Source organism: Strigops habroptila, chromosome Z (genome assembly GCF_004027225.2).
Source record: "Strigops habroptila isolate Jane chromosome Z, bStrHab1.2.pri, whole genome shotgun sequence".
NCBI lineage: Eukaryota > Metazoa > Chordata > Aves > Psittaciformes > Psittacidae > Strigops > Strigops habroptila.
The window spans coordinates 66,204,037-66,348,215 of NC_044302.2; the positions used below are offsets into that span (position 1 = coordinate 66,204,037).

The 144,179-nt window shown below is 39.5% G+C and overlaps 1 protein-coding gene across 2 annotated transcripts; it reads left to right on the forward strand.

Annotated features, from left to right (window-relative positions):
* The first annotated feature begins 5,810 nt into the window (after positions 1-5,810).
* MLLT3 (MLLT3 super elongation complex subunit) lies at positions 5,811-114,499 on the forward strand. Of its 2 annotated transcripts, XM_030511416.1 has the most exons (13): positions 5,811-7,250; positions 7,793-7,973; positions 62,277-62,359; positions 66,186-66,329; positions 77,203-77,262; positions 78,257-78,376; positions 84,723-85,328; positions 98,022-98,097; positions 102,686-102,824; positions 104,354-104,453; positions 106,791-106,862; positions 108,283-108,354; positions 113,602-114,499. In XM_030511416.1, exons 1-13 carry the CDS (start codon positions 7,239-7,241, stop codon positions 113,731-113,733), a joined length of 1,797 nt encoding a protein of 598 aa, XP_030367276.1. In that variant the 5' UTR covers positions 5,811-7,238; the 3' UTR covers positions 113,734-114,499. The 2 variants fall into 2 exon arrangements, with proteins under 2 accessions (XP_030367276.1, XP_030367277.1); XM_030511417.1 differs by lacking the exon at positions 77,203-77,262.
* Positions 114,500-144,179: the final 29,680 nt, after the last annotated feature.

Here is a 144,179-nt window from a genome sequence, read left to right on the forward strand (position 1 = left end):
CCTTTGCTTACACTTTTTTCCCCATTTCTTCATTTTTCCGTTCTTTGCAGGGCCAAACTTTGTCCCCCCTGGGCTTAACTGCTTGACTCACTTCATGCCTTATTTTGTTGTGCTTGGTCAAGTCATTTAATCTCTTTTTGTTTCAATTCCCCATCCATAAAGCTGGGCTAAAACTGCCTGTTGAGTCACAGTGAGGGTGTAATCATGAGTTCACTGAAAATGAGGACAACTAAGACCCTATGGTTGTATGAGTATTTGTCATTGCTAAAGAATTCTGCTTTTCCCCAAGAGTTTCTTGACAAGTTAATGCTAAGCTATTCCAGCTTCTCACTCACTTTCTAGTGGTACTGGGAATAAAGAAGGTTTGGCTGGTTGATGGCTCTTGCTACAGAAAGTGTGAAGGTAGCGTACTCAGCCTTTCTGATACTCATGTAACCAAGCTATAGCATAAGGTAAGTAGTAGTCTATGATGAAGACATACTGGTCATCTTATGTATTAACTCCTATTTTGGATAATGGTGAATGTACGTAACTATTACAGTGGTCAGCTCAAGAACCTGGTGCAAAGTGAGGATAATCACATAAATCCTTTACACTATTTGGTTGATTTCCAGCAAGGAGATCTCCTGTCAGGCCAAGAACCGAGAACACTGATTTTAGTGAAGTTACTCCTCAGTAGCTCCCTTGCACATGTGATCAGACTCTGCCCTGGCTATGGTTGCAGAAATCCAGAACAGGTTCTCTGAACTTGGTCATTACACAGGCTTGACCTAAGTACAGAATTTGACTGTGTTTCTTTGTCTAACAGGAGTATTTCCTCTAGAGCCTACACCATTGTGAGGAAATAAAAAAACTAAATACTTCCTTGTAGGTCTCTGAACAAGACTTTCTTCTCTGAACAGATTTCCTTATGTATCCCTAGAGGCCTTTACGCAATTTATGTATTTTTTTTTACCTTCTATGTAATATTGTGCATAGCGAAGACTTCCTATTTGCGTTTATCTTTTGTCATTACTGCATCCCTCTGAGGTTGCTGGTTGTGAGTTATAAACTATTTTATATTGTTTTCTAAAGCATGCAGCCCTTGTTCTGAAAGATCTTTTCCACTGACTAAGTGTTTAAAATGTTACCAGCTCAAGCACTTATTTTCTCTTTGATTTGTGATTAGAAATGGACAAGCCAATAAAACGTCTCAACAGGCACGCACTTGGCCCAGGCTGCTTGGAATTTGCTCAGCCTATGCAGCTAACTCAAAAAAAAAGCCAATCCAAGGAGAATATTTTGCCATTAGTTCCTGGCAGCCAAAGTGGCATTACAAAGCAGTTTATACATATTCCTTGCTGTATGTGTAAGATCAGCTGTAGGCTCATTTTAAGTTTTGGCTGTGGTTCAGACCAGCATCTTAACATTGTAATCAAAGTATCTGGCTTGGATCAGGAATGGGCTATGGTTTTATATATTGTCTGCGTAAGGAAATTAAAAGATCTCAAATACCGAGAAATTCAGACTGACGATGTATTTAAAAGGCACTGTAGTTTCCTTTATAGCCAGTAATATTAGCTGTTTCAGCTAGTTGATTTTTTTAAACATTTGAAAACAAGGCCCATGTAAAATTCAGTCAATATATTTGGGTCACAAAATTTGAACTTCAAATGGAAATTTAAAACAGCTGTGTTTGGAGCACTGAAGACAATTCTGTGTGTCCAAGTGAGCTGGGAAACAGTCTCCTTTCTTGTAACATAAGACATACCTGCCATGTATAAGAAAATAATCCAGAAAGGCAGCAATTCCTTTCAGCTGTGTGCGGAAATACCAACAGTATAGCTATAAAATACAGCTCTTGTTAGATCAGGTGCAGTGCTGCGCTAACACAGCTATGCTGCTTCCAGGCTTAGCTGTATATTGGGCAGAAATGTTGACTCATGTTCCATCTAAGTCAGAGATCTGGGGTTTGTGCATCACACTTCATAGCATGATGTAGGTATGTCTGAAGGTGTCTGAACATCGGGAGTGGTGCCTACTGGGAACCCTACAGCTATATCAGTTATTTCAGCAGACATAAAATGTGCAGGCGTTTTTAGCATTACAGGAGTTGATTACATGAAACTTCAGCTAGTTAAAACCTTCAAGAACAGGACCCAAATGTCTCCCATTTTTCAGCAGCTGTATAATTACTCTGTGGTAAACCCTGTTTTATCACGACTGGATAGTACTACTAGAAAATTGCCTTTACCTTTACAACTCTGTAGTTCTTTGAGCCAGGGTCTTTGCATTTCATATGCATGTAATTGCATCCATCTGCTGTAATGACATCAAAGAATGTTTATTTTAACTGTTAATCCAAAATAAAAAAAATGGTTGCACCAGTTTGCCACTTAACCAGCTCAAGAACATTCTTTGATTCTGCTCCTGTCAGCTGAAGACATTTGGAGCTTGTGAAATGGATAGATTTTTAAACAGCTGTAATTGCATCACAACCTCTTCAGCTTGAATACGAATGCTATTTTTATTTTGGTTTTGTTTAAAAATCAACATTGCTTCACATCTGACATATATTAAATAACTCCCTTTTCTTTTCTGAGTTTGAGCCAGAATCTGCAGATGTTTCAAAGTAATCATTACTCAATTGAGTGGTATCAGTTCTATTAGAATAAGATGGGTAATAGAAGCATTTCCACTCTTACACTGTTATTATAGGAAGATGGTTTGTATTGATTCAGTCCTGTTTTAAGTCAAGAGGAAAATATTTTTGTCTAAATACGTAGGAAATAAAAATCAATATAGAAGGACTCCAGAGGACTATCCAGCTCCATTCCATCCTGTAGAATCTCAAGTTAGGGAGATAAATATGGAGTGTGAGCCTGTGCCAGAAAACTCACCCTTAAGGGATTCTGGAAAACAGAATTGTCTCACTGGTATCTGTTAAGAAGAAATGAATTTTCCAGTTACTGATAACCTTATTTCATCTTACTCTCAAGCATGACACAAACTAGAACTATCGAATTAAAACCATCTCCCTTCCACAGAAGACTTTTTTTTCTCTCTCCTCTATTTCTTTTATGGATGAAAATTAAAAATCCAGCAACCCTGATCATACAGCGTAGCAGAGACCTTTTACTTCTTGGACACCTTCTCTCTTGATAAATAGGTTCAGATATCACCAGCTCTATTAGAGCTACTATTAAAAGCCAAATAGCTACTCTGTTTTGCCTATGCTGTTACCAAAACTCTCTACAAGTGGCCTGAGTGTAAAAGCTGTTCTGCTCTTCTACACTCCAATTCTGGTAAAACAAAAATGCTAAAGATACCATAAAGAGGACAACCATTAAAGTGATTATAGTTTTGTGGCTTTTGGTAAAAAATCCCCAGAGATTCAGAAGGGACTTTGATTTCTTAAGTTCAGCATAAAAGCTAGCAGGAACACAGAGACACAGACTTTGTGGAGACAAAAGACAGTTCTTCTTTCACTCGTCTGAGTTTTTCTCTTTTGCAGTATGTGTGTTTGATGCTGCCAGACCTAAAAGAACCCTTCCTTTCTCAGAAATCGGTATATCAGTAGGAAAGAAAGAAACTAAATCCTATCTTCACAGCCTTCTGAGAAAAGCTGGGCAAATAAGATATACAAGTATATCTTGTATAAAAATATGTTGTGATGGCTCTTAACTTGCAAGATAGTAGTCATCTTTGCAGACCTTTAAGATGGAGCACATGCTTCCATCCCTACCATGGACCCTGCCAAGTGAATGTACATTCAGGATCTGGCCCACTGTGACTTCTCTCTAGCTATGGCTATGGATCATTTGTGGTGTTATACAAAGGGAGAACTAAATTTAAACTGGCAGAAAGGCTATAAGGTTATGATTATATTAAGTAATAATGATTTCCACAACAAACTTGGGAAGACTAATTAAAATCTTTGCAGAAGATGAAAACCTGGGAGGACGTGGACAAGAATTAGAAATATTCCAACTTAGAGTGATGCTTTTATTTTTGTGTTTGACTGCTTTGATTGTCTGCCTTGTTTCTACTGACACAAACAGGCCTGTGGGGTGACTCACACATAGAAATTGTCCATGCTATTTTTTCCATTCAAATTGAGTTGAAAAAAAGGTGCTGTACCACCATAACAAAACATAATGTATGTTTTACACAGAAAGATGGTGTCCCTAACTCCTGCCCCAGAACAGGAAGCAAATATATTCTTCACAATGTCAAACTATTGTGAAAATAAGGAAGGAAAACATAAGCAGGCAGTTAAGATCTTTGAAAAGCTGTCGAGAAATGTAGAGAGATAATATAAAAGAATTTACTTTCTAGCTAGCAAGATGTATTGAGTTCATATATAATAGCATTTTGAACTGCAGTGATTCTAATATACGTTTCCGTAATAAAATAATGCCTGTACCTGAATATTTCAGGGCAGCATTCTGTAGTCCTCCAGTCTTAAAATTGTGGGCACAGAGAGTTAAAAAGGACTCTTATGGCTGATACTGTAGTCACTGAGTATGGAAATAATTCCATAGACCCGTTTCAGTAATGAATCAGTATCACAGAGCATTTTTATGGTTTTGGCATAATTGCTTTCATTAAGATAATATGTTCAACACATTCAAAATAGGCATGAAACTATGTATGTATGAGCTCAAATACCCACTGAGATACATAATTTTAGCTCCCTATGTTTAAAAATCATAAAATCTTTATGGACTAAATTCAGGTTTGCCTTTTACTAATTAAGGTACATTTGTTTAATTTTTAAAAGGCAATAATATGAAAGAAAAATATGCATTGTAATTGTCATAAAACATATGTATCTGCCACGCCAAGAATGGAGTGGTGGCACTGTTTTGATAGCAGAGAAACACATCTTCCATTTCTTCACTGTGAATTTTATGCTCAGATTAGCAGTGTGACATGTTGAAATGTAGATGATGAGGCGGAAGGAAGAGGGGTGGTTTGGTAATGATTTAAATAATAATAAAGCCCAGTTACTATTGTAAAACTGTCAGTGCTTCATATTTATTTGTTGGAGTAAGAATTAAACAGTACTTCTAGGAGTTGCATTACTTGATAATGAAAGCTCACATATGGTTTGATATTAAATATGTGCCAGTAATGATAGGCAAAATACTTTTAGTGTATGTATTATTGTTATTAATTTGGAACGTGTTACATGCTCAACTCTACACTAATGTGGAGCAATAGTGATTAGGAACCAAAAACTTAGTGTCTTTGGTACAGCAAAAGCCTTCACTGGTTCAAAAATGCTTATGATTTCCAATGAAACCAAAGGAATCTGAACAGCTAAATGCTCTTGATGATCCATTCTCAGTCCTTACAAGACTCTTGAGTGACTGAACACTTAAGAAAGGCAACTCAGCCATAACAAAAATGGACCATTCTAGGAGAGATGCCAGGGATCTTCAGCCTGCAGCCCATCTGCTTTGTTCAGATGGGCCCTGACGCCTGGAAGCCCACTGCATTTAGTGTGGTAGTAGTCCAGCCTTGCTGTCCTTGCTTGTGTGCATATTCTCGACTCTAGCAAATAGCATCAGTATCTTTTTTTATTCATCTTGCGTGTATGAAGTTTTAAAGTTACCAGAATCAGCTTTGATGATGGGCTCACCAGTTGTTCTTACGCATGCTGGCCTGCTAGCTAGATCGGGGCAAGATTAGTACATGTGTGAACTATTAGATCTGCACGTGGCAGTTTTAAAATATGGATATCCATATACATGAGGGCTTAAGGTTAAAAAATTTCAAGTCACATTGTAACGTGGAATTTGTGCAGATTGTCATCACCCTTTTGAGTTCTTAGTATGATTTTATTCATTAAGGCTTACAAAAGCTGTAGGGAAAATAAGATACAGCTCAGTAGTTTTGAAGGAATCATTAAATTACGCCAGAATTTTCTTAATGTGCGTTTCTCATTCGGAAGTGAAGGTACGAATCGTAGTCAGTTCTTCTACAATGCTCAGAGGCTTCTGGAGAGGTCAAATGAGGACCTTAGCGCAAGGACTGCGCCATCTCTTGGTGAAGCCTGGGACGCACAGGGAGGGTGTTCCGCGTTTTGCGTGTACGTGCGCTGATCTTGGGAAGGATCGCTGTTGATTGTCGAATGACTTGTGTTATCATTATCACCAGAAAAAGTATAGGAAATATAATTATCGAACAGACAAAAATAGTTTTCAGTGTGGCAAAAGTTACTATAGACAAGTTTCGGCAATTTTATGGCTGTCAGAAACTACTCATCTCACAGGGTCAGTAGCGTGATCTGGGCATTCGCAGTAAATCGCTCTCAGCTTCTCACTGGCATCCTCCTGTGGCGTGAATCAGCATGTTACCTCGTGTAGTACGGGAGGGATGTGGAAATTGTTGAGGTAGTACTGTTGTTTTAAAAGAGCATCAGCCCGGTAACGGTAGAAGTGGCAGTGGGTGCTACAAATACACGTTAGATAACCCCGAGCGCGGATTCCTGGCCGCTGCCCATCACCATTTGACATTCCTGTGCAACTAGGGCATTCCCTTCGAGTCTTCCGCCCTTCGTTTTGGCAAAAGGATTTATTGGGGACTCTTCGGAAATGTACCTTTGTGACTGTACATGAGACAGAGGATGAGGTTTGGGGAGGAAGGTCCTTTAATATACCTTTAGTTCTTCGCGCTCTCCACCGGCTGAGTTTAAAACCGCTGCCCCGTTTCCCTTTTGTTCGTAACTGTTCGTGCTCAGTTTCCCTTCCCGCTTCGGTACGGCGCGATCGGCCGCCGCCGCTCCCCGCCCGGGCCGCGGCGCTGCCGGGGAACAGTCCCTTCCCGCGCTCCACGACGCGCCCCCCAACAACCACTTACTTTAAGGACTGGCGGGCGGGGCGGGGCCGGTCGGAGGGCTCGCGGCCGCGCCACCGTGCCCCATTGGCTGGCCGCGCCGCCCCGCGCCCTCCCGCTCCGCACACTGTTATGTCTGTGTCGCGGTATCGGCCCGCCGCGCAGGGCGCATGCGTGGCGGGCGCTCATCCAGCCGGCGGGGCCGCGGCCGGGGCTGCCGCGGGCTCCGTGTGGTGCGAGGGAGGGGAGGAGGCGGGACCGCGGCAGACAGCGGGACCAGCGAGGCGGAGGATGTCCGCCGCCCGTCCGCCGCTCCTCTGCGCGCCCGCCGTTACCTCCACGTCTTCATGAATTAGTGCTGCGGGGTGGGGGCTGGGGACAGGAGCAAGCGCCCCAGCGGAACCGGCGCCCCAGGCATGGCGGGCTCGGTGAGTGCCGCGGGACCGCCGCATTAGCCCCCTCCCCGCGCTGCCCGGCGCCGCCGGGAAGGGGCTGGCGTGACGGGGAATTTCTCCTTGCGCGCGGCTTTCCCTGCCTCCCGCTGCCGCCCCGCCGCTCGCGGCAGCGGCGCGGAGCAAGCACGCACCCGGGGAAAGGCGACGGTGTCCCCTCAGCCATGTTTCTGCCGCCGTACCGTGGGGACAGAGCGCGGGGGCGCCGGGAGGGGGCTCGGCGCGTCCTTGGCAGTGGCCCCCGGCTGCCCGCGCCCGCAGGACAGCACCGCGGCCGCGCCTCCCCGAGTCCTCCCGGTGGCATGGAGAGCTCTACACACCCTCGGCGGCGGGGCCGGTTTTCGGTTGCGGGGCTGCGGTCGTCCCTTTCTAGTTTTGTTCCTGGTGTCGGGTGTATGGTACCGTTCGGTCCGTGCGTCCCGCCCTCCGCCTGCGGTGGGGCCGGTTCTCCCTCGGGCGCCCGCTCAGCCCCGCTTCCTCGGGCGCTTACCGGCCGCTCCCCGCCTCTCGCCCCGCAGTGCGCCGTTCAGGTGAAGCTGGAGCTGGGGCACCGAGCCCAGGTCAGGAAGAAACCCACCGTGGAAGGCTTCACCCACGACTGGATGGTGTTTGTCAGAGGGCCCGAGCACAGCAACATTCAGCACTTCGTGGAGAAAGTCATCTTCCACCTGCATGAGAGCTTCCCCAGACCGAAAAGAGGTACGTAGGGACCGCCGCCGGTCTTCCCGGCGGGACCCGCTTCTTGCGCCTGCCGTCGGCAGTGGGGTCTCTGCCACCCGAGCACTGCCCACCCAGCTCGGAGCGGGCGCAGCTGGCGGGTCTTTGCCGGTCTTCGTGGAGAACAAAAGCGGCCGTCGGTGCAGTGGTGGGCTGTCGGTGGCCCTTCTGCCGCCCGCCCTGGGTCTGACTGGGCTCGTGGGGAGCCCGTTTCTTCCCCTTTCCAGCACTTGGCGCTGCGGGGATCTCCACTCGTGGCTGCTTGCGGTCCCGGCTCCCGGGACGGCCGTGGGTCTGGCTCCCGGTTCCACCCGGTCTCTCGCTTGTGGGTCGTACGAGGCAGGCTTCTGTCCCGGGTTAGGTCTGCGCCGGAGGTTTTTGCCCACGTGTTGCTCTCTCCCGGTGTACTAAATGTCTGACCGGACAGATGCCTGGAAATATGTTCCTGCTCCTGTTTTGAGTTTGGACTCCCACAACACTTTGCTTTCTGCTTAGTTCCCTAGTTCATTGTCAGGGATTCACCCTTTCCTAAGTACATGAAAACATCTCAAAAGGTGTGGTGCATGGTGCATGCATTTCGTAAGTTGGGCTGCAAGAGGTACAAGAAACCTATTGTTTTCGTACTTTATTCCCTTACTGTCCTGATTTCTGTAGCTGGGTTAGTAGAGGTAACAGTACAAATAAAATAAGTGAGCAGGTTTATTTATCTATGCAGACACAATGGTTAGTAGTTATCTTTTATTTGATATGTAATCTTGATTGCCATCTAGGACTCCTGCAGTTCAGTAGAACAACATCATTATAAATCCCATCTACTTAGAGCCAGGTGTGGAAAAATTTAATGTTCATGGGGCAAAAGATGGAGTTTTTCAGTGTTGAGATGATAAAGCTTGCTCTTTTTTTCTGGTAAGGTAAAAACCTGTGTTTTGATTAATTGTTTCTCAGTTTGAAGATACCAAGCTGTGACTTTTTACATCAGTTATTGTGTTTCTTCTAGAATATTTTCCTTCTCTTAAGCAATGGAGTGTAAGAATTGCAGCTTTTTAACTGCTGAGGTTATCTTCATAAGTACAAGCTGTTAATTCCCTTCTATTATCATAAAGTCACATTTTTAAATCTATTGTAAACAAGCACAGCACTGCACAGTTTTTAGTGTATTGTAGGTAATACTGTAGTATCTCTGTGGGATTGCCCAGATTTCACTGTGGAATTTTCCCCGTTTTCTTCAATTTATTGTACAGAAAAACATGACTTTTAGGTCAAATCTAAGTAGTTTCATGGAGAAACTCCTGAGAACAAGTCTGAGTAGTCTAAATAGGTGAGACAGCGTTATCTGTATCCAGTGAATTAGATGATGCGTTGAAGTCAGTGGCAGAAAATACATTTATTTCTTTGAAGCTCTGCCCGCATAGGGGCGATTTGTGATGTGCTCTGCTTTTATTATCCATGCTTTCTTTTATTTATTTATTTACTTGCTGTCTGCCCTCAGGGAACATGACTCTGCAGCCCAGACTTGGGGGTTGGTTGCTAGGTGTGATGTGGAGCTTGCTAATAAGAATGTATTTTAGGAGTTTTGTAAATGAAAGATGCATGGATTGCCATGGGAGTGCTTTGTGTCTCCAGCTGCTGAGTTTAGTTATGCAGTCACTTAAGCCATTGTTTTAAAGTGTTTATTTTTTTTTGGGGGGTGGGGGGAGTGGGGTGGGGTTATTCGTATGCATCGTTTTTATGATGTGGCAACTGCTGGGAAAGATGCCAGCTTATATAGCCTGGGAGGTGACTTGTCATACTGTGGTTGCACATGACTTGGATTGTAGGAGAACACCGCAGCCGCTCCCATCCAGATGGCGAGCACTGTATTCACTTCTGGGTTTTGCTTAGCCTCTTCAAGCTACAGCAATGAGTGAAAAATAGAGGCTGAAGAAGTTTGAGGCCCATGAAATCACAGTGGGAAAGATGAGCACTGAAGTAGATGGGCTGAAGTAGGTGTACAGTATTAATCAAAAGCAAGTACTAGTATACTCATTAGCCATAATAATGCTTAATTTTCTGCTAAGTGATCTTTTTATCTCTGGATTCCTGCAGTGAATGGCTGCTGTAACATATATACTTGCTAGGAAGAGTTCTAATTCATTAAGTCTGTAGACCTCACAGTTCAATTTGAAAATAATAAATAGCCTATCATAGGTGTTAGCTAGCTCATAATGTGTTTCTCTTTCTAGATCACTTTTTATTGGGGGCATAGTCATTTGAAACATCAAAGGGGGCAAGGGCGATGAAGTATATTCAGTGCTTTTGCTTTGCATGTTTATGAGAATAGCTGGAAAAACTGACTACCACTCTGGGTTTATCTGCTCTGGCTACGGTAGGGCTTTTGGAAATACTAGAGGTTGATGTTGAGTTTGCAAAGGTGTCTCCAAGTATTTGTTCTACGTATAGTTGTTGCAGAGCAAGCAGGGTCTTGTACCCCAAATTTGCATCGGTTTTAAGGTGGCAGCATAGCTAGGAACAGTGTTCAGTTGTTGGAGTGAAGGGCAGGTTCTTTTGTGTGTGTGGATAGGATGGGAAGGTAATGGTGATTAACAGGGAACAAATAGTTTCCTCCATTTTTCATTGTGTCTCACCTTAAAAACTTAAGCTTGGTGGTGGTTTTGTTGTTTGTTAATTGCCTTATGATAACTGACTGCTTCAGTTTATCCTTTCGTGGTAAAGCATACAGGCACGCACAGTGACTGGTTCCTCATGCTTCCTCCTATTTAATGGCCTGCTCCTGCCATCTGACTTCATGAGTGGTTTCCTGGTGGGGGCTACAGGGCTGCTTGTCACATTGAAGAAAGTAGACTCCTGCCCAGACTAAGTTTTCAAGACAAATGCTCTCCAAAATGATCATGCAGTCATAAATACTGCTATTTTCACATGTTGTCTATTTTGTGATGCTGATGTAAACTGATTGAGGGAAGACATGGAGAATTTCTAAGATTCTAGCTTTATTTCGAAGTGTGTGTTGCTTATCTTTTGTTGTTTATGTGAAAAAAGTAGTGCTGTGTGTAGAAGTGCAGTATTTTAAAACATGTCTCTCTAACAAGATTTGTCACCAGGGTAGGGTTAGTTTTGATCCACTGTGATACCGCCTCCAAAAGAAGAGCTGTTGCTCTTGGCTGATAGTGTCCCATTATTCTTTGAATGCTAAGCCATGTAGAAATATTCTTCCTCTTCTTACCTAATGAATGCTTGTGCTCTGCAACAGCAGTCTGACTTACTGCTTCTCTTACAGTACTTCACGTGGATAAAGAAACACAGCTCTTGTGTTTTAATGACTCATTATAAATACATGTCAAAAACTACTTTGGAACTACTGTGGCCTGAATGATTGAGTTTCTATTAATCCGTGGTGCATTTTGTCAACAAGGGTTTTCTCATAAAAAAAGGGGTGGGCTAGTATTTCTGTGCTCATAACTTACTCAATATGAAAATGGTGGTTTAGACACCTGAATGCTGTAACTTAAAAAGTAGGAGGTGTTGCTTTGCTCTGCAGAGCTGAAGGGAGCAATGCTTACTGCAGCTCGTAGTTCAAGAAGTTTTACAATGGTACGGCAAAGTTACAGAAGTGGAGCTGCTTGTGGTTCTGCTCTAGGATGGACTGAAGTGTAACAATCGTCCAGAAAGTCCACATTTCCCATATTGTTTGTTTTCACCGAGGTTGTCCCTTAGTGCAGAATGAGACTTTAGTGGACCATAACATTTTGAAATAGACTTAGCTGCTGTGAAAGGTGTCAGTGATTTCTTCTTAGCAAACGCATTCTTTCTCTTTCCATATGAAAGCTTTTCCAGTGCTGTTTCCACAATTCAGCTAGGTGATTTTTCTGAATAGTCTTTGTGAAAAAAGTTACGAAATCACCTCTTACGAATCTACTGTGTTGTAGGAGACAGTAAGGAGCAAGAATTTTAAAAGATGCAATCCCTATTATCACTGGCATTTTTTGTGTCGTTTGTTTTGTTAAGATAACTGTCCCAGAGGGCACACTACTTTGGGCCACAGCAAGATAAGAATCTTTCAGCATGGGAAGCATGGCATGAAGATCAGTGGTAGTGTGGGGTGTACCTGTGGGTCATGTGTGTGGTGACCCACGCTGTGTAAACAGCACCCAGTTCTGTCTCTTCCACCCTCGGTGCACAGCCATGCAGTTGCAGAGTGGAAATTGCATTAAAAGCATCCTTCAATTTGCTTGTAAGCTCTTCTTGGGAAAGCATACTTGTATAGGTAAACGTTAATATAGTACGCAATTTTATTTACAGAGGGGAAACTTCTTTTTGATTGAAAAAAGATCTCAATCGCTTTCTTGTGCTCTATACACGATCTTGAAATGAAAAAATACCAGTCAAATATTGCTTCTTGTATTTGGATTAATTGTACAAAAACCGAACTAAGTTGACTGCATCAGTTGCTCAACTTGTGAAGGACACATCGATGTAGATAGGCTCTGCCATGGAGATGTTTTGCTCTGCTCTTTAAAGGAATATTTAAACTTAGACAAATTTTTTTACAGTGACAGCTGAATCCTCTTGTGCAAGCATATCTCATGCTATATTTTAAAACAGTCTCTAGTGATCTACGTTTTGGCTGTACAAAGGCTTCATGAACCTCCCTAGAAGTATTTAAAGAAAATCAATGAAATGTCTTATAATGAACTTTGATTAGGAAAAATGATGCAGTTCTCCCTTAGTTATTTTGTGACTTTTTTTTTTCTTCCTTTTTTTTTATATTTGCTTTTCAGATGCTTCACTGAGTTGGGAGGCACATTAGTGGAAGGGAAAGGAGAACCTTAGTCTTTCCTTCCTTTCCTAGCCCCATTTTACTAATGTGTTGTCCACAAAGCAAATGCTTTTCTTTTAGTAGCTTGTGTGTTGTCTTGTAAAATTTTAGAGAAAATGGACAAACGATATCTTGCTCACTGTTCTTGCCCCCCCCCCCCTTTTTTTTTTTCCTTCCTCTCTCTCCACTTAAAGTAAATGAGAGACTTATATCTCTATTAGTTTTAGTAAATGGAATGGTGTGAGGATACGGACCCATAAGCAGATTCTTACCACATGACTTGAATTGGACAGGTCAGGATCACAAAACAGTCAGTTGCCTGTGGGATATTTAACTACACTCGTAAGAACTTAGGTTAATTGTAGGTCTGTTTCATTTGTTGTCTTTTTTTTCCTTTTAAATTTTGTCTGAGCCTACCCCTCTAGGTATGATAGGCATGTGAGAATTTCTTTTCCCATCAGTTTTACTGGTACAGGTTTGATCTGCACCTTTTAGGACAGGTGTTTCTATTTTAGTTGGAAAATGGTTGTGTTATTTGGCATGGATTTACTCATCACTGGATTTCAGCTGTGGCCAAATGAAACTTCTGATGTCTAGTGAAGGATTTTGTTTGTTTGACAAGAAACTTTCCAGACTTAATGTTGCTTCTACTTTAATAAAAGACTCAATAACTTTAGAGTACATATGTGTTTTCAAGTGCACTTCAATTCAGCATAATGCAGATCATAAGGGCATTTCAGAGTTTTCTTTTTCAAAGAGAGTGAGAAGAGTTTGAATATAGGGAAGCTATCAAATTTCATCTTTACATGATGCCATCAATGAATAATGCATAGCTTTGGTGGTAAGATGCTACCTGTATAGAAAAAGCTGTTTCTAATAAATATTTCTCCTCCCTGATACATCTTTAATAATTCTCACATTCAGTGTCAATACTTATGCTTTGTTTAGAAGATACAGTGTAATAAGGAGTTGATTCTTAGCTAGGGCAATATATGTCTGTTTCATGAGTATACAAATCTGATGATCACTTTCCATCAGAAGTGATTTGCTGTCTGCAAAGACTTCCATTGCATTCAGCCAAAAAGAAGTTAAAAGCAAACTGAAGTTTGACAATGGGCTCTTAATGCTTTCTCAAGATAGGTAGTGACTGTATACAGCCCATAGTACCTCATTGTGACAAGATGTGAATAACAAGGCTGCTCCATCCTCCAGGGTCACAAGCTTACAGTTTTTAAAGCTTAATTGCACTTTTTATTTTTCTTTGTGGTTTGTGTTCAGCGTGTGTTTTGTTTTATTCTCCTGCATGGTATGTCTACTTTTGTCTAGATTTCCTCCCCTGCCAACGTGTTTCTGCAAGGGCAAAGGCTGATTTGTGTCAGAACTGCCAGTGAGTTCAGACTCTAATTTCTTAACGCTTAAAGGATGAACCTAGGTTATCAATTTCACATTAAGTTAACTTTGAGTAGCACTGAATTGCTAATACAGTATTTTTAGTTTCAAGAAGCTGTGGTTATGTCTTTCTAAAGCTGCAGTATTAATAGTCTGTGATTATAAATCTTAAAGTTTTAGATGATAGGAAATGAATTACAGTTTCAGGGCTATCATACGTAAGATTTTTGGATAGCTGTAGAATAATACTCACTTGAAGTACAGAAAACCAGATTGTTTTGTGTAAGATCAGCTCTATCACATTAGTAAGGTGGTGGAGAAGATACCTCGAAGTGTTTAAATCAGTAGACAAGTGAATTTGTTAGCATTTATTTGAGAAAATAAAAACAGATGGTTTGTTTGCTGTTTATTGTTGTTACTCTTATTTACTGCTGTGCAATTTTTATCCTTAGAAAAATGGATGTGTAAGAAATCTTTAAACCACATATTTATTATTACAGGTTAGACAGTCTGAACTGCAGGTATAGTTAGGTCTGTTAAGATTTTTCAGTGCTGTATTAGTAAGCTCTAAAATGTCGGAAATTTGATTTGTGTTACTTTTCGTGATGCTGTTCAAGGTGTGAAGGCTGTTATTGTAACAATGCTGTGCAGTATGGTTACAGTTGGTTGGGTTTTTTTTTGTATTTTTTAAAATTCAGGTTTCGAGGAGAATTGTTGGAGAGTGCTATTCTGTCCTTGTTCTGGTAGAATCTGCAGGAAAGATTGACCACTTGGTAGTTGCAGCATGTAAAGCCTATTAGAATTATTCCAAAATATTTCTTTAAATATGATCAAAAGTATAAAGCTTTCACTTTTAAAAGAACAGCATGCCCTTGCAATATTTTTTTAGCTGGTGGTGTGATGTTTTGCCTCTGTGAGAAGGTAAATTTCTACTTGGGAGAATAAGTGCGTGGATACTAATAAGCACAGATTTGTTATTTTTAGTCAAATACAATGGCCAGCCTTTTCCAGCCAACATCCAGTTGATATCTTTCATTAGGGGACCACTTAGAACCTGGAGGTACTGCTCAGGGTCAGGGCCTGCATGGGGTGTGTGCTTGCTTGCCGCGGTCTGCACTTTCCCTGGGTTTTGTTTTGCTGACCACTGGACGAGCACGCAGTGCGCTTCAGAGCCCTGTTCCTATGCACCGCAGGCAGTGCGGGAGCATCCAGAAACCTGTTCTCCAGTAAAAGGGATGGCGAGAAGGCAGGTCAGCATCTACTGCCAGTGGATGACTGTGCATGAGATCTGTGTCAGAGTACTTAGGAAATGGGGAGGAAGGCTCTGTAAGGATTTTGGTGTGTCTGAAGATTGAACGCCAAAAGTGTTTATGCAGATTGTTCACTAAATTTAGTAGCTGACTGGAGGATAGAAGTACAGTTGTATTAGATCAGTTAACTGGCCGCACACAAAACAAAAAAAAAACCCACAAACTTCAGTCATCTCATAACTAATGAGCCATGGCAAGGTGTGAGACAGAATCTAATGATGAGAGGAGTATCTAGAAAGCATGTGCATATATTTTGAGAGGAAAAAAAGGTGTGTTTTGTAACCGTACTGTTTTGCTTAGCCTTTTGTTTAAAATACAGTCTTAAATTTCTTTGTATATTACATGGCAGTTAGAAAATACTGTTTTTTGTGAATTCCTTAGTGGTGGGGAAGGTCCCTTATCTGTTTTGATGCTGCTCCTGTTCAGGTTATGCCACTTAGAGCTGCAAAGGTCTGTTCTTGTGTCATATAATCCTGTACTATAAGGACTTTAAAGCTTTTTGACAGTCAAGTTGTTATTTCTTTGCCTGGCTGTCACTAATGTGTCTGAAGTGTCTTTTAAGTAAGTGTGTGGGTTTTGTCAGTTGGTGAGTATTGTAAATGCTTCCATTTGTATCTAGCAAATACTACAGAAAAATGTCCAACTATTTAAATTTGGTGAGGCTTTTTTTACCATTTTCAATTCATCACAGTTAGGTTAATAGAAGCAGCAATGTAGTAGTACAGTTGCACATCCTTATCTGAAGAATAAGGATACTTTAGGAAGTTTAACTTCTCAAAGTGTATATAATTTTTTTTTTTTTAATTGGCCTTGGTATGAGAACCAATGTACTCTCTTGCTTAATAAAGAGGCGACTATAACACATATTTGTTCTGTATTTTGTGGTCCTAGCCTCTTCTGTGTAAGTATGGGGAGGTAGTAGCCTTTTAACCAATCTCTGTGTTTACTTACCATCCTTTCTTATAAGAATATTGGCTTTACTTATGCTTTAGTGCTATCCTGTCTATAATGCTTCCCTAGATTCTCCCCCCCCCCCCCCCAATAAAGAAACTACTTAGAGCTGACTGTTACAACTGCTGTAAGGTATCTGTGTGTAAATTGCTGTGAAGCAGCTCCATCCAAGTTCTTTGGGTGCCTGTGGCAGTCTTGTGCAAATACACCAAGACCATCCCTTAAACCTAAACCAAATAAGGTAGCCCAGCAACAGTAAAACGCTTCAGTTTGCTTCTGCAGGCACTGGTGAGCTGTCCTAGCACTGCTCTTGCAGCGGGTGGCTGGAAACACTGTCATGCGAGTTCCCCCCGACGGTCTGTATAGCAGTAGAGATGATGATGGAAAAGGCTCTCCAGTACAGTGGTGCCCTGAGGTAGAACCTGCTTCACTGCTGGGGTGAGTCGCAAGTAACTCCAGGGAAGCAGTAGTGGCCTGTGGTCTTCAGGCTAGACCCAGGCAGCAGGTTGTTCTGTGTGAATCCGGTTACATCATTTCTGTAGCTCAAACCTAATAGGAGCAAAGACCAAATTATCTTAATGGGAGGCTAAACTTCAGAAACCTGTCGCAGACAAACCCATGTATGTGCATTTGTGCACACACACTTTTAGCAAATACTGACTGCTACATAGTCATGGAATGGTGTATCTGTGTGGATTCTGTAGCTGTCCAACACTTAGAGATATGTTGCACCTGTGTTTGAATGCCAGTGCTTGAGAAAACTGAAACTATCTGTTGGATGTTGCACTTAATCAAAGGCTGTTCCTAGAATGGTAGACATCAATTATTTTAGTATTTGCTTCAGGCATTGTTAAATGTTGAGTCATCTCACACTGGAAAGTTTATTTTTCACCTATAAAATTCTTTCCAAACTAACTAAATGTCTCCATTGGGCTAAAAGTTAATATTTGACAAAAATAAGGTTGTCAAACAGTAAATGATTTTTGGTTTTGTTATCCTTTATTGCCTGGAAACTAAATAGAAACAAACTGGTTCCTATGAAGCAGATTTACATTAGATTACTTCTTTGCATTTTGGATATAATAAAGGCAGAGTTAAGCAACCTGTAGATGTTGCAGGTTTTTTAATGAAAATTTAGTTGTTTTAGTCTATTAATCATAGTTTTCAGGGATATTTCTTTACGTTTCCATCTTAATGCCTGACCTGCAATTTTACAGGAACTGAAATACAGTTGTAGATTGACATGTTGAGTGTGCGGTCAACATTATCTGTTTACATAGTTTTGGTTTCTTTTTTTTTTTTGTGTGTGTGTGTGTGTTTGAGTAGCCTAAATCTGGGAAGTTGCCAATTTGTGTGTCTAGGCAATAGAAAATTTTACATTTTGGTTTTAGTTTCTTCATTTATGATCTGTCCTGAAGTCTAGATGAGAGTAATTTCTTGATTAAAATCTAAACTAACCTCTGTTTTTTGAATGCATTTTTAATGATGCATTTGATATGTAAATACTAAGCCGTATAGCTAGCATATTGTCTGTAAATGTGTCTGTATGTATCATAGTTTTATAGGGATAACAAACTTATTTTTTGTTAGCTTTGGAATGTAATGCAGCAGTAAGATCAGTGTGTTTGCATTGAGGCATCAATCACAATCTAAACCTCAGAAAGTATCTGTAATATTATTTATTTGAAAATAAAACTATTCAGTAAGAAAGGACTGGCATCTCTGTCTTTGTATGAAAAACAGCGAAACAAAGTAAGGATAGCTAAGACTGGCATGCAGTCAAGCACTGAAGATAAAGCTTTTTCCTCCTCTTCTTCCTGCTCCCCCATGAGGGTTGTTTTCTTTCATCCATTTTATGCAGCCTCTTATCCTGTACATTAATCTTATCTACCTGCTCTGTAAACCATTTCTGTGGTAGTATTCCCAAAGTCAGCATGAGGCCTAACAGTTTAAGTGCAAGTTAGGGATACAGTAAGTACAAAATGCTTTCCAGCCATGACCAGGTGTGGGATTAAAAGGAGTTTTGCCACAAGGGAAGAATAGTGGATTTCAGAAAATGATGCAAAATTCTAAATGATCGTGAGAAACATGTTTCTTCGAAAGTGCCACAGAAGAATAGGAGTAATCAGGAAAAGGTATGGATTAAAGGTTACTCTTCCTGTTTTATTTATACTTTATTGACTGTTTCCTTGCTAGAGATCACTGGATTATTGGCTATTTTTAAAAGTGAGGATTTAAAACAAAGCTAGGGATTTTTTTTTTTTTTTTGTTTGTTTGGCTGGTGCTAGCTTAAATGCCATATCTTTAGAGCCTGTGAAGCTTTCCACCAAAAACCAGCAGTGCTTAAAATACGCAAAGAGTTTAAAGGTGTTTTGGAATTTTTTTTTCTTTTTTTATCTTTCAACTAATGTATATCATACTACTCTTATAATGTTTTTGTTGGCCAACATGGAAGTTCCTCTCCTGCAAAGAAATATAGTCATGAGTCTTCAATTTGTTCAGTTTCATCTCTCTTAAATTCTGGGTCACTTGAGAGGTAAAAGCATTGCTGCTGTTATTTAAAGTAGTTATAGTATTGTCCCCGTACCTCTCTGAGATGTTTCATGGCTATCAGCAAGAACTGGCTCCCCCTGCTTACATGAGGTGAGGACCTTTCCTAATATAAATAATAACACAAAGATAAAATACAGCTATATAAATCCTCAGGTACTTGTGATAGTTGGCTTTCAATGTATTTGTAATTTTTTCCTGGCAATATCAGTATCTTAAAGGGAAAGATAATATCTTTGCTTCCTCTTCATCCTCAGGCAGTTTAGCCATTTGCCTTTACTATTTATGATTATTTCCGACTCCTTTCTTTGCTGTCCACACAAAAAGGGGTGAGAGCTGAATGCTTAAGCAGGAAAATGTGCTTCCCAACTTGCAGTAAGTACTGGGGAATTCGAGGCAGGTGTAGCATGCTCCCTGTGCTGCTTTTTCCAATTCTGTTTCTATCTTCTGCCAGGCAGTGTTGATTTAGACTGTTGCTGTATCTCACCTAATTGTGTTTGCTCTGAGTCACTTTCCTTTCAAACATAACCATCCTAGTAGTGCTAAGATTTTGGTTTGTTCATGTTTGGACTTGTGTGTATTGAAATGCTTTATTTTCCTTCTGTCTTCTGGATTTTTAGCATTGCCCTAAAATGGCTTTGAAGCACTATTGGCAAGCTGGGATATCAAAGGGCTACAGGAATTCAGCCATAATTGCTTTATAGCTTGTCAGAAATCAGACCTATTTGTATAGGTAGTATAGAAAATAGCTGTGATTTGACAATTTGGTGCCATTTATATCCACCATAAAAATAATGAAAAAGTTAAAGGGGTATTTTGGAAGCAGGAACTGAGCTGTAAATGCAAATTGCTTCTCCATTTTCTCAAAGGAACGAAAAGGAAACAGGGTTTAGGAAGCTTTTTATTGAAGTGAAGTTAACAAGGACCCTGTCCACTTTAAGGATATTTAATATTGTACTTGCACCGCGAAACTGCACATTTGTTTGTTCCCTTAGTATATGATCACATTGTCCAAATTGTACAGATTAAAAAAGACCTAATTACTAATAAGCAAGAAGGAAAATTCATGCAAACTTCCACAGCAGCATGAGTAAGTAGTCCAAGTAACCTCACTTCTGGAAAATTGAAAATAGTTCATTTTTCCGTCGTGAGCATAAGCATGATGCCCTTGCTGTCTTCTGAAAGTCTTGCTTCACATTACTTGTCCAAGTACCATTCGTGACTGAACAGTTATGCGTGCAGACCTGAAACTCTAGTAGGATACTTTGTCAGTTGCTTGGAGAAGCCATCTTGGAAATGTATTGGCAATCTCTATTTGAAAACCAGGGGTTAGAAAACACTGGATCCCCACAGGGAATTTTTGGGTGTTCTCCTGCTTTCTGATATGTTGATAAGCACATGGTGACAGTAATTTACTGCATTTGCCTTGCTTTTCACTTGGCTGTACAGAGTATTTTGAACAGGTGAGTATGTTTGTGGGACTGTCCCAATGCCTTGTGTAGGGGAGTGCTGTAGGGAAGATGTGTTCTCAGAGATACGTTCAGTGGCTGGTGGTAATAGCAAGTGCTGTAAGACCATCTTTTCTTAGATAAAAGCAGCATTTGAAGAGATGTGAACTTGGCATTGGCACAAATACCAGGTAGGAGAACCTGTCACCATGTTTCCTTACGTGAAGAGATGTGGAGCTGCAGGTCATTTGGGAAAGTAACAAAACCAGTTGTTAACTGATGAGAATTCCAGTACAACTGCAGGAGTGTCACGGCATTAATATTGCTCAAAGTGAGGTCTTCTGAGCGTGGTTAGCATTTAGCTGGCAATGGCCTCTACTGTGTACATAGAGCATATTGAAGGGGGTGAAAGGAAGAAGTGCTCCAACTTAAAAATGGAAACCTGAAGCCCAGAAAAATGAATGCTTCAGTATACCATGCTGAGCATGGCAGAGGTTAGCAGTTCTGTTACAGCAGTGTTCCTCTTGTTGATGTGGTGAGCCTGCTGACACCCAAGCTATTTTTATAGACCAGACACACCTGATTTCTTTGTCCCTGATCTCTCTCTGGTTCTTGAAAGCCCTGATGTCCATCAGTATGCTAATATTGTTTAACAAGCAGTGCTCGAGTTTCAATTCTTGGGCTTTTCAATGAGCTAACTATGTCCTTGCTGGGATGGGATTACTCACCACTAGCTGGTGAGGGTTTGGATTCTGTGAACTCTGTATGGCACTGAATGCTTATCCCATTTCCTTTTTGAAAAGCTTTGCCAGAAATGAAAACTACGCAGTTGATCCAAGATCCAGGATGAATAGCTGGTGGCTTCTATGCAATGAGATGCGAGCAATTGCAAAACTTATTGCAGAGTTTGATTTGTAATGTGATCGCCATTCAAACTGTGTCTTCAGAGGGTTAGCACTTCAAGTAACTTGGGTGCAGCTTGGAATGTGGTTGGTTGAGCGTTGTGTACCTTAAGTTGTTTTTGTTTCTCATCTCATTTACATTCTAAATTTCTAACAAGTCTTTCAGTTGTGGACCAGTGACGGAGTGGAGACTTTGGACAAGAAACTTTCAGACTTGTGGCACACTCAAGTCAACTGGCATATGAACGGAGACTCTGCAGCTGTCTGCTCTAACAGCACGGCTATAGCCATTTGACTTTGAACAAGTTTCTAGTAATATGTTTGATATCTTACTTGGGTCATGAAATAGATTTTATTTAAAAGGTTATGTAGTTCATTGCAATTTGTGGGCATCTCCGGCTTGTAGCAAGTCCATTGGAGAAGAGGAGGTGCATCTGTTGAGTATTTTCTGCTGTATGTGCTTGCATGGTCTCATGTGGTTTCTTTCTCTTTCTGCTTTGTGTGAAGAGTGGCCAAGGAACTCTACACAGCATGTGGTAGGTGAAGTTCCTTTGTGGGTTTTCCATTCCATAGACTCTCCATTCTCAGCTTCTAAACCAGCAATAATGTGGCGTTTCTTTTTATCTTGGTATCTGTGCACTTGTTGAAGCACGAGAGGAGTTCACTATCCATTTGCTAGTATGTGTTATCCGGCTGTGCACAAGCAGTATAGTTCTTGGGGAAGAATCTGAAGTGCATCCGTTCTTACTGGAGCTCTAAGAGTGCCTGAGAAGCTTTAAATGGTAATAGGTCCTTACAAGAGCTATTATTTATACCACTCCTTTTACTATGCTGCTGCAATGTCATTATTTCCTGTGTAAAGTTTATAGAAAAAAGGAACATGATCCCTTTTAAACATCTATAAAATAAGGTGTCTAGCTGCAGAAAGTGGGTTTGCAGCTTGTGAGCTTGTCTATCAAGTCGAACTCACCCTGTATGGCTAATCTTGCTGTGCCTTAATTAAGGCTGAAGGTAAACTTTTCCAGAGTTGCTCACCACCTCACTTATATAGTTTGTTCCCCTCTTCCTTTTGCTGAAGGACCACTGTCTCAGTTGCTATTTTTATTCTCAGAGCTCTGAATACATTTGGATTCATACAGAAAACAAACAACTTACTAGAGTGCAGTTACATGGTATATCTTAATAGATGTGGGTGCAGCCTGCTGCCATAAAGGACAGCTGATCTCTTATCTGGGAGCTGCTGTAGTTTTCCATGTGACATTGATGTGAGCTGGGCCAGCACCCTGATTTAGCAGAAGACAACTTTCAAGCCTCTCTTACCTATTCTGACTTTCAACTCTGAAAAGTTAATTTTCTGTTGGATCCCTGGGCTGAACTGACTCACTCTAGAGCTACCGTGTGATCCAGTGCCAACTAGGAGAGGTGGCAGTGAGTGGCAAAGAGTGGAAGGAAAAGTAAGACTTTCAGTGGCAGCTTGCAGTCACATGACATGAGATACCGTGTTAAGACAAAGCACATCCTTAGAGTTCTTGAATACATAAGTATTGCTTTGACACTGCGCTTAATATATTGTGGTGTTGGCTTTGACATTTGTGCCTTTGGACAAGAACCTTTAACTCACTGTTGAACTGTACTCTTGGTAAATTTAACTTACTTGTAAGTGCTATGGACTTTGCAGCATGTTTGAGAGGTAAAGAGCACTGCAGTATTAATTTTTAAGATCCAGTGGAAATTGCCGAGCTTGGGGAAAAGTTTGCATTCTGTCTGATAGAAGGAACCAACTGGGAAGCATACAAATCTGTAATAAGAAAAGGATATAATAGAATGCTTTGCGTTTCACTATAAAAGGAAAAAAATTTGTTTTTTATCTCTACAGTTTGTGCAGTTCTGAAGCCAGTGAATTCCATCTTGGGGTTGTTTGGTTTGTTTTTTTTTGAATGCTCAGGTTACCCATGTGCAAGGCATGCAGTGGTACTCCGGAAGACTGTCCAACTAAGTGAGGGGCTTAAAGAGAAACTGTCTAAAGTGGTCATGCCAGAGCTAGGCTTACTCCTTCATATGTATATATGTGATACCTATGCAATTCTGTTTCTGCTTTTTATGTTCTAAGTACATCCTTGAATTTTGTTTTGTTTTTTTTTGAAAGAGTTTGAACTATATCCAGTCGGTTTCTTGACTGGTAGTGTTGAAAACCCAAATAAATTAATCAGACCACTGTTTGGGTTTGGTATTTGCAGGGAAGAGGAGAAATGACCTGACAATATTTTCTTCTATGGTATTTAGCCAAAACGAGCAAGCCTTTTTATCTTGTGTCTCCAGAGATAAAACTCAGATGCCAGAGGTGGATTACTGCAGTGAGCCTTGAAGATATGCTGCTTACTTTGATATGCTGTTCTAAGACCTTCTGCTTGGGACAGTGGCAGTCATAACAGTGTTCATCAGCTCAATGGCTTAGTAGTGATGGAAAGTATCCTTCCTGCCCAACTCCAAGAATTCTCTCTGCTACAGGCTCATAGGCTTTTACCTAAAAAACCAGGCTTTTACCATGTTTTGGTTGAAGGTGGACATGTAATTAAAATGTGACAGCTCTACTGATTTGGTGTGTCTGTGATTACATTTAACTGCATTCAAACTGTTAAATTTTTCTTTAAATGTTGGTCTCTAAGGATAAACAAAAGAGGTCAGCACTGACTCAGTCTGCTTCTCATGGTTTTGACAGTTGTGTACCAAAACTGTAGACCTTCTACAGAGGAACTGATCCATACTGAAGCCAAACTAACATTTCATTCCTACAGAAATTCATAACTTGGAAATAGTCTTTAGCTCATAAAAGCAGTGCAAACTTCTTTATACCAAATAGTGAGTATTTTTATTGATAGCTTATCACTTCAACTCATACAATCACGCTGAGTTTGGTGGAAATCTAAAGTTGAGAGGTTCTTAATTGCTGTCAAGTCTTCAAAAATAAAGAATTGCTTGCTTGCTTCTACTGTAGAAGAGTATCTTCCAGATCCAGGAAAGTAAAACAATTTTTTGGTCTTGAATCTACAGGACATAAAGGTGTAGTGCTTCCAGTGCTGCTCCTGGCACTTGTGGCACCATGTCAGAGACATCTAATGACCCTTCCACAGCATTCTGGCCAGGGTGCGGCATTGTTAGGAGTCATGGGATATTTTTCAGGTTGCTAGCAATGGTAGGACTTGGATGGACTAGAGTACTGCAAACACTGTTGCTTCACATAAACCTGAGAACTTTTGCTAGTTGATTGGCAAAAACTAAATACTTTTGCCAAATTGTGGAGCAGTATCTGTTTACTACACTTGCTTTTGTGTTCACCAGTCCAGAGGCCTCTCTCATGATTGTGCCTGTCTCCGAATGTATGATTTAATGCTCCAATAAAATAATTTTTTTTTTTTTTTTTTGAGAAAATATGTGGCCTTCTCTTAGTTCAGTTGCTGCGATCTTTTAGATTATGAATTTTGTTTCCTCACTAGCAACAGAAGATAAGACTTCTGTTGCTGAGGGTAGGCTCAAGTGCTGGCGCTGTTTCCTATTTAGTGTGGGCAACTTTGATCTTCATAAGTGTTTGAATAGGTAGAATAGTCTGCTTCCTTCTCCTTTTGCTTGCTCCCAGTTTATCAGTGTTCAGAAGACAATAATGTGTGACACCAGTCCAGAGTTGAGCAATGGAGACTTCTGGTGACATCAGGATAGGGTTAATGTGCAAATATGGGATGCAGAGGTGCTTCATTGAAAGCAAGGTGAAGGAGGAGAAAGCTTTTTAAATCTCATGTCTAAAAACTTCTCTGTCAGAAGGGTCAATTTGCTTATTTTGCATCTATAGTGATACGAATAAGGCCAGATGCAAAGATTTTCTGACAGTTTTTCAAAAGATCTGTTTAAAGTGCTTTTATTCAGAGAACAATTGAACTCAGTGGTATTGTGCTGCATGTAATCCTCAGGTTAGAGCAAAGTAATTTGAAGTTTTAAGCTTCCATCATATAAGCCTTTAGAATCCACCTGTCCATAAGGCATTTTTACCAAAAAGCTTAAAACTGTATCTAACCACCTCTGGTAAAACTGTATTTATTCCATTTCAGCATAGCAGATGGTTGGAAACAAATTGATAGGACCGTTCAGAAATGAAATATGTGGAGTGTCAATACAACCAAACCCCCTTACCGGGCTCTTGAATGGATTAACTTGAGAAGGCATGGCCTTGGAATAGACAAGAGTGCAAACAAAAAAGAGGGGGAGGAGATCTTGGTTGTCCGAAACAGAGATAGTCTGCAGTGGTTAGCTAGTGTTGATCTTCCACTTTTCAGATTTTAAATGCTTTTTTTTTTCAGACATTTGCTGGCTTTTAGAATTGTCTTAGATAAGGTAAGGGAAGTGATGGACATTTTTATGAAAGTGTGTAAAGTAAATGCTTGGACTTTCTGTATTTCTTCCTTCCTTCTCTGGAGGGAATGTGTACTGTGGCCATTTGTCAAGAGCTAAATGCCAGGTGAAGTGTGTGTGGGAAAAGTGATGAGCACAGACTGATCAGTAGAGCAGGGAGACAGAGAGCTTTAGGGTTAGCATTTTTAATTCTTCAGTGTTAAGCGAAGCAGTTTTAATTGTTTAAGGAGTGGTGGGTATCCTTTGACTTACATGGCTGCAGATGCAGCTCTGAATTAACCCTCCCGTGAGAAGCAGAAACTACTGTGGCTGTGTACAAGCACTGCTGTGGTTGTGAACTTGGTTCTTCTGTGATGAATATTCTGGTTTGATGGGGAGAGAGAAATTTCTTCAAAATTTTAGAGATTTCAAACCTTGAAGAGTAAGAAAGTGTAAAAGACAGAGTGATGAAAACTTAGAATGAAGATTTCCTTGATTAGATCCAACTGGTTGTTACTTGCCCCAAACTTTTACCTTCTTTGAAAATACCTGGCATAATGATGAGATAACCTGGTCCTAGGACCAAGGGAGGAAAGCAATTCCACAGCAAAATTAAGTGGTGAAAATTCACTGTTCTTAAGCAGATTTGAGTGTCATGAGGAAATCCTCTTACAAAAAAAATGGTTGAACAAAATTTTGTTTGTTATTTTATATGTTGTGAGCACTTCAAACAGATTCTTCTTTCACTTGCTTTGTTCTAGATAGGTGTTGTAATTTCAGGTTTTTAATGTGTGGGTGTTTTTTTTTGGTGGTGTGGTGTTTTGTTTGGTTTTTTTTTTCTTTCCTTCATGCTAAAAATTTCATACTTAAGTTATTTTGGCTTTTTATCTGCTTCGGAAAAGATCAAACCTGTTAACATCTGTGTGTGATATCAGTGGCCACACTGTCTCCTACATAGAATTGTCAAGCAGGTTGTTCATGCTATGTATGTGACTAATCCTGTTTTCCAATAGTTAAGCTTCTGTGAAATGGGAGTCTGAATTGCCTTTACTGAGGTTATCAGCTGGTGTGGACAGCAGCCTGAGTTTGGTGAGAATTTTACTTTTAACACCTGGATGCTATTTTGAAAAATTAGCAGCCCCTCCTCCCTTCTGCCCTCCTTTCTGCCCTCCCCCTTCTGCCCACCCCGTCAGCAGTCGTAAGAGGCTCACACAGTGGGCTCGTACTTTTTACTTGTTTTGAGAAATTTGTCAAAAATGTGGTGGTTTTTGGTTTGTGTGTTGGGGTTTTTTTTATTTTTAGATTATTAACTTATTGAAAACTTATGTGTCTTTATTCACATTGTCTGCTTTGAAACATCAGATTTCTTTCAACTTAAAAACAACAAAAATCCCAACACCTTAGGTCCTGAAATTACAAATTCTTGAACATAGCAGTAAACCCCTCCAAGGTGCATGCATGAAGCTGCATACTTGCTTAAGTGTTTGCAGGCCTAAAGCTTTTGTTACAGAAATTGACATGCGTTCCTTTCCCCTTCCCTTAAAAAAGAGATTCTACCAATAATGGCACTTAAATTTCTTCCGCAGTACACTATTTGAGAATTTACTCTATTGTTAAATTTCTATAAAATATGTAAAATGGTGTTGATTACTGTGATTTAAAACAGCTTGTTCTTAATGGAACACCTAGAAATAGTTTAGGTTTTTTCTTAGCCCTCTTCCACTACCAAAAACCCCTCTTTAACCTCTTTCTGAAATCTGTTATTTTTGAGGTTATTCTGTTTCTTACCTGTTTTCCCCCCACAGTAATCTGTTAACAGGAGAAAAGTAATGTATTATTACTGAATTATCAATGAATTTCATTTCATACTTATGAGGCATCTTTGAACTGCCTGATTTCCTGGAAGTTGTTTGGGAATGATTATGATATAAAGGTAATTCTGATTGCTAAAATATTTAGAATTTACACTGTTGATATAGTTCATGGCATGTTCATCTATTCATGAAGGCTTCTTCCAAAACAGATAGCCATTTATTTACTATGAGATACTTAAGATGTTGATCTAGGCTTTGCCATTACAGTACTGTAACACAAAGGAAAAATCCATGTGTATTATGTCATGGGTATGTTTTTATATATCTAACAAATAACTGGAGTTCATGGCAGGTAACTGCCCAGAAGTTGAAAGTATCTGTATATTAAGTTTCAGTTTGTGGTCTCGATGGCTGAAAGTGTTGGCATTAGCTTTAATGTATTTAAAACAGTTGTTGACATACAGATGCATGTATTGTAACTTAAGACCATCCAGCACTCAAAGTATTTTAAATTTAATTACGGAAAATGTAATAAAGGTAAAGGAATGTAACACATCATTAACAAGGAAAAATACTTCTGAATGGTTTCTAATTTTAATGGTAAGATCAACACTGGTAATGATGAATTTTCCAGTTCTGTTGCCGTAGGTAACAGCAAAACAGGTGCTCACTAGTGCCTGCTGATGGGACAAGAGGCAGTGGGCACACATCAAAACACAGGAAATTCTGTCCAGACAACCCTTTTTGTTTTTCATTTCTCTGAACTGTGCAGATGGACAAATGGTGGACTAGGTTGCTCAGAGAGATTGTGGAGTCTCCATCCTTTGAGATACTCAAAGCTCAACTGCCCAGCTCCTTGAGGAACCTGCTTTTCTTGGGCATGGTTACGGGAAGGGATAATGAGGCTGACCAGAATTCAAGATAAAGGAGGAAATTTAGAGGTGCCCTCCAACCTCAACTGCTCTGTGAATCTGTGAAGTAGCGGATGTAGATGGAGGCCTGACATGCATGTAAAAATGATGCATGCAATCCAAAGCTGTTTTCCCAATTTTGCACCTTGTCAGAAAATGTACTGTGAAATTGATGGCTGCAGTATGCTATGAATGTCACAGGCTTGCACGTTTCCAGAAGGGGATGAAAGAAACTGCTATCAGGAAAGGTGACCAAGGGGTTATACCATAGCAGTTACCGTTTATGACAAATTATTAAATGTTCAAAATTTGCCTGTTTAAATTCTGTTGTAATTTTCAGGGATGCTGGATTTCAAATTGATAAAATGAATGAAGCTTTTTGCTTTATTGTTCTGGTTTTCTTTTGACATTCATTTTTGGCTTCTGCCACAGAAGGGATAATGTGTCCTATGGCCATTTGGTTTCACCAGCTATTGGATTTTTGTACTGGGTGTTCCACTACATCAACAGAGATCACAAGAGAAGCCTCACTTTTCCTTCTTACTTATTTTGCAGATTTGTTTAGGCTATTTTGAGTTAGCAGGCCTCACAACACTTACAGGTTATGGCTCTGAATCTTAAGTATTGGCATTTCGCATTACAACTTAGAAAAGAGACTCTCCCACTTGGCACACAGAAATTTGGGGTCTGTAAAAGGAACAGAGGATAAATCTGTTGCTAGAAAACTTAAGTTTTCTTGGAAGGTTTTCTAGAAAAAAAAGATAGGAAGAAGTTAAATAAGAAGACATAGAAACTGGAATGTGCTAAGTTATCAAATCTATAAGATGTGAATTAGGAGGCACTGCTGCCCCAGGAAGTGCTTGGGGAATAAATGTAGATGTGACAGCATCTTAATGATATTCAAGACAGATTTCCATTTTTCTTTCTTCCTTTTTTTCCTTACTTATAACTCAGTTGATCTCAGCCTTGGATTGTATCCATCCTGTACTTGATGTTGAAATTTACTTTATAGAGGATGAAAGCATTTCCACTCTAAAAAGGAGTTCTCCAACTATTTAAAAAAACCTCCTCAAATCCAAATCCTTATCCTCTTTTTTTACATTCATAAATCTGTTTTTTCTTCCTGCCTGACGAAAATGGTGGTTAACTGTGTTTGAAAAGCTGCTGTTGAGATTTGCAGAGATTTGATTGATTGATCCCTGAAGAAGGCAAATTACGCTAAATGTTGAGAGTCCCTTTACATTAAAGAAAAATCAGAGAATTGAAGGGGATAAGATGGCGTTGTATAGGAGTACAAATTTGTGCTTGTAAGGTACGATTATGTGTATTTGTGGGTGAAGATAAATCTGCCCACATTCTTTATTTTGTGTTTCTATATGTTTTGTGTTTCTTGCAATAAATCAAAAATTGTCTGAGGATTTTTTTTGTCTCTTGTTGCTTTTCACCTGGCTCAGTCAGTTTCTTGTTTAAATGAGCTTTTGGCTGAATTTGGGGGGAGGAAAGCTGGGAGCAGAGTAAAACTGAATTTCAAGGGAGTACCTCAATGCTGTGTATGTTAACAGAATCTTTAAATCTGTTTAAATTGTCAGAAGGTTAAATCATGCTTTATCTACTTGGTATAAGAAATAATTTTTTTAAATTATGATGAGATTAAATTTATGCAAGACAGACTAAGAAAACCAGAAAGCAAATAGTGTAGAACTTGGATAAATATAGTATTGGAAAACTTGATTTAATATAATGTATATATGTGTGTGTATATGTTCAATTGTGTACTTCAGCATTATGTATGTAAAAGAAAGAAAATGGCAGTGGTCCGTTTTGTGCTTAGTGATTGGTAGTACATTGACTAGCATAAGCATAGCTCAAGAGTTGAAGAAGATGTGATAGTCTTCCCTTTTCTGGTTTGATCTATATACTGGAATTTATTTAATTGTAAGACAAATCTAGTCTTTATACATTTGATAGGGAAAACATATTTGGGGCATTTAGAGGAAGTATGGGTTTTATGAGCCAGTATCATATTTTTGTGGTAACTTTTGGATACAGTTGCTGAGGTTGAGCAAAATGGGAGGAATTTGGAGTGTGCAAAGTTTTGTCTGGAAAGCTAGAAGAATAAACTAACAGAAGTTAGGGATAGATTGTCTACACTGGAGTAAAGTAGAACATCTTCTCTCTGAAGAGTGTTCTGCAATACATACTACTTGGTACTGGTGTTACAGATGTCACTGTCATTATATAATGACAGTCAAGTACAAAAATCTGTTAATCGTTGCTGGTGTCAATTCTTTACCTCAGCAGACTGGAGACGTAAACAGGGCCCTAGCTGAAGGGGAGGTAAAACCACCAGGCTTTTTGCCCTGGCAGAAGCTTGAACACAGTGGGAAGTGTTCAAGGCAGAGAACTCCAGACTTAGGGAATCAAGACAGAGGAAACCTCAGTTCAGATGAGAGTTTTCTAACAGGACTGCTGCATGCAGGCATGTTTTGTGGTCTGTATATGTCCTCCTTTGAGGTTCCAGATGTGTTGAAAATGTAGGAATATTGCAGTGTTGCTCTCCTATACTGCATTAGTTAAATGATGAAGCATGGAACTTACTGAAATGGAAGCAGAGATGTAGGCCAGGTTGCTTTGTTATTGATGTCAAGATTTGAAGAGACCAGGTTCTTCTTGGCAGTTCCTGTTTTAACTTTAATGCACGGCGAAAATTGTTCTACCTTCACTGCAGGACTGCCAGTCCTGCTGTGTGGCTTTTGTATTGTAAATGGATGTCCTGGACTGCAGTGAACGCAGTGACTGTAAAGGGAGGTGATTTCCCCCCTCTACTCTGCTCTCATGAGACCCCACCTGCAGTACTGCATTCAGCTGTTGGGCCCCCAACACAAGGGCGACATGGACCTGCTTGAGCGAGTCCAGAGGAGGGCCATGAAGATATTCTGAGGGCTGGAGCACCTCTTCTGTGAGGGAAGGCTGAAAGCTGTGTTTGTTCAGCCTGGAGGAAAGCAAGCTGCCAGAAGACATTATTGAGGCCTTTCAGTACTTAAAAAGGGCTTATAAGAAAGATGGGGACAGAGATTTTTAGTAGGGCCTTTACTGACAGGACAAAGGATAGTGTTTCTGGAACAGGCCAGGATGTCATTGGCCTTGGCTGCCTGGGCGCAAGCTGGCTCATGTTCAGCTCCATCAGTCAGCACCCCCAGGTCCTTTTCCGTCGAGCATCTTTCCAGCCACTCTTCCCCAAGCCTGTACCGTTGCATGGGGTTGTTGTGGCCCAGATGCAGGACCCGGCACTTTGCCTCGTTGAACCGCATACCATTGGCCACAGCCCATGGACGCAGCCTGTCCAGATCCCTCTGCAGAGCCTTCCTACCCTCCAGCAGATCAACACTCCAGCCAAATTGGCGTTGTCAGCAGATTTACTGAGGGTGCACTCAGTCCCTTCATCCAGATCATCAATGAAGATGTTAAACAACACTGGTCCTAAGACTGAGACCTGAGGGACACCACTAGTGACCAGTCACCAACTGGATGTGACCCATTTACCACTGCTCTTTGGGCTTGGCCACGCAGCCAGTTTCCAACCCAGCGAAGAACACACCTATCCAAACCGTGAGCAGCCAGTTTCTCCAGGAGAATGCTGTGGGAGACAGTGTCAAAGGCTTTACTAAAGTCCAAATAGGTAACGTCCTCAGTCTTTCCCTCATCACCTTTCGTAGAAGGAGATCAGTTTGGTCAAGCAAGACCTGCTCTTCATGACCCCAGGCTGACTGGGCCTAATCTCTCTGTTGTCCCGCATGTGCTTTATGATGTCACTGAGGATCATCTGCTCCATGACCTTCCCTGACACCGAGGTCAGGCTGACAGGCCTATAGTTCCCAGGGTCTTCCTTCCTGCCCTTTTTGTAGAGAGGTGTCACATTGGCCGACCTCCAATCGTCTGGGACCTGCCCACTAGACCAGGACTGCTGGTGGATAATGGAGAGTGGCTTAGCAAGCTCTTCTGCTAGCTCCTTCAGTGCTCCTGTGTTGAACCCATCCGGCCCCATAGACTCGGGTACATCTAAGTGGAATAGGAGGTCATTAACCATTTCTTCCTGAATTATGGGGTCTCCAGTCAGCTCCCTGTCTCTGTGATCCAGCTCAGGGAACTGAGTACCCTGAGGATGTCTGCTGTGACTATTAAAGGCTGAGGCAAAGGCGGCATTAAGTACCTCAGCCTTCTCCTTATCCTTGGTCATTAGGTTTCCCCCAGTATCCAATAAAGGATGGAGGTTCTCCTTGGCCCTCCTTTTATTGCTAATATATTTGTAAAAGTACTTTTTATTTACAGCAGTGGCCAAATTTACTTCAATCTGTGCCTTTGCCTTTCTGACTTTCTCTCTACATAACCTAACAACATCCTTGTACTTTGCATGGGCTGACTGTCCCTTCTTCCACAGGTGATAAATTATCTTTTTTTCCCCGAGTTCCAGCAATACCTCCCTGTTCAGCCAGGCTCCTGTTCCCCGCTGGTTTGATTTTCAGCACATGGGGACTGCCTGCTCCTGCACCTTGAGGATTTCATTCTTGAAGAGTGTCCAGCCTTCCTGGATTCCTTTGTCGTTCAGTAATGTTTCCCAAGGAGTTCTGCCAACCAGTGTCCTAAACAGGCCAAAGTCAGCCCTCCGGAAGTCTAAGGTGGAGGTTTTGCTGATCTTCTTCCTGACTTCTCCAAGGATTGAAAATTCAATCATTTCGTGATTGCTTTGGCCAGCACACAAATCTGTAGCCTGTAGAACTAAAGCTAACACAGACAAGCTCTGCCATGCACAACTGTTTTAAGTCCTCATAAATATACAAGTTTGCCAGCTGTCAGACTACTTTAATATGGGGCATTCCAAAATAGCACCCATTTCCACATAATCATTCACGAGACCATGCATATAATCTTCACACTACCTAACAGAGCATTCTGTTTCTGTTCATTGTGTTTCCTTTCCCATTCATGTGTCTCAAGTCAGTTGCATGTGGGTTGTTTTGTGTTCAAATTTATGCTGCCTTTACAACCCTTCTCACTCTCATAGCAAGAAAGACCCACATGCTTGTGCTGGGTGGTTAATAAAACACCAGAATACTGCTTGCCAGATTTGTGTGGGATTGCTCGCACAGCTGTCCTCTTTTCTAAACCAGTACATGATTTAGAAAAGACTTTGCCAGGTTTGCCAGGCAGCTCTCAGCCAGTATTCAGTATGTTTAGCATGGTGGATACAGCTACTGGGCTGGCAGACAATTACTGCTAGCTGTTGCTGGCTCTTGGGAGGAAAGAAGGGGAGGAGTAGTGGTGTCTTGGCATATACCTTTCCTGTCTCATTCCCGGTCTTCATGGTTCTGAATGTTTCTGACTGGTATTCTGGAGAGGAGGAAATTTGCTGAGAAATTTGCTTGGAAGTTCAGGAACAAGAATGGTTTTTTATTTGTTTATCCGAACACAGTACAGGATAGTTGAAGTATCAGTAGTTATCTCACTTTTCAGCTAGGATTCTGTGGGGTTCAGCCATGGTAATATTTGGCTCATGAATTTTAAAATCTGGCTCATTCTGGAAGTCAAAGCATTTTGGAGGAGATGATGTATATCTAGTTACAGATACGGAGATTCTGAGACACAGTGGCAAATTGTCCTGGAAGACCAGTGGCAGAACCAGGAACAGTCCAACTCTGCTGGGCACTGGTCCATGGTTCCCCCTACCAGACCAGATGGATGGAAGATCTTTAGCCCATTCCCCGTTTCAGTTACATGCTGATGTAGAGTAATAAAATTCATGGTGGTGCTTCGAAATATTTTAAGGGAAGGGGTTGAACTGTTAAAACAGCAAGCATGAATATTTGTAGTCACAGGAGTTGCAAATCTTGCTAATTTCCTAGAGAGAATAGTATATTTCCTTTGTGCATGAAACTGAGCCCATACCCCATAATAGACTATCCACAGGTAATCCCTTTGTTGTGGTTTAAGACTGAGACATTCCTTGTTGTTTTGCAGTTCTTTGTTTCCTCTTTGCTTTCGGTGAAAATGTGTTGCTTGGCATCTGCTATTAGAGTTGGGGGAAAAAATGAAGAGCTTCAGGTACATCCTCTTATTTTGATGTGACTTACAAGGATAAGCAGTGTTCTAAACTTGCCTGTTTTCTGGGTCTGTGAGCTGAGTCTTGCCGCAAAACTTTTTAGGTGCTTTGATCACCATGGCTACAGCTCACTACACATGTGTTTAAATGAAGCTTTGTGCAGAACCCTGTTTCTTTGCTTCTTGAAAATGGACACTGCTCCTTTTCAATAAATGTGCCTCTAGGAGGTTGGCTGGAACATAATGGTGGCCTGAACATCTGTCACTTTCTGGTTTTCATCATCCTTTAGTTTTTTCTCCTTGAAACAGTTCTGTGGAAGATAGTGATTTAACAATGTAGTGAGATGTGGAAGGCTTGTAAGGAGGCCAGAGAAAACGGAGCCAACACCATGAATTAAGCTAGGTGTATGTTGTACTTGTGGAATCTGAACAAGAGATGTTAGGGCCTCTCATTCTTCCCTTTAAAGTGAGAGATTGGGAGTAGGGTGTGTCAAGCACTGACTGACCAATTTTTCCTGTACCGCTGACGGTTAAACTAGTCTGTATTATGTGGTGCTCCCTTTCTTGTTTATTTGTATGCTTAGAACATATTTTCAAATATTACTTAAAAAGCATCAAGCTTATTTCACAGCTGTGAGGTCACCATCATGAAGCAAAGTTTGAACTTCTGAAGCTGTAGATATGCCATACCTTTTTCAGAGGTAGATGTTTCATATGTTTATCTTGGAGAAAGTGCTAGGCAGTACATAAACTATGTTAAGCAGACATGGCATCAAACATATAACAAGCTCACTTAGTATGCTAGTTCTTTATTTGTATAAGCTCTACTTGGAAGACTCCTCACTGCTGCTTCTCCTTCAGAAGCTATGTTTGGATCTGCAAAAAGCAAGCCAAGTGCTAACAGAATAGCTTCCAAATACGCGCTTCTAAGGATCACAAAACATTCTCGCAGCATTAACTCTTCCTCTAGATCCTGCTTTTTTCCTGTCAGAGTTCATATGGATGATTTTCTATGCTATTGCTAGCTGTTTCAGCTGCATACCATACTTCAGATGTGGATGAAGATCATGGGGTAAGGGGCAGATGCTTCCAATGCACACGTAGACCTTGGCAGATATATGGGTGGTCTTTCTCAGAGTGGAGCGAAAGAACTGCTCAGTCTGCCTTTTGTGAGAGTCAGCAGGACAGGCATGACCACAAGAACATAATGAGGAAAGAGGAGAGTGGTGTTTGAACACATTGTATTTCTGCCATTTGATCCAGTTAACCTGTATTTTATGTCTGTAAAATAAAATTTAAAAAAAAAATTTCTAATAAATACTATTGTAAAGTCGTCTATTGTTGTGGAGAAGGTCTGGCCAAATTAGTCTCAACATTTACATTATCATGTGGGGTTTCTCACAGAATAAAACAACTGGTGCAAAAATAGCAGAAAGGACTTTGAGACCTGGCAGTATGAATTACCTTGAATTACGAAATATGGAGGTTTTCATTAGAGTTAATCCAGACCTTCAGATTTTAGTGTTAAAACTACTACCAGTTTCAGTGTTGGTTAGGAAAGTGTATTCTAGTTAAGCTTCTCTGATCCTTAGTTTTATACGATTTATTGTTTGTAACATGGAAAGGTTTATTAGAGATGCAAAACAGTAATAATGTAGAATAGAATCTGAAAAGAGGAACAGTGGTGGTAGCACAACAGGTCTGCATTAGTGTGGAGATGCAAAACATTTAAGTGGTAAGCCTTTTTTTGCCTGTGGATGACGTATACACAGGTTTGTAAGGTTCTCCTTTCCAGCTGTCTTTTGCTTGATTGACAGATCAGTGTATTGTTAACCATATCAGATGTATAATAAATTCAATTAATAGGTGGAGAGCTTAAAACAAAAAGCTGCTGGGATGTCACTGCTGCAAATATAATAGCTTAAAGAAAAGAGCTAACTGGCCAGTCTGCTGAGCTCTAGGAACACTTGCTAGACAGTAGTGTCTCTATTGATTCAAATATATCATGAGTAATAACTTTCATCTCCCAGCAACACCAACATGGATAGGAAGCGTAGAGCAGGGCAAGCATAAATCAAATTGGTTAAACCCGGGTAAATTAAAATGAAATTAAAATCCTTAGAAATCAAGATGAACATCAGCCAGAGTTGATTCTGAAACAATAAATCACATTTCCATGTTATATCACTCCAGGAAAGTAATCAAGGGGGAAGGGTGTACTGAGTTGAAAATTCAGTACTACTAATACTACTTTTGCAAAAAAGATGATTTACAATTTCATTTGGAGGTAAGGGACTTCACACAGCAAGTAGACATTCCTACCATCTTTCATAGGTGCGTGTTTATATGGGAAGGCTGCCTGGTAATTTGTGTTAACAGCAACAGAACAGAGGCTTTCTCTCCTTGCCAGAGAGAATTCTTGGAATTTTTTTAGTTCACATTTTAAATGTAGCTTCTGTTCCCTTTCTGTTCCTTTATGTGGGGGCAATGCAGAGAGCACATCACCTTTGCTACAGGTGCTAGGGAAGTGGTATTGAAAGAAAAATTGGGGCTTACTCACATTGAGTAAGTGGAGAGCAAAATCATTATTAAACAGGAGAGGAAAGGAGTAAGAACAGGAGTAGAAATGCAGTTCTTGAGAAGTGCAGGTAATCTGAAATCAAGGGAAGTAACTACCACTGTAGAGCATTATGGCTTGTCACGTGTTAGACTGGGAGGAGAGATGGTGCGAGAGGCTTTTAAGTAGCTACCTGAAAAGCTGAATGTCTTGCCGTATGAGATCTGATGCATGGAAAGGGGAAGTCAGGGCACAAATTTCTGTAGTGATTTGGCTGTATGTTGTGGTTCTCCTCCTTTGAGTCACAAGTAGCAACTGAGGCATGAGCAGCTAGTTATGCTCTGACAACCCATCTCTTGTACAGGTCTGAGTAGAAGCATGTTCTCATGCTTTGTGCCATTGAAAACACAATGTTAGCACTTCTCCCTGTTTAGTTTTTTAAGTGGCTGTGAACAGTGTTTTTCAAATAGCGGTTTCGGAAGACAGCAGTAATACTGCAATAACAAGGGCCTACAAAGCTCTAGTAAAGGCTGGTAAGTGATTTAAAATTAACAATTCAACATTGTGAAAAGTCTTGTTGTTGCTTTAAAAGAGACTGAAAATCCTCCAGAAAGGTACCAAAACTGATTTACAGAGAAGGGAGAAGTATGTGTTTGTAGTGACCTTGGGACTGAACACTTGCTTTGGAGATTTGACAGGAATGGTTTGCAGATCATACAAATAAAAAGCATGTGTCGTAAGTATACAGTTACGTTCGATGGTTGGAATGAAAAACAGAACTTTAGCTCTTATTTTAACGTTCTCTGCACTTTTTTTTTTTAACTACGAAAATAGTGATTGTCATTTTTTTTTTTGCCAAAGTTGTTCTTCTATTCAGTGATAAATGTGCTTTTGAGCATCTGAAAATACCTCTGAAAGTGAGAGAACAGGTGGGCATACAGCATGCCCTACCTCTGCATTGGTATCCTTATAGAGGTTTTTCTTTTTTGTTAGTTTGTTTTAAGCCAAAATAATTTATATGACTGTGCTCATGAGCTTTGCATAATAAACTGTATACCCCATAAAGGAAGTAGGAGAGGCAGGAGAATGAGACTGGGTATGTAGTGAGTACTGAGGAATGGTATTTTTCATTGGATTTGTGTATCAATTTATGCAGACCTCAATATTAAAACCTAGAAGAAACCAGCACTGCAGAAGCATGTGCTTAGGCATTTCAGCAACCAGTGTGTAGTGTACATGCTCAGCTGAACAGGGAATAGGGTTCTTCAGATTTTGTCTCTGTTGCTTATTTGTCACATGACTTTGAATAAGTTGCTTCATTTTCATACTGTTTCTGGCTTCTACACATGCATATCTCTTAAGTGCTGTGATGTACTTTTAAGAAAGGTACAAATAGACCAAGCTCTCTACTTCATTTCTACTTGTTTCCTCTCTTCCATTTGGAGTGGAGCTTTCCTACAGGCCAAGGTCTCAGTCTTGGTTGTGAACCTCTTTTCTTTTTCAGTCCGTTGAGTTTGAATGCTCACGTTATGTCTCCAACTTCTCAGCCAAAGACAACTGGTGTGTAAGGGTGTTAAGAGCTCCTCTGCTTGCTCACCATCCAAGAACTGTTCATAGCTCATTCACCTCATTTGTAGAAGCAGCTGTTTACAGTTAGTAGAAAATACCTAGTCATGAAAGGAGTGAGTGAGGATCTGCATTCTGGTATGGAGAAAGAAAAAGCCTATTTAAGCTGAAACAATAAATTTGTGAAAGGGTTTGGTTGTGTTACATGTTTCCCAGCAACCTCCACTCAGTAACTTAGACTGTCTGTTATAGAATCATAGAATAGCTTGGGTGGATGGGACCGTAACGCTTATCTTTTTCAACCCCTGCCATGGGCAGGGACACCTTCCAGTAGACCGGATTGCTCAAGGCCTCATCCAACCTGGCCTTGAGCACTTCCTTGGCTGGGGCAGCCACAGCTTCTCTGGGCAACCTGTGCCAGTGCCTCACCACCCTCACAGCAAAGAATTTTTCCTGAATATCTAATGCAAGTTTACCTTATGTTCTTATGTTCTCAGATTCAAGTTTTGCAGTGTCTTGTGACATAATCGCATAATGACTTAGCAAAAACTATTAGAAAACTTCTACTCTAAATGCTTAATCACCTTCTGCTAGGTGCTGTAGGTTGAGCAATGTTTGTATTAGAATATAAAGCGGTTTTATTTGATTTCTTTCAAAGACAAAGGTGGGTTCTAGAAGGTCTGATGTTCCTGGTTTACCTTCTGAACTTGAACTGGGAGGTGCTAATACCCTTTACCAGAAAATCCCTATGATTAGAATATTTTGTTTGTTGCACATGAGAGTAAGGTAGGTAGTTACAGTTGTAAAAGCACATAAATCCAGCCAATTCTATAAAATGTGAGTTTTATCTTGTTCTTTTGTTAATTTCTGATTTCTGCTTAATTAATATTGACTATCTCGTAGGATGCTGTGAACTAGAATGGATTGAGAAGTCACTTAAATTTTGTCAGTAAGGAGAATTTGGAAATGAAGCATCGTGCCAGAGAGATACAGAAACAATAGAGAGCTTGGAATGAATTCAGGTTGCCAAAACAAGTGGGGGGGAACCAATTAAGTCATTCTAACCAATAACTATAATGTTATCTTCGGGGGGTAGGCTGTTAGGTGGCGGGGGAAGGAGGTGAGAAAAAGGAATATTCTTTATCAGCATTAGTGCTGAAGAACATGACTGAGTAATGTTTGGCATTTTCTGTTAAACATCCTGTGAAAGAATGTGCAAGGTGCAAATGATGACCCTGAGAGTCTGCCTTCTGCAATCTTCCCTAGAAATGGAAAATGGTATGCTTTGGATGCGTATAAAGATTGCTGTCATTAGCACCTCTACGTAGGAGACAAGAATTACATTGCATAGCAAGCATGACCTTTACAAGGTGGAAGAAAAATTGGAAAGCCGTAATTGAATGCTTTTGGGTAGGCAAAACCAAATCTTGTATTAAGATACCCCGAAGCTGTCAGTGAATTTTTCCCTTCTCCTTACTTTTAGATATAAAAGTTAGACTAGCACAATCATGAAATAAAATCAACTTTTTATGTTCTTTCTACTTCATCGTAAGTATGCTATTCGTATTCCAGGCCTTAAGTTTTATGAGAGAACCTTCACTTCCACAGCCATGAAGATGCAGACACCTTCCTTCTCTGTGCAGACAGTAGCACATGCAGGTATGACTGCAAAAACTGGGGGGGGTAAAGGGGGGAATCCACAAACAAACCAACCAACATTTGAACATTGGTTTTGCATAGAAGCTTGAGATGAGAGAGTGAAAGTTCAGAGTACTTATGAAAATGAGTGGGGAAAGGAAGGGCCAGGGATGCTTTAACAGCATCATGTTTTTACAAGTAGCCAGTGATGAATTTGCCTCAATATTTATGGCACATAAAGACTAGCCAGTTTCCAACAGCAAACCTAAAGAATCGGAATTACATATGCGGAGCTGTAGGATGGAAAGTGGGGAGGAAACTGCTGCTTGTTTTTACCACCTTTTACTGCAGGCTGTAACTGGGGGAAGAAAACATCATATCTTGACCTTACAGTGCTTTGCTGCAGCTTGTTTGATCCTTCTAGCAATGCTGGTCTCTTAATCAAAAACCATATAATTTCTGCAAGTGTGTTATAATCACCTAAACTATGAATTCAGCCATAATCCTAGCTGTTAGATAAGACCAAGTGTGTGGCCCTTTCCTAAAGGAGGTGCATTTCAGTTTGTGAGTGTGCTTTGCTTTCAGGAGCATTGCTCAGTTGTAGTATTTTCCACACCTTGTTGTGCAGACTATTAAAAGCAGTTACACCGACCCACTTAACCATCTTTCATGTTGGGTGCAATATGTGGATATGGATGGCAAAGTGCAATGTCTCACTTGTCTGATCTGCCCTTGCGACAAATGGTTATTTTCTTGATATGCATTAAGCCCCTCAAAGTATAAAACGCTGAAAGTATTTCTGCAAATTGTGCAGAACAACTGCATAGAATAGAAAGAAAATGTCTTCTTGAATGTGACTGACTCCTCTCTTTATAAAATAAGCAAGGCTAATAGCACATCACTAGCTTCAACTTGCACTTATCAGCTCTGTGCTTGCAGATCCTGATTACAGACTGCTTCCCAGTACTTTCTCCTTCCACATCTTCTTACCATCTGTTAGTAAGAACCAGTGTAGAGTGAAGTTGAGTCAGGATGACTTTATCCTTGCAAATGCAATTCAACCCAGCAAAGAGGACTACACAAAATCCTGTTTCTCCCTTGAAAACCTTAAGCTCCCATCAGTGTCAGCCAGCAGTACCGTAGCTTCTTGAATTTCAGTGGAGTTGAAATAATTGCAACAAGCTTTTTCTTCTGCACTGAGCTGAATTCCTTTTTTTTTCTAATAAAGTGTTTAGTAGGAAAGGGTGTAAATGAAATGTCTATTGCCATTGCTTAGGATTCTGGCTTCCCCTTTAACACTTTTATCAGAAGCTTGAAAATTTCTTTACTTTTAGGAAGACATACTTTACCATATAAGAATATTCGAGCAAATAACTTTTTTGGGAAAACAGTTTACTAGAGTAAGACTTGCAAGTAAGTCTTACTTAGAAACAAAATTGTCACTATTTGGCACATTGCTCAAACCAGGTAGGATATCTGTTAGTAATTTCCAGTGCTGTTGCATTTTGGAGAAAGCTAGGTGCTTGCTACCATTTAACCTAACCCTGTGCAGTGTGTGTGTATACATACCTAATACCTCCATTGAGACGAATTCTGTGCTGTTCAGAGAACTCATACTCTTAATGTTTTGTTGTTATTTTTAAAGTACTCACCTTTTTGGATTTAAAAACATAATCCATATCTTACTGGGAGAACAGGTTTGTTATCTTTTAGTCAAGAAAGATGTCTGGTATGAATCTGCTGTGTCCGGAATTATTACAGTTTGTCGCTTAATAATGCTAAAACTAGCAAAATGTATGCATGTGGTTGAATGATATATTCTCAAGTGTTAGGTCAGAATTTTAAGCTTGCTTTGAAAGTAGTGGAAGAAAATGTCCAATAACTGCTGCTTAGAAGGCATGTTATATTCAAAGCAGCTTAGGGGCACATGTGCCTAAAATGTTTGCTTTTGTTGATTTACCTTGTGCCTTTTGGGAATCTTGAATGTGAGGCCAGGCTGAGGTTTAACATCATAAAGTCCAGCAAAATGGAAGTTGTATACGGATAGAGCCATGTGTTAACAGTAGTCAGCAGCCCTTGCATCTGTTCTTGGCTCTGCCACTGATGTGTTGGATGACTTATAACAAGGTGTTTCACCCCCCACGAGTCCTCTTTAAGTTGGTGCCAATAATATTAGCTTCCTTGGTCAAACACTTCGAGGTAAACTTAAATTATTACTGTATTAGTCTTGAAGTGGTTTAAAATGGGCCCTAATTTCCTGTTCAGCTGAATACAAATGTGATCAGATTCCACATTAATGTTACCCTTATGGTGAAATGCTGCCTCTGCATGCTTTTTTTTCTTTCCCCCTCAAATTGATGCTCCTCTATACTTTTTAAAATGGGTGCTCCTCTTTTTTTTTTTTTTTTTTTTTTTTTTTTAATTGGAGGAACTTTTATCTTTCTAAAACTATGTCTTAGTGACCTGCAAACCACTTTTGAAATCTTTTTTTTTTTCAGGTGGGTTGGAGTACTGTGGGTACTCAAATGTGCCCAGCATGCAATAACTAAAATAGGATTTTACAAAACAGTCACTGGACTAATTATCAGACAGTAATTAATTAAAATTTGATAGTTCATGTAAAAGAAAATAGTAAGGCTGGACTGTGCTTGCATTAGAAGATGCTAATGATCTATACATTTGTACTGATGGGATGAAAATTAAGTGAAATCTAATGTGTTTCTTTCCAGCTCTTGGGTTTTCCTCAGTTTTAGTTCAATTGTAAGGATGGAATTTCATGTGACTACAAATATTTTTTTATGCAGGTGGTTTTTTTTTTTTTTTGTTTGGTTTTTTTTTTTTTAGCACTTTCTCATGTCTTTTAGACCCCAAGTTCAGCAGCAATTTCAAGGAGTTGTTTCCCATTATTAGGTTGATTCCGCACTATCTTTTCATACTTTTCTCCACAATATTAAGATGCTCAGTATTAGCACCAGCTGTAGATTGTCCTGTAGAGCTGTTTTTAATAAGCGGTGCTATGTAAACATGTAAAGGCAGAGTTGTGCTGTTTAACTCTGGCATTAATTTTTGTGTCTTGCCTCTGGTATGAAGTAGGCTCAGGGAATTATACTTCTTCAGAAAACAGTTCAGAAAACCAAACTTAGTTACTTGCGTCTCTTCATTTTATTTCATGGATGCCTACAGCAGACATCTCCAGCTACAGTATTTCACGGTAAGGATCCTTAGTGCAAATAACTTGTATCTGTGGCTTATTCAAACTAAGTTCTCTCTATCGTGATAAACTCATGGACATAGAGAGGCTATGCTGTGCTCAGGATCCTATAAAATTGGGCAGTGATGATTCTGAACTTAGTGGGATATCTGCAGATGAGGAGAAATGGGAGAAATGATGAGCATGTGTGTATTATATAGAAGAAGGGCAATAAAGAGAGCAGCAGATACTGTCACGGAAAGTCTCCAAGATGCACAGAGCCTGTAGTTTGCTCGTGATCCAAACCCACAAAAATAAATATTTGAGGTACTGTATTCTTCTTCTATTCTTAGGCGCTGTAGACTTAAGATACTGTGTTAGAGAAAACAAAACACATTAATTCAGCATATTTATATTAATAAAGCAGCATATTTTCACCAGGAGAGAAAATAGTTTCATAAAGTTTCCCAAAAGGAGTTTGTTAATCTCTTCTAAATAATAGCTTCCTAAGTCAAGCTTCTATTAGCTTGAGTTGGAAAGAAGCTTTCTTTCTGCCGTTAGTCATGAGTGATGAGAGGATGAACGAATTAACTTTTAAAAAGATCAGAATGACTGTGGTCTACAAAAATACGCAGAATAAGGTATGTAACTTCTTTCATATAAAGTCTTAATATCACTTTTGTTTCTGCAGCTGCTTATGCAGAGTAGCAGTACAAGACATTAGGCAGTGACTGGAGGATATTTCAGTAACAAAAATAATCAGTGCCCACAGGCCTTTCTACAGAGGCATGTTTCTAGCTGTGGCCTAACTTCGAGGTCCAAGGGGTTAAATGTATTCTTAATACTTTACTACAACAGCTGATTCAACCCAGGAAAAATGTGTAGGTGCCAAGGAAACTCTCACAAGTTGAATAAGCTACTAGCCTCTGGGAATTTCATCCTGATACACATGGTATATATTAGGAGCTCTTGTGGGAAAATTGTATTTTATAGAATGTGAAGGAAAAAACAGTATAATTCACAAGATGGTCAGAATACAAATGCTTTGTTTAAAGGATTTTTTACTGTAATACAAATCCTTTGTTAAAGGATTTTTACTCTCTTTGTAACAAAGTAGACAAGCAGGGGATCAAATTCAGTGGGAACAGATGAATTAAAATTTAGATTATACTATAAACAGTGGATAAGTGAATCTTAACCATCATGGCTGGCTAGAAGAAACATGTAAGCCTTACTGTTCTTTTAGGATGAAGGCTTTTTTTCTCATTTTTGCATATCCCCATGAAAGCCAGCCAGTTGCAGCTAAACTTGACGAACGAGGGAGAGTCTTGGGGATGATAAGTTATTTTATAATAATTGTTGCCTTGTGGAGGGGAGCACTTACCCAAATTAGCATCACAAGTGAAGGACAGGCAACACAGAGGTTGGTACTGGCCTTAGAGCTTAAATGGATTAGGTGGCTTAAAGGATTGGCAGTTGCAAGGCAGTATTTACCAGCATGTACTGCTCAGTGTCCCCTTAAGGTAACTGCTGTGTTCTGAAGTCACAGTAATTGGTACTTAATATTGGACAGTGTTGTGAGAATCCTTTGATGAGAGAGTTCAGACTGTAAACTGAGAGAAATTACTTTCGTCTGTTGATGTGGCTTCAGTTAGGGCTTTGTGGAAGGGCATGCGTGGTTGGAGTTGTCTTAAATGGCTAGGTTTTGCAATTATGTTGAAGTTGTGTCAAGGGCATTTATGAGCACACGATCAGGCACCCTATTTATGTTGCCAGGATGAAGTGTGTCACAGTTTTAACTCTTCTTGGTAGTGTTGCAATTCTTGGGTTTTAATACTCCTTTGAGGTTTTTCAGCTTTTCCTGGTTTTCTATTCTGTTTTTTCTTTTTTTTTTTTTTTTTTTTTTTTTTTTTTTTTTTTTTTTTTTTTTAAGGGATGGGAAGGGGAAGATAAAACCTCATGAGTGGTACAGCGGTTCAGATACCCAGAGTAACTGTTACACTGCAGAAGAGCAAATTAACTGAAATAGTCAATCATCCTGTTTTCCAGATTCAAACTGATACTGCATTGACTTCTTATGTTGATAAGTAGGTTATAGGGATACTAAGTGATAAGTACTTAAAATGGACTTGCAGTTTAAATGGTGTTCTTTTAAAATGCATATTATATGTTTCTACATTGGTTTCCATTTGTTATTGCCTTGTTAAGTGTAGGAAGTTATGTTAAGTCACCTCATTTTCTTCATTACGCTCAGTTGGAGCTTAACCTGATTTTCTTTCATCAGGATGTTTTCTTCCCTGTAGGCTACCTGTCTTGCATTCAGTCATTAATAAATGTTGTGAACAGCAATCTTTATATTGAAAAATATCTCATTAAGAATCATGGAAGTTGAAACAATCTGCCTGTTTAATAAAAAAAGAAAAATAGAGGTTGCTGTCTGGTGTGAGTGTTCTATATTCATTCAGATGCATGGAATTATTTTTCCAGCAGCACATTATATATCTGTTTGTGCTACTTTCCCAGCCCATCCTAATAGTTCTTGTGGTTCTGAAGTATTCAAGTAAGAATAGGTTGTCCATCATGACTCTGCATTTGAGTTTTGGACTTGTTTTTAGACTGACTTTGCCATGTATTTTCTGTATTACTGGGCAGTTCTCTTTCTGTGTGTACCTCATTTCTCTGTGTATAAAGTGGGCATCCCTAATATCTTTCACACTTGTCTCTGGTTTGTTAAATATTTAAGCTTACTATGTCTGTGGGAAAGCTTAAGAGTGTCTGTTGCCCGTGATTGTTCTTGAAAGAAATTGAATTAGATAGGGCACTTTTTATTCAGTGTTATTTTCAGTCTGTCTTTACTTTTGCTCTTAACTAAAGCAAAATGTTTCCTGCAAGGAAAAGATGCTGTTAATTCCTCCTTTCCCAAAGTCTACCCTGGAGCAGGAAACAGTTTGATCTTTTGTGCTGTCCTAAGAGGAATGTAAACAGTTGGGGAGAATAAGGAATGTACAGTTTCTACTCTCATGTGGACCTTTAATATAGCTTACTCGTTTTTTATCATTCTGTCTTTTGCATACATAAGTAAATATTCTTTATAAAGTAACTTCAGGACATTTTGGAAGGTGGTAGTGAGTTCTAAAAATAGGGTTTTTGCTATGTATGTTTTCAATATTTGTCCTTTCAATGCATCCCTTAGTCCTCCTTTTAATTATGTCAAGTCCTCCTTTTAATTTTGTCCAAGGTTTTGCTTGGAGGACTCTTAGAGTGAATCATTATTAAATAGCAGAGATTTGGCTGTGTATGTCATATCTCAAAACCTGCAGAAAACCCATTTATCCATTTCTACAGGTGACAGCTGTGTGACTGATATTGTTCTGTCTCCTTCAGCGTTTCCTGTAATCTCAGTCTGTCTAAATGGCACTACATATTGCCATGTGGTACCCTGGCAAACAGCCATGGAAACGTTTTCAGTTTCTGAAGCATGTGGCTGAAGTTTCACTACTGACAGCAAGTAAGTTCCTGAAGGTGGAGGTGGAAGTTGGGGGCTGGAACAAAAGCCTTCTGCTCACCCTGCTCTGCTTTGTGGTTCTCTGGACCTTTCAGCTCTAGGGCTTGTACTGCCATGCATTACTGGCTTTGCTTCAGGTTTTTGTACTTATGAACACTGTGAGTCTTCACACCTCCAATTTTATTATTGTTAGCATTTTCTTTGTAGTGTATTGGATTATGCGTGTGGGGAGGGTTCTTCAGTTCTTGCACAGCATGAGGCCACGGATGGGCATGTTTCTGACACTGTGACCTTGTTACTGAAGAAAAAGGCTTTTTTTGTTGTTGTTCATTTCTCTCAGATGACTGTAATTAGAAGTAGCCCTTAATATGGCTGGTGGCAGGGAAGCAGTGGGGAGCTCATGAGTGCTGCTTCGTGGTGTGGAGCAAGAAGGCGGTCTTGAGTCTGGGCCCAGGCCTTCCAGCACCTGCACCACCAAGCCTGCAGCTTGTTTTGTTGGTTGGCCAGCTTTTGGATCAAATGAGGCTTTTCTGTTATAGTCTGTTCCATCTTCCTCTTCTTTTTGCCCTGAATAAAGACATGTACTTTTTGGCCACAAGTTGTAGCTTCCTTACCATTTACATGAAGAGGCAGAAGTCTTAAGTACAGTACAACTGTACTTACAGGTTGCCATCCTTGGGTCTGATTGCTCACTGGTGGCTCTCATCCCTTATAAGTCTCCAGAAGACTCCAAAGGCTCCTGTGTAACCTACCGGTAGTGGAGCTGTGGTAAATGACAGCTGAACACCATGTTAGAAGAAGAGGAAAAAAAAAAAAGGCCTTGGTGGGGGAGTAAGGGAGGTGTTTTAGGAAGCAGTGTTCCCAATATGTTGTCCAGCTTGGGATTTCTAGCTTAGGTTGAAAGGCAATTTTAAAGAAAGGCAAAAACAAGCAGATGCTGTAAAAATGAGGCACTGAAACTTGTGCCTGCTTTAGGCTCTATTCCATGCTTACTTGTTCGAAATTAATAGGAACATTTTAAATTTAAAAACAAACATCACCTGTCTTTGATATATAGAATCATAGAATCATAGAATCGTAAGGGTTGGAAAGGACCTTAAGATCATCTAGTTCCAACCCCCCTGCCATGGGCAGGGACACCTTGCCCTAAACCACGTGGCTCAAGACTCTGTCCAACCTGGCCTTGAACACCGCCAGGGATGGAGCATCCACAACCTCCCTGGGCAACCCATTCCAGTGCTTCACCACCCTCACTGTAAAGAACTTCTTCCTTATATCTAATCTAAACTTCCTCTGTTTAATATCATGGTATTTTAAAAACACCTGATTGGTGGAAAGACCTTCTGATGACATATGGAAAAAATGAGTGGGGAAGCTTGCTTAAATAAGTTTGGTCTGATTTGGCTATGTTTCTACAGGTGCTTCCCTTTCTCTTTTTGTTTCTTAATTCAACAGTGTATTGCATGCACACTGTCCTTGGAGGTGTTCTTTTCTCAAACCTGTGAAGATCAGACTGGGATTAAAATCTAAGATCTGTCTAGTCAGGCAATTTCCTTGGGCAATTCCTAGTTTAAAAAAACAAAAAAAAACCAAACTAAAAGAAACCAAACCCAAAACAACAACAAAAATACCCAAACAAAATAAAAAACAGAACCACAGAAACAAAAACAACAAAACAACCACAAACAAACAAACAAAAAGTCCCCATCCAAACCCAAAAAAACCCAACAAATATAAGAAAGGTGAGGAACCTCCAGAGTTAAACATGCCAGATATTGAAAGCCCTTCTTGTGCAGTTATGTATTGTCAGTCAAGTCGACTATAGTAAACAATGTTTTGTATAAATTATGTTAAAGCAAGGAAGTCTGCTTTGATATAGAAGAGTTGTGAGCATGACTCCTTTGAAAGCGCCTGATGTGCTAATATGAAATGCCTATTTCCGTTTTGACTAATTTAATGTTCTCTAGGCAATGTGTACTCTGATTCCAGAGAGAATTATGAATGATTGCTGACTGGGGGATATTTTGTTAGATTGAAGCAAATTATTGTTAGGCATACATAATTTTGAAGGTTTGAATAGCTTCACTTCACCCCAAGTAAATTATTGCATTCCTGTCTTCAAAACTGAAGTGTCAAGTTTTCTGTTCCTCTGAAGTCTTCTTGAATCATGACCACTAATGAAACAATAGTGGTATAAGATTACTTGTTTCCTGCATGTCTGGCTGGTGTCATGCACTTTAGTTTTTATTCAAGATGTTTACACTGAATTATGTATTTCTTTGTTTTTCAAGCTGTTAATAATCAAATAAAATCCATGAAGAAAACAGAGGAATACCTAGAGAAGAGAAACATATTGCAATGAGTAAAGGAAAAGGTTGCAGTTGAAGTGATTCGGAGCTCATATTCCGAAGGTCAAGTGATGAATTGCAGGAGGTGTTCCAGAGTCCTTTTCCTGAGCTGTTCACTGTGTTTGTATGTTAGGTTCTGTTTGAACATGTAATTACATTGTTGAGTAGGTTTCTAGTCCAGTTGGACTGAGTGAGAACACAGAGTTTGGTGCAGACCAGTATCTCATTAATTCAGTGTTTCCTTATGTTAATTTCACTATAAATCTGCAAGGAATAATGTGTGATTAAAATGGAAAAGAATTTTTGTGTTTTGCTCAGCGCTGGGTTGTTTAAACTTCAGGATCACGATTTAGCTGTACTTAGTGCAACTCCGATAAAGTAAACAAGGCTTGACTTGTTTTGAGAGAACAAAATCTGATCTAATAAGTCTGTCAAGGATAATTTTAATTGTCATTTTAGCATGTTATGTCCAAGCAACCACCTCATATTTGGCCATTTTCTTACTTCAAATTGATGCATCATTTAATGAAGGATTAAAAAGCTGCTGAAAAAATAGAGAGAGGCGTGAGTTTTCCTCTGGAAACATTTTAAGTACCTGCCGTATAGGTACTGTCCTAGAAAAACTCCAAAGGCGTGGTGTTTGCTCTTCAAAAATACTATCAAACTTCAGAGATACTCAGCAGTTCTTTGAGACTGGTACAGTGTGACTGAATTCCTGTTTCATCAACTTAAATCTGGAATGACAACCAAAATTTAAATTATTTGCGTTGGCAAGATTGACAAGGTAAAGTAAGATCATTCAGTTGTGAAAATTAAACACTACGAAACATTCAATACCTTGGTAATGAATGCTGACAGGAGAAGAGATGAAAAAGAGTTTTGAGGAATGAGGTACAAAAACCAAGTAGAGACTACAGATTTTTAAAAAGTGCATTAAGTGCTACCTCTTCAGGTTTTTTTTTGGTTGGTTTTTTTTTTTTTTTTTTTTTGTAGAACTGAAATGTTTTTATTGATACAGCTCATTAGTCTGTATATAGCTTTATGCATAGCATACTTTGTCACCATACAAAGTCTATTATGCAGCTTATGTACACTTCGATTTTCAGCTTTGCAAGCATGTTTTTCCACAGGATAACTTTGTAATGGAATTTTAATCAATTTGAAGCACTTTGGAAACACTTTTCTGTTTCATTGATATATTCTTTGAAGTTCTTTTAAAATAATTCTGCAGAAGCAGAACACTTTATAGGTTAGGAGTATGTTATAGTTTTTCACAAAACCAAACTTGCCTTTGCTTATGATTCTAAAATATTTTTCATGTGAAAATGCTGTCTAAACACTGAAGCAAAAGTTTAGAATATTTAGTACAAAAATTATTGTTAGCAGTTTGCTTGTGTTAAGGTCTATTAGGAAGCACCTCGCTCTTTTCAGATCTGCAGAAATAAAACAGTTAAAAGCCCCTTAAATGTTCAGCAGAATTATCATCAAAATTGTTTATTTGTTACCTGATGCTTGCAACTCAACAGTGGAATGGTAAAGGTAGCTCTGACAGGAAGACTGGAGACAATGCTGTATGTTTCTTCTTTCAGAAACAGTTACAGGCTAGGCATTGCAAATGAAATGGTTTTATTCAGTAACATATAAACAAGTAAAACATTGCCAATGTTTCAGTCAATAGTTTTCTGATTTGGTTTTTTTATTAAAAAAGACCCAAAAAATAACAACTTGCAAATGCAATTTTGTCCACTTTTTTCCTGACTTTTAAAAAAATTGAAATATTGCAAACAAATACCTTTGAATCCTAGTCATGATCTATCAAATGTGTATTTGGACATCATGGTCACTTTATTTCTACTCTTTCCAGATTACCACCTTTTAGTAGTGCCAATACAATCTCATAAATGTAGCAATTTTAATATGAGGAATTTTTAAAACTTATTGTTCACTTCATGATCTAGTTGGCCTAGAACAAAACCATTCATTCAGGATTAGACCATGTACCACTCTGAGGGTTTTCTGCTTTTAAGCCCAATCTACATATCTTCCCCATCCCTTTCTGTTCTGTGTACAAAGGCGAGTTTATCAGTAGTATGCAGAGCTGCGGAGTTTGAGAAGAAACATATCTGTGGCTGGCTGGAATTAATATCTTGTACCTTTCAGAGTATATATATCTTTCAGTGTATCTGAAATGTTTGCACACCAGTGCACAGAGTATGAGAAACAGCGTGAACTGGAGGCGTTGGTCAGTTCCCAGAGCTGTGATGTCACTGGTGAGACTTGGTGTGATGAGTCCCACAACCGGAGTGCTGGGATCAGGGCTGCAGCTGTTCAGGAGGGATGAGCAGGGCAGGCGAGGCAGAGGAGTTGCACTGTGTAAAAGGAGAGCTTTGACTGTACAGCCCTTACAGTTAGGGGTGATATGGTTGAGAGCCTCTGGGTGAGGATGAGGAGGGTGGAAAACAAAGGAGATGTTGCGTGTGTCTACTGTTGTTCAGTCTGCCATAATGATAGCACTTACGGTTTGTTGTATAGGAAATTAAGAGAAATCTCTGGATTGGCAGTCCTTGTCCTTACAGGAGATTTCAAATTCCCAGACATCAGCTAGGAATGCCAAAACACTGTGACAAGCAAGTCTGGGAAATTGCATAAGTATGTTGAAGATAATTTCTTGTCACATGTGCACAGTAAAGCAACCAGGAAAGATGCCCTCCTAGACTTGTTTGTGAATAGAGAAGAACTCGTGGGAGATATGATGGTAGGTGGCTGTCTTGGCCACACTGATCATGAAATGGTTGAGTTTAAAATTTTCAGTGCAGTAAGAAAGAAGGGCAGCAGGGTTATTACCCTGGGTTTCAAGAGAGCGGACTTTAAGCTATTCAGTTAGCCATGCCACCTGGGAATCTGCTTTTGAGGGCTTGGGGATCTATGAGTGCTAGTCAGTTCTTAAGAACCACCTTTTAGAAGCACAAGAAAAGGCAATCCCATTGTGCTGAAAGTCAAGCAAGTGGAGAGAAGACCAGTTTGGCTCTGCAGTGGAGCTGAAGAGGAAAAAGAAATTGTGTGATCTCTGAAAGTGAGCTCAGGCTTCACAGGAAGAGTTCATTTATGCCGGGAGAAGACACCAAAGGGCAAAGCTTAGAGTTGAATCAGATAGTAAGAAGGGCTTTTTAAAGCACATCAATAGCAAAAAGAGGTCTAAAGAAATTATTGGACTGATGCTTGAAGATGGTCTTCTGACTAATAGGGACGTAGAAAAATCGGAGGCATTCAGTGTGGTTTTTCACCCTGGGGTGCATCAAACACAGCCAGTCAAAGGAGGTGATTATCCTGCTGTATTCAGCGTTGTGCGGCCTCACCTTGAGCCCTCTGTGCAGCTCTGGGCCCACAATTTAAGGAGGATGTGAAGGTCCTTGAATGCACTGAAAGGAAGGCAACAAAGCTGTTGGAAGGGCTGGAGGGCATGTCCTGTGAGGAGCGGCCGAGGGCTCTGGGCTTGTCTGGGTTGGAGGAAAGGAGGCTGAGGGGTGAGCTCATTGCGCCCTGCAGCTTCCTGAGGAGGGAAAGTGAGAGGGGGGTGCTCATCTCCTCTCCCTGTGATCCAGCAGCCGGATGTGTGGGAATGGCTCAAAGCTGCACCAGGGAGGTTTCAGCTGGACATTGAGAAGCATTTCTTCACCAAGAGGGTGGTCAAACACTGGAACAGGCTTCCTAGAGAGGTAGTCAATACCCCAAGCCTGTTTAAGAGGCACTTGGACAATGCTCTTAATACATTTTAACTTTTTTTCAGGCAGTTGGACTAGAGGATAGTTGTAGGTCTCTTCCAACTGAAATAGTTTATTCCATCTCTTTTAGGCAGAAAAGTAAAGCTGTAGGTATGCTATAATCGTCAGAAACAGCATTGCAATTTTGATTACTTCACTTCGAAAAAAATCTCGGTTTCTATGCTCCTTTGTTACAAATCACTCATCATTAGGCTCATGTGGCTACCTGTTCTGTTTTCTTTCCTCAGAATGTCAAACAGCTGAATAGTATAATTGTTATGATCATTACCTGCATGCCAACAGATACAACATCTGCATTACCTGCATGCAAACAGAGCTCTTCAGCTGTGTTTATGCCTGGAGCATACATTTATATCATATTCATTATAAATGTGTTTGCACACAGACTTCAAATCTCTGTACTTCAGGGTATTTTTTGTTGTAGAGCATTGTATTGGTCTGGCACACAGTTAATACTCAGTAAAAGCCAGAAAAACCAGGCAGATTAATGTAAGCATACCATGTAAATAGTTGTTTCAGCCTTAGCGGTACTGTCCTATAGTTTTAAGCTCATGCCATATTAATTTCAATGTTTTGCTTAAATTAGGATAGCATGCTTTATTGTATTTTCCCAATTGCTAAGGAGTGCTATTAATAAAATGTGCTTGAGGAGATATTTTTCTTTTCCTTCTCTTAGTCCCACTCTCCAATTGCTAAAATAACCCTGATACTCAGTCTAGCACTCGTGATCTTACATACAGCTGCTCTGAATGGCATCAGGTAGACAATAGAAGCAAAATCGACTATCTTTTCCAGTTTATTAAATATGAAGAAACAGTGCCATTAATACTGAAATACTTCTGTAAGAAGCAGTTTCCTGATGTCCTAATTTAAAATACACTGCAGTCTGCAGGCTTCCAAGGGCAGTAAAGACACATAATGTGTATTTTTCCTCCGAGTGAAAAGTGCTATTGCAGGAGAGAAATAATGGGGATTTGCTAGCTCTGTTGAATTACTGTCTTGGGTTTAGATACTAGTTAATATTATTTCAAATACAAACTCTGTATTCAATGTAAACAGCAACTGAGTTATGGTAATTTCATGGGGATGTCCCCATATCTCCTATCTTGGTTTTATAGTTTTAAATACTTCATTTCATGTTCTGTGAAGAGAAGTTCTCTGTCATCACTTGCCTTTTGCTGGGGAGTGGTGATACAGTCCAGAAGCTGTCTTAGCCATTCAGAAATCCACTCACTTTTACTACTTGAACTACTTATGAGTTTCTTCTTAACTGTCATGTGAAAAATCAACTACATTTATGAAGATCAGTCATAATGATGAATGGTGCTTGCAGTAGCAGATTTTGTTCTTTACTACTGTATTTTCACAGAAGTTCTGCCAGATGGCATTACACACACAGATTCTCAGCTCTTGTGTCAATACAACGGAAAGATTACTACCAACTTAAAGCATTAGGCAGCAGCCACTTTCTCTGTTTTGAAGCGTTCCCAGGTAGGGAGATGTACCTTTGCAAGGCTGATGCAAACACAGATTGCATGTGACACTGTTCTTTACAGGAGAAATGTTCTGATGTTTTTTTGAGTTATTGTATGTGCTCATTAGAATGAAGAGCCTTACAAATAAAAGTAACTATATTTACCTGATCATTAATGAAGTAGAACAATCATTAAGAACTGAGAGGTTTCATGGAAAAATTCTTAGCCTTGGCTTGCAGTTTGACAGAAAAGGTTTGACACAAATATGACATCACTGGAATAAAGAGTGATTTCAATAGCTCTGAAAATACTTGTTCCTAGTTTGATTTTTGCATAGCATATTGAAGTTAAAATAGAGAACTGTATAGATCTTAATACTTGACTTCCTCAAGTGTCTTTCTGGGAGTTACGAAAAAGTATACCCTCTATGCAAAGTCATCTTACTGAGCAGGGAGAAGTATATAGTTAATAACCAAGATAGAAATTATAGTTGCAAAGCCTGCAATTGTCCAACACGTTTCCCTCAGTAAAAGAGAAAATACCCGTGGGTATATTTTCTATACAAATATGAAGATGCATTAAAGCACAATAGCTGGGAATTTTTATTACGCTTGAAATAATAATGGTACTTACAGGACAAATTGGCAGTTATAGTCAGTTTTTAATGTTATATCTGATGTCTTTTCCACCAGAAATAATCATCTGGTTTATTATGTTGTTATCCAGACAGCCTTAGCCACAGTTCAGTTGTTAAGGATCTTTCCTGTTCAAGGGTTTTTCTTTTGCTTCAGTGGCATGATTTTCTAAAGAAGACTCAAGACCAGGTCATTTACTCTGATCCTTTGATACCTGTATTTTTGCTAAGTCTTTTTCAAGAACCACTTCCTGTTGAAAATAAACAAACACACGAATCTAGAGTTAAAAGGTGAAATATAGTGCAGGAATAAATTTAGCTTGAAAATACTCCCCCCCCCATCTTATCTGGAGGAAACCTGAGGGAGCAGACAGATGGGATGGGAGGCATGAATTATGAATAGTCGTAGACATCTCCAGTAACTTCCATGTCTCTCATTAAGGATTGTTGTTTGTGTGTGCCGTGCAGAATATAGCTGAACAGCTTTCTGTGTCCTTGTGTCAAGGGGAGGACTTCTGCACCATCTGCCACATGTACTGAAGTCTGAAAGCTTGCAGGTGCCTGAGGATCTTTTGGTGTCTGTCGTAGGGCAGTCAAGAGAAGTGCTCCTCCTACTGGAGGTCCTGGAAAGGGTGGAAAAACACGGTTTAAAACGGCATTTCAAGGTCTGATGGATGTTTTGCTACAAGCCAGATTCTAGCAAGTGAAGTGGAGCTTTTAAATCCTTTCCTGCAGCTTTTTCATTTCAGCAAAACAGGAAAATACTAGACAAATAAGTTGTGTGAATTTCAACAGTATAACTTTATGCAAGAGTGAATTTCCAAGTTAAGGTAGCCCTTGCCTGTCGTCTGGCAGTACAGACTCCTTTCTTCTTTATTGTTAATGAATGAAGGTGCATTCTTTCCCCTCTGCAGCATGTGTACGTCAAATGGGACTGCACAGCATTATGAAATGAGGATAGCTTAGGTTCCCCTTCTAATCTCAAACAGTTTATGTCAAAACACTTAGTGACCATACTTTAAAAGGCCAGGAAATATTTTATATGTGCTGCAGAGGAAAAAAAAAAAATATCAAAACTAGGAACTCTTGCATCTGTTCGATTTACAGTTTCATGTTCTCAATTGTTCCTAGGACCTGCAGACACATAGTATGTGTGCACTGAGAATTGGTAAAAGAAACCATTAAATTACAGAAAATCTTTTCATTTACCTGAATTGACAGCATTATAAATGTGAAACTGCAGGTTACTCCACTTGAATCAGAGAATGTAGGAAGCTCACTGCCATATTTTGGAAACTCAAAATTGTGCATTGAAGGCTTACTGCTGTCTTCATGTGCTAAGAGGAAAAGTTAGGAGGGCATATGTCGCCTTTTAACTGTATAAAAACCCCATATAAACACACCAAAAATCCCACACACAAACAAATCAACCCCCCAGACCCAACCAACAGAAACCCCAAACCTTATCTTTGTTAGTATATTTTTATATTTTTGTTCTGACTGATAAGAAATTTGTGAGTGGGTGTTCACTGCTCTCTCTGTTGGTCTTTTAGCAATGTTTAAAGGCCAGTGCTAACGACTCCAGAAAGACCTGGATTTGGAAAACCTTATTGGGCATGACAAAAGTTTTTTCCCCCTCCCTGCCCTTCAGTTTTGTGCATCAGTTTGATCTGAATTGATGAAGAAGCTGTCCAGTGGTCAGGGAATAGACATTATATTCACAAAATGTTACTCTGAAAGTTGGGTAGGATTCACTTTGTTTAAGGGATTATAAGCTTGCTCTCCTGTCCAGCTGGTAGAAGTGATGGGCTTTTGGGATGTGGAGCAGGGAACTTAGTAAGATTGCAAATGCAAGGCTGAAAGCTCAGCTTTAGTTCTCTCTTGGTGCCTTCTGTGCTTTCACTTCAGGGTTGTATCTGTCTCATCAAATACTTGTCAGCATAAGCAGTTAAGCAAATGAGAATTCCTTACTCCTAATGTAGGATGTACTGTATAACCCACACTTAATTTAGTAATTTTTGCTAGCTTTTGTTTGAACCTGCCTAGCAATTTGTTGGTATTAATGGCTGAGGTATGCCTTGAAGGTAGGGCATTACGGACCCGTGCTCTTCCTGGCTGTTGTTGTATAGCGTCCAAGTACAGGAGCTCACCAGCTGGAAAGGTGAGCTACTGAGTAACAGAGTCAAAGAGCTTTTAAAGAAATAGAGCTGAATACTTAAAGCTGACTTCTTACTGCAGGAGGGATTTGGTATGACAATCTGCTTCCTCTGAAAGTGAATGCCGCCCCTTTATTCTGAGACTTCTTTTAATGAAGGTGGTGATGAATAGAGGGAGAAGTTGATTGAAGGGTGACCAATCTGAGCAAATTATAGGAAAGAATCTATAAAATACCAATGCAAAGAGTTACAATTAAACCAGTTTTCTCTCAAAAGGCTTTTCTTCCTCACAGCAGCCACTTCCTCACAGCATTCGTGCAGGGTGCTCAAAATATATGTGAATTGTTACGGTCATTATTCTGCATCGTCCTTATGTTGTGTCAACATCTGCCTAAAAAATTCTGCCTTTCCTTACTCATTCTGACTGCTTTTTTAAAAAAGGAAAAATCTGTTCACAATGAAGTATTTAATGATGTTGGAGCAGCAAATGAATCTCATGTTAAAGCTTTTAAAAAACATAGCTCTTACTAGAATTTTGTTATTGTTATCTCCAAAGGCCTCAGTGTGGTCACTGTTAGTTAAATGCATTCTCATGGCTTGATTTGCATCTGTTCCTTAGGTGCCAGTTAATGTCTGATGCAGTGCATGGGAATGCATGCGTCAACGCAAAAGAAAAAGCAGTGCTTCACTTGTGGATTAAAGAAGCAAAACATTTGAGATAAATGATTTAAGCCACTTAACATGAGCTGTAGAAAAAGCGTATTCCCCTGAAGAATAGGGGACAAATAATCTACTCCTCATAAATTCCTGTCCTGGCTTGCTGTGATCTTGACTAACTCATTATGCTGGCATTATCAAAAGAATTCGGCTGTAGAGTGCATTGAATGAGAATTGAGCACTCACATCTCTTTCTTATATGTAGAATGAGTATAATAGGCAATTTTGCCAAAACAGATACTGAGATCTTATGGAGAAAAAAATCCTTGTGAATAAAATTGTATATTAGTAATGATAATGTTGTTACTAAGCTTCATTTGAAGATGCACATTAATATCTTGCATTTGGTCTCTGGAAGGCACATTTTGTTTAAGAAGCATTTAAGTAATTAGCTGTGAATTACTGCACTTGCGTGTATGGGATGGCTGGTCAAAATGAATGGATCAGTATAGCCAATATGCTTCTAACTATTCCTGTTCTTTGTGAACTGCTTGTAGCGCAGCAAGGATTGCAGCTGAGTCCTTAAATAGTCCTTTGTCAAGGCCAATTAAGTGACAATATATTGTGGGTGAGCACCTGAGAATGTGCACAGTACTGGAAGTCAGTATTTGTGCAGTTGCACATGTGTGTGTATATATATATATGTTTCCCCACCATTATAGAAAAATGGTATTCCTCTTATGAGAACTACTTCTTGTCTTAGGACCTGGGCCTTCTTGCCCTGGCTTCTACACCTTTACTATAGCTAGAGCCCCATCAGATCAAACTTTCTTTCTGTGGCAGAGGTGTTCAAATACTGAATAGAAGTTTGAACTTATGTGAAACTAAAAGACTACACAAGCTGTTAAATGATAGAGGGAAGAAGGGAAGGTGTAGAAGCTAGGGCAGGAAGGCTCAGGAGGAGCAGGAGGGCTTCTCTGTCTTTGAAAAAGTTGTCAGTATGTATTATGTGCTTACTAGAACTACTATACTTACAGTTTCCAAGTGCCCTATTAAGGGAAGGCATGTCAGAATAAGGTGAAATACTACTTCTTGGAGGTTTAACACGAAACGGTCAGTGTCCAACAGAAAGCCATGTTTCATTGTACTTTGGGGTGAACATTGCTGTAATAAGTAGCAACACTGCTTTGGCTTTCTGTTGTTGGTTTTGATCTGTTGGTCTGTATTTGCAATTTGCTTTCGTTTCTTTATCCTTTCTCCAGTACAGCTTGTTTTTTCTTCCTACCTGTTCCGTGGTTTACCTAACTCACTCCTGCCACTTCTCCAGTCGACTAACCATTCTCGGATGGTTGCCTGTTGGCTTGGCTAAACCACACATGTCATTGCAGCTTTGGTTACTACTTGTGACAGTTAACAGAACAAAAAGAGCTTATGCCAGTGAATGTTGGTTCAGAGCAGACAGAGGTGCTGTTTCTGCCAGTACATATAGTAGTGGATTCCACAAGAGGAGTGAGGCTTTCACTTTTGTTGCAGTCTACATGTATGCAATAGCATGGATCGTGGCTCAGTCACTTCAGGACAGTTTCATTCACAAGATTGTAGACTTTTCCTTCTATTAAAAGCCATCTTTCAGCTTGGGAAGGCACCCAAAGTAGTTTCCTTGTGATTAAGTGTTTTGTAACCCATCACCCAAATCTCAACAGAGTCTCCAAGCATAGCAGACTTTGTTTTCAGAAATGTAGTGAGAAACTCTGACAAGGTACTATTCAGTATGGCTAACAGCTGTGTGAATCTGAAAGAAGGGATATTTGAGGGAAAGAATGAAAAATATTTATGCTGACAGTGTTTTCTGCACCAATTAAGTGCTCGGGAAGAAGTTGACCTGATATTATTTGGAAAAAAAAAAAAAAAAAGAAAAAAGTGATTTGTGACTTGTCAAGTAGTGGAGCCTAAAATCTCTGTAACAGTTAATGTATTATTACAGTTTCTAAAGTTTCAATGTTTCCATCTGGATAAATACTTGCTATATAATCATTCCCTGGTTTTATATAAGTGGATTTCAGTCTTCTGAACTGTGCATGGCCATTCAAATGATACTGGGAAGGCTTTCTCCTCAAGTTTTCTTCTGAGGCACAGGAGGAGCAGGAGGGCTTCTCTGTCTTTGAAGAAGTTGACAGTATGTATTATGTGCTTACTAGAACTATTATACTTAGAGTTTTCAAGTGCCCTATTAAGGGAAGACATGTCAGAATAAGGTGAAATACTACTTCTTGGAGGTTTAATACAAAATGGTCAGTGTCCAAGTTCAAAGCATTGTATGTCTGAAACCACGTCTCAGATTTGACCTATCATCATGATGTTTTTCTTCAAAATCATTCAAATTCCAGTTCATCAACTGTAAGTTCTCTCTTTTTTCTTGTCAGGGAAACCAGACTAAATCCTGTAGCTGTAATAGGACAGTGTTGCAGAAGAGTTTGGAAAAGAGATTATTCTTACTCCACTTTGTCATTCTTTTCCTTTTCTGTTGATTGCATAAAGTGAACTTTGTAGTGATACTCATCTGCAATAGGTGAGCAAGGACTTGCCATTTTACTCATTCTTGAAGTCCCTATGTGGATTTGGTGCTAGCAGAGGAGGAGAATGGCAAGGTAGTAGGAGAAAATTCTGCTTTGTACATTTACTTGGGGATTAACCAAGCTTGTATGTTCTCAGAAAGCTGACAAGTGCCCTGTTAAGGGAAGACATGTCAGTATAAAGTGAAATACTACTTCTGGGTGGTTTAACACAACAAGGTCAGTGTCCAGGTTCAAAGCTTTGTATGTCTGAAACCACCTCTACTATTGATCATACTATTGAGAATGTGGCAGCAGTTTATTCCTGGATGTGTATGATGGGTCTTGTCATGTTTTTGGGATGATAGAGGGTGATAAGTGCCTGTCTGTGGTGCTTTGCTAAAAAGAGTAAGTTTGGTATTCAGACCCTGCACAGTTGATTGCAAGACATGCTTTTTGTAGACTATGTTTTCAGTTGCACCCGATACAGTGCAGCTACCAGGCAATTCTGAAGAGAGTGTGTATCTTAAGAAATGGTGATCCATCTGTGAGTTTGAATTGTATTTTTTCAGTCAGCAAAATTGAGAAAGCTTGAGCAAAATTTTCTAAACAAGTCAACCCTTTGTGTATAAATTCCATCATTTTATCAGTCTACAACAGATAACCTGTTATTATGATACTGAGATGGTAGTCCATATGACATGAGTTGTCACACATGTCAATGCAGCATTTGGAAGGATGGTTTCTCAAGGTCAGCCTACCTTTGTGCTTATGTGTTACATGGGCATGAATTCTGTAATGGGGTTCTTACGCAGCCAAACAGAAGGAGGGAAAGGTGGCTTCTGTTCTAAGTTCTGTAACAGCCTGCTTTTTGTCACTGGCTGGAGTTGATGGACTAGTGCCACTTTATTCAGAGAGCTCATGTTCAGTGCTGTGGGGATTTCATGTAACTAAAAGCCCTTGCATTAAACTGAAAACTTGAAGGAAAAGATTGTATATTGGAGCTAGTAATGCTTACTGTCATGTTAAGGAAGGCTGAATCCTATAGAGTAAACTTGGATACTGTTTTAGCATAGTACAATACATAACCTTAACAAGATTCTTCACTGTATACTGGAATGTTATGTTGTGTTCCCCTTCCCTCAGTAATACAGATTTCAATTTTATTTGCATTAGTTCTAATTCAATTAATTTATTGCAAATTACATTTATTAGAATTAGGGTTTTATTAGTATTAGGTTTTGAATACATGAATGGCAGTTCTTCTGCCCTCTACGTGTTCAGCTTCCACAGAATAGAATCCTATGTATTTTCCACTCCCAGAGCAAGCCTTGGCTGCAGTGTGTATGGAGCTGTTGTGGGTACTCAGTGGGTCCCCCTGGTGTTGAAGTCCCTAGTGTTCTGCTTTAGCAGTCTGAAAGGATTGAAAAAGTTGAGGGGTAGTGGGGGAAATTGCTATGCCTAAACTATAAGTTATATATAGGCAGGAACAATTTGCTTGTAAAATTCAGGTTGTGTTGTGCATGCATATATCCTACTGTGTGTGTGCAGTTTTGTAATGGTGCTGAACTATTGTTGCGGATTATTTATTCATATGTTTTGTTTGTGTGTTTAAAACTTTTTTTGTGTGTGTTAAATACAGTTTTTTCTCTTTGTTTCAGTGTGCAAAGATCCACCCTACAAAGTTGAAGAATCTGGGTATGCTGGTTTCATTTTACCAATTGAGGTTTACTTCAAAAACAAGGTATAGAATCATATACTTTGCACTTAAAAGAAAAATAATGTGGAAGTTAGGGTTTTTTAAAGAATTACAGTTTAATTCATAAACTCAGTTAAAAATTAGGCTTAAAGTTATCTTCATCGTTGCTGTTCCTCAATTCAAAGTCACTGTAACTTTTAGAAATATGTAACTGTATTTAGTAGATAACTATGAAATTAGGATTAGCTGACAAAATAAAGATGTTGAATGTAATTATTCAGAATTACTAGCCCTACTCAGAAGTGGACAAAGTTTAAATAATTCTTAAGGAAGTTCACAAACCACTTAAACATTAAGAAAGGAAACCAATCTTGATTATATTGATTTCATAATGAACTCAGTGTTCTATTTTAGTATTTGCTTGTCTTTCTAGTTTGTTCAGGTTTTGATCTTTCAAAACAGTCTTTTTTTTTTTTTTTTTTTTTTAAATCCTGCATCTTCAGTCTGAAAACCCATTATTCTAGACTGCATGGGAATGTTGACTCTACTCAATATTACCAGGGGCACAGTTTAAAAAAAACCCCAGTGCCTTTCTACAAAGCTTACATTATTGTCGTATCTCACATTGAGTCTTAAGTAAATGCTGCACTTACTGTAGGTCTCTTTGAGAGCAAATACAGAGATTTCCTTTAATGTACATGACAGGGTCTGTATTACTATTAACTCATTCAGATGAAAAGAATCTAATTTGGGTGGAATTAAATAGCAGAAAGCTTGCAAGTTTTAATGTACAGTATGTTATGTGCAGTATTTTAGGTTTGTCATGTGCCTTGGTGGAGCTCCTATTATACTTTGCATCTGCTTCTAAGATAACCTGTGTGTTTATTTTGTATTGCCAAGATGTAGTTTAATGCAATTATTTTAATCAAGTCATTGTTTCATCTTTAATGTGCTGAATGCTTGGTGAAAAACTAAAACTGAAGGAAAATAGAAATTCACTTTTGCTGGAACCCTGGTCACTTAAAATTCATGTTAGAGTAGAACTTTGTTAGCTGTGTGTACCTTCAAGTAGATATTCCAGTCTTCTTTGTCTTTCACAGAAAAATGTAAAGGTGCATGGTGTGGATAATTCTGCTCAGGCACTTTCTAAGTTGTAGGTTTCAAACAGGTAATTCTGAAATGTTCCCTGTATCAATCTGTGAAGAGCGGGGCTTAGTCTACCCTGTTTGCTGTTGGAAAAGGAAACAGAACTGCCTCAGTGAGTTGACTGGCTTTTTTGGTATGCTTTTTAGGTCTGTCTCCATTAGGGAAGCAGTTTTGATTCATTCAGGAAATCTAATGAAAAGCAGCCCATTCTCTTTAAGTCCTCTGTTAAGAGCTCATCCCAAAACTCGGCAGACAAAGTCAGAAGATAGTGAGTCAGTCATTGAAGCATCTCTACAGAAGGCTTCCTGCCCGACATTTCTTTTTTTGTTTTCCACTCAGACTTATGGCTGCCTTTGCTGACTGTGGAGACCAGCAGGAGTTGTGGCTTAGACTGAGATCAAGAGGGCAGCAGTGATTACAACTCACCTCACCCTCAAGCAGCATGTGGAATTAGAAAGTTTGCAAACATCCCTCACCACTATTTTGGTGTCATGGAATACAACAAGCAGCAGTTGGACTGTGAGTCAGCTAGCTCTTCACACAGCTGCAGCAGCATGCACTTCCCTGGGGTCGGTACAATACAAAGGAAAAGTGGCACAAAAATTGAGCTGGAATTCCTGAGGCAAACTACTGCTTTCTCCTGGCTCAGCTACTCTTCCTCCCCTAAGCCACTTCACAGGTATTCCAGTACAGAAAAAGAGGAGATAGACAGAAGGAGGAAGAGGAGACAGACCATCATCACTTATTCAAGGTAGACAACTTTTCAATTTCTGATTCAGAAAGTACCCTAGTGAATAGAGAAGGCAGGGGTACAGGAAGCCACCTCCACCATGGAGAATTAAAGGGTGGCTGTTCCCAGGACTTAGCAGAAATTGGTAGAAAATCTAATTGGCATTTCACCCTGACAGAAAATATCCCAAGCTTTAAAGAATTAGGGAAATGACAAACATGCACACCCCCTCCCAAATTCAGGAGCAGCAGACTGTAGTTGTTAGCCGTTGAGACAAAGTCTTCGAAAAAATGCTTTTAGTCAAAAAGCTACTACTCTGGAAAACGTAGTCCATTTAGGATAAGGCTCATAAACTGTAGTATATTCTGCCTTCACTGTCACACGATTTTGAAATAATGGTAGTGGTACTGGGAGTTACTTGTGTAGTAAAAGTCTTCTTTGAAATCACTGGTTATGTTCATCTGATTTTCCACAGAATTCTTTGAAGACTCCCATTGATAAACTCCTATAACTTTACTTTTATGGCAAAGCTGCTGGTACCAACCGTTTGCCTGTAGCAACATCACGCGTTTTCTAAGCAGACTGAGGTGTAAATCTCCCTCTTTTTTTCTGCAAGAAATCCTGTGTTAATCTTTCTAACAGTAAGAAATACCTTCATTCATGGTTGCTTTTGAAAATGGTCCTTCAAGAAAAAAGTTCATCTAAGGCAACTGCTCTCTTTTGTCTTCAGGAATAGACTACTGCAGGCTTTTTATTTCAGGTCCCCTTCTGTTGTCTCTGCTCCAAGTCTAGAGATGGGATGATACGAATGTCCCTTGGCTATGTTTGAAACCTCTGATTTTACTTTTAGAATAACTGAGATTTCTACACTTTCAGTTCTTCACATCTTTGGAATCCTGAATCAAAACTAAACATTTCTTTAATGCAGATTTTTAAAGCATCTGTCACTGAACAGAGCACGCATTTTGATTATGTGCAGTGTTAAAGATTTTGCCGTATCTTCTCCTCCGCTTCCCTCATAGTTCCCTTTTTACAAAAGTTTTTTCGAAATTTGACCATTTACTATGTTCTGCCTTACGACTGACATTGGTTTAGTGGCTTCTGTTGCACATCAGGACCTTTGGAAGACGGGCTACTTAATATTGTCTTAAAAGAACACTTAATTTGTATTCAGCTTCTAGAAGGAACTGTGTAAATGCATAACACGAAATGTACCTAGTATCTTTTCTCTGGTATTATAAACTCAAGTCTGTTCAATACCACTAGTGTCCTTTTTCAGCAAGGCATTCTCAGGGCAGTAGGGCATTAATGATTTTTTCCAAGATAAATTTGGCCTTCCTGTTCTTTCTCTCTCCATATTGCTACAGGGAACATTCAGTTTCATTTTTTTCACTGCAGTGGCAGAGAATTTTGATCACTTGGAAGCTGTGGTGGAACACTTGAAGTCTAGCTGGCCGTACTCATTCAAGGCAATGAAGTTTAATTAATAAATGAGCAGACGCCATATAGGAGATCAAATATAGTGCAGCGACAGTTTCATTCTTACCCCTTTCTACAACTCGTGAAGAAAAAAAACAATAGTGTTTGGCTTTGGTGGAGGAATTTGCATTCAAAACCTACTATAGTGTCTTCAGTTCTATGTAGGGATCAGAAGTGTGATTGTGTTGGTGACAGTTACCTTGTGTCAGCTGAATCATACTTGCCTATGTGTATGTAGCCTGCGCCAAACATGATGTAACACTTTCAATTAAGCCTTGTCAGGACAACTTGAAGTTCACTGAAGTTCATGCATGGTAACCATGTGTTACCATGGGCTGATACAAGTTTCTCTGATTTACTGTAGCTCAGCTGACACTTGGTAAATTCCATCATGTGTCTGAGAACACAGAGAATGGTTAAAAATGACATAATTTTCATTTTAATTGCCAGCCCTTGTTTTCAGCTTAAGTTAGTTTTGGTGCTAGATGTTTCTATCTGGTTGTTTTCAACCCTCAGGAAGAGCCTAAGAAAGTTCGATTTGACTATGACTTATTCCTGCACCTTGAAGGCCACCCACCTGTAAATCACCTCCGCTGTGAAAAGCTCACATTCAACAACCCGACAGAAGAATTCAGAAGAAAGCTGCTAAAGGCAGGAGGGGTGAGTCCTGCACCCATGTCAAAAGCCATCAAAATAAAGATGTTACTGCTTACTGCTGGTGCATGATTAGTATAAAAAAACCTGTCCTGACAGTGAAACAAAGTGAAGTGTTTCTGTGATTAACTTCGTATAAGAGCTCAGTGCTTGTTGTCTTTATGAGAAATGGGTGAGCAGATGAGCATGTTCCTACTTAAATACATGATTAGATAGGTATCTATCTTCACAGCCAGGCAAAAGCAGAACTTAGACCTTTTACATAAAACATTGCTTGCTTGACTTTCCAGAGATAAATACAGGAGAGCTACTGTGGTGGGAGGAAGTAATAAGAAAATAAAACACCTCTCATTCAAAAAGGAATGGTTTTATATTAAGCATAATAAAATCAGTAGTTAGAAAGTAGATCAAGTTAGAAACTGTAAGTTTAAATAAAGCTACTTAAATTTATATGTTACACAATCTGAAGCAGAAAATTTACCAAGACTTCTTTACATGTTGGTAAAATTAACTGATGTGAAAAAGCCCAAAGGCAATTTGCCCATTTGGAGGGAGGAGACAGCAAAACCCTTAGGTTTACACTTTGTTAGTGGAAACTGTTCTGCTGTGTTTCACACAATGGCAGAATAATTCATGCTGGTAGGGACCATGAGAAGCTCAGCCATGGGGTCAGACTGGGCTGCTCAGAACTTGACCCCTCCTTGCCAAGCTGTGAAACCTTCCCTGGCCTGGGCTTCAGCTCCACTGCTGGCCTGTCTTCATGGGGCAGAGGCTTCTCTCCAGCCTCAGTTTCTGTCAGTTTGTGCTGCTGCCTCTTGCCCTCCTGCAGTACACCACTGTGAAGAGCCTAACTGGCATCCCTGTTTGGCACAATTAGACAATAGTAGGTTCTGGGCTGGAGGTAAGAGGGAGTTAATGTGAGAATATTCAGTCTGCTGAACAGAATCTTTGAAAATAAAGCAAAAATAAGTAGCAGGTGTAGTCTGACAGACCTAGTTATCCTCCTGGAGAAGAAAACTTAAAACTATAGCTGTACTGAAATAGAAGCATGAGCTGTGTTTTGTGTTTGTATTTATTAGGTACAGGAAGATATTGATGTCTAGACAATGTATTAGCTTTTTAGTGTGTTTGCAAATAAACCATCAAGATTGTACTCAGGAAAACTTCATGAGCCACTGCGTTAATGCTAATTGTATCAGGTCAGTTGTCAATGACAAGCTTTACCCACAGCTGTAATAAATCCAAATGATGCCAGCAGGGACTCTGGAGGGTGGTGGTTAAAAAGGTAAAGAGATGAAGCATCCTTTTTATTGCTTTTTTATTGCTTATTTTCTGTGCCTTCTAATTATAGGTTTCTTGAGTTCACAAAAGCAAAAATGTTGCCTAATTAAAAACAATGAAATGTGGGAGGCTTTGATCAAATTCTTTCCCTGAATATACAAGTGTGGTAATTTTTAAAATGCTTTGTGTCATTGGTTTTTGTCTTCTGGAGACTACAAACTGCTTGTTTGGGGTTTTTTTCCTTCTTTTTATTTCTCAAGTTTTCCAATTCCCTTTCAAGAAATGGGTTCCTTTTTTTTGAAACTATCGGTGTTTTGTCCTTCCCTGTATAGGCTTTTTGACATAGGAATTTGTCTGATTAACTTGGCAGAGATGATGTAATAGCATTCTGTCTGTCTTGTTACTGAAAGCCTCTGTGAAGGGCTTATGTCTCCCAGGATTGAAGGCCCGTTACACTTTCATGAAACGATGTACACAGGCTTTTCTTTGACTGTTGTAGAAGCCCTGGAAAGCTGGCTCTTGCTTTCAAGTGTAAGTAGAATAGACAACTGAATGAATTCACGAAACATTAACTCACTTGGAACTTTGATGCTTCAGGCTGAGAAAGGCATTTACAGTATGTGATGGGTTTTGAAGTTACTTGGAAGTCAGAACAATTAATACTCAAGAAAAAAGTAACAGCCGAATTTCTTTGACAGACAACATGTCAGGCAAAACGAAGTTCATGTCCTTCAAAAGGAGTGAGTTAGCTTATTAATGTAAAAAGCTGAGTGGTAGCTTTAAGACAAGCACTCTAAGGTGGTGGACTTTTGCTTACATGCTTTTAAGTAATGGTGTAAATCACTTGATTTCTGCATACCTGGAAACCCAGATGTCCAGTTAGTTTTTCTCCAAGCAGAAGTCTTGGGATGTGTTGTTCCATTGATGTAAACTACTAAACATGATTATTTCTCATTTGCATGAATGTGTATATTACAAATTGTATGTCCTTCTGAAGGGAAGAGTGCAGACTCACCTGGCGCCTTCATGCTGCCATATTCGCTATAGACTTGTCTATGTGTTTGTCTCTTGCTGCAGATTCCTTGAATTATCGCTTGGGTGCCCACAACTCCTCTTTTCCCTCACACATGTGGCATCCTAAATGCAAACTAGTCAGGAATACTTGGTACAGCCAATGTTCTTTTGTCTTTCAGGCTAAGAACCCTTTTTTGTTGTTTTAAAATTAAGTACTAGCAGTCTGCCAGTGCATTCTCATAGTTACCCTTTCCTATCCTTCATGTGCCCAAAGATCAGGCTGGTTATCCTTCAGTTCACTGAGAGACAATAAGAGTAACATTTGGACATTCCAAGTGAGAACACAGCTGTAGCACAGCTTTGCAGTGTTGCTGTAGTCACTTTAGTTAAGGCAAACAGGATATTTATGGTGGTGCTGATCTGATTAACTCTGTGGACTATTTCTGTCTTAGTATTTTATTTGGTATCACCAGAATTGAAGCATAAATGTGCAGTCAGTCATCATTAATAGGAGGTCACCAGCTTGCTGATTTCTCTTCCAATCTGAGAATTATTTTTTAAGCCGTTACAAGAAGAAGAATTTGTTTTAGCTTCAGAGATTGTATTTCTGTAGTCATGAAAGTAAATAGGAGCCTTTGGTTCTAACTTACAAAGGCCCTATCCAATTTGCAAAGTTCGTTGTCAGCATTTTCTACTCTCAGAAATACATTTTCTATACTGAAGTTCCCTTCACTCCTTGAAGATCCTTAGTTACTCTCAAGTCCCACCTCTACCATTTACCTACTTTCAGTTGACCTTGTTCTCATAAATGTAAAAGTAAATGTTTACAGAGGAAATAAAATATTTTCAAGAGTATGCTGGGCAAATTCAATCAAACTATTCAGTGTAATTGTTTATGTTCTGTTTCTTTGCATATATATTGTAAATGACATCTCTTTTAGAAAAGTTTGCTGTGGAAATCATGCCATTGAGAATTCTTTGCACTGTTTACACACTGTAGTACTAATGATGTGAAGCTAATGTATACAGATATGACTCGTGTGAATTAGCAGTGTATAGCATAATCCAATCTATGGCTCAAAATCCTTAAAGACAGTCTGTATACAAATGATGACTTTTGGTTATTCCATTTTTTACCAAGTAAATTGTCAAGCTAACTTGGAGTGACAGGGCTGTGTACATGTAGTCTCCTGCAGAGCTCATCCTCTAGACATAGCATGAAATTGTGAATGATTAGGATTGAAGTTTTCATCAATTAAACACCAGTAAGCATTGATTCTTATGTGGTCATTCCTTCCTAGATTTGTCAGTTACCTTCCCTGATTACTTTCAGCCTCTAAAAGTGAAAGAGCCTGAGGAAGAAGAGGTAGTGCTGTGTTTCGTGTGTATGGATAAGGGAAGAGGGATGACACTGAGAAATTCTAGTCATTAAAAATAATCTTCAACTTTGAAGCAGATTTTGAGTGTTGAATCCCAGTAAAACCATACATAAATCAGTAGTGCCGGTTTTATTGCTTTTTTGGCTTGCATGTTTTTCAATTTCAAGAAAAAAATTAGAATTAAAAAACCTGAAAATTACACCTAATCAGCTTATTGAGAAAGTAGAAAGAAATTAATTTTGAAGATAATGATATCAGCAACCTGACAGTTAAATTGAATTTTGCTTCTTGAAACACAGACTTGCTCAGGCACCACTTGTTTGAATATGATATTATGAATATGATATTATGAATAACTTAATTTTGATTCTTGCAGGAAGACGAATAGTGAAAATAATTTCAGTCCATAGCTGCAAATATATAAATAAAAATGTTTGTACTGTGTTAACATAGTCCCACCTTTTTGGAAGGAGACCCATAATTATTTGTTTAATCCAGGAGTACACAGACAGCATTTAACAGGTGAATTTTCTTTCATAAAAGGAAGAGCCTTATAGATGTCCCTTAAGAGAGCAATTACCTCTGCAGACAAAAATAGTAACATTCATAACATTATTACAAGTGCACATGGCTATTTATGATAAGCTGGAGTTTTCAGATTTAAAGAATGCAAGGAATAGTTCACTTTTAAAGTAGTAATTATTCTTTTTAGCAAGAGGTGTCTCTTCTCTGCTTTCTATGAAATTAGCTTGGAAATACAAGCAGCTTCTGTAGCAAAGCATCTCTTTCCTTGAAGACAGTTCATCTACTAATGAGTCGAGAGAGAATCATTCTGAGAGGGCTGCAAGTGTTAAGAAATATACCAAGGTAAAAATACAGGCTTTGCCAAACCCATTGCATTCTGTTGTTTGAGGGTTTTTTGTTTGGTGGTGTTTTTTTGTTGTTTGGATTGTTTGGTTTTTTTTCCCAAATATTTGTTTTTATTGTTTAACAGTTGAGAAATGTCTTTTCAGTTACTTGAGATGCCTGCATAATGCCTATTCTAAAACTTGCGTCTCTAATCATGTAACAAAGATGAAATCATAGGGATTTCCCTTTTTTTGTCTCTATCCTACCTCTTTCCTTACAATTCCTCTGTGTCAGTTTGAATAGTTGGCTTCTACCCAGAGCCAGCCTTGGGTATAATGCCGCTCTAGGGAAGGGATTATCTTTAATCTTGTGCTTTTCATAATGAAGTAATTGAATTTTCTTAAACTATATGTTACTTTACTTTCAAGAAAATAACTTAAAAGAATTCTAAAATGCTTTTTATTTCCTTGTGTGCGTGGTTTTTTTTTTTTGTTTAGGAATCATAGTTGTTCAGGACAACTGGATTTTTTGTTACTCTTGGTGCTTTCAGTGGTGAATGAACTCGTTCTTCACTGTAAAATGATGTGGGGTGCGGCAGCCTAGGACCACACAGGGAAGTCCCTACTGATGCATGATGAACATAATTCATCTGCAGTACTGCAGAAACATCGTAGAAATGGTTCATTTTTCCCAGAATTCTAATAGATATTTCATATCTCTTACTGAAAGTACTATTTGAAATTTTTCTGCAGCATATTGTGGGGAAGCTCACCAGTCTGTTCTGTTGTATGAAGGTGTTCTTACTAGCTCAGTAAACAAAACTACAACAGGTAACTTGGTGTGGATCTATTTGAGGCAAGATTATTCCAGCTTTGTTGATGGCCTCCTTTCATTCAGGAAAATGAGAAAGCAGGAGACAGACAACAGCTTTTTTGTAGTGGTTCATTACCTTCAGAATCTCTAATGTGCCTTAATAACAAGATTGTGTTGATCTGGAGCACTGTGACAGCTTGTGCAGTTTCTGACTGTGTAAATATGTATGCGGGGTGACAGATCTGTGACTCCTGTGCATCAGGGATAGCGTGATGTGAATTTGTAGAAATTTGCAGGAAGGGAAGACCGTGGAACTTGCTGAGGCTGTTCCTCATGCTTTCTGTACTGGGATCTTAAGAGCAAAGCTTTGTGTTTTGAAAGTGTGTCGTTCTTGTTGGGTACCTGAGTGCTCTAAGCTGCCAAACATGTGTGGGTAGATAAATGTTATCTTTGACAGGAAAATTTTTTGTAAAGAACTTCTGAATCAATTGTTAATAGGTTTACATACATGTATTATAATTTCATTACATTGTATTATAATTTCATTACATACATGTATCATAATTTCATAATTCCCAAATTACTGGAAAAGAGATAGTGGTAAAGGGTTCCCAATTACATTAAGATAATTGGTAGTGCACAGTTGTTGTTCACTTATCCTTTCCTTTGTTCAGCAGTGTATGGAACTACATAAGTTAAATATATGGCAATTTTTCATTCCATAGCACTCTAGTCCCGGTTGCTACTCATAGTTTTGAGTAGTAGACTGGAATGCCCTTAACAGGTATCTGCAATTCAGGTACTATGGAGGCTGGTTATTCAGGTTGATCAAGCAGATTGGTTCCTACCCAATAACATGAAGACCAATGGATTTCCCATCCAGTGTTGGGAGGGGGAAATAAGTTTTCTTTGCCCTTGCTCAGGAAGCTGTCTCTTATTTAAAGCATCTGGTAGGTAAAGGTTTCAAATACAAGCTCAATAGCTGCAGGCTAATGAAGTGGGTGTTTAGTGAACTAGAGGCAAGATACCACTAGCAGCAGATCAGTTTGACTTTTTGTATATGTGATGCTTTATTGGCACATGTGACAGAAGGAGAAAAATCTTCCTCTGGCAAAAAAAGGGGGGGGGGGGGGGGGGGGGAGGGGCAAGGAAAGGAGATGCGTTACACAGCTGTCCATAACAGCAATGAAAGTAAAAATTGCTTAGGTACATTTGTCCTTTTGCTCTGTGGTAGGAGTTGTTTACCATAGTAGACAATAAACAGCATGATATTTGTATGGTATTTGTGTGCTCCAGTATGATTTAGTCTTGCATTGTTTTCATAAATTTTTCTTATATGCATTATTAGGATGAGATTTTGTTAAAACTTAACTTGGATGTTGTAATCTCTTCCCTATGTTTAGCTAAAACTTTTATGGAATAGCTTATTAGTGGTGGTGTAGGAAACCTCCCAGTTACAGTGTAAACCAGCAGAAAGTAGCAGAAAGGTAACTTTCTCTTGTCCAGCTTGAGTGTTGTGCGTTAAGTGGCTGCCCACGCTGACGTTTGTCTCTCCATCTTCACTAGACTGCAGGCTGGCTTTCTTGGGAGCTCACCTCACCTGCTGACTGAGTTTCAGTATGCCTTATGGAACAGCTCATCTAATCTTTTTTCTTCTCTTCCTGGAACATCCTCTAACTCAACAGTTATGTTAGTATGGTGGAGATTCTGCTGGACAGCACAGGCTATCTCTGAAAAGAAGTGACCTGTGTGTCAGTTACCTGTGAATTTGTTGAGAGTTCACTCAGTCCCACTGAATTGTTAATCAAGACATTAAAAGGTTTTGGACTAAGTGGTGATCCATCCTGGAGGAACACTGGTAGTCACTGGCCTCTAGCTGGACCTCACACAGGTGAAAGTAATAATTTGATCCAGTAGTCCACACAGTTCTCCACCCATCCCATAATCTGTCTGGTCCATATCTCATGGATCTGGCAGTAAATTGGGCAGAATTGTTCTTGGTAAACCTGTGCTGACTGCTCTCAGTCACATTCTTGTTCCTCCAGTGGCTGGAAGTGGCCTCCAGGAAGATTTTTCTCTATTCTTCCCAGGGACTGACATGAGACTGGTGGGACTCCTGTTCCCTGCATCTTCTTTCTTGAAGATGAATGTGATGTTTACCTTTCGCTAGCCATCAGGAACCTTTCCTGATCACCACAACATTTTGAAGATGATGGAGAGCTGCCTTGCAGTGGTACTAACCATCTCCTTCAGTACCCCAGCATCCAGTCTGGTCTCATGAACCTGAGTGTCCCTGTGGATGACGTTCACCCTAACTCAGTCCTTCTATCTTCTGGGCACTGACTCTCCACTGAAGAGTCTGTGAGGATTCTCAGGTACCTTGGAGGCCTGAGGAAGCAAGATGTTATTAGTGTAAACAGAGGCTGAAAAAACATTGAGTACATAAGCCATGTTCTTTGTCATGAGGTCTCTTGCCACATTGAGCAGTGGGCCCACACTTACTTTAGCCTTCCTTTTATGGCCTGTCTGTTTTTAGAAGCATTTTTTTCTTGTCACTTTTGTAATATAATATTAGCTGCTTCCTATAGGTGCAAAGAATTTCTGTTCATGAGAATTATGAAGTTCCCACCAACAGGTAAAAGTTGGTTTGGTTTGGTTTGGTTTTTTTTAAATCGATTTAAAAAAAAAAAGGAAAAAAGAAACCCAGCATGGGTACATAGAATGATAGAATGTCTCTAGTTGTAAGGGACCCATAAGGATCATTGAGTCCAAATCCCTGTTCCTTGCAGGACTACCTAAAAATAAACCATATGACTAAGAGCATCGTCGAGACGCTCCTTGAACTCTGACAGGCTTGGTGCCACAACCACTTCCCTGGGGGGAGCCTGTTCCAGTGACCAACCACCCTCTTAGTGAAGAACCTTTTCCTAATGTCCAGTATGAACTTCCCCTGATGCAGCTTCATTCCATTTCCTCATCTCCTACCACTGGTCACCAAAGAGAGGAGATCAGCACCTCACTCGCCACTGCACCCTTTGGGGCAGTTGTAGACTGCCATGAGGTCCCCCCTGCCTTCTCTTCTTCAAGCTGCACAAGCCAAGTGACCTCAGCTGCTCTTTTGAAGTCTGGCCCTCAAGACCTATCACCACCTTGGTCACCCTTCTCTGGGTGCACTTTAATAATTTAGTGTCCTTCTTATATTGAGGAGCCCAAAGCTGCACAGAGTACTCAAGGTGGGGCTGCTACAGGGCAATGTGGAGTGGGAATATTGCCTCCCTTGACATGTTTCTTAATACAGCCTATTCTGTAATTCCTACATCATTTGTACCCTGATATTAAAGTGTTAAACTATTTTCTCTTGGCCATGTTTCTAATGCTTATCCAATACCGGGTACTCCAATCCACCAATGTTTTTTTAAAGCCCTTTAATGCGTGTGAAGAAGTATGTCTAACTCCCTACTTTTACATGGCCTATTACTGTCACCGTTGACCACGTCGAAGACCAGCTGTGAGATTAGCTAGACCTCTGTTCTGCTTAAATACAGTCAAACTAAATTTTTGAGGGAACAGCAAAACTGTAATCAGAACTTCATGCTTCACATACTGGAGAGTTCAGAATGCGATTATATGTCTGTTTAAACTGATTTGTTTAGAGCCCAGATGTTGTCTCACCTTGCTTTGTTAACAGTAGCACTGGTGCCTTACTCCACCAGTTTGTCCTGTCCCACTGAACTGTTGACTTGTGGAAGGGCCTGAGGAGAGGAATTAATAATGTGCCTGGGTTTTGTCAATGAGGTGATTCCTTGTGGGAGAAGACAAGCACAAGCTGCGGGTGGTCTTGGGTGCCTTACTTCAGCATGGGCTCTGGCAGTGTCCTGCACCAATGGGGGTGTGCTCTTTGTAGCTATGAGCTAGCTGGAGCCTTATAGTGCGGAAAGGAGGAAACGAGTGAAAAAAACAGTGCATGTAACATGGCTGGACTGGAGAGCTCTTGTTATGCTTCTGATGAGTATGCAATCCTGCTGCAGAATTAGCAGCTTGCTGCAAATGTGGTCGTTTCCCACCTTTTGCTATTCTGTGTAGCCTTGTCTTAATGTAGCCATACACACAGACATTCACACAGACACTTAAGCAGTAAATGCTGCCACTGTGATGTAAAAGTTGGGACTTGCTCTGGAAGCTGGTTGAAGTTCATCTCCCGGGCTGTGTGTTTATATGTTTGACTAATGGGAAGTGGGCACTTACCCACTGCAGAAGTTGCTATATTTCTGTCAGATGAGCTCTTTCAGTAGACTTAAACTGGATGTATAGCTATCTCTTTCCTAAATTTAGCCAAAATGGAAATGCATCTCAATTCTCTAAAGTGTTTCTAATGCAGGGGCTTTTTATAGATGATCATGGCAAAGAAAACAGGTATTTTGAAAGAGTTTCTGAAGAGTTACTACATGCTAGTATTAACGTGATTCTGTGAGAGGGAGGAGGAGGCATGTGATTTATTGATTTCTCCCCCCCAATTGATTCCCCCCCCTTTGGTAAAGGGTACTTTAATGAGGACCGTATTGTTTTTCTGACAGAGACAAGTTTGGCAGATAGAGGTGTGATTTTTATAGGGACCAAAAAGTTAAATTTACATGAGGTTTTCCTGGTCTTTTGTCATCTTTACAGACAGTAAAGTCTGCAGTTTGAGATGAAGTTCTGTCTTACTGCGTACATTAATCATACTAAAATTTTGAATCCACGATTGCTATTTTTCATAGGGTTTAAAATGAAATAACAGGCTGCAGGATTCAATACATTTGATATTTTTAGGGCTCGCAGTTTGGACTGTCCAGATTTTGTTGTCTTATTTTCTCACTGAATGGAACTGGATTTACCAAGTCTGCCAGGCCTCAGATGTCCTAATTCTGCTCTTCCTATCCTTCTAATGTAATGTGTATAAGGCATGGGGTGGGGCAGTCTCTCCCCATCCCTGATAATCAGAGGATGTTTTCACCATGTGAAGAGGCAAGGGTTGACCACAGAGGACATCCACTAAACCAGGTGCGATGTTGTGCATGGGAATGGGTGGAAAGAGAGAGATGTTTCCTTGTAGGTGCAGAGCTCTGCAACTTCTCACCAGCTTTGCAGGGCTTGTCATACAGCAGGTAAGCTGTCTCTGGCATTTAGGGTTTTGAAACAATAGACGGAGGAGTAGGTGTGCTAGGAAGCAGTAAAATTCAGGCCCAGCAGCACTGGAAGACGGGAGATAGTTGAGCTTCTCTCAGATGGAAGGCATAATCTTTACATTCCTGCTAACTGCTCTGTGACAGCAAACTTATCTGTGGAAATGATCTGTTTGTACTAAAGAGTCTTTAAACTCAAGAAAAGGAGCTACTGCCTTGTCATAGCAAAAATGCTGCTTGCTCACCAGCCATCCAGTTTGCTGTGCTCCAGAGAAGGCAGAAGCTTGAAGTTAGAAGTTGAAGATAGAGCTGTACAGCTTTCACATTGAAACCTTACGCTGTTCTTACACTGTATTTTTGTGGTGGGTTAACCTTGTCTAGGTGATGAACTCCCACCCAGCCACTTGGTCACTCTGCTTCCTCAACAGCGCAGGAGTGAAGGTAGGAGGAGAAAGCTCATGAGGAGGAGATTGCTCACCAGTTACTCTCACGTACAGAACAGACTTAACTTGGGAAAAAATAATTTAATTTTGTTGCAGATTAAAATAGATTTGGGTAACGTGAAACAAAATAAGAAAGAAAACACCACCACTCCTCAGCACTGCCTTCCTGTACTCAGCCTTGCCCCTTTGTTCAGGACTTGTCTGTCTCACCACCCTGAGCAGTACAGGGGGATGGAGAATGGGGTTTGCAGTCAATCTGTAGCAGCTCCTCTCTGCCTCTCGTCCTCCTCACACTTTCCCCCTACTCCAGCATGGGCTTTCCATGGGCTGCAGGGAAATACCTTTCCCAGCACCCAGAGTACCTCTTTCCCTTATTCTTTGTGTTCACACTGCAGTTTCTCACATCTCCTCTGCCTGTGCAGTGTTTTGCCCTTACACCTATTTTCAGCGAGGTGCCGCTGTCTTGCCTGAGGGGCTCAGCCATGTCCTGTGCTGGGTGTGGGGCAGCCACACCCGGCATGAGGGACTCCCTGGACTCCTCACGGAGGCTGCCCCCGCCACCCTAACCTTACCACCTCTACGCATTAAGCAAAAGCTTTCCTTCACTTTTCTTTAGTAGAAAGTGAAGACTACTGCACATACGCATTTATGGGATGTCCGCAGCCTGCAGAACCATTTAGTGCGGGTAGGATGAACTTTCAAGTGTACTAGGCTTGAGAGAAAGTGCACTGAGGACCCAGGTGCCATAGCATGTAAGGAATAGAACAAGTTATGCCATTTTATGAGGGGCTTACCTTGTATTTGCATGGAAATTGAAGGATATGATTTGCTCATTATAAATAGAGGATGGCAGTGTGGTTACATTAATATATGGATACTATTCGCTGGAGAAGTTTTTTTCTCCTGACAGTGCTATTTACTCGTTTTTAGGCAGTTGAGACTCTCTCTGTCTCTGGTAATGTTTGACTGACGTGCTTTCCTTCTTACAACAGATCATGGTAATGTCAGATGGCACATCGTTCTCTTCAGGACAGAGCCTCCATGTCCCAAACCTTCCCAGCAACTCCTTGTCTTTTCCTGAAGTAAAGAAGAAATCATCTCATGGGCCAAAGGTGAGAATTATTTTGCTGGAAGACACTTTAATCAGTGGTGCTTTCCCTGGGAATTTACTAATATTTCTAGGTGTTTTTGCAATCTCATGACATAGTCCAGTGATAATAGGTCTTGATATTTCTTCCTCGTGAATTTATCATACTAAAATAATACAGAATGAGGATTGCTGTGAGAACAGGTATCAATGAAAGTATGGCTTCTCTGGTTGTTGTACATACATAATTGTTTTCCTCCTTTCCCAGAAGAAATTCTGTTGGTCTGTTGTAGAATTGGGAGATTCTGGTGATGGAAGTGTGAGCTACGGAAATGTAAAGAATATGAGAAAACATTGTAATAATAGTTGCGTTTATTAAGTATTTTTTTAATACTTTCAAAGACAATTTTGTGAAGTGAAACTTGAAGATGTGTTCTTCAGAATTTTTAGTTTTGTTTAAATTTCAGGGGTTAGTTCTTTACTAGGTGTTTCAAAGACAACAATGTGTCATCAGTCTCCAGAACATGAAATTGAATTCCCAACCTAGAACATGGTAAAAAGGTATAGTCCAGTGAACTTTCCGAGTAATACAAGTAGACCTTTCTGAAACAGCAGATAATTCCTTCAGTTTGACAGAATGAATTAATGGTGTGGGAGAATAAAGAGAATCTTGAAATTTATTCAAATAAGAAATGCAACACAATGACTTGCTTCATAAGTGAATTAGTGTGTATGCCTTTTCTCCATTCTCTTAAATTGTTTGGGTTTTGACTTTCTTAGCATCTTATCCATTAGAAAATATATTTCAAATCTTGCAGTGCACATACTGCAAGGGACAGTACTCATTTTTGTCAGTAACTTTCATGTTTGGTAGCTGTGGCAATCTTGTATCTTGTGAGAATGGTCAGATAATGAACTATGGGTACGTCTAAGTGTGTCCATTAGTAGGAATGTGTCACAACAATAAGGATACATGGGAAGTTTGTCGACGTGTTACTTTCCTAATGAGGGGCTGAGGTAAATTCTGAGGATTAGACTGAAGTTGCTTACTTGACGTGCTAGAATGACTGCTTAATATGTAAAAGGAAGACATGTGGCTAAACCAGGTGCTGAAGATAACTTTTTGAGTGCTCAGATTAGGAGACATCTCCATCTACTCAGATACTGAAGATGGGTTACTTCAACAGTACCAGCTATAGTAGGGGTCTTGTGAGGTTGGGTAGCTCTCTAGAGTTCAGTTTCCAGTCACTTCTTCAGATTCGGCTGTAATGTTGATTCACTCATGTCTTGCATTGCATGACGAAGCAGGCGTACTGAGGTTTGGCCTAAATAAGGAACCTATACATCTTCAGAAGGACTTCAGGGAAGTACAGACATGATACCAAGTCGTACACTAATGCTCTATCTAATAACCATACTCCATGGTAAATCTTGAATCTCCAGTGTAGATTTTTTCATAAGCAAATGCTGGTCATTTTCTGGACCATATTCAGACAATGAACTTTTGATTGGTGTAGAAACCTGACAAGTGTAGAGTGTGGCTGGGGCAAAGCATGGTGAAGGGAGTATTGCATGTTTTCTGCACTCATCCTTATGAATAAGTGTTTCAAACCTTTCAGTTGTGCTGAAGCAAGCCAACCACCTGCAGAGAGTCTGACCCATAGCAGTAGGAGGTTAGATGTGCATCGCATTTCAGGATTGTATTCAATATCTGCAAAATTGTTGCCTAGGGTTTTGGGTTTTTTTAACTGTTTGGTTTCAAAGTAGGGATGTTCATCAATAGTGCTATGTGAAATCACTCTTTTTCAACCTTCTGTGCTGATCACTGGCATTTTTAACAGTGGGAAGAGATGTTATATCAATATACCGTTTCTTGCCAGTCAGTGTGAACACTCAGTTTTTCCCTTCCTTCCAACAATCTGTATCTTACTGTCCAACTTAAAATACATACTAATAAGTAACAGTTCTTGTATCTCATAAAGTCATAGAATGGTTTGGGTTGGAAGGAACCTTAAAAATCATCTAATTCCAATCCACCTGCCACAGGCAGGGACACCTTCCACTAGACCAGGTTGCTCAAAGCCCCGTCCAGCCTGGCCTTGAACACTGCCAGGGATGGGGCGTCCATGGCTTTTCTGGGCAACCTGTGCCAGTGCCTCACCTCTCTCATAGTGAAGAATTTTTTCCTAGTAACTAATCTAAATCTGCTCTCATAAGAAAAGAGTTGTAAATATCTGCCTTACTTAGGATCATCAGTTGTTTTTGAGAAATAGAAACACAAAGTAACCTTGGGTTTAGCGTAACAAAGAAGTTTTAGGTTTTTATTATAAATCCTGGGAGCTGAGAAGCTTTGGAGTTTTGTCTTACATTTTTTGTTTTGTTTGACAGCAGGAGAGTTCCAGACAATGTGTAAATAGGTTTTTTGGTTTGTCATTTGGAAAAAACTACTGTTGAACAATTTCAGTGTCCAAATTTAATTTAAATACGCTTTTAGAATAGGAGATGTAGAAAGGTCTTGGTAGTTCTTGGTTTTGTCTGTACCAAAACTGTGGGTGCATGTAGTCCCTGTGTCTGTACTAGATGATTTGGGGATTTTTCTGCTGCAGCAATAGCCCTGTGATGTGCTTCACTTGGTTTTGATTTGTTTTGTGTCTGTGAATATGAAAATAAGCTTTGAGGTCAGTTTTAAGCTTTGACTATGGAAAACCAGAACCTAAGAATGTTTGCTTACCCGTTTACCATTACAAAGCACCACAGACACACACACATTACAAAGCACACAGACTGTCTGGTTAGAGAAGAATTGCAGTTGAGACAGTAAAACCAGTGCAACCAAGTGATATTGTTGGTTTAGCATTTACTTATAAAAAAAAAAAAAAATGCAATGCAGTATGAAGTAGGAGAGAAATGTCTATTTGCTTTTTGTCACATCCTCTTCTGAAGTAAGTATTTAAAAACGTAGATGCTTGTCTTTCTGAAGTTCCAAGATTTTGTGTTTTAACTTAATGTAAATGATATTAGTGAGCCCCAGTACTGTGATTCTAGAACAAACCGTTAATCTTCGAAATACAGAGGACATGCAGAAATGCATGAAACCTTACTTAATGTATTTTTTCAGAATATAAAAATAGCTGCAGGCTAGCTAGAGATAACTTGTGTTGGTTTTTAAATCAGCGGTATTATTGTGCTTGTTTGTATTTTGTAAATACTACATGCACAGAATACAGGGAAGCAGCTTGATTAACTTTGTTGAGATCATTGTGTTTTGGAATGAGTGTAGTGTCAGCTGCAGTGAAATGAGGTTTACTTTATAAACAAAAACCCAAAAGATCTTATTCCCATGAGTGACCAGGAAAAAGAAATAAAATTGTTTTATGCTCCCCCTTTCAGATTTCTGTGTCAAACCAGTGAGCCTTGTAATTCTCCATCTGCTTCTAATTCTCCTGATGTCATTGGTCATAGTAGTTTGGAGGGCTGGACAAGCTGAAGTGTGGAAAGCTTTCTAAATGTGTGACACTAGTAATGTACAAGAACTAGCAGTAGATAAAGTTGTCTACAGCATGCAGCTAGCAAACCATAGTATTTGTGAAGGCTTTCAAAATGTTGTGATTTGGATTTTGTTACGGCTTTTTTCCCTTTTTTTTCCCCCCCCTGTCCCAAATCAGTTAGTGTTTTTATCAAATAGTAAACACATTTGTATTCAACAGTAACCTAAATTTCCCTGAGCAAGTAGTACCTTTTTTATTTTCTTCCTCTTTTCCTCTTTAGAGCAGAAGGCATATTTGAGACAAATTCCAGTCCACTGGCTTAACATAGGCGCATTATTTCAATAGGCATAATATTTTTTATTACAAATGAAAATAATGCATGTTTTTGTGACCACTAATACTAAATTGTAGACTAAACCCAGAGTAAAGTAGACTGGCACGGCCATGCCAATATGCTCAGTTTAATGACTTCATAAAATTTAATGAACCGCCCCTCTTCCCCCCAAATGCTTCATTTGCTAATTAGGTTCCTAATGTCTGTCAGCAACTGGATAGGTTTGAAATGATTTCCAGAGGATACTGCTTATTCAAAACCATTTCAACCAAACTGGAAATTACTTTTTGTGCTGTGAAGTCAGAATCCCACCCTGTAAGATGTACGGAGAGTTCAACGCCGTTTTTTGCCTTGTAGTTAAAGAGCTTAGTGTTTTAATCTGCAAATATGTTATCTGTTGAGCAGCTGTCACAGTCCATTTGCATGTCTCAAATTTACAGGACAGCATACTCTGTCATTTAAGTATTATTTCACGAGCTTGTTAAGAAACACAACAAGCAAACACAAAAAATCATGGCTCTATCCCCTTTGTCCAGAATAGTGAATCATCATGTGAATTCATTTGTTCACCGCTCAAGTCATAAGGTTGCATAATTTACAACTTGTAACTCTTAATCTGTGCATTTAGGAGAAGGAAAAAGAAGGGGGGGGGGCGGGGGAGCGGGAAGAAAAAATTAGTTACTTAGCCATCATAATTTAAATGTATCTAGTAACTAAGTACCACGCAGCTGCCTTCTCACTTCCCATCCTTCCCTGTCCCATGCTGGGTGGGATGGAGAGGAGAATCGAAGGAGGTACAACCTGAGGGTTGAGGCAAGAGCAGTTTAATAACAGAAATCAAGTAGAACAGAATAATAATTGAAATTAATATTTTGAAATAATATAACAATAATATTAATATAATAATAGGGAACAGGAAAAAAAGGAACAATGAAAGTTCAGAAAACACAAGTGATGCTCACCACCTGCTGACTGGTACCCAGCCTGTCTCAAGCAGTGATAACCTCCACGCCCACTCCACTGTCAACTTCCCCTAGTTTATATACTGGGCATGACGTGCTGTGTTATAGAATGCCCCTTTGGCTAGTCTGGGTCAAGTGTCCTGTCTCTGCTCCCTCCCGGCTTCTTGTCACCTCCTCACTGGCAGAGCATGAGAGACTGAAAAGTCTTTGATCAGGGTAAGCACTACTGAGCAACAACTAAAACATCGGTGTGTTATCAGCATTGTTCTCAGACTAAAGTCAAAACACAGCACTGCACCAGCTAATAGGGAGAAAATTAACTCTATCCCAGCCAAAACCCTTATCTGTATAACACTGGTGCAATATTGTAATGAAAAATGTTTGTTGAAGTGTTTCTTTCTAAAAGTTTCTTAGATGCTAGCAATATATAGTTAGAAATGCTTATAATCAGCTTGGAAATAAGCAACCTAAACTTGTTGACCGTAGGTTCCTGTAAATTGAAATGTCACTTTGCAGATTGAAAGTAGTATAAAAATGAAGTTTGTTTTGGGAGAGACTGCTGCAGGTGATTACTCTTTATAACAGTGCAGTTAGGCTACTGGCTATTTTTGAGGTTCTGAGCACCTGCTAGCAGTTTTAGTGAAAGTGGAAGGTGGGCAGTGCTGGGGCTATCCTCATCTTTTGAAAATTCCTGGTTGTTAATTCTCAGAAGAAAGGATCCCATATAACCCATAGTGTATGATTCAGTTCCCTTATTGCCAGCTCTAGCTACAGGTCACCACTTTCCTTCCCACTTCGACTTTTCAGATTCAGCTGAGTGAGGAATTCTGCTCTTTCTGCTTTTGCCTTTCTTTTAAGACCTCTGAGTCATCACCTCCTCAGAAATCCTTCACACTTAGTTGAATTTAAAAAATGCTGTCAAATATTCAGCAGAGGCAGCAGCAATAAATACAGAGGAAAGCTTTTTTAGTCAAGGAGGTTTTCCGTAAAAAGACATTGACTGCTGAGATGTTTTGTGTCTAATCAAGTCTTCCATATCCAGGCTGGACCCAGAGTTGTTATTGTGTATAGTATTGTGTTATAGTGTATGAGGGAAAGGATCTGGCAAAAGCTGGAAAGAGGATCATGGTAGAGAAGCCAAACTGCCTGCAGTGTCATCAGGAGCGCATGTTTCGCTCTGATCCTGAAGTAATACTGTTGGCAGTATACGGTTCATATCTTTCCTTACAATTTTTTTTTTCCTCATAGCTAATGGACATGTTTAGGACATTTCCTAAACTGTCTTTATGTTCATCTATACAATATTTCTTAAAAAACATAGCTAATTCTTAACATAAAAAATAACTTGCCTTGCAGATGTTGACAAGTAATGGTAACTGCTCACATTCCACTACTTTATCGCAGATAAGTTGCCCAAAATGATGGGGTTTGATCTGTTCTTATATAGGCATTTGCAGTTTCTGGTTTTCAACCTGCAGTTCCAAGTTTTTAATATGAATCTTGTATCCATGTTTTGTCTGTCTTTCAGGGCTTTAAGGGTTCTTTTTTGGTTTTTTGTAAGTTTAATTTTGTATCTCCCTTTTGCAGGACCCAACTAGGATTCTGAACACAAGTAGCAGCAGCAGTAGTAACAGTTTTTCAAAGACCCACAAGTTAACAAAGGAGCACAAGGAAAAGACTTCTAAAGACTCAAAAGAACATAAAAGTGCCTTCAAAGAACCTTCCAGGGAACACAACAAATCTTCCAAAGAATCCTCTAAGAAACCCAAAGAAAATAAACCACTAAAAGATGACAAAATAGTTTCTAAGATGGCCTTCAAGGAACCCAAACCTGTACCCAAGGAGCTGAAATCTGAAAACAGCCCAGTCCTTACCATAACAGGTGGGCAGCAGCAAGAAAAGAAGACCCTCACAAAAAGGCCCTCTGTTGTGGACTCTGATGAACCTTCTGCAAAAAAAAGAAAAAAAAGTGGCCCAGATTTGTTATTTAAAAGTTTCTCTAGTGCCCCACCACTGATTCTTACTTGTTCAGCTGACAAAAAACAGACAAAGGATAGATCTCAGCTCAAGGTGGGGAGAGTCAAAATTGAAAGTGATACACTGGAAAGGAAGACACCTACTCTGCCACCGTTTGATGATATTGTAGATGCCAGTGATTCTGATGTGGAGGAAAACATATCCTCCAAATCTGAAGTAAGTGATGTTTGGTTTTGCTTCATATGTGTTTAGTCACAGTCTGTGGGGTTGTGCACTATATTCGGTTTTTCCCCTTCCTTTCTCCTGTCTACTGGCAGATTGTTCGAATTGAAGGATATGCTGACTGCCGGCTGTTCAGAGTTATACATGCTCTCATTGGATTGTATTGCCTATTCAAGTCTACTCAATTTATACATCTGTCAACATTATGACAAATGAGCATATGGGAACGGGCTATAAATAATATTGCTCTTTTGATCTTGTTCTTTTGAATTTCTTGCCTCTTCTGAGGGAAGAGGAAATTGATTTAAATGTTTCTATTTCACACCCTAAGTCTGTGTTCAGGTGTTCGAGAATTCAGTAAATTCAGGAAAGGGTTGCAGTAAATCTGTATTATTTGTTATTTTTCAGCTAAAAATAGCAGTTCTGCGAATGATGCCAGTTTTTTTGGAGGAGGAATTCCTAGAATCTTTCTTACCCAAGAAGAAAGACAGTTTTTATGGAAGCTTGCTTTCCTTAAAATACTTGTCTACCATGCCTGCTCATCTGTTTCAAGCATCATTTGCTCTTGATGATTAGAACACTTGGTTTTTAGAAGCGTCTTTCAAAAAGAGATGAGTAGAGGAGGAAAGGGATGGGAAGAGAAGGATTGTTTGGTGCTTTTATTTGTGCTTATGACTAGAGGTAGTGCGCATGGTAGAGAGGAAATCTTCCCAGCCATGCCTGTTCAATTCTCATATTTTTTCTGGTCTCTGTTGTGTGTCTCTGTAACTGCCATGAGATTCATAGCCCTGCTTGCCCTCTCTGGAACAGACAATAAATACCCTGCTGTGTGGAGGTGTCAACATTAGGTTTTTACTTCACAGAGACTTGCCACAAGGGAGAAAGTAATTTATTTCTGAAGTGACCTTTTAATGACTGGTCCCTTAGGGCAGGCAAAGGCTGTAAAATTTAGAATGTGTGGAATAGGACAGGCTTCTCATTACAGCATGGCACTACTGATACTGTGGTTGGGGTGTCGTTCTCATATGGCTTAGAACTTAGACATTTGTCTTTAAATCTGAAAAATGTTCACACTTGTCGTCCTTGGTGTGAATTAATTTTTGATGTCTTCAAAAGAAATTGAATCTTCCATTTTAATTTATGGCATTATTGTTTGTATAGCTAGATCCTTGGCATAGATTTTGCTTTCAGATTTCTTGTTCCTTCAAATAGGTGCCATTTAGTGGCACATTTGCAGGCAGCGGTGGTTCTTCATTTTTTCTCAAAGACAAAATAATTGAGGGGAGCAACTGCAATGCAACTGGAATTTTACAAATGCAGGCACCTCAGAGATGTGTGCTGCATAGCAACTTGGGGATAACTGATATGTGAAGGATATGGATGGTGCTTAAAACTGATCCTTTTTAATTGTTGACATGTGTTTCCCTCTGTCTTGCAGCTTCTTGCCCATTACCAATGGTATCATGGGTATGCCCTTGTGTTTTTCATAGGATGACACAAGTCCGCTTACACTGCTGTTCATCATTTGTCTGCAGTTGACCTGCAGGACCTAAGAAATTCCTCAATTCTGTACTAAAGCAAAAAAGCAGATTCAGTTCTGTGAGCCACTGTTCCTGGGAGAGTAAGGTACTGGAATCCATTCAAAGAGAAACAGATCCTGCTGGTCTGGGCTCTGATGTGTTTGAACATTGACATCTCAGATCATGGAACACATAGTGAGACTTACTGTTAGTAAAGGTATCTGGAAAACCCAGAATAATTTCCTAAGGTGTCTGTGGATTCACACCATTGTTAGTGCTGTGTGAAAAAGATCTGGGCAACCTGGTTAATGAGTACCTACAGAATTTCAGAGAGTTGTTCCTTCTACACTTTATTAGTCTTAAGCAGGGCTGCTAACAAAAGGCGATTGAGTAGTGTAGTAGAGGTAATTCTGTATGTTGGAAAAAGTAGTTCAAACTTTTTATGTGTGTTGGTGGATTTAAGGCCAGGTTGGATGGAGTCTTGGGTGACATTGTTTAGTGCAAGGTGTCCCTGCCCATTGCACGGGGGTTGGAACTAGATGATCTTAAGGTCCTTTCCAACCCTAACTATTCTGTGACTCTATGATTTCTAAGCGTGAAAAGGAGTGCTTTTCATGCTTAGCACTCCTTTCATGAAAATAAGTAAATTTTACAACCAGATGCATAAAAGGTATATCCCATAAATAGTAATATAAAGACAAAAAAAAAATTGCAATGTTATACAGAGAGAAAATATTATAATGCTTTTGTTGTATAGGAATGATTATTTCAGGTCTGTTAATGCTTCCTGATACTAACCAGCTTGAAGCTGGGAAGTCACTTCTTCAATGGCATGTTCTGACACAATAATACACTATAAAATTCAGTCAGATGTTATTTACTGCTCTGGTACAGTTAAAGTGGTGGGTATTGTAGCATTGATGAACAAAGAATATATCATTATTTAGGAGTATATATATGTTAGTAAAGTATCCAAGATTTATTCCTAAAGTGGCTTTAGAAAAAACAAACCACAAAACCCAACTCAGCAAATTTGGGTTAGGTATAAGAAATCAGTTTAGAAATCAATACCTAAAAGAAAATAGTTAGGATGCCACAAAAATACTGTCTTTGAATCATGCGCATTTTTTTTTCTAGTTTAAGTTACATTTATGACATAGTGCAAACCTAATCCTATATGAATTGTTGTAATAAAATTATTAATAACTGCAAAGACAAGCATCATTAAACAGAGGTACTTTTTCACTGGGTATGTGCCACAGGAAGGCAGTGCTGCTGCTCTCCTGATTTCTTCAGATACAGCACCTGTTCACTGAGTTGAGGTGGGGTGTATCCTTTCAATTAATGGACTTCAGATAGAAAAGCAAGATGTGCTCAACCCTTCTCAATATTGGCATCATGCTCCCTACCCAGTTCTAGACATTGACTTGAAATACTGGCCTTTGCCTTCACAAAGTGGAGGACGTAGAGGTTTAGTGCTCTCTGAGAGAGGTGGATTCTTTGTTACGTGGTAGAGCATGTCTGCCAATGGCTAATCCATCCTCTGAGCTGTCCCTTAAAATTCGCATTTAGAAACGCAGTCAGGTTAGCATACTGTTGCCTTGGGTGCATTTCAGAAAGCCAGACACTGTCCTCTGATGTCCTGCGGTCAGTCCCTCTTTCGAGTTCCAAATACCTTTACAAGATTACAGGGGGAAATCAAGTAAATCATATCCTTGCTTAGTGATAACTTTTCTGCCCTTGTTTAATAGCTTTTCTCTGCATGACTTAAAGAAGAAGATCACGTATGGTCATTTCTCTGTGGTCTCTTTGGCATACGCTGTGGTGTGGTGCACTGCTGTATTTATTTTAGCTGTGTTTTTCTACTGACTGAGCTGTTGGCAAGTGAAGTATGTGTCTCCATTTCTCTTCAAGCTGCTTTGTTGAGTATCACTTTTCAAAATGTCTGTGATTTAAGCATGTTGCACTTTAGAGTTGCTGTTAGACTTGGTGTTCAAAACAGCGTGGACCTTTTCAGAGTCATATGAGCTAGCAAAGCTATTTGGGAGTGACATGTAGTATATTCAGTTAGAAACTACGTGTAAAGGCTGAGACATTATTTTATTGGCTTTGGTGTGAAGCATATAAAGTAGAGTATGGAGTGAAAGTGTGTCAGATTTCTGGTTCTATTAAGGTGTAGGAATATTAGCACAGTCCACTTGAAAACTCCATAAAGATTTTGCTTTTGAATTTAATGGCAGGATGTATTAGTTAGAACTCCATCTGTTTGTTTCCTATGTGGGACAGTGCAGCAACATGGTAAAAACCCCACGAACTCGACCTTCTTGATTTTGCCACTTGTCTGATCATGAAGCGTGATGATGTTCTCATAACATTTGTGTGAACTGCAAGCTGGTGTGTGTGAGATGGGGAAATAACAGTTTTGCATCTGGGTGAGGTGTTTTCCATGGCCAGAGCAGTCCCTTCTGAGCTGTGGAGCCGTTGCAGGAGGGATGCTCTGATAATTTTTGTTTATTACCAGTTTTGCTGGTGTGGGTAAGGAGGATAAAGTGGCGCATAGCTCTGAGTGAAGCTGCTGCAGCAGAAAAGCACAAAATAGATCAGGCAGATCATATATTTTTATTTAGATGTTAGCCAGTGTTCTCAGTGTATCTCCAGTTGCAGTGATAAAATGAAAACACTAAAAACTCTTAAAATCTGTTATGCATGACAGTGGTTTGTTGGAGGGTTTTTTACAGAACACATGTGGCTCTGTTGGATGTATTTTTGCTCCTGTTGTGATTATTTTGCACGTGATGTGTTGTTTTTTCCCTTCCTGCCAGTATATCCCCCTGCAATATTAGCATTGCCATTAGTAGTAGTAGCAGCCTTTTGGCATGTCGAAGCCTATGGAAATGCAGACTGAAATGCATGCAAGCAAATTGTGACAGCTCAGGAGTAAAGAGTTTCAGTTATTAAAAGCAGGGTACTTTAGCTGGTCTTTCGCCTTTGGAAAAAATGCCAGCTACTTAGGAAGTCCATTACAAAACAATGAAAATATAGCAGTGATTGCACAGACTGTGGGTTTGTACTTAATTAACTGCTTGTGTATCTTAAAGCAGTCGTAAAGTTACAATAGAAGTACATTTTTAAAATAATCCATAAAATGCCACTTTGGATCTGGCATGTGATCTATTAATTTGACTCCTACAAAAGTGGAAGAATACTTTGAAAATCCCCATGGTCTTATAAAACCTCCACGCCCTTGTTAGCTGAAAAATCGTGCTTTCTGCTAGGGCTCGGAGCCAAAGTAAGATCTCCTTCAGATAATATTTAAAGTTAGAAGTAAGAGTAATGAAATAGTGCTCTGTGTGGAATTTTCATTTTGCTACCCGGGGAAAAAAAAAAAAGGAAGCTTAAGTTTTAATTTTTTTGTGAAACTGACTTTAATTATGCAGAAGAGGATTGATGATGTCCTTCATTGCAGGTTGGGCACCATGGGTTTGCAATCTGGTGTATTGTTAGAATCTTTATTTTTTGCTTGGTATTTTAATGAATCGGTTTTGCATTTGGTTACTTTTAGTCCAGGTGTGGACACTGCTCTTAAAACCCTGCCAACCACGCTTGTGGAATTGTTTGCCCATAGTACTGCTGTGTTGAGGAGGTAATGCAGTAGCCACAAACTGATTGGTGCTAGCAAGTCATGTACTGTACTGTCCAATATATTTCCTTTCAGATCTGTGCTCCGAGAGAAGTAGTGGCCTGAGAATTATCAGACCTTCTTAGAAGCGGTCATAGGTACACGTATGCTCTGTGGCCGTTGGCATCTACTGTAGTATGTCACCATTCAGCTGCTATACTAAACCTATTTTTATTAGCTGTTACTACGAAGGGGAAAATGCTTTGGCTTTGCTCTCAAAAGCTTAGGTGCATATTAAGCTAGTCTGTATGTGGTGGGGTGAACCATTGCTGGATGAAGAAGCAGCAAGATTGACAGGTGGCAGGCCACTCTGTGGCAGCAAGCTTGGATGTTAAACTGAGGTACCTTTGTTATCATGGTATATTAGGAAATCACTGGCTTAAAAAAATTTAAGGATTTAGAAATAAACTGGTGGAGAGAAACTGTGTCTATATGGTTAAATGTCCAGTTTGCAAATATAATGTTGTGAGGCTCAGGGCATTTTTCATTTTTGAGGCAAGGTCATGGGTGTTGAGTTGGGTTTGATTTTGGTAGGTGGTTTTTTGGTTTGGTGGATTTTTTTTTCTTTTTTTTTTTCTTTTCCCCCCAATTTTAGGAATCCCATATTTTGACCACAGAAATAACATCATACATTAGGCTGCTGGTTCAGTCTTCAGTATTTTACTTAATTCACAAGTGTTGACTACATCCATTTCACTACTTAGGTGGATTAACTCAATTATTTGCATAAATAAATAAAAAATATTTTTATTATTTAAAACAAATATTTGCATTTTGGGGTCGAGGCCTTATTTTCTATATTTCAACCCTGGAAAACTGTCTTTGTTTGCTAGCATGCAGAAAGTAAGGATTTTAACTGGGCATGTGCAGTGCCAATATTTTAATTATATTCTTTCTTTTGTGGCAAAAAAGACTGTGTGCCTGTCCCAGTAAAGTCATGACAGTTTCACAAGAACAAGATAATTGCAGTAAAAATGCTAAAGATAGGATATTTTATTTTAATCATGATCAGGTGAGATCTTCTTGATACAGCTTTCATTGCTTTGAAGTTGCTCTCTCTACTTACATACGTTATGTTGTGATACAGAGAAATAGCTCAGTATAATTAAACTAACACCTGTTACTTACCAGATGAAATAGTTTGTCTACAATAGTGAGATCTATCCAAGGCTTTTATGCCCTTTTTTATGCAGAACCATAAAGTTTACGGTTGTTTTCTTTGGCAAAAATGGCATGTTTTACTCATGTACTTTGAAGGTTTGCTGCCAAACTTGCCATGAAATTCATTAGGTAATTTTTGTAACACTTACCATTCTGAATCTTGTAATCTGATGACTGATGTGAATTTTGCAGGACACATCATAAACTCAAAATTTGATTTTTACATTTCAAAGAATGAGTAATCCCCTGAAGTTTAAATTTTGTCAAGGCAGGATAAAAGCTGCCTGAACTCACTACTACTGTGAATCTTGTATTATGCCTGTGTGGAATTAATGATAATTCATTGCCTGCTGGTGAGGGACTGCTATTTAGCTCTCCCTGCTGTGGAGCCCTGGGGTTTGTGCTGGGTATTGATGCTGCAATACACGGGCATCCTGGAAGACCTTTTGGAATGCGCAAGGGATGCTCCTGATGAACATCATGTGCCTGCCCCAAACTCAAGGGTGTTTGTGCCTGTGTGTCACTGTTGTTCCAGTGTTGATATGCACATATAACCCTGGTACAGGGAATAAGTGAAAGCAGATGTAACGTAGTGGTTGTCTTTCTTTCCCTCAGTGTGGGTACCAGTTCCCTCACAACAGAGTCTACTCCACTGCAAAATCAGGGCATGCCAGGCAGCAGTTACTGCTTAGGGAAAGCCTCATGACTAAGTAATTTTAACAACAGTTCGGGTGTTTGCTGAGGGTGGTTCTGTGTCAACATACTGGCAATAGAAGAACTGTCCTTCACTTTAAGAAGTGTTGGTGTGAATTTGATTTAACTCACTGTGTCATTATTCTTTGGCAGAGGACCATTAGGAGTAGATAAAATTTTGTGAGCTAAATGTTACAATTTTAATTAAAGAAAAGAGCTTGTAGATGCAGTGGTTCAACTTAATTTATTTGTGCATTTGCAGCCTTTTGATTCTTTGAACGCTGTAAAACTTAAGATCGATCAGGGTTGCAGTACATGAGATCTTAATTTAACCAATATTTTAAATAATTATTAGCCAATATTTTTAAGAACTTCAGTTACCTGCATGACTTATATTACAAATATATTACGCTACATTGTAACGGTTTGAGTGACATGTAATTTAAATATAAACAGTATGATATTCTTATTTTTTAAAGAAATTGTTCTTATACTGTGTCAGTAATTTATTACACCTTATTACACCCAGAGTATGTTGGTGCATGGAGCTGTTCTCCCCCAGGTACAGGACTTCATGTTTCTTGCCCGTAAGTTCCTGTTGGCCCATTTCGACAGCCTGTCGAGGTTCCCCTGCGTGGCAGATTGATCCTCTGGCATATCTGCCACTCCTCCCAGTTTTGTGTAATCAGCCAACTTCCTCTTGGTGAAGCCATGCTGACTACTATTATGATTTTCTTAAGTGCCTGGAAATGATTTCCAGGATTAGCTGCTGCATCACCTTCTGAGGGATCAAGGTAAGTACCTTGAGTCCTACTTTATGCCCTTCTTTTGAAGACAGGAGGGACATTTCCTTTCCTCAAATGTTTGGGTACTTCTTCCAGTCACCATGATCAATTGAAGATTATTGAGAGTGGCCTCGCAGTGACATCTTCCAGCATCCCATCAAAGCCAATGGACTTGCTCAGGTGGCATATAGAGAGTCCACTTAATTAACAAATAACTTCATTTCCATCAATGATATGAATTTTTTGTTTAAAATTACTATAAATAATTAAGGCAGCTAGCTGTATCGATACCTTAGGTCACATTTTCTACCAAATGACTGTCTTTGCTTCTCCTTAAAAATCGATAACCTGGAATTTCCTGTTCAAATTTTACATCTCCTTGATCTTCTCTAAGTAATTGTTTAGTTCCTTAAATGTTGTAGTTACGAATAAATATTTCCATTTCTACAAGAAAGTAATTAATTCTAGTTCCCACTTCATAGCTCTGTTATTTAGTCTAAAAAAAAAACCAACCACGCACTAACTTTCGCGGATAGTTAAAAAGAAGTTTTACGATACCTTGGAGGTTAGTTGCTAGTGTAGCAGTTTGATAGGAGATGTGGTGATACAGAATTTGGGCTGGGTGCAGGCACCTCATGGTGTCATGGACACTCCCCTTGGCAGTGACAGGTGTGTGCACTTGGTGGATGAGGTGGGGCTGTTCTGTCCTTTGAGCTACAGATGGGTTGGATTACTCTGCTAAAGGTTGAGACAGTGGTCAGTATGCTTAAGAGGCTGTGGAAATCGTGAGTACAGGTGTCCTGTTGGAGAAGTTTTGTCCTGGGGAAACATATTCCTCCTTCCTGTGAAGCTAACTTCAGTTGAAGTGGAAGTAATACTCAGCTATAAGCAGTTTTAAATACATAGACTTTTCAGTATGCGTGGCACAGGCAAACATAAATCTTTAGACTATTGTGCATAAAAATAGGAAATATATAAAATGGCTGATATGAAATGGGATATTACTATACCATTTAAATTTTATTTCAGGAAACAATATGTGAGCTTCCTTTAAAAACTCTTCAGGGGAAGGCAAGAAAAGCCATTCTCACCCACATACAGATGTTTCCTATTTTTAAATCTAAATAAGGAGCTTGAAATGATGGGGTTTATTTTTAGAAGAAGTTGTTTGAATCCAGACAACCATGAAATATTACAAAGCCAGCTCTATTATATCCTGTGTCATGAACAGGTGAGTTTGCCTGAAAATTGTTTGCAGCTCAAGAGTAAGTTGTACTACTTGTGAAAGCAGACAAGTTTGGGAATGACAGAAGCCAAGTGATTTGGAACTGTTGAGAAAGGTCCCTTTTGAGGGAAAACTTGAGCCAAAGAAGAGTCCCTTTTTGTGTTGAACAGTTCAAAGCACAGAATCCTACAACCAGGCCTAATAAAGAAGTCTGTGTTTCCAGTGCATCAGTGTGAGAGCAATAAAATTGCTTGGACTGTCTAAGAATGCAGCAAATCATATTGGGTCATTATCACTTGCTACAAATACCCGAAAGGGGGTTGTAGTAAGGTGGATGTTGGTCTCTTCTGCCATTTAACAAGTGATAGGAAAAGAGGAAATGACATCAAGTTGCACCACGGGAGGTTCAGATTGGATATTAGGAAAAATTTCTTCCTGGAGAGGGTTGTCAAGTATTGGAAGTGGCTGCCCACGGAAGTGGCTGAGAAACCATCCCTGGATGTATTTAAAAATATGTAGATGTAGCACTTATGTAGCTTAGTCATGGGCTTGGTAACATCAGGTTTACGGTTGGACTTGATGATCTTAAAGGTTTTTTCCAACCTAAATGATTCTATGATTCTGTTGCACTAATGAACAGTTTGGATCAAATCTCCCATTAGCTTGTCTGCAGGAAGACAAAACTAGTAAAACAGGAAAAAGACATAGGAGAGAAGTTCTTTGCTGGTACTGTCTTAAGCTTTTATTCTTGTAGACACCCAGTAGCTAATTTCAGATCCATTAAAAAAAAATAAAAATCTGTTTGGTGATTAGTAACCAGTGGATGAGAGCAGAAAGCCCAAGTGAGTAAAGCCATAAATACCTAAGTCCTTGGGATAGCAGCCTGTAAAACTGTCAAAAAGCATTGCTTAAGTGACAAAAAGAGCCTCCAGTAACTAGAAGCATCGATGCTGTTGGCACTAATCCATATTCATATATGGGAAGGCATATTTTTAGTACCTTCTAAAAAGGCAAGTCTTTTCTGTTAATGATGTTCATGCTTACGTTAAAAGCAGCTGTTTCCTCTGGGTGCACTCTCACCCCAGATTTTCCATAGTCAAAAAAGCTAGGTTTAATTTCCAATACTTAACAATTTCAACACTTACACTAATCTGTATTTCTTGGAATAAAATTTCAGAGAGGGCTGTTTAAGTAAATAATGTAAATTGTTTTAAAAAGCATTAAGAACCCTTTTTAAAAGAGTATAGATGATCATTTCTATTTCACTGGGACTTTCTATGGTTTGGCTTCTCAAAGTGATCTTACTAAAGCAGAGCAAAATTTTTCCAGGAGGCATTAAAACTTTATGTGTTATCCCTTCCTTCTTGTTATCCTGTCTCAGGATTAATTAGTTAATGGTGAAAGAGAATTTTGACACGGAGGAATTCCACTGATGTTTGCATGTCTTGTAATGTGAATGAGACCAAGCCTTTTCCGTTTTTGTTTCCAGTAATCTGGTTCAAAAAGAAAGTAGAGAAGTTTTGATAGTGACAAATATCTCTGCACTATGTGATTTTTATTTACCCACCCCCTACAGTTTTAGCACTTCTTCAAGTATTTTAGCTGACTATCATAGTCTTCTAGTGTTTGCTGCTTTAAGCAAATGGATTTTACAGAAGTTAAAGTTCATGGTGCAATTAATAAAGGAAAAACACAGGTAATAGAAATCTGCAGAAATAGTTTTCAGCTAGTAAAAAGCAGAAAGTGACAGATAAACCAGATGTTTAAGAGTAACCTGAAGCTGAAAGACTGAAATTAGTTTTGAGAATGGTGATGTCCTTAAAGTTTGCATTGACTCTTGTTATTATTCATCAGTGCAGTCTGTTTCATGTCATCATAATTATTTTACTGCTAAAAATCTCTTACAGTTTTACAGAAGTCCAGGCTTTTTTAAAAGAAAAAAAAATATTTTTTTTTCAGAATTACTTGATTTTTGAGGCAGTATCAAATGATACTGCAGTGTCTTCCAGAAAGGTCTGATGCTATGGACCACTTAAGAATCTCTCTCTCAGTACTCAGAAATGGGTTGTGTTGCTGGGTTGGGTTTTCTTGCACAGGCTTGGTTCACTGTATACCCATACAGTCACGTCCAGTGTTTGTATTTTGACTCTGTGTGTGAGATAGCTGGAGCTGATGTTGATTTGAGGAGAGCAGATGTTAATGGCGTTTTTCTCAAGCATTCTGTTGCCCAGATAGGCATCTCTCATTGTGAGGAAAGGCGGTAAGAGGCTGTAAAACTGCCTGCTCATTATGAAAGGCAACAATAGACTGATATATGGAGAAAGAGCAACTGTTAGGCTAAGGTAGCTTTTGTGCCTGAAATTTGTTTCACGGTGACTGTATATTACTGCTCTTCTTGAGAACAACTTGGTTCTGGCTTAATCATGGGTGGTATTGTACAGGCAAGGAGAGTCAGAAAACTTTTGTTAGCTTGGATAACTTGTCACGATAACACATTTGCATAGAATTTGAAGTGTAAGCAGGTTTTCTTTCCAATTTTAGGTTTTTAGAGTGTTAATTCCTAACCTGATTTTCACCATTCCTTCTGTAAGGACACTTCTTTCTTGCTTTATGTTCTCTGTTGCAGTCCCCTGGGCCCATGTATCAGATTTGTTCTTTGTCTAATGGAAGCAGATGAGTTTGCAAGTACATACCGACATCCATGCACTTCAAGCCACTGAACCTGTGAGACAGCAAAAAAAGTGTATGGAGATATGCAACATGCCAGCTAGAAGCAAGATTTCTCAGTACAAACCTCATAAGCCATAACCACTATTATATATAAAAAATACATATTATATATAAAAATATAGAGCTTTTTATACAAAATAATAGATCTTAGTAATTTTATACAATTTTTGAATTAAATTTATACATTTTAAGCAATAGTGGAAAAACAATGTATAGAACTGTTTCTTAAATATTGTAAACTTATTGTAACAACTCTTTTAAAAACCTAGTTCTCTTTTGTAATATGTGGGTTCCAGGTGATCTTCCTATGTAACAAGGCAATCTTTCTGGTTCAATCACTATTATAATCTGTGGGGTCTTAATACATATGGAAGATGTTGGAATGAGGAGAAATTCAACAGCAGCAGAAAAGTTTAATTTGAATCCTAATCTTAACACTTGTTTTCAAAGGAAGAAAGAACACTGTCTGAGGTTTTTTGGCATTTAATGTGGTCTGCACAGCTCTTTTGTTTTTTGATTCTACTACATCCGTACTAATTTGGAACATGATGCAACTGCAGTGTGACGAGGACACCAGAGCCGTAGGTATATCATAAACTCATTTAGGCTCTCATGTTGTATAGCCTTTCAAACAAGCCACTGGGATCTTGTTAGGATATTGGCTTTATTAAAGAAGTAGACATGATGTAATAGTGTGTACGTACATTGAGTACGTAGCAATTTTCACAGTGTTTGCCTCACTGACACCTGAAATAAAGATCTTTGAGTATTTTCTGTTGCATAGTTCTTTTTTTTTCTTGACAGCATGCCTTAGGCAGTAGCTACCAATAAGAGTTTAAGGCAAAAATGTTTCTTACAATGTTATTTATTTTCTTTTTTGTTTTTTCTTTTAAGTCTGAACAGCCCAGTCCTGCCAGTTCCAGCTCCAGTTCCAGCTCCAGTTTCACTCCAGCACAAACCAGCAAACAAGGTACCAACAAAGGAAAAGAAATTGAAAGGAACGTGAAGGGGCCAGTAAAAACAGAAGTAGTGGCATTTCATTACCACTTTTCTGCTGTCTTTCACAGCCTGAACTGGCCGCAGTTTTGCTTTAGAGGCTTTTGCTTGGGTGGATTTCAGATGCGCCTGTAAGGGCAAAGAGAGAAAACGTGTATCTGAGGAAAGAGTGTGAAGAGTATTTGTTTTGGAGCTCTGAATACAAGCCTGCCACTTAACAGCTGCTAAATTCAAAAGGGCTTCTGTTTCTGAGGTTGTCCTTTTGCAGGGTTCAGTAGCATGGCACCTGGCTCTGTCTGAAGCGCTGCTCAGGAAGGTGTAGTTTCCCACAGGGCACCCAGGCATGAGTGCGTGTGTATCATGCCCTTTCAAATGGCCATGATCTTCAAATACGTACTATTAGGAGGTTTTAAGAGCATACAGTGTTTATTCTACATACATGTCACGGGAAGATGATGGTTGGACTTCAGATTGACTTTGAATTTGCATTCTGGCTAATAATTACTGTTTACTTGGAACTCTGTAAGGAAATGCATTTTTCTTCCAAGAGAACTTGCCAAGGCAGGTTTTCTGTAAATGAATAGAGACTCAGTCTACATGATCTATTAAACTACTTAGTTCCTGCTTGGCCTTTTTCCCTGAATTTATGAGATTGTACAACTTACAACGTTCTTAATGAGCTTTTGCTTTGTTCTTTGGATCAGGAGCATTAAAAAAGCAGCTTTTGACTAATTAAAATTGTGTTTGTTTTATCCATTTATATTCCTCAGTGGTAGATTTGGTTTAAGGTTATGACAGTACATTAGTGCCTCAGGCAGACTGTTTTTAAATAGATCTACATATGATGCATATCTGTCCTACTGCCTTTCTGTAGGTGACTGGTACTGTTTTTCTAATGTGTTCTGGCAGCGATACTCCAGGTGAAAGAAGGCAAGAGCTGAAGTGGACCCTGGTTGGCTGGCTTCAGGCATTTGATTTTTACCTAAGGCTAAACAGAACCCCTTCTTGCTGAAACCCCATTTTTGCTTTCATGAATACCTCATTAGTGGCATAGGTCCATTAGAAGCCAAAAGATGTGGACACCCATTCCTGTATGTGTTGTCTTACGTTCAGCAGAAACCTGTTGATGTAGTATTTTCTTCTGATCAGACAGGATCCATCCATCTCTTCTGAGTCATACATAAGATATCACAAACTGTCAGGTTTTTGAACCTTCTCAAGAACAGATGGGAGATTTTTCCTGTGATGTGAACAACTGAGAAAGTGCAAGTGGCATATACATACCCTCTTTCTTGCCACAGTAAATAGTGATTACTGCTTCTTTCTGGGAGTTCCAGTTAACTAAATGCCTTCACTGCCCAGCCTGTACATTCGTATGTCAAAGAGATGCAGCACCAAGCATACAGTGGCATGTTCACACTGTGTTGTGCTCTGGTCAGAACCCATGCTTTTTTCCCTAACTAGAAGTTACTTGCCAGGGCCATTGCTCTTTTTCCATTGCATTCAAACTCCAAGTGTCAGAAAACCGCAGCATGAATTTTTCTCACCTCTTTTTGCATAAGCAGTGAGATAACTTAAGGTTCTTTAAGCTCTTCTGCTGCTAGGGCTTACTCTGATACTTCTCTGTTTTCCTTGCCAAGAACACTTGCTTTTGGGCAGCTTCTACTTTTCAGTTTCTCCTTAACTAGTCTGACCCTTTAGAAGACAACAACTTTTCAAAATTCCATGACAACCTTTTTAAGGGTTTGAGGTGTTAGCAAGGAGCAGAAGATTAATAGTGACATTGCTATCAGTGCTAGAAACGAAAGACCTCAAAATTAAAGCTTTGCTAAGTTTTACGAAAGTTTCCTGAAAAAGTTAGCTAGCTGGGTACAGAATGCCTCTTAGTCCCAGATGTGGTCCTACACTAAATGAAAACAACTGAATAAGAGGTGGTTCAATGACAGTGGGGCTTTTAGTGATGGGTGTGTCTCAGGAGTCCAAGTTCCTTTTCCTCCAAGACAGAGGAATAGGCTTGTTGGCAGCTTGAGACAGGACTGTCTGATTGTCCCAGAACACAGGAAGGGAGTATCAGGGGATAAGGTGGCCCTCTGCTATACCTGGGGGAAGGACATGGGCAAGAATAATGAGTTAACTTAAGCTTGGGAGAGCAGGCTTGCTCATGAGGAATGTGTGCTGGTTTTCTTCCTGCTTCCAGTTAGAAATTAAATAAAGAGTGATGTTTCAGGTGACTTGCAAGCATAGCTACCAGTTTGCATGTTGTGGAGTTACGTGACGGTGCTTTATCTAAGATCAGCTATTCATTTGTCATACTAATTTCATTACAAAATCAGGTTTTGGTTTATTATTTTACCTTTCCTTCCAGTGACCTTTTCCTCTGCTTTTTCATCAAGATTATGATGATGCTTTCCTTTCATCTGTCCTTTAGCAAGTCTTTTCTATCATTTTATTCCTCCTGTACATTGTGGAGAGGAGACGAATGTGTTCTCAGAAACTGTTTTTGGCCTGTGGAGTAAAGTGAGACTCCTCTGCTCTCAGTGCAGACAAAAATTACTGTGTTCAGCAGGACTTTGGTTGGTTCTAGTGTCTTTGCCCAGTAAGTTGTAAGGAAACTAACCTTTTTTAGGCTAAGCCTAGCCTGTAGAAATACCCTTGTGGTCTACCCTTTTATCTCTGTTTAAACATGGAAACCTTCCTATAATTATAATTTCTCTTTTCTAATCCTTCACCTCAATTCATTTAGTTCCCTATGCCATGTCTCTCATTCACCCATGTCAGCAGTCAAGCCAGCCAATAAGACCATTTTCTGAAAGATCAAAATGGGCAAATTCTCCCTTCATCCCTGTGATGATGCTGCTGCAAATGCCCTCTCTCCTCTCTTTTAAATCAAATATGTTTGTTACTGCTCCTAATAAAAGCCAAGGAAGGAGTCCTTTCCCTCTTTCAAGGGTCAGATGATCAGATACTAAGTCACAGGAAAAGTTACCATTTGGGAATAGCTGAACGTTGTCTGCCTGAGACCGAATCAGGAACAGAAAATGGAACACAGATCGGCTGCTTCTGCAGATCAGTGGTGGTTGCATGGACAAAAAGCACTTCAGTACAGCTCCCCTTTCCTTGTTGCCTGTATAAGTGCCTGGTCCACCAGGAATTTGCCCATCAGCACCATCTGTGCTTCCTCCCAGCCAACTTTTGTGTGTAGAAACAGAGAAAAGAAACCATTGACCTGAACCTGCCCAGACTGTGCCAATTTATGAAAGTTCTAGTTCAAAGCGGTAAATCATTCTCAACATCAGTTTTGAAGTCACCTCAACAAAACTAGTCAAAATGCCTGTGGCCTGAGCCTTGCTAGGTCTGGAATAATCCATAAAGCTGTTCCTCCTATGAAGGGAACACCCTTTGTGTTAGGAGTATGACCCTGACAGGCAGAGTTCTGTCTTCTGTTCTGGCAGTGATCAGGGATGATGGTACTTGACTGTGTTTCCCCAACAACTACAATAGGAGTTGGAAGCTTCATCTCCTATTGAAGGACACACTGAAGCTCACTCCATTCGCATTAGTACTCAGTGTTTCCTGAAGGAATTACAGAACTGTAATGGTAATTGATGTTCCTGCAGCCATCACCATTGCTTTTACTTGCTGCTTTGTGTCTCACATGGGCTGTACTTCAGAGCTAAATGCCCTGTGTCATCAGTCTTGCTTCCTTCCCTTTTCTAAACTGCTCTTGTCTGTTCTTATTTCAAGCAGCAGTAGTTTTACATTTCCCAGATACATTAAGCATATTCTCTTTCTGTAATTGTCTTTTACAGCAAAATAAATGGAGTAAAATCATAACAAAATCCCAATCTGAGTTTAATGAAGTTTTATGAGCAAGTCCGGCTTTGTACCTTCTCTTAATTCAGGAAAAGAGATAGGATGGTGTTGCCTGGGATTGATGCGCTTTTTACATATGAACATTGGCAAAGTGTTTGCCTGCCCTGAAATTGACCCTTGAAAGAAAGGTTGCAGCTCAAGTTAGATATGTGAAAAACCAAGATGAATACTGCCTTGTCCAGTACCAGTCAGAATGATTTGTTAGACTCTGTTTCTCAGTACATGGATTAACTTAATAAGTGTACTGTTACTGATGGGTATGTCCCTGTAGATCTTTGCTTGCATATCATATCATTTGAAAAGACAAAAAATGCTAAAACGCAGCAATGCAAAAGAATCTTGCTTCTAATAATAATAGAGTAATAGTCAGTTCCTCCTGGCATGACAGTATTTTACTTACTTCAGCTATGGTTCTGGGGGCCAAATGTGCAAACGCTTGAACATATGAGTCACTTCACTGTCATGAGTAAGTATGTTGAAGCTGACTTTAGAGTTGCTCATGTGAGTAAGTGCTTCATGGATAAGTCCTTACAGCATAAGCCCCCAGTGCATTACTTAATTTGTTTAATGTTTAAGATTCTCCCCTCCCAACACTGTGTGGGGAGGGTAGTTTTCTGTCATCTGCAAAAGTGGGTCAATTGCCTGGAACACTGAAAACTGAACTTGATTTTTGTATTTTGTTTCTGTAGTTTCAGGTCCATTGAGGTCTATAATGAAAGATCTACATTCAGATGATAATGAGGATGAATCAGATGAAGCAGATGAGAATGACAATGATTCTGAGTTTGAACGACCTGTAAATACCCGAGGAGGAAGCAGGAGTCGAAGGTGAGTGTCTTGTGATTGCAAGTAGCCTGGCGGCCAAGACATTGTGTTTGTTTGTAATGAGATGAAGTCTTATGATTTCAAAGAGCACATAGTAACAAATGGGCAGAGAATTCAGACTCTCTTTTTAAAGCATATGCATGTAAAAGTGCCTCTTCTAAAATCTAACGGAATTAGCCATTCCCAATACAAACTATTTCTGTACTAATCCATGTGGTTGTGATGGTCCTCATTCATTTGACTTTCCTTGATTCATGCCATTGTGAGTTAAGAGGAGTAGTTACAATTACCCTCTGGCATAAATTACTTTCTGGCATAAATGAGATAAAATTAAGTACCTTAATTGCCGGATGAGCTATTCTGTATCTCATATTCAAGATCTCTCTGCTTACAAGTTTTAGATTAGATTGTTAAAGTAGATCAGAATCAGTGAAATTTGAATTTTAAGTGATTTCTGCACTGCATGCAGTATGTAATGTGTAAAAGCGCAGATAGAAGGTAAAGCAGGCATCTGTCACAGAAATTACTTTTCGAAAAAAGCTTCTGCATCCTTGTAGCAACCTTACAAAAGTGTTCCAAAACACCTTTATTCCTCGGGCAGCTTGAAGCGTCATCTGAATGTTATTGAAGATTATGGAAAATATGAAGGTCTCCTGAACCTTTTCATAGTGGGTTTTTTATCTGAGCCACGGGGTTTAGCTGTGAATGCACCCAGTCTGAGTGCCAGTGTCAGCTACTGCTTAAATGGGAAAGTGATAGGAGAACATTAATGAATGTCAGCTTGCTTCCTGGTACACGTCAAGAGCTAGAATCAAGGACAAGACAACCAAGATGACTGGCAGTTTGAGAATTTGTGTCAGCGATTGTAAGGATTGTCTCAAACTAGACTTGTCTCTAAGTGTGGAGATTTTGTTTGTTTTTTAAAGAAAACTTAAGTCTATTATTTCTCTGTCTTCTTTTTATTCCAAATAACTTTTTTTTTCTTCCAGTAAATAAATATTCCCTTTTTTTCCTAAGTAAATGAAGGGTGAGACTGACAAGGAGCTAAGCATTTTCGTGTGACCTCTCCTACAATACTAAGTTTTTAAATTTTAAAAAGAGTGCTTTTTTGATGAGAAACAAGGAACTTTTCAATGAAACACTTGTCCAAGTAGGAACTACAGCTATTTAAAAGCTTTTAGAAGAGCAAAAAAGTATCTCCTTCCACAGGGCTATGAACCAAGATATGGACTCACTCCAGGAATGTTTGGAACAGCAGTTTAATGCTGTAAATATTTAACTGTTTCTGTAACGCTAGCTGCTGTTAACTGACATATCATCTTAGCCAAGTGCAGGCAGACAGCCTTATTCTTCATGCTACACAGGGCTTTTTTTCAGACTGCGGCCCTGCTTGGATGCCTCTCTTCCACATGACCTTGATTAATGGTGTCTTGCTTAGTGAGGGGTCATTCGTAGTGTCCTACCTCAAAGTGCAAGCTCAGTTAACAGCCCTTTGTCCAGAGGTGTAATGTCTTGGCTCTGTTTTTCCATAGGGTTAGTCTGAGTGATGGCAGTGACAGTGACAGCAGTTCAGCTTCCTCACCACTACATCATGAACCAACACCACCTTTACTAAAAACCAACAACAACCAGGTAAAGTCAGGATTTGTAAATGCAGTTCTGGGGAGCTGATAATTATATTCTGATTACTTCAGTGCAGTTACTTAGTCTGTAAATTGACATAAGAGCGTGTTGGGTTTGGGTTTTTTGGGGGTTTTTTGGGGTTTTTTATCAGGAGAAACATTTGGTCGAGCAAATACTATAGGGCAAAGTAATGTTTTCATCAGTATTTTAAGATGTGTCCTTTCTGTATGAATTAGCTTAGTAAGGTAAACAATGCAAACTGTCTTTACAGCATCAGTTGTATAATTTACAAGTTTGGGTTTGTATTAGCAGTAAACATAGTTCACATTGATAGGCTCATTCTCAGGGGTTCATTCATTCTTCTCTTCCCCTCTCTTCCACCAGTGTTTATCTAGAAGATAAAATATTTTGTAGATCACTAGAAGACACAATAGTTTTTACTTTACTATCAGAGTGAGTCTCAATATCGGCACCCTAATCGGTTGCATCTTTCATGTTCCTATTCCGTTCGGTGATGTAATAGAAGGTCTACCTGTGCATTTAGGCACTGCAAATAGTAGCAGTGTGCCAGCTAAAATTGGATGTTGCATACCTTCCTCCATTTTTGTACTTGAGGTGAATTTTGTAATTGAACTGGAAATCAGAAATTTAGGGAAGGATTATGAGAATTCAAATTGTATGGACTAGCCACATTTTAAACCTCTGCCTGGTAGCATAGTGCTGCTTGTCAGAATGATGATTTTGACTGATGAAATCAGGCTTGTGTTGACTAAGCCTGTTCATAGAACTAAAAAGTTGTACAAGATTTCTTTAAGCTTCCTCAGATGTGATTAGTGCTGAGCCTCATTTTAGCAAGAGAGCTAAAGGTGTTAGATTTTTCACTACAAATCAAGAGCTCTGTCAGGAAGCAACTTTTTCAAGTACGCTGTCTCGTTGCTAAGGTTCTAGTTGAAACCAAGAATTTTCTTCTCTTAAAAACAAGAAAATCAGCTAAAAGTTACTGGATCCATGCCTTGAGCTATGGGTTTGGGGTTTTTTGCTCGTTTGTTTTTTTGTTTTTGGGTTTTTTTTAAGGAAGACTTTTTCTTCCTCTTCCTTTTTCTTGCTACACATTAGTATCTCCAGGGAGTGTTGAACTGAAGAAATGTAATTTTTCTTTGGAAAAGTGTGTTTTGCTTTCTGGCCGTGGCTTGGCTAAGTAAGTCCTTACATAAGGTTAACTCAGATCTGCAGTCGCTTTCTCTATATAGGGATTTAGCTGCCTTCCTGCTGTATTCTTATGGTGCTGGTCACCCTAGGGAGCATGTATGCAAGTTTAGTCATTTATACCAAGGGAAGTAGAAATGAGAGGGGACTCGCAGAAAGCTGTCAGGCTTTTTGCAAGTCTGGGACACTTGCTTTTACAGGCCATATTTCCTTGTTTTATTTGCTGAGTTTTGTCATGTGTTGTGACTGTCCAGTGTGGTTTTGGAGATAATCATTCTGGTGATATTAGTCTCACAGTGAAATGTGAAACAAAATCTCCCATCATCTGTGATCATGTCTGTTCCTTTGATGATCATATTCCAGGTTAGGAATAACATTGTGATTTATTCATATTTTTTTAACTCTACTTTTAACTTTAAAAAATATGTTGTGTGGGAAGTACAATCAACAGTTTTGTTTCCCCTAAATATTCTTCACTTTAGTCCTAAAATTTTCAATTTAGGCATGGTTTTCTGCTGCTTGTTGACGTGCTCTTCTTGACTGTGGTTCAGTACTGGATGAAGGATTCTTGGTTTGTATATGTGATAGTAAATGGCCAAAGAGGGTACCGTATGACTGCAAGAGAGATTACCATCAAACTCCTTTTTTTTTTTTCTGTTAGAAGTCATGCTGTCATTTCAAAGACTGTGTTTCAAAATATCTGTTGTAGAAGAAAAGAGGCAGCACTGGGAGGGGAGGAGGAAGGGAACAGGAATAATATACTGAGCATTAATTTGAAAGGCACTGGAGAGTCCCTCAGCATCATTTTGTATCTGCAAAATCAGACCTCTTCCCCTACCAGTATGCAAAAGATACAAAAAAGTGTTGAGGAGGCTTTAAATGACATGAAATTAAGGATTGATAACACCGTTATCACTTCATTCCAGCAACTCATCATTTTCTATTGTAAGCTGCTTTTTTTTCTGAAAAATATGAGCAGGTTGTATGGATTAAAGAACGAAAAGCTTAGTTTTGAGGTTTGATTACATTTTCTCCAGAAAAATATTACATTCTTTGCGTGTTAACTGATAGCAGAATTTTTCATATGTAACTGTATCCAATGATGCATTGAAATATTACAGAATTTTCTTTCTTTTCCAGATTTTAGAAGTGAAAAGTCCAATAAAGCAAAACAAATCTGATAAACAAATAAAGAATGGGGATTGTGATAAGGTAAATGGGAATGAGGTAACAGTGAACTAGTCCAGAATGTGATACTAATGTATTTACTAAACACCAACCTTTGTTACAGAATGAAAATCTTAGTAATCAGTACATCTTTGCTTTGGGTTCCCTTACGTGCAGATCTTTCTCTCTCTCTTCCCCTCCCCCCACCCTGTAATTCTTTCTTCTTCTGTGCTATTTTGAAAGTATTTTCCTCCTCTTCAGTACATGTGGTGATTTGGCAAATGTCACCACTTGGGAATCTGCCACCTATTATTTATCTGCTCTCCACCATAAGTTTGCATTGTGCTTCACAGTGAAGTTTTTGAAGAGGAGAATTCACAGCTGTATTCCTAGCCAATAAATCAATCAATTAAAAAATAAAAAGTATATATTTTCCATGTATCATTTCTGAAAGCTGTGCATTAGGAAGTGGCAGTGTGATTCAGCAAATTAGCTATAAATATTTGAAGCAAGATTTACCATTTAACATTAAGAAAGACTATTTTGTTTAAGATCGTTCCAGCAGGCCGTAGGTAAGAGCTCTAAGTCCTTGTGTCAGTGAATATAGCACAAGTACCCAGTGTGGATGAGGTCCTCTGAAGGTTCATATTTTACAGGTATTGGTGTCAACTTTGTGATAACATGTGTCAGGAAACAAAAGGTTCAGTATCTATTGCTATATTTTCAGTGGTGTGGTCCGTACACTTTTTGGTTTCTTAAGCTGGGTGCCATATCTTTCTCTGCTTAAAAGAAAAAAAGGTTTCTTAAGGTTCAGGCTCAAGGAGAAAGTTGATAACTGGGTGGCGAGGTGGGACATGCTTGGTATCCCAGGAGGGAGGACAGTAGAATTTGCCATTGAATTAATCTTGGTTGGTATTTCTTCCCTTACATCTTCTTGTTGACACAGAAAATTAATTACACAGTTTTAGAGAAAAAGAGGGATTTAATTGTAAGCCTTTTGTGTTTGGGTCTTATGTGGAAAGGTGGGAGATCTTTTTTAAAGATGCTGTTTTAGCATCCCCACTCTGTTTGACACTTCTTGCCACAGCTGAAATATAGGCATTATAAGCCTTTTGTGTTTGGGTCTTATGTGGAAAGGTGGGAGATCTTTTTTAAAGATGCTGTTTTAGCATCCCCACTCTGTTTGACACTTTTTGCCACAGCTGAAATATAGGCATTATGTTCTACAGCAAAGGACTGCATAATAAGATTTTCATTGTCATTAAGTGTCTAAGCAAACCCATAAAAACTTATATTCAGGTTGCGTTATGCTAGAGTAAGCCAGACTACTAAACATGAAAATTTAGCTCTAAGAAGATTCAAAATAAAATTTCCACTTGTACTGTTTTTGAAGACATCTGAAGTTTTTGAAATACATAACCATGACTTAATTAACAAGTTGTTTATGGGGGGGATTTGTTTCTAGGCGTATCTTGATGAACTAGTAGAGCTCCACAGAAGATTAATGACTTTGAGAGAGAGACATGTACTGCAGCAGGTGAGAAGCTCTCTTATGCAATATCACAGTGTACTTGTTGAAGTTGTGAAGTCACATTGTATTTTTTTGCCTTCATCTCAAACTCCATAATAATAGCCTTCCAGCCTTTATAATCCATATACAGCCCATTACCACTTCAAGTGCAACTTAGAGGATTTTTACACATACTTTAAATTGTGTTGTCACACTAAATAACAAATATAAAAAAAATGCCAGAGCTTAAGTTTTCGCCAGTTCATTGTTACATTTCTCAACATACTGTATCAATAATTATGAAGACAAGATGGGAGAATATATACAGCTATGCACCCTGAGTTGATAAAAATATTATTGCTTTTTCCTGAAAGTGACCATCATTTTCTCAGAAATAAGATGTTTTCTATGGCAAACAGAAAACATGGAATTTAAAGCAAAACTCATTTTGGGGAAACCCACAATGTATTCATTGAGTCTTCTGAAGTCATGGAACAAGTAAAATATGAAAAAGTGCAAACTTAAGAAGGCTCCAAATTTATTGAAAAGTTATGCAATAGTAAGAACAAAATACTATTCTTTGGGTGCCATTGTCAGGTACTATTGGATTACAAACTGAAGATTAAGCAATAAGCACTGTTAAGAAAGCAGATGTAATTGTAGCACAGATAGTTTTATTATGTTTAGTGCAATTATGTGGCAGTTGTGGACATGTTGTAAAAAGGGAAATATTTAGCACTTCTAAATGATTGCACTCATCAAATTTCTCAACACTTGGTTAAGTGTGGTAAGAATATTTTGTATGCCACAGCATTAATCTGTTTATTAGTTCAGGCTCAATGTTGTGGGTAAAGGTGAAAAAACAATTGAATGTCATCTTAGCTTAATGTCCTTACTGCTTTGCAGCCATGTAAGTAATGTAAATACTTCCAGTGAGCACAGAAATAAAGAGTACAGAGCTGGGAAAGTTTTTAGGAATGAATGTGAAACTTCTAGACCAAGAAATACAGGTACGTAGAAACTACAGGAAGTACAAAGGTCAGGAGAGCAAGGGATAGAACTGCATAAAGGTATGGTGGTTACTACATGAGAAGAGGGATTGAGTACAATAATATGCAACAGAAAATTGTAAATAGCTGCAAGAGTTTTAAAGATGGTGGTGGTGTTCCTGAATGGTGACGTAATCTCTTTAGTTCCTGTCAGGGCGGACATGTCACGTGTCAGAGTCTGCTACCCGCAGACTCTTGAGGAATTTTGAATTTCTTGGGGAATGCAGGAAAATTGCAACATGAGAATGTAGGCACTGATCACTCAAAGGTGCTGGCTTTTGAAGCTTAAGCTGAGGGATGTGAAGAGGAGAGGACAGGTTTTTGCAGTCTCAGTTGTTACCAAGTCCATAGGCATGACAGCAAATAGGAAGACAGCCAAGTTGGAACTGAGAAAAATGTATCTGTTTGAGAATGTGTCTCTTTCCTAAGGGAGGCATTTCTCTTTGAGGCATTTCATTAAAGGAAGCTGAAATAAATCTGTAAAAAGAGGGATGAGGCAGGAGAGATGTGATAGTGAGCTGCAGGTACCTGGATATGTAGCTAAGTAATCCTGATGTAAAATGATGCTTATTTAAGAACTGACCAAGAGGGAGAAGGTCGGTGAAAAAAAAATTTGACCAAGAAATTAGTCCTGTGAGAATCACTTGGGCAATTTTTATGTGAATATTGGACCATGGCTAGACAGAAATTGGTCTAAAATTACATTGTAATAAGAAATCTCTCTCCCACCCCTTTTACTGTAAAGAAAGGGGTTAGGTTTTACAGTGCTGAGACTGCAGGGTTTTTTTCCCCTCTTGGCTCTGATTTCCAGTGAAATAGTAGGGATAACTGAGTCTGCAATCAGATGCTAATGCTGCATGTCCCGTATATTCAAATTTGGTTGGCTAAAGCTAGGTTCTGAAGTCCGCATTTTCAGTGCAGATGATGTTAGTGTGACCCCATGAAAGGCAACAAGATTTTTGGTGAGACTTCGCTTCTTATTTCGAGGTGTCAGAAGTCATATTTTCAGTTGGTGAAAAATCTCCTGAAAGCTGGTGCACTAGACAGCACAGGCATAAGGAAGGAATTGAGAATATGCAGCACTGCTGAAAATTACATTGCTCGTGTCCACAAATTGCTGAACTTCAGATATCAACTATTGTATGAAGAATTTTCTGCAAGGGGCAGCTTGCGGGTCTGGAAACCAAATGGCCTAAAGCCCTCCGTAAATTGAAAAATTACTTATGTCATTAGTCGCACTTTGTCTTCATGAAACAAACACACTCATCTATGATTTGCTTGTTTAAAGCCAAATAAATAGTTTTACTGTGATGGATAATGATGAAACTGAGCTAGAAAGAGATTATGTAAACAGAGATGTACATTACAGCAGAAAAGCAAAGCTTACTACAGCAGGAACAAAAGGGATATTTTTGTTCTTTGCAACCTGAGCTCTTGGAATAAAACATTTTAATGCTTTATTTTTAATATTGTAACTGTCAGACTTCCTGACAACTAATCTTTTATTCTTTTTCAAGTATTTTTGAATAGCATCAAGCTGCATACGCTAATACTCTTAAGTCATGAATTCCTCGTTGACTGACATACAGGCAGGTGTTTTTCATTGAGCTGTCTGGGTTTATCTTGATACCTTTTTGCACATCCATTAAAGCTGTTGTGGTTTATTGCAGTCTGATTTACCAGGTTGTATTTCTGTATTTACTGGCTGTATTTCTTGAAGGCTGGATGAGGGATATGTTTAAAATGTTTATATTTCCCTTGGCCTAGAGCTTTAAAGCCTAAAGCAGAACCTGATCAATAAAACTCCGTATCAATTTTTAAAAATATACTTATTTTTTAAAAAATAATATAGCGTTGTTTAAAAATACATGTGTTAATACCTTTATGTACTACTTCTTTCTAAAACCAGGTACTTTGCTGTGGGGGTGACGAGGAGTGGTATTCTTCCATTATAACAGAAGGAAGCATTAGACAGAATTGTTCATCTTCCTGGCCTCAGCTTCTGTAAACTTCTTGTGCAGCCATTTAACAATCAGTTTTGTCCCATTTGATTTTTTTTCTCCTCCTGTGTTAATTGCAGAACAGTAGGAGATGTAAAAGTGTTACAAGAATCTGTGAATCAACAAGTGGGCAAATGAAGTTGGCAATCATAGATTAAAAATTCCCATATGGAAAAAAAATTAAAGCCAAGAGCACGGATTTAAATGAAGTGTTAGTAACAGCGGGATTGTTCCTAAGTAATTCCAGAATTTTGGACAGCTGCAAACCAAATTAAACAGATTTTACTTTTTTTTTTTTTTCCAACCTGGAAAGTGGAAGGTGATTGGAAAGGGGAATTTTTACTGTAACAGGCGTTTCCTCCCCATCCATCCTGGGCTGAGTGGATGAAACAATTGTCATTCTCTGCCTGACAATAGACATGAATGAAGTTACTTCATTTATCAACATAATCTTTTCTCCTGTGGTCTAAAGAGAAAAAAACATCTGTTTATAAAATGAATTGGGGAGCAGAAAATTACAAAACATTTAGTTTAAATTAATTTTTCTTTTTCAAGTTAGTGTAATCCTAACAGATTTGTCATTTTAAGGCATGCTGTGTAATACAGATATATGCGGGCATATATCTGTATCTCCTCCAGCTATGGAAAAGGAATTACACTTTGCATAATAAAGCTCAAACAAGCAAGGAATATCTAGCAGCAGCGTTTCAGTGGAGATATGTTTGGAAGCTCTACAACTAGATGGGCTTCAAATTGAAGGGTGCAAACAGGATATTGAGCCGAGCCTGGGTTGGTTAGAAAGACTTGAGCAGAACAACGTTCTGTCAGTCCACGACACTACCCAGAGGCCCACTTTAGGGTGGGGTACCTTTCTGTGTGCTCACTTGCGATGTCTGTCTCTTGACATGAAACAGCACATAGGAGATTCATAGCAATAGTGTGCTGGCACTGTTAGCCCCATCTGATAAATAATGCTTTGGCTTTTCAAGATGCTGAATGGGATTTTTAGGTAGGTGTACATCCTAGAACTATCTGCAGTTACTTGTTACAGCAAATCGGTATTGAGTATGACCACTGTAAAAATGCGAACTACATTTCAAACACTAAAAATATCAGAACTGCAGAAAGTCACAAGTTAAATATGTCCTGTTGATTTCACATGATCATAGAATGGTTGAAGTTATGAGGGACCTCTGGAGGTTATCTGGTCTGACACCCCCCTGCTCAAGCAGGGACATGTAGAGGTGGTTGCCTAAGACTATGTCAGATGACTTTTGAATATCTCAGAGGATGGGAACTCTAATGTCTCCCTGGGCAGCCTGTGCCAGCGCTTGGTCACCTTCACAGGAAAAAAAGTGTTTCAGGGAGAACCTCCCGCATTTCAGTTGCTGCCCACTGCCCCTGGTCCAGTCGCTGGGCATCACTGGAATGAGCCTGGCTCCATCTTCTTTACACCCTCCGTTCAGGTATTTGCATCCACTGATAAAATCCACCCTGAGCCTTCTGTTCTCCAGGCTGAAGAATCCCAGCCCTCTCAACCTTTCCACATGGGAGAGATGGTTTAGTCCCTGTTCTTCTCAAGAACTCATAGGAGCTCTTCTGTTTCCTGTTTGAGTGATAGCTGTGATTATATATTAAATACTCAACAGAAGAAGTGATCTTATGCCATTTGTATGAGTATTTAATGATTGATTTGGTTTAAAAAAAAATTATGTAAGTCTGTTACTCAGGAAATAACTGCTAGTATCTGAACTAACTGTTGATGTGAGAGCTCTTGAATATAATTTTTATTTGATACGGACTAGATTCAGTAAGGATTTATTTCTTTCCCTTGCTTGCAGAAAGGCTTATACCAAATATTTCTAGAGTAACCTGCTTAGCAGCTGTGCACACAGATGTGTCAGACAGCAGAGATTTGCCTTAGATTTTTAATTTGTTTGGGCCTGGGGGGGAAGGGAGGTGCTGTGCCTTTTTTTTTTTTTTCAATTAAGACTTAAATTATTAACACTTAGAAAATATGCAGATTTTCTTTTAACCCAAGGAATTGTAGTCTGGGCCATAGTTTGTGTCAGAAAGGAAGTGAGTGATAAGTATAATGGTTTAACCAGCAAGTCTTGAGGCAATTTGGCTTATTTTATGCCTTTCGTATGATACTTAGTGCCATATTAATACACTGAGTAGGCATGTAAAACTGCTGAAATTTTCAACTGCATCTTTCCTTTCAGATAGTAAATCTTATAGAAGAAACTGGACACTTTCATATCACAAATACAACTTTTGACTTTGATCTTTGCTCACTGGACAGAACCACAGTCCGTAAACTACAGAGTTATCTGGAAACATGTGGAACCTCCTAAGGATTCAGCATCTTTCTGCATCAAAACTTGTTCTTTAAGTGACACATTCGGAATGATGCAACCAAAATGGGGTGAGGGAACAAAACAACCCTCTTCAGCTTTATTTTTACTTAAAGCCAGTGATCATCTTTGATAAGGGAGAAGAAATGTGACAAGACTCAGAGGACCACTCTTCTCAAGAAGAAAATGCTCCAGAAGAGTTTGCCTGGATAGCCTTGAAAAACAAACACACAAAACCAAACAAAAATACTTGGTCTTAATGAATGTGTATGGTATCATGTATCTCTCTCTGTGGTGTTCCAGTCCACAAGATGAATGCATGTTCAACACACTGCCTTATTATGTAACTGATCTATTTATTACTGCATACGTGTATTCTAAAGTTAATGAGTCATTGAATGGTACTACCAGATGTTGCAAGTAGTGAGGTCCCATATGTGCTCTTTTGATGCAATACTATCAGACTCATAGTAATCTTACTCATGTTAAAATGCCACTTCTTGCAATCTTTCTCTAGTCTCTAAAAGCACTACAATCTTGTTTCCACTTCTGTAGTTCCAGGAAACAAGATACAAAGTTGGGGATCAAACAGTAGTCCTATATTTGTTGCTTCTCTGCCACAGAGGGTTGGACCACAGTCGGTTGGACCGCACGTCCCTGGTTCTATCCATTTTTTGATCTTGACCATGGTAGGAAGTGCACCAGATAGGATTACATGACTTGCTGTCTAGCCTTAGTGAATAAACCAGTAGGACTTTTAACAAAACATGTTATGTATACTGTCCTGAATCCAGCAGCTTTTGCAGCCTACATTCTTGTGTCTGTTTTAATGTTATAAAATTAAATATATATGAGTGAAGGTGTTCTGCAGGATCATTATGAAAGAAGAAGTACTGGTCCTGTCTTCTAAGGAGATGTTGTAGAGAATTCTTACTTTGGAGCTATTTATTACTACGAGTTTCAGCACTCCTCTGCTGCCAGTGTGTGACTCACTTATACCGTAAAATTATTTGCATAACTTTTTTGTTTGTTCATATAGTATATGGTCTGCTTACTTTGTTTTGAGGTTTTCTTTCTGATTTTGTTGGGGATTTTTACAACTGCTAAATTAAAATACTTTGTTTGAAAAGAAAACTTATACAGTTACATGTTGGAATAAATACTTACATGGTATATTGCATATATATGTGTGTATGTCTATACACATGTACATGCACCTGCATATATATATATATATATACACACACACGTACATATGCGTATATGCTTTTTACACTTTCCAGATTTTGGTATTTGTTCAATAACCTGCTTGTGTTTCCAGAAGGATTTCTTGTCTACAAAAATGAGTATTCTTTCATACCATCCATTATTCCTTAAAAATCAGAATCCCTGTTTATGCATGATAAAAAGAGAGCATGTGTACTCAGTTTCACATTAAAGCTCCATGCTTTCTTGATGAAATCATCACCCTTCTCCTGGGAGTTTGAATTCCCCAATGAAAAGGGAAGACAATTTTTAAAAATACTTCTGGATGCAAAAATTTATTCAGGTTTATTAGCCTTAAAAATGTATTGTGTTTCTGGACAGGCCAGTATGTCATGTGTATGCTTATATGCCACATGTAGTTGTATGTGTAGAACTAAACATAGTATCTGTATGAGTTCCTGTTTCATGCACACAGTCTGTGCAGCACTGTAAAACTGAATTTTTACTGGGGTTATTTCTTATTCAGATGGTAAATCCTAATACTGTTTCTTTAAGTCCAAAGAAAATTTTACACTTGACTCTTTTTGAGAGGGTGGGATACAAATTGGATGGGGAACTTTTTTCTTATTTAAAATGTTGTTTGACCACACTCTGCAGGAAGCCCTTCTCAGGCTTCCCAAGAATAAGTGTACCTTTTCAGTAATGTTATGACTCTTATTGATGATTGGCATGAAGCATACTTGAAACGTTATGTTCTTCAAAGTCCATCTCTTAATGTGCAATTGGGGGTGGGGAGGGGAGTGGAAGTGTAATTCTAAACTTAATTTTGACATAAAGAAGGTGATGGTGGGGTGGGGATAGGGGTGCATGTGAAGGGGATAAACTTCAATTTTTATTGATTGTTTTATATGAAAATGTTTGGAAATCTAAAAGCAACCTTAAAAACATTTGGTCTACTAGTGTGTGTTCAACTTCTTGTTCTTTAGCTTTATCAGATACATATGGAAATTTGTCCGTTTTGATTTTTTACGCTAAGCTTTGTGGTAAAAATTCACTGAGTTTCAGGAGGGGAAGAATCCCATTATACTTCTTGTATGACTACACTGGTTTTTTAGAAATGGTGGAATGAATAATTTGATCCATAAAATAACAAATAAGCTTTATTATACACTGAGAACTAGGGTGGAAGAAAACAGCAAATAGGAGAATAGGCATGAAAGGGAGATGACATCAGTTACAGCATCAGTTACTGCTGAAATTCATGCAAACTGTGGATCATATTTAAACTCTTGAATTTTATAATTCAGTGGGAGAGGAAAGAAGACTGCAGTTGTGCGTGTGTGTTGACTTTTTCACAAAGTTCTGGTAGAGTAAGAGTTACTAAGTGTTGATCTCAATTTTAAAATATAGCTATTTTAATCTAATTTTGTATGCAAAACCAAAATAAATCCTTGTTCCTTCAATTTCAGACATTCATATTTCTCTTAAAGAAAAAATAGTCAGATACCTTTTCAAGTCTTTCATGTGTATATGCACTGATCTTTGGGTTGGGTTAAAGTGCTTGGACAATAAATGTTTAGGAGTTTATATCAAGCTGTTTAAAACAAAGCTATATGTGAGAATTTGGATTATTTCTTTGAGTGGACTAGCCAGGTTAGCAGTAAGTTGCAATAGCTAAAACAATCATTTTCAGCATAAGTGGGTCACGTTTACTCAAACAATGTTTGTGTTTAATAGTAGGGGTAGTTTTCATTTTGCCACTTAGCTTTTGACCTCAGAAAGTGGATGTCCAGTTGGGTAAAGTTATAATATCTTTTTAGAAGTTTGAATCAACTGAGAGGCTTTACGGAAATTTCAGTATCATCTAGATTTAAAGACTATCTTAGTCCACAGTAAAGAGAGAGAGCAAGAAAGGAGGAAGTGAGGAGATTCTTCCAAGGTAAAAAACCCCATGTTCAGTCTTCAGCTTTTGGATCATAAGAAATGCTTGACAGTTTCTCTTCTATTTGTTTGGGTGTTTTTAGGTTAAGTCTGTGCTTTCGATTTCAGAAGTAGTGTACACACAGTACAGTGCATTTGGAGAGCCCAGTAGTTTTTTGGGTTTGCCTGATCTGTTGTCCTTTCCCATTCTCACAGCGAAATAAAGTATGTTCACTGTCTGGTTTGGGTCATTGGTAAGTATCATCTTGCTTTCTTAGGAGCTATACTAGTGTTTTGTGGCTTCTTGAACGACCTGTTGATTTCAAGCCCCATTACTTATTTTGCAAAATTAATGGGAAAGCTGTAAAATAGTTTGAAAACTGCCCTGTTCAGTTGCCGTATGCATGATTTTACTCCAAGCACTAGTGGTAGGATATTTGATTTGGCTTATACTGTCTTTGTTCATACACATCATATCCTGTCTTTTACTACTGGCTGTTTAATGGCAAGCAGCGTATCTTTTAGCAAACTATTGTTTCAGTCAGTAGAGGGACTGGTTGTTTTTATGTTTTCTCATTGGTCCATTGATGTGCAGAGTTTGTTGTAGTGCAATGCACTGAAATAGAGACTTCCAGTGAAAATTCTGTCAGGACTTTCAGCCACAGTAGGAGCCAGCAGAAACTGGGAAAATAAGCAGCGTAAAACACGTTCCAAAGTTTAACAAGTGCAAGGCATGTGTTTTTATGAACCTCATTAGTTCTCTTAACTGTTAAGCAATATACAGTAGAATGTAGTGTACACCAGGAAGCTATTATGTATACTGTACCAAGAAAGTTTACTGTTGAGCATAAAAAGCTTATGAACAGATGATGGGGACTAAAACTCATATATCTGCAGTGCTTTTGTGTGTGCTTGGGAGTTAATCAGAGCATTAACACAGCTAAAGCAATGACATTTACAGGGCTGGCTTTGTGACTGAGCAGATAAATAAACATCAAACCACAATCACATAAGAGCCTTGCATTTACTTGAATAGCAAGAAATGCAGCTGTGACTAGACAGGAAAGAGAAGTATCGCCACACTGAGAACAATACCCTTGGAGAGGGATGGGGAACAGGAACAAGACTGGGGAAAAAAATGGTAAAGAGATCCCTTACTAGCTGCATGTGTTCCCTTACGTTAACATAGACGACACAGTTTGCTGGTCAGCAGTTCTGCCTGCTGTAAGATAATGGTGAAAGCTTGCAGAATGGCACCTTCTTTGGTTCACTGCTGTAATGATTGTGTTGTTGCTGACTTGATGAGAGATGTATTTCAGCATCATAGAAAATTTTAAGCTGTCTTGCTGTTTGAGATGCTAATGTCTGTTTAACATTTGTTTGAATATTAGTTCTTACTTGCATTCTGTATTTTACCTCAGCCAGACTGATTTTGCTGCAAAATGGTAATCTTGCATTTTTCATTCTTCATTTTATTTTCCCCGTCTGGAAATTTGACCAGAGTCAAATGTAGGTCTGTGAATACACCAGAAGATGTGTTTTCATCATCAGTATAATTCTGACTAGAAGGAACCTTTTTCTTGAATGTTACATCAAATTGGTTATTTTTTTATGTTCCTTCAGACAATTGATGCTATAAAGCTATAATTTCATTAGTAAACTTTACCCTTCTCATCACAGCGAGGAATAGATGATTACCATTGTAATTGCTTACAGGGGGGTGGCATTCAGAGTCCGAGTCCCTTTTAGGAAACAGTAAGTTTGTGAAGCTGTCAGTTACATCTTTTTAATAAGATCTAGAAATAAAGCCTATTTCCTTAGGGGAGGAAGAGGGGAGGAAAAAATCTGCTAAAAATACTTTCACTCTGATAATGGTGGTTTGTTTTGTTTTTTCTTTTTGCAGTGGCCGTATTCCCCTTTCAAATCCTTAAGCATCTAATGGTCAGTAGACAGACTGCATACAAACCATTAAGGAATCAAAGGTATTGAAAAGAGAAATCAGTTGTAACAAAAGCCTGGCTGCACAAGTAATAAGGTCACAATACTGATACTGCAGTCAGTGCAGGGCAGACATTCCAGCACATGTGGTTTGTGTATCCACATCTGAGTGGGTGGTCTAGAAATCAGTGCAAAATGCCGCAGGAGGGCTTAGCTTTTGAGCAGCGCAGAGGAGACATTCAGGATGGGCTCAGCACCACCCAGGATCTCCACGATAAAGCTGTTTTCTTTCAGCTTTCGTGAGCAGCTAAGTTTTCACTTTGCCCATTCAGCTAAATATTTGAATTCTTTTTTGCAACTGTATTAGTCGTCACTCATAAGTTTGTGCTTGATAAGTTTGTGCTTGTTGTTAGGTTTGGGGCGTGGATATTTTGATATGGTTGTTACTTTATGACAGACCATATGAAGATAGAAGTGGAATATGGTAGTGGCTTCTTCTTTAATGCTGTTTTCTATTTTCTACTTCTGGCCAACAAATACAAGCCTCTGAAATGTTTTCTTCAAAAATTCTCTTATGTGTAGGAAGAAGTTAATACTGCTTTCATCAGTGTCACTTTTTATTGGCACAATGTATATACGTTATAAGAGGATGAGTTAAGATGATGCCTCTGTCAAGGTGTACACATACAAGATTAGATGTGGCTTGATGGAGTGCTTGATGGTCTGTTGAACCACTGCAGGCAGGGTGGCATAGGAATGTCACTTTTATTGTTATTATAGAAATGTGTGAATCTCAGCCTGTGTAGCGGGTGACGTGAGACATTAAGATACTAATTTTTTTACTGTCTCTTGCCTAAGATCCCTTGGAAATCTGCACATCATCTATGTAGAAAATCAATTATTATGAGTGCTGGGATTTTTCTGTGTGGAACGGTTCTTTCTCTTTGCATTGTCAAGGTATCAGGAGTGGGTGGCTAGAGTAGGCGATGCTGTTGTCTTACAGCTATGGAACAGATTTCTGCAGTGCCTTTAAGTTGGTTTATGTTCAGGATTAGCCATGATGTTGGTTGTTCAGATAGATTTTCTTTATCCTTTTTTGCATTTATAGATATATGGTGTGTTTTTTTGGAGTTTTTTTTCAGTTGTTCTCTCTCTCTCTCCATCTATGCAATTTTTTCCTTCCGTCCTGGTTCATGTTCTTAAAATGGTTAACGAGAAAACAACAGGACTCATTCTCTTTCCTTGACAATGTGATGCATTATACAGCTGCTGTACCTTCGATGGCCTAAATCAATACTGTGTCTACAGTTTCTTCTTCAAAAGCAAGGAAAGCGAAATTGATTGTTACACAAAATTGTTGAGGTTGGAAGGGACGTTGAGAGGTCATCTGGTCCAACCCCATGGTTTCTCCCTATAAGTCCTATTAGGCTTTTCACAGACCCTTTGGGAAGCTCTTGGTACAGTGTCTTTCTCATGCAGTGAGTGTCCAAGTAAACGAAATGTTACTTTGAGCATCCACGCACACTCTCATAAACCTTATGTCACTGTTCCTGTAAGAACAGGCTTTTTTTCTTTCTGGATAAGGAGTTTTTCTCCAAGGAACAAAGCTGGTACAGATCTTCCTCTGTTAACAGTAAATGGAAATAATTTTAAAGGAGCCTTTTCAAAAATAGAGATATACCGCCTTACAGTCCACATACACGTGGTTGGCTGTGGATTTTATACTAATGATAATGTTTCTTCTTATGTAATTATTAATACACATATTGCATATTAGAAACACAAAATGGTTTGTGTTGGAAGGGACCTCTGAAGATAGCTGGTCCACCTCTCCCTGCCACGGGCAGGAACACCTTCCACTAGACCAGGTTGCTCAAAGCTCCGTCCAGCCTGGCCTTGAACACTGCCAGGGATGGGGCAGCCACAGCTTCTCTGGGTGATCTGTGCCAATGTCTTACCACCCTTACTGTGAAAAAAACTACTTCCTCATGTCCTCTTTCAGGTCAAAAACATTGCCCTTTGTCCTGTCACTACAGTCCTTGGTAAAATATCTTTCTCCATCTTTCATATAAGCCCCTTTTATCTATTGAAAGGCCACAGTAGAAGGTCTCCCTTGGAGCCTTGTCCTCTCCAGAATAAAAACCCCCAACTCTCTTGGCCTTTCTCCGCAAGAGAAGTGTTCCAGCCCTCTGACCATTTTTATGGCCCTTCTCTGGACCTGCTATAACATATCCTTGTCTGTTTTGTACTAGGGGTCCCAGAGCTGAACATAGTACTCCAGGTGGGGTTTCACAAGAGCAGAATAGAGGTAGAGAATTGCCTCCCTCAGCCTGCTGGTCACGTTCCTTTTGATGCAGCCCAGCATATGGTTGGCTTTCTGGGCCGTAAGTACACACTGCCAGCTCATGTCCAGCTCTTTGTCTGCCAGTATTCCCAAGTCCTACTGCACTGGGCTGCACTCAATCAGTTAATCCCCTAGTCCGTGTTGATATGGTTTGGTGGTGGTCTTGGCAGTCCTGGGATAATGATTGTCTTTGGTTGATCTTAAAGGTCTTTTCCAACCTAATTGATTCTATGATTCTGTGATATTGGGGATAGCCCTGACTGAGATGCAGGACTTTACACTTGGCTTTGTTGAACCTCAAGAAGTTTTTCTCAAACAAATCTATGTCACCACTCAGCTTGGTGTCTGCAAACTTGCTGTGAGAGTACTTACAATCCCACTGTCTATGATGTTGATGTAAATATCGATAGTATTTGAACACCATTTGTTACTGCTTTCCACTTAGCCATTGAGCCACTGACTGTAACTCTGTAGATGTGACTCTCCAGCCAATTCTTTGTCCATCTAACAGTCCATTCATCAATCCCATATCTCCCTACTTTAGAGGCAAGAATGTTGTGGAGGATTGTATCAGGCGCCTTACAGAAGTCTAGGTAAATGACATCTGTAGCTTTTCACTTTTCCACTGATGCAGTCACTCTACTGTAGAAGGCCATTAGCTTAGTTTATCATGATTTGCTCTTGGTGAAGCCATGATGGCTGTCTCTAATCATCTCCCACTCTTCCATATGCATTGTTGTATGTTCCAGGAGAATGCCTTCCATGACATTACCAGGCACAGAGGTGAAACTGATTGGTCGTTAGTTCCCATGTTCTGCATTTTTACCCTTTTTAAAGATAGGTGTGATGTTTCCCTTTTTCCAGTCACTGGAGACTTCACCTCATGGCCATGACTTTTCAAATATGGTGGAGAGTGGTTATGGCTTGGCAACTACATCAGTCAGTTACCTCAACAACCTGAGATATGTCTCATTGGGTCTCATGGATTTATGTATGTTCAGGTTCCTCAGTTGGTCTTGAACCTTATCTTCATGTATGATGGGAGGAACTACATTCCCCCAGTCCCTGCCTTGATGTTCAGAGTTCCTGAGTTTGGGAAAGAGAGATTACAAAAAAACAAAACAAAAAAAAGGTTGAATACCTCAGATGTCAATAGTTCTGCATTATCTGTAAGGGTTGGAGAGGTGTGTGTGTACATTTTCTTTCATCTTCCTTTTCTGACTAATGTACTTGAAGAAGCACTTTATTATACTTTACATCCCTTCCCAAATTCAACTCCAGCTGTACCTTAGCTTTCCTGATTCCATCCCTACACATCCAGGCAGTGTCCCTATATTCTTCCTAGGATGTACATCCCTGGTTCCACTGCATGTGCATTTTCCTCTCATGCTTTAGTTTGATTAGGAGGTCCTTACTCAGCCATGCTGGTTTCCGGCCTTCCTTTCCTAATTTCTTACACATGAGAACCAAGAGCTTTTTCCCCCCTAGGAAAAACGTCCTTAAAGATTTGCTAGTTCTGTTCAGCTCTTTGTTCCTGAGGGCAGTTTCCAGGAGGTTCCATCCACTAATTCCTTAAATAACTGAAAGTTTCTTCTCCTACAACTTGAGGTCCTGAGGTCTACTCTTCACCTGGCCGTATACCTCAAGATTGTGAATTCCAGCAGGTCATGATCACTGGAGCCCAGGCTGTCACCAATCTTGACATCTTTAATTAGTTCATCCATGTTGGTAAGCAGCAGGTCTAGTAACACTTCTCTAGTTGGGCTGTCTATCACCTGGATTAAGAATTTTTGCTTGATGTACTCCAAGAGTCTCCTGATCTGCTTATAGTTTGCTGTGCTGCTTTTCCAGCAGATGTCAGGGTGACTGAAGTTCCCTAGCAGGATTAGTCTGTGAGCATGATGCTTCCTGAAGTAAGAATGCTCTGTCAACAGGCAAAAACACCCCTTGGTTGGGGGGCCTGTAGTAAACACCAGCCACAAGGTTTTTGTTGGCTTGGCCCTTAAATTTTGTTTGTGCTCTCAACATGTTCATTGCTGTTTTTCAAAGATAGCTCTGTGCAGTCAATTAGATTTTTCACATAAAGAGCAACCACCCCTCCTTTCTTTCTTGCCTTGACCATTCTGAAAAGGTTAGAGCCACCAGCTGCAGCACTCGTCGTGCGGTTCATCCCACTGTGTTTCAGTGATAATGGTAAGACAGTAGCTCTCTAGCTGCACAATGGCTTGAAGCTCCTCCAGTTCGTTAGCCATGTTGCATGTATTGCTGTAGAGACATTTCAGTTGTGCAGCTGACCACGTCATCAGTTCAGAGGAGCACTGTAATTACTCTGAGGCATTTCACAGGTGCTTCCCTGTTGGTTCCTAATACATCAGCAGTCCTGGCTCTTCTCTATTGCTTAAAACTCCATTCTATTCCCCCACTATATCATCCTCTGACTGAAGGAATTTGAAGTATTTTGTGCTATTTCAATATTGGATTTCTCCTTGCAGCTTGTGAAAATCTTGCTCACGCTATTGTCAGCCACCTTCACCAGGTGCCAGAATTCTCCTCACCTTGGAGAACCAATTTCATAGAATTATCCTGGTCTTAAACAAACCGTAGTATTTTTCTGGTAGGGATTTTTCTTACAGTCTGCGCATTTGCAATATTGTAGCAGTAAAAATATACTTCTGCTTCTGGAGAAAATAACTAAAATATTTTCTTCACTCCATGACCAAGTCTTCTGTTGGTTTCTTCTGTACTTTGGAAAAGATAGTGTGTATACCAACATAATCTCACCTTGGCATGGGATAGATGACTGTGTCATCGAACTCCCCATGAGTTTGGTAACTTTGATATCTCTGAATAACACGAGCTTGGTGTCCCAGCACTGTGTCCAGCCAGATCTTAAAAATGTTCAACACTGGGGAAACCACCACTTCCCTGGGGAGATAATTCCAATGGCGATTGTTCTGATTGTGAAAAATTTTCCTCTTGTGTCCAGGTGGAATCTCCCCAGGAATAACTTGTACCCATGACCCCTTATGTTTTCCATGTGACTCCTTGTACATAGGGAGCCTCCATTTTTTTTGTAGCTACTCTTCAGATACTAGAATATGGTGATAAGCTGTCTCCTGAGCCTACTTTGTCTAGGCTGAACAAACCCATTTCTCTCAGCCTTCCTTCACATGGCAGGCTTCCCAGTCAGTCCTCTCATCATCTTTGTGCCCCTTCCGTGGAGGCTTTCTAGCCTGTCCACATATTTTTTTGTATAGAGAGGACCAAAACTAAACACGGTATGCCATGTGTGGCCTGACAAGTGCTGAGTAGAGTGGGATAATGACATCTTTATCTGTGCTGGTGATGCCTTTGTTGATGTAACTCAGCATCCTGTTGGTTTGCTTTGCTGCAGCAGCACACTGTTCACTCACATTGAGCTTGTTGTCCACCACATTCTTTTCCACAGAGCTAACTTCATTGCTGTGAAGCAAACAACTGGTTAGTTTCACCACGTATACCTTGACATTCAACAAGGCATTGTGCTGCTTTGCTGCTTCAGTTCTTTTGCTGTAGTAAGAGACTAGCACAATTTTCACCTTCCTTCCCCTGTCATCTTCCAGTGATGAGAAGGCTCATGTGTCTGCAAGGCATTTATAGATCACTTTATAGGTCAACAATATCTAGCAGAATGAAGGTCACAGAGTCACAGGCTGGTTGAGGTTGGAAGGGACCTCTGGGTGTCACCTGGTCCAGCCTCCATGCTGAAGCAGGGACATCTAAAGCCCAGGACCATGTCCAGATGGCTTTTGAATATCTCCAAGGATGGAAACTCTACGACCTTTCTGGGCAACCTGTGCCAGTGCTCAGCCACCCTCACAGGAAAAAAAGTGGTTCCTGGTGTTCAGAGGGAACCTCCTGTTTTTCCATTTCTATCCACTGCCTCTTGTCACAGGGCACAAGTGGAATGAGTCTGACTTGTTTTCTCACACTCAGCAGCATGCCTCACTAGGTTCATGTGCCTCTATCATTGTATAGTGATTGAGTTTAAAATATTTATTGAGAAAGTTGATCATGCTATGTAATCTCTGAAGCTTGTGAAAACAAATACCTGTGGTTTGCAGTCTGTTTTATGAGGCTTACATGGATGTCAGTGGAGTGTTCGTTTGTAGGATCTCTTGTTTGGCCTCTAAACCTCAATGGAAGCCAGAACAAATATAAACCATTTAGTGCACACTCAGTCACTGTATTTCAAAATTGACCAGTATAAAACATCTTGCATTGAGCACTGAGAGCTCAACTGAAATGTGTTCTAAGTTAAGGAGTTATAAGCGTCTAATTTCTTTTAAAATGGGAGGAGAAAATAGAAATGAGACCATTAGAAAACTGGCGAAACCTTTTAGCACATACGGTTCAACAATGAGGCTGATAAGAGAGAGTAGAAGAAATGGTTAAGATTCCCATTTGCAGCATCGGTGCAGTGTGAAGGGTACAGGTACATACAGGAAGAAGAAAGGGGAAGATGCTTTAGTTTAAGGTGTGAACAGTTGTAACACCAAAGTTCAAAACTGATTAATAATGCCCTTTTGTAGTTGTTTCCTGGTGGAAAGGTGGGCACATGGAGTGCTCTCACCTAGGTGCAGTGACAGTAACAGGGAACACTGTCTTGCCTGCAGGCAGACAGGCTGAGAGGAAAGTACTGTGCGTCTGCTAATAAGGAGGGAATGAGTTTTGGCGCTGCTGATTGTTTTCCACGGGAATACCAGAAGAAATCATTAGGGGTGGAGACTGGGCTGTAGAGAGAGTCAGGAATGCAGGGTCTTGACAGATGTGCAAAAGAGATGAGGGAGGATGAGGCATTAACATTAGTGTTAGAATTTACTTTCATTAGAAGAGAAAAAAGGGCTGGTGTGGATGAAGGTATGTTAATTTACTAGTGGGCAAGAGAACAAGGAAGATGTGAACTAAGAAAATAGGTCTTTTTGGGGCTAATCTTCAGAGAATATTTTTAAGTTGAAGACTGTCGGGCACAGTTTTGTGGATGCTTTCAAAATCCCGGTACAGGCGCTTTAAATGTGAAACTAGCACAAATTTTTCTGATGTTCAAAAGCTGAAACACAAATACAGGCTGTACCCTAGGAAATTGAGTTAGTACAGAAAGCTGACAGTATTTCTTCACTTGGTGAATGATGGCTGTATGGAATACATTTCTGAGAAAAGCAAGTTAAGCAGTCATTTAATGAGATCAGGGTATCTTGATTTGTTCCAGGGGAGGTGAAGATGCCAAAGAAGCAGGGTGAAAAAGTTCAAAATTGAGCTTTTGATACATTTCAGAAGGTTTAATATCTTTTCCTGCCACTAAATTTTAGTGTGCTCTTACCTCTGATTAACCTTTTGCCCCTGTTGCATGGCAGAACAATGGTGTCTCTGTTAAACTCTGAGCAGAGCTCTTGGTTTATTGTGTCCTACTTAATGTCTGTTGGTAATCCTCCAGTTTATCTGTGGTGGGGTTTTATTTTCTTTTATCTTTTCTTATCAAAACAACAGAAACAAAAAACAGCGCTCAGACCATTCTGCCTTGTATTTCAACCAAAAGCTGAAATGTGATAGAGAAGTAATTTCTTTTTAACCAGTCTAACATATTCTGTATTGAATATTAGCTTTAAAAGCAGCAAAGTCAGGGCTTGCACTCTGTTTCCTAAGGTGAGAGAAAAGCAACTAGGGATTTTATGCCTCATTGTTCTACCATCTCTGGAAGCACCGAGGAGTAACAACCATTTGAAGATTTTTGCCAAAACAAAATGGTAACATTTTACAGAGTATATGAGTGATATTGACATTACTTTTCAAAAGGGTCCCACAGTCACTGAGGCTTTTACTCTGTTTTGTTCTTCACATGCATAAGGATTTTATGTGTTTGTCATTAGTGGGTATCCTCCTGTATTCTAAATCGTGCCATAGTAGGGGGCCTGTAGAAAAGCACCTATGTGCCTCCTATTGAATGTAAGTTGCCTGAGTATATAACAATATTGTACCATAAGCAACATGACCTCAAGAAACAAAGATACAGAAGTAGGTCTCTATACATTTGATATATAATCCTCAGAATAGTCCACAGTGAGGTTTGATAAACTGAGACTAAAGAAATTAACTAGGGTATCTCAATGTTTGTTTTTTATGTGTCACAGAGCATACAGAGAACTCATTCAATTTGCTACACTTTCTGTCTAGCCTACATACTGGATTTGCAATACTTGTCTGAAACACAGTGCACCTGAAAGTATTTAAGTGTTTTGTCTGCTGCTTTTGCCTAAAGGCGTGGGGTGTTTGGCTTTTTTATTTACTTTTCTTATCGGACAAAGCCCAACCACTCAGTGAACACTTGAGGTTTTGGGGTTATATTTTTTTACTATTGCTGAAAACATTAACTGTTGACTGAGTAGAAAGAAATCTTTCAATGAAAATTTAATGGTTATTAATAGTTAAATTAATGGTTAATAGTGTGGTCTCTTTACAGCATCTGAAACTTTCAGGAGAATTTGTTTCGTCTGTAAATTTAAGTAACTAAACACATGAGATTTTACGGATCTGCAGAGAGCCACAGTAGCTGAAATAGGTTTTTTGCAAGATGTTTACTATATACTCTACAGACTTAACCAAAAAGGTTATTAAATCACTTACTGTCATTGTGTAAATCACTTTTACAATACTTTAGAGATCAAAGTATTGCGTACACAGCACTGTGAGTAGGCACGGCACTCCACAAGTGTCTGAACATCATGGAGAAGTTTACCATCTAAAGAAGATAAAATTCAGCTAGTAAAAAAAATAAATAAAATTGAGAAGCCCAGGAGAAATTGCATTGAATTTGTTGTAGGCAATTTGCCAGTTTCAAAAGCACTATTGTGCCAGGGAAAGTTAGAAACACCAGCCTATTCAATCTGTTTGCTGTGCTTTTGGAAATAAATAGATCAAATGATTGAAACAGAATCAAATACTATTCTCTTTCAATGAGTTCCCATTAGCTCATTGTTTGCTAGCTAGACAGCCCAGGGCTGATTCCAGACAGTGCCATGCCATCACAGCCCTTGGCCTGGAATCGTAAATGCAAAAGTGCCTTCATTGAAAAGGTCTGCAAGGTAAATGTTTTCGTGTCTGAGATTGAAAGCTGAGGATAGTTAGTGATCTTACAATGAAGAAATTCAGTTTGCCTTCCCTGACATCTCCTGTTGTCACCCATCTGGGAAGGATTATCTCATATGTGATCAAAATAATTCCTTTTCTTTTGTACATGGGTTGTAGCCTGTTCTCATGTCTTATAGCAAGTCCTCATCAAAGAAGGAGATCTGCCTGGGTTTTGAAGTGTGCAGGGTCCATGATAAAATCAAAATCATAGAATAGTTAGGGTTGAAAAGGACCTTAAGATCATCTACTTCCAACTCCCCTGCCATGGAGGCATGATCAGTGATCTCATCATCCGGTTACTACAAACCGGATGCTACAAACCTGTGCTATAGCAAAAAATAGCTATCATGGGAAGGTTTTTGGATTTTTTCCCCCTTTCCCTTATGGTGCCGTATGGGACCAAAGTCATGAATCATTTATGTAGTCAACTTAGGTTAATTTTTTTTAAGGATTTTGAAACCTTAGGACTGCAACTATCCTATCCTTGCTAAAATTGCCACCAAGTTACCAGCCCTGCTGAGCTGACAGTATGTTCCCAGCTCACTGCAAGTTTAGTGAAGAGACACAAATTTATGCAGAGCAGCACTGGGTGGGAAGGAGTGCTGGAATTTAACAGTGCTTCCACAAAGTGATCCACTTTGGCTGTCATCAGGCTTTTGGTTTTCAAACGCTCGTTTTAGTGTGGTGAAGTGGGAATATTCCTTTACTTACAGAGGACTTCTGAAGCTGGTTTTATTATTAATTTACAGTCAGTCACTTCTTTCCGTCGTTGCTTCTCAGTTAAACAGTGTGAGTTCAGAGGTATTAGGTGTGCTCAAAAGAGCTACATAACTTCTTGAACACACTACCAACTCTGCAATAGCTGTTGTGCTAGCTGTTTCATCCCGCGATGTCCAGCCACTAATTGCAATGGCGGAAGTCTTTTGATCATTTGCAGCTGCCTAGTGCGACTGTTGCATGAGTCGCAGATAGTCTGAGTTCCTAATTAGCAACATAGGAATGTAGAAGACACGTGGTGCTGTAAAACATTGAGTACTTTTAAGGATTATATGTTGCCAATAATAAAATTCTTACTGAAATTCCCTTGAGTATTGCAAAGTGAGGACTAAAGAGAAAAAAGACTCGAAAAGTACAGAACTTCTGGAAGTTAGAACCTGAACCTGTGTGTAAGCCTAAGTATTTGTTTATGGCACTGCTGAAATACAAATATAAATCATCTGCTAATTATTTAAGGGATCATTTTGTGTGCTTTTCCTCTACCCTCTCATCTCCAGACGCACACAAAGCAGGTTTTCAGAGTTGTTTTGTGACTGAAAATGTGAAGTTATAAATATTTTTCAGAGTCTGTATTTCTGGGTCTGGAAGATATTTTGTGGGCGCACATTTGACAGGATGTGTACATCCCATTCCTCTTCTGTGAAAGTCAATAGCAGCATGATACACAGACGCAATCTTTAAAGGAAAAGAAAAAAAGCTTTACAAACACAGCTTTACTAAGTGTTGAGGGTTTTTTTTCCATCTGTGTACTATCCTAAAGAGCACACAGTACCTCTGGTCCCAATTAATCTAATTGGTTCGCTTATTTGGGCACTGTTTTCAAGTGCCACTAAACTCTCTCAGGCCTTGGCACGCAATTAAAGGAGATGGTTTCAGTAGTTTAAAAAAAAAGGGAGGGGTGAGAGAAAAAAGGAACAATTAAATCATATAAATGTCTTTGTCAGAGACCACGAGTAAATATGTATTCTGTTTACACAGATGCATGTGCAAACATGGGTCTGTTACTGATTTGGAATATTAAGTAGTTTCAAGACTTTTGTCTTTCATTAAAATTTCTTTGAAACATTAATCATGCACTGAGATTTTAGAAAGTTAAGCAAGTTCTTTTTTCTAGCATGCTTTTTTTTCTCAGTCTTCATTCCTTTCTCTTCCCTTTTCCTTTGATTCTTGTCTTTACTGTTATGTCTTGCTCCTGGTTCAAAGACCAGGATGTAAGCTGTCAAGGAGCAGCGTAATAGTGAGGTGGAACAGGATGTGTGGCTTTCTAGGTCAGCTTGGCACTTGCAATGCTCCTGCAGCAGCAGTGGGCTGTGGACATAAAATGAAGAATAAGACTTTTATTTTCAGCTTACTGCTTTTTAAAATTGATGTCTAAGGAAAATACTTAACTGCAGGAGACTGAAAATACTGTGTTGCAATGTCCCAGATAGTGAGTTTATGCAAAACAAATGCCACTGGCCTCTCTTGGCACTGATAATGGTACTTGCGTGTAATTCGGAAGGTTGTTCAGACTTCGAAGTCTTTGTTCGTGGATAGCTGTGGTCTCCAGCTTGCTCCCTCTGAGTAGCAGTGCTTCACTAGTGCCAGAGAACCCCCAGCCATGCATGACCGACCCCTGGCAGCAGGTGTCCAAAGATGTGTTTGGAGAATTGGTGTCACGTTCCAGTCCTGTGCCCTGGTGTGCTCAGGTCTGCAGCTCCAAGCAGCAATCAGCTTGCTTTGCTGGGCCTGGCATTGTAACCCCATCTGTAATTTGAGGAGCACTCTCATGCTGCTCTCATTCTCTTTCCCCCCTCACCTTTCCTCCCTGTCCCTGCAGGTTCTGTGTTTCCTCCAGGCCATCACATGTATCTTACACTGGGCCAAAACTGAAGCCTGGGTAAAATATGAGAGATGATAGACACCAGGTTTTAAATTAGATGAGGTTCAATGGCTCGGTAGGAGAAGAAAGGTCTCTCCTAGGCTGCCACTGACCTTGGTGGGGATATAGAAATTTACTATTGGCTAATAATTATGACCCCACTCTTTCAAAGAGCAATAAAATACAACTGCACTAGGAAACTAGGTGGGTAGTCGGTTAAATGAAATCTGATTTTAAGAACAAACAGTGCACAAATATGTAGGGCATAAAAGGAAGTTACCTCAGCTGATTGCGTTTTTTTTATTGTCCTCTAGCTTTGTTTTACTGGGCGGTCTTCATATGATATGGTATCAACACTGTGAGATATGGAGAATCAGGGTGTTTGAAGTTAATGGCACAAAACACATTAATCTACTTATAGGCATTTTGAATAATGTGAGTAATTCTATGCCAGCAAGTGTCTTATGTTCCTGTGTTACTCCCTTTAGAGTGAGTTCATGGTGTTAGGTTTCCTAAAATGGAATTAGATACCTAGAAGCCTGCAGTTTGTTTATGTTTCTTTTCAAACTAACGGAACAATATGGATGCATTCAATTAAACCTTTTCTTCCAGCCTTTGCAATCTTTGAAACATCTTTGTGATTTTTTGATCCCCATGTAGCTGCGCTTATGCTAATCAGATTCAGCCCTGTACTGGGACTCTGGTGTATAAATGCTAAAATAAGCAAAGCAACCACTCCAATGTTGCCATTGCTGCTGCCCCTGCAGCAGTCTCGAAAGCAAGCTAGTGCTACCTTTTTTGGTGTACATATGTATGTGTAAACATCCATTATATTTTGCTTGGTTACATGCTAATTTTCACCACAACCTCTTAAAAATAGCGTGAGGTGAGAGAGTCTCCCCTTTCTTGCTTGGAGGAAACTAGGAAGTTTAATGTGTGAGACCATGGAGAATATGTAATTATTATACTATTGCTTATTTTAACTGCTTATGATACTGAAATCCTGTCAGGCTGAGATATTTACAGTCCAATACGCTGTTTCTCACAGAAGCCACTGAAAATCCTTGAGAGGAAGGTGAAGGAAACTGCACAGCTAACAAGTAAGGATTAGCTAGTTTTTATTGGAAATCTTTTGGCTTGTGAACCCCACACTTCAGGACACTGTCTTTTTACTCTCCAACCAAGGTGCTGGTTCTCAACCACTAACGATGCACAGGAACAGCTTTTGACTAGTCTGGGGACTAGGGAATAAAACTACAAGGAGGGAAAAAAGACAAGAATGAGTCTGAGTTTATTTTCCTACTGTAATTAGTCAATAAGATATTGTGAGTAAAATGAATTCCACTCACTTGGTTTCTGCTTTCCCTTATTGAAAGAGCTCTGTGAAGACCAATGAAATACACAAGAGGCACACTAATGAAAAGTAGCTGCCATGGACCACTCTTGTGTCCAGGAGCCAGTGGGCCCCCATCTTTGCTGAAGGACTGGCCGATAGTTTGCATGGGTCAGGCCCTCACTCCTGTGAAACCAAATGTCAAAGTTCTCAAGTTCTTGGCAATGTTCCCCATTAATGCCCCTGCAGTGGGTTTTTAGCGGTGTTCAGCATCTAGCTTCACATGTATTTTTTTTTCCTGTTTTTAAAGGCAAAGGAGTCTCTTTTGCTATGGATCACAAATCAAATAATTGTATAGAATAGATCTGCACAGTGAATGACACTGCTCAGATTTTAAATCCCCCTTGACTTATTCTCAGCTACCTCATATTTAATGGAAATGGAGAAGATCACAGACATCTGGAAAGTTTTTTTCCCAAAGAAATGTAGAGTTGAATTTCCTTTTCAAAACTTTTTTTTTTTTTCTTTTTGTAGTAGAATGCCTTAAGGGGTGTGTTCACCTTCTTTGATTTATGAATATTTTACATGTCTAGTCCAGGAGGATAGGAGGATCATTAAAATAAAATGTTAACCAAAGTCTGACTTATAAACATTTTGTTGGTTTTTTGGAGGTTTTTCGGTGATGTTTTTTTTTTTAAGGAGCCATTGACAAAAATTTTGTGTCTTGGATTTTACATCGCATGTATTCAGAGTAATTCTTGTTTCAAAGTCAAAAGCAAATGTTTCTAGCGTTAGTGGCTAAGATCTGAAGAGATGCTTCGTAGGTGGCTTAGGACTCACAAAAGTTAGCTACGGATACAGAGGTTGCAGGACATGGGGGGAGAAGATGTCTCAAGTGAAACTCTCTTTAGTCAGTGGGAGTTTACACTGATAAATAAATGTTAGGAACATTTATGGATCTGGCCACCTATAACTGGCAACGCAGAAAAGTACTGGTCTATTGTCCAAATGTAAGCTTAGCTGGAGGCTGCAGCAGCCAAGGTGGTAGTGGATTTGTCCTGCAGAAAGCTTCTCTTGTGTCTGATGTAAGCTATGAGGTGCAGTTGAAATCTTTCCTGGGGCATTTCACTCATTCATCTGGGAGTTCCCCACATGCAGCCAGCCCTCACAGCCTCCCCATGGCCACAGAAAGAGGTGCTGTCCTTGGGCAGCACTCTGCTTTTCCGAGCAGGGCCCCAGAAACACCACCTTTACACAGACGATTTGTCTTCCCCCAGCAATGTCTCAGATGTTACTCTTTCAGGAAGTGAGGCAGAGTATTTGCACAGATGGCATGATCATTTGAGCCCTTTTTCCTTAGGGCTGGTAAAAAGGTATAGTGCAGGCTTGCATCAGACCCTGATAATGTGCAGGTTACTTAACTAGACTCTAGTTCACTCTGCTGTTTCATCAAATAACATATTTCATGTCAACTGACTTGTATGCTGGTGAAACTTACCCAGGTTTGACGTAATACGTAATGTTATTTATATCGTTTATTTTATTAGTACTTTCATGGTTTTAATAGTGTCACCAAGAATTCTGGAAGGAGCATAAAAAAAAGAAGAAAAGTTCCTTCATGACATTTTCACTATAATCAGAAGGCTACTACTGTAAATTGGTGTGACATGTTTTATGTTCCTGAACTGCCAGAAAGCCTCATTGGTTTTCTCAATTGGTGATACTCAATTAAGACCACAGGGAAATGGTGCATCTTTTAGACACCAAGGGTGCAGAGACTCAGGAGGAAAATGGTTAAATGGTAAATCCCTTCTATGGTTTGTCATATTATATCATGACAGCATTGCACTGTAGAAACAAGAGCTAGCCACACTAGGGGGGTGTTTTTGTGCACTGATATATATATAACCCAAGACTAACAAATTCATTCATGGAACGGTTTTATAGCCATGTAGTGAAATTTAGCTGATAACATCTATTATGCCTTGTGAAGTCATTGCACACTCAGGAGCATATGATACAGTTAGACAGTTGCTGGGCAATCATCACCCCCAGCCCACAGCAAAAATTCAAAAGCCTGTGAGAAACCCACATAGCAACACCACAGAAAATGATCACCAGAAAAGCATGGAATTGTATGATTAGCAAAACCCTTGTGAATAGTTTTGGTGGTTCTACTGCAACTGTTGAGCGTTTGGTCATAAGCTCAGTGAAACTAGTCATGGCGGTTTCATGGCTTTCCATCACTTTTGGATGGAGTACAAAGTACTGTTCAGCTCAAGGGATAGGTTTCATTACCTCAGTTTTAAACAGGTGCAAGCAACTCTGTAAGGCGAAATATTGTGTTAGAGCTAGATCTTCCAATATTAGTCATGAACTTAGAGAATATTTTATTTTGGTTGCCGTACTAAATTTTCAGGGTGTACTTGAAAATCAAGAGAAAAATAGCAGACTGAAGATCATGTAGACAGGTAGTAGGACAACAAGAAGCAAAGACAGGGACTTATGCCCTGTGGAGTATCTTCAGCAGCTAAGAGTGTGAAGACTGTCTACTATAAGCAGTTCTCTCAACTCATGAGCTCAGGAACTTACTGCCTTCTGATTTCCTGACTTTTTCCATTGCAAATAAAGAAATTCATAAATATTTGTTGAAACGTGTGAACAGTCTGAATGGTTTATAATTTCATGCTAGGAAACAGAATACAGTAAAGCCAAGGTTAGTAAGCAGTAGCCTGTTAATGTGCATGTTTTAAAGATAGTCTTGAAAGAGTGTTTACTTTGTCACATGAGATAGTTTTAGGGTTATTATTGATTGAGTCACTATCTTATGGTAAGTGTAAAGTATGGATTCGACAGGCCAAGTGGATGTTACAATCAAATAGTAATCAAAATGTAGATCAAAATTTGGAAGTGAGAGACAGCGTTCTTCCAACTTTTTTTTTTTTTTTTTTAATGTTATCATAAAATCCATTCGTTAAAATCTGGTTGCTTTTCTGAAGAAATAAATAGAAATGGACATTGTTTCTATTGTGTTCTTTTTCTAAGTATTGTGCAGACATTGTACCACAAGCTCTAGTTTAAAAACTACATCTTAAGACATACTTCTCTGCAATGCAAAGATTATAATGATGCCCTGGCTTTAAAAATCTTAGGTCTGTGTAACAAATAGTTTTATTTTATTTGAGGGTATTACTTAAAAGTGTTTGGACAGTCTTGTAAAACTTGTCCTTAGTAAAGATTTCTATTTTTGGTATGTTCTCTATGTAGTAAGCTACTTTCCACATGACTTTCCAGATTGTGGCTGTAGTGCAGGCAGACACATTTCACAAGTTTAGTGATTGTTATTTCTTCAACATGGCAACACCATGTGGTGCCTACAAATGTCTCTCTGTATTTCAGTTAGTGCCCTCTCCTCAGCAGAGGCCTTGAGTGCTAGCTGAATTATTTGTCAGTCCATTTGTAGAACCAGGACTTATTAAATGACCAAGTCTGATCCCGTGGTGAACAGAGGATGAAAATTTTATCCAGTTAATCCTGAACTGAATCTAACAGAGAACACAATACTGCACCTGCTGGCAAAGCAGAGAGCTATCTTTCAACTTCTTGATTTGTGTTACTTGTTTTAGAAGGTGAAAATGAGAAGTAAGAATGTGTACTGCATGTTTTTTCTTTAATGGGAGTGCAGCTCTCATGACACAACTACAAGACAGCAGTAACCTACAAAACTCATTTTACTGGGTGAATTTGTGTCCATACATGTTTAATAGGATTGGTAGTATATGGTGATGTCTTGGACATCTGTCATAACTGAAGTCTGCATTTGAATCTTTTTGTCAAGTACCACTCTCAGATAATCTATGTTCTGCCTATACAATTTCCTATTGTACTTCAAGAGGAAATGATATCCTGCGCTTTTCTGTAGTACTGTGCACTGTTCAGCTGCTGAAATCCTGCATCCCAGACTTGGTCATGTTCAAATAATGCATGAAATGACTCAAAACTCCTAAGACAAAGCACACTAATGTGGCTGCTACCCAGACAGTGGTGAATGGATGCAATTCTTGCTAGCATTTACTCAGATGTCTCCTGTTCCTTGGGAAAGGGAAGAAATTGGTGAAGCATTTTGAAACTACTAGACTGGAATGAATAAATTACCTACCGATGACAGTATGAGCCAGAGCAAGACACGGGTAGGATTAGCATGACTTGGCCATGAGCTGCATCAGACCTTGTCAGGCTGCTTGCTACCACTCTGTCTGTCAGCTATATACAGAGTTCTGGTTTGGAATGTCTGGTTCCTATGCTGGATATGCCAGTTGTGATTTTCCTGCAGTCTACAGCTTCCACAGGATGACTTCTGGGATTTCAGTACAACTGTGGTGAAGAAACTATTAGATTAAAAAACTATTGTGTTGGCCTGCTGTGTTCAAATTGGGATTTAATAAGTAGCAGTATTTTTATAATATCTTTTGAATATAATTGCTGTTTCAAGAAGCTGAGATTTTTCAATGAAAAATTCTAACCTAGGGGTAGTCTGTTAAAAGTAAAGACATTACAGTTCAGAGCATATCAGTATTATCCTTGTTAAAAAAGAAGAAAATGTGATATTTTTTTTTTCTAGTTACCTTATGAAAAACTGATGATAACTAGTATTACTTCTTCAAGCAAGATTAAAAATTCAGGAGGTCAGTCAACCTTGTGATCTCTGGAACACTTCTCAGGACTAATGCTGCAAGTCCTGACCATTTTTGTTTCATAAGCTTTTTGCTATAATACAACTCTTTCTGAAAAAGTAGTCATATGAGTAAAGATGATGTCATTTTTCTATAATATACTTCCTGTAACTCCTGTGATAACAAGAAGATGCAGCAATTCAGCAGTTGATAAAAAGACATTGCATTAATTTTAGCTATGCAGCTATCAGAATTACACTTAGCAACACTCATGACCTATTGCATAATAAGCACGATGAACTGAATAAATGTTTTTGAAGAGCTGACAGCAGTCCATTGAAAACAGTCTGGGAACAGTATTTGCTTTACTGAAATGAACTGATGAAAATCTAATCATTACTGACTTCGGCAGCACTTTTCCTCTCCACTCAGTGCCCCGGTTGTGTTTCAAGTGGATGAAGCATGCAAGTCAGACAGCTCTTTGGGTCCATAAAAGTGCGAAGGGCTGTAAACTCAGCTCAGCTGTACAAGCAAACCTGCTGTCTGGCATCAATTCCACTTGCTGTAAGTAGGAAATCTGAAACAACTGCAGTCCTCATGATAGAATATTCATGCAGAAGGGGCAGTCGGCTGCCCAGATTCCTTATTTAAACCCAGAACACTTTGCAAGTGTTTACCAGCAGCATTTTGCTTTTGAAAAAGGGATCCTTGATAACATGCTCATCTTCAAACTGTAGTAATTCTAAAGAATTTTCTGCATCATATCAGTTCATTTATCTGAAGAATTTTCTTCTGCTTTGTTGCTAGTGTTTTTGCAGTTCCAGCCTCCTGGTGCGGGGGGAGATGTCTTGACCTTGATATTGTGATCCATCTCCTTATGGAAAAGCCTTGGTAAACCTCAATAGAAAGTGTTATGATAGCCTTTAGAACTTAGGTCTTCATTTTTTTCGTGAAATGGTAACCTGCTTTTTCTTGTCCTTGTCTATGTGGTGGGCTAAAGCTGAAGCACATAAAAATTTGTGCAGACCATTTTACAAATACAGGTGCCTTTTGGGCTAAACTTTTGCTATGATCAGAATAACCTGAAGCATAAAATATATTCTAAGCCTTCTCTTGGAAGTAGCTGACAAGAAGCTTTACTTAACTAAGTGAAACAGCTGTGTGCTGCAGAAGCAGATGGGTATGCTTGGGATGTTACATAGCAGAAATCTCGTTTAATGTGCTTATCTTAAAAATGGCTTATCAAAGTGCTGATACCAGTTTTAAATGCTTAAATGTTGCATGTCAGAGTTTAGTCTTACACTGTGTCACTGTCAAAAGTTAATGAAAAAATATATCTCTGCCTTTAATTCTGCATGTAGAAACAGGGTTCTGTTTCCTCTCTCAGGGTGAATTTATAGTTTCTCTCACAGGCATGACTGAAATGCTTTCATTACCCATAGTTCAGTGCAGAATTAGTGTCTCTGAATTTTGACTGATTAAGCAAGAGAACACAAAGAAAGAGAATGGATTATCTCAACTCGTCTCAATTTTTTCATCCTTTCCATGAGATACTACTGACATAGTCTAGCTTAAGAAGTGAGCCTCTGGTGGGAATTCCTTTGCTCTGGTATCTTGAGTTTTAGGTATTTTCCCAACTGGAAAGGGAAAATGACTCTCTTTAATCTGTGTGGGATACCACTCTTCAGCTGCATCCTGACAGGAATGGGCATGCTGAGAGAGGTTTGTCTTTAGGAGCCATTAGACTGACTACTGTTGTTTTGAAATCATGTTGAAAGATATACTGGAAAAGATTACAGACCTGTTTTAGTGCTGGTGTACCAGAATGCACAGAAACAATCCTCAGCATAGTCTTTCATCTGTCTCAAACGTGGAGCTCCACCATGCAAGTTCTGTGTCTTGGGAAAAACACATGGGTGCTTTTCATGATGGAAGGGCAGAATCATCCCTCGTCCCTGGTAGCTGGAGGTGGCAGTGCCACAGTCAGGTAGATGAGTCAGGCTCAACAAGCTACAGCAGGTGAATACAGGAACCTATGCATATCAGTGATACAAGTAATGTAATTGTACCAGCTATCAGAGGTTTAGCTATTTCCTTTTTGTTCCATCACTAACAAAAAAAAAAAAAAAAAAAAAAAAAAAAAAAAGCTTTTTTATCCGTTTTTAATCATCTGGGGAAAAAAAGATCCCCCAAAACCACCAAACCACAGACCAGAATAACTATTCCAACGACAAGAAAAAAAAAGATTTTTGCTTCTGTAAGTTTCCTGTTGCAAATTTTGAGAAAACTTACTGCTGACTAACTGCTGGAGGACACCTCGGCCACTACTTCCTGAGGCTAATCCAAACATGTACAGAATCACAGAATAGGTGAGGTTAGAAGGGATATTTTAATATCATCTGAACCACTCTGCCCTGCCTACAGCAGGTTTAACCACAGCAGATTGCTTGGGTCACTTTCCAGTCAGGTTTTGAGAATCTCCAAGGATGGAGAATTCACAGGGCAGCCTGGTACAGTGTATGACTAAACTCAGCACAACAAAGTGTTTTCTGGTGTTCAGGTGGAATCTCATGAAATTCAGTTTGTGCCCGTTGCTCCTTGCCCTTTCACTTGGCATCACTGAGAATAGTCTAGCTCTTCTTTACATCCTTCCATGAGATATATGTATACATATATATACACACACATGGATAAGGTTTCCGTCAGCTTTATCTCTCCTAGACTTTACAGTCACAGCTCTCTCAGTCTCTCTTTGTGTGTGAAATGCTTTGGTCCCTTAAACATCTTCATGGCTTTCAGTGGACTTGCTCCATTATGCCTGTGCCTCCTTTGTACTGGGAAGCCCAGAACTGGACCCGGTATCCAAATGTGTCTCAGTAGTGCTGAGCAGAGGGGAAGGATCATCTCCCTCCACCTGCTGGCACCTTCCTGTAGTGCACAGGAGGCTGTTGGCCGCCTTTGCTGCAAGGCCACATTGCTGACTTATTGTCAGATGTTGTCCACAAGAACCCTCCAGGACCTTCTCTGCAGAGCTTTCCAGCCAGTCAGCATCCAGTATGTGCATGGGCTAATTCCTCTCCAGGTGTAGGGCTTGGCATTTTCTTGTGTCAAACATCATGAGATTTCAGTCAGCCCATTTCTCCAGCCTGCTGAGGTCCCTCTAGATGGCTAAACCACCCAGCTGGTCTAGCAACTGCTCCTGCCAGTTTTGTGTCATCTGAAAACTTGCCAAATGTGCCCCCTGTCCCATTGTTCAGGACAGTTTTGAAGATATTAAATAGTATTGGCCGCAGTATCCACCCCTGAAGCACATTGCTGGTGACTGGCCTGCAGCTGGACTTTGTGCTGCTGACCACAATTCTTTAAGCCTGGTGGTTCAGCCAGTTTTCAGTACACATCACTTTCCATTGATCAGACCTGAACTTCAATAGCTTGTCTATATGGTTGTTACAGGAGACTGTCGAGAGCATTACGAAAGTCAACAGTAAACAAGACATACTGATCTACCTCATCCACTGAGCTAGTCCCCTTGTAGAAGGCTGTCAGATTGCGTAAGCATGACTTCATAATATTGGTCCTTACTGCATTACAGAGGAACATATTCAAACCTGTGGAGGACTCCTATCTTGAAATTAGTTATTATCTGTGAGACTGGACTGGCAACCGATTATCTTGAGTATAGAAAAAGACAAATTTAGAATTTTTTGCTCCAGATCATGTGAGACGTCAATGGCAGAAAAGGGCCATAATGCAGATTTAATGACCAAGACTTTCCAGCGTCATCTTTACTTCTTCCTAAAACCAATAAATGACTGAGAGTTGCCATATTAAAGTAAAGCAAAACAAAAAAACCCGAAAACCACCAGGCCCTGGAAATCTTGATCTCAGGATGGTTGGGGTTTTCTGGGGGGTTGAGTTCATGCCCCCCCATCTCCTCCCCCTTTAAAACAGTTATAGAGGCTTGCTATTCCTCTCTTCGTTTTCATTGCCTAAAACAGAAGAAGCCATCATCCTTGCAAGCATCCTTTTGCTTTGTCTCTGTCTTTTTACACACCACAAAGTATTGTCGTGAGGTACCAACGTGGTATCAGGCCACTCAATGCTTGAAAGATCATAATTTTGAGCCTTCGGCAATATATGGGATCCTTTCCGTTCATCTACACCCACTTGAGTTCTATCTCACAGCAGACTACTGCAGTTGCATGTGGCAAAGGCAGAGAGCCTGCATTGCGTCAGTCTCACACACAGCATTGTAGCAATAACTGTGATATCTGTGTGTCTCTTGTGGGCATATACAGTCTGATTGCTGCATTCTTATTGCTGCAGCAGTTCTAATGAGAGCTTTAAGACAGCACTGAGGGGAAGAAAAGGCAAGGGCTATAGAGAAAAGTTGCAGTGGTTCTACCGTAATGTACTTCTCTAACTAGCAGAAGTGTCATATGTTCTTGTTTGTTCATTACTGGGTGTTTTCGTAGGGAGAGAAGACAAAATCCTTATCCATCACACCTGGTTTGGCAACGGAAATCTTGCACAACAGCAGGAGATGGAAACAAAACTTTAGCAAGATTCTCCAGAATAGGCCAGAGCAGTCAAAAAGAAAAGTTGAGAGTGTCCAGGCTGACTAATAGGGCACTGTTATATCATTCATATATTCAGATTTGAAAGTAGTGGATGACTACAGGAAATATGAAAGTAGGTAAATGCCACCTGTGCATTTATGAATGTAATATAAATACATTGTGAAGTCGTGATTTAAAAAGGCATTTTCCAAGTTTTATCAAACAGCAGTGTCTGAGATAATGTTATTGGGAAATCAGAGACACGTCTTAGGTTACAAGGTTTAAAAAAACCTCTGTAATCAGTGTGGTTAACATTGCTCCCTATAACTTTAGTTATGATTTTAATGAGTCACTCAGCCCTGTTAAGCTAATGAAACTAATTGGAGTCAACTGAGCAGAATTCAATACACATTGTCTTTGCAATGATACAGCTGAGGAAAGGTGATTAGCTTGGTGCTTCTCTTCGCAGAGCCTGGGGGAAAGTGAAAGGTCTGCATATCACTAATATAACGTGTGTGCATGTTTAGAGCACGCATATAATGTGTGTGCTATGGGAAAATAGAGTCCTGGAAAATAACACTAAAAAAAGGGGAAAAAAAATTAAAAATCAATTGTAGATGATTGGCATGTTGCCAACTAAGAAAGGGAGCAAAATATTATCTAAATGGAAAAAAATATTTGTAGAAGAGGATTCTTACCATCCCTATGAACTGTTGAATATTTGAGTGGAAACATATTTTTCACTGCATTTTGTATAGAAAATAAAGATAGATTGATTGTGACTTCTTTCCACCCTTAGCACAGTAATACTCTGCATTTGCTTTTCAGCAATACTAACTATTCGAAGCAGCATTTGTGTTTCCGTGATTGTTTTTCAGCACAGCACAGTGACTGCTGAAGGAAGACGTGCTGCAGTTGCTGACAGAATACATAGCCAGCAGTTCTGCTCCATCACTGGAAACTGCTAGGAGCTCTGAGTATGAATCAAAAAGAAAAAACCCAAGACAACAACCCCAAATGTGTAGGCCTTGTCAGTGTGCAGTTAGCTTTGGTTCTAGGGAGCCTGGGGGAAGCACTGGCAAATGCTGTGACTTGAAGCATACCTGGCTTGGAACTGGTTGAGACACTGTGGATTCCCTGCTCTTGGGCAGGAAAAGAGGAAGTGTATACCACTGTTTTCTGTTGTTGTAGGTAGAATGTAAAAGCGATTGTGCGCACCTGTGGAAATCCCTACTGAACAGCACCACTAGACAGTGTCCTTCCTCCCTGTGATGTGAGAGTCATTTATTAAATTCAGTTCGTTGCACGATGTCTGTGCAAGCTGAATGTTGGCTTATTTGTAATTTCTGATTCTGAAAGACAGAAGGAAGCTGATAACACTTTGTGTTTCCTCTTTGCTCTTTCCCTCACTTCCATCACACACACAGAGTGAGTGTTGCCTATAAAGCCTACTACAACGCCATGAAAAACTAGCAGTGGCATGCAGGCTGTCTTGGCTGTAATGTGTCATTGTTGTAGCTATCTGTCATTGTAAAGAAGTGGGGGCAGAGACCAGCAGGCCAGGTGTCCGCAATAGGACCTTCTCCCCAGGATACTCGGAGTGGGGAACCAATCCTCGCTACCTTCTGCACACAAGCTCTGCAGCACCCCGCTACTGCACGCAAGCTCTGCGGTACTTTGAAATCAGCTGAAATGAGAAAACTGAGCTTGGAGCCCTGAACTCTTGCTGTGCTTTGGTTCTGCTGTTGGTGGAGCACAGGCTTAACCGACAGCAGGATGTGCCACCTGGAAATGGAGTTTGCCAGAGTCTTTCATAAATTTGAGAGGAACAAGTCTTAAGAGTTGGGGAGAACATTACAGATTACTTGGCCGGCATGTCTGGGTTTCAGCAGAGCCAAAATCAGGTAACAAGGCAGCACTCATGGATTTTGGTGAGGTCTTCAGCAAAAGTTGGTTTACTTGTTTACTGGTTTACTTGTTAAGTTTGTGTCTCTCTTAGATGTTGGACTTGAAGTTTCACAGAACAATAACCAACTGACTGCATGGTGATTATTAGTGCCACAAAACTTCTGACGGATTACTAGGGGCTGTAGGAGAGGCAATTGAAGCTGTGTGTTGTTGTGATTTCTTGTGAATTCTGTGACATGTTGCCACTGTCAGCGTGCATATCCACAATAGTTCAGGCCAGGATACTGGCTGCTGGTTTGGTTTGGGTCTGAGGAAGGCTGATGCTCAACACCAGTTTTGCTCTGGACCCATTGTGACCAGTTTTGTACTGGTTGAATCTCTGCTTCTTGTGGTACTGTCTCTCCTGGTGAGGGATTGGAAAATGTCTGTGAGACTGTCAAGGATTAATCTTCTATAGTTTCTCAGCTTTTACTACTTATATAGTAATGTAGCTCAGTAAACAGGATTGAACTACAATGATGTTTACAAACAAAATATGTTTACAAATAATTGCTTATGGTAACAGTAAAGAAACTTGGTTCATAATAAGGACAGATGCCATTATTTACCTAAGGTGGCCTAAGATAGCAGTAGCCTGTATCAGATTTTTTTATATCAGCAGCATATAAAGAAAAATTAGTTCTTATTCATTTGAAAAGGCTTTCTGTAAATATGTGTAAGAGCTTGAGAATGTTATGTATTAGAATATTTTCTAATGCAGTGC

Excerpts from the sequence above, each read along its gene's own strand:
- MLLT3 (XM_030511416.1), top strand. Across the intron at positions 7,974-62,276 it reads CTTCCCCAGACCGAAAAGAG|TGTGCAAAGATCCACCCTAC; the intron begins GTACGTAGGGAC and ends TCTTTGTTTCAG. Across the intron at positions 78,377-84,722 it reads AATCATCTCATGGGCCAAAG|GACCCAACTAGGATTCTGAA; the intron begins GTGAGAATTATT and ends TCCCTTTTGCAG.